Raw genomic sequence first — 121,896 nt, 5'->3', positions numbered from 1 at the left:
AACTTGTCCGGGCAGGGAGGGTGACGGCCCTTCCTGAAGGCCGCCCATGTCCAGGCCCTGCTCAGTCTCCATCTCCTTGCACCCACGGTGGTAACCAAGCTCCCCACCCTGACACCTGGCTTGCCTTTCCTGGGGCGGTTTCTCCCTCAGGGACTTTGCTCCTCTGTTCAGCCTCTGCTATTTGCACAGCCCCTCAGCTGAGTGGGTTTCAAGTGAGCAGAGCGCACAGGGGCTTTGAACACCAGCCACGCGGGGCCGGGGAGGAGGGCAGGGAGTAGGAGGGCGGCAAAGGCAGCCACGCGCTCCACGTTTCTCTGGATGCCCCCACTCCTCCAGGCACCCCGTGAGGGTCTGTTTTGGCCCCTGTTGTGCCCTGATTCCCAGCACCATGCCTGGGGAACCGTTAAATGGATGCTTATTGAACACCAGGGTCGCTGTCTCCAAGTCCCAGGTGTATTGCGGGTGGCCAGTACCTGCCTCCGCCTTGGATGCCCCTCCCCCACCGCAGTAATCTAATTGCCCAGGATGTGGGGCAGGGGCAGAGCGACAAGGGTCGGGGAGATGACCCTCTCCACCTTCCCACTGCAAGGCCTTCTGCCGCAGTCTCACTGTGTCCTCCTCCATGCATTCTGAGAGGTAAGTGAGACTGGGAGTGTGGGCCCAGGTGACCTACGACTGTTTGCGGGGCATGGGGCAGTCAGGAGGGGCGTGGCCTCCACTCCATGCCTCTGAAATGTGCTGGCCTTGATCTGGAAATTGCTCATTTTTCTTACCACTGAGCTTGGCAGCCATTGGGGAATTTCTGGAGGGAGGGGGATCCTGGAAGGAAACCACCACCGTGGGACCTGTTGTTCCCCCAGAAGCCCAAACACAAAGAGAGGATGCAGTGGAGGTGGTGCTGCAGAGGGGGCTGTTTTTCCCTTAAGAACAAGCCGCCTCATGTCGGAAAAAGGAAGGCCGTTATCCTTTCATCTCGTTTTTTCCCTCCAACCCCGGGTCTGTGTGTGGGATTTCAGCAGCGGGAGAGCGGGTGGCAGGAGGAGGTCTCTGCACGAAACAGCAGCAGTCAGGTGGGTGCCCTCCCTCCATGTGGATTTCCCTTCGAAGCCCCACAGTGACCTTGTGACTTGCCTGTTGTTATCCTCATTTGCCAAGTGAAGCTCAGAGAGGTAAACAGACTTGCCTGGGGTCACACAGCATGTACTCATGGAGCTGCTATTTTTCCCCTATTTTGTTTTTTGTGTTTTTTTTTTTTTTTAATGAGACAGGGTCTCCTTCTGTCACCCAGGCTGGAGTGCAATGGCATGATCTTGGTGCACTGCAACCTCCACCTCCCAGATTCAAGTGGTCCTCCCACCTCAGTCTCCTGAGTAGCTGGGACTACAGGTGCATGCCACCACATCTGGCTTTTTTTTTTTTTTTTTTTTGTATTTTGTAGAGACAGGGTTTCACCATGTTGCTCAGGCTGGCTGGTCTCCAACTCCTGGGCTCAAGGATCCCCCTGCCTTGGCCTCCCAAATTGCTGGGATCACAGGTGTGAGCCACTGTACCTGGCAGGAGCTGCTATTTGAATCCAGGTCTCTGTGGCACCAAAGTCATGTTGAAGCGTCCCCTTGGATGGGAAGAATGGCAGGCCTACACAGACCTACTATCCCCAGTCTTGTTCTAGATCATTCCAGGCCTTCCCTCTATCAGAGCTTACTGTTTCCATGACCTCCTGGGTGTCTTCCCTGTCATGCCTTCTCCTGCATGTGCTGCTGAGTCAGTGTGAGGTTGGCTTCTGGGCACCTGGGTGAGTGTGTGGGGACTTCGGGAGACGGCATCTGGTGGGATTTCAGGCTGCCACCCACTCAGCCTTTGGGTGGACAGAGAGAGCTAGGTTTGGGGGGGCAGGAGGCCTATTGCTAGGAACTGGGAACAGGAGCAAAGTCGGTGCCTACAGCTGGAAAGGAGGCAGCAGTCACAAGGACCCCAGATCCACTGTCACGGGGTGTGCGTTTGTCCTTAGTCCTGTGGGAGCTGATGGGCAGGTTAACTTGGATGCACCAGCAGAAAGCCACAAGGCTGAGACTGCCCGGTGGTGAGAATCATGCAACATGTGTCTGGCCTCCTGCCTCCCACTCCCCCAGAAGGGCTCATCCTTGAGCCTGCGCAGGGGAGAACAGGAGTAGCCCTGGCTGTAAATAATCCCCAAGAGCCACAAGGCCCAAGGTCCCCTGCAGGAAGAGAAATAGCCTGTTTGCCTCCTAAGAGCCAGAAGACCAGGGGAGAAAGCTCAGGAGAGAATCGAGTTCACAGGGTGAACATCCATGGAGTGCCTGCTACGAGCGGGGCTCGAAGGTGTGTGGATCCAAAGAGGAAGGAAGCAGCCCCCTCACACCCTTAGGATGGCTGCTATTAAAAGAGCAGAGAGGGCCAGGCATGGTGGCTCATGCTTGTAACCCCAGCACTTTGGGAGGCCAAGGTGGGTGGATCACCTGAGGTCAGGAGTTTGAGACCAGCCTGGCCAACATAGCAAAACCCCGCTGCTACTAAAAATATAAAAATTAGCTGGGCTTGGTGGTATGCACCTGTAATGCCAGCTACTTGGGAGTCTGAGGCAGGGGAATCACTTGAACCCAGGAGGCGGAGGTTGCAGTGAGCTGAGATCATGCCATTGTACTCTGGCCTGGGCAACAAGAGCGAAACTCCATCTGAAAAAAAAAAAAAAAAAAAAAAAGGGCAGAGAAGAGCAACTGTTGGAGGACATGGAGAAATTGGAACCTTTGTGCATTGCGGGTGGGAATGTGTAATGGTGCAGTTGCTATGGAAAACAGTATGATGGTTCCTCAAAAAATGAAGCAGAATTAACATAAGATCTGGCAGTTCCACTTCTGAGTGTGTACCCGACCGAATTGAAAGCAGGGTCTCAGAGATATTTGCAAACCCACATTCACAGCGACATTCTCACGATAGGCCAGAGGTGGAAGCGACCCGTGTCCATGGGCAGGTGAGTGGATAAACAGAGTACGACATACGCGATGGAATGATTCCTCAGCTTCAACAAGGAAGGAAGGACAGGCCATGACATAAGTGAACCTTGAGGACATTATGCTAAGTGGAATAAGCCAGTCATGAAAGGACAAATACTGTATGATTCCACTGTTACCCGGTACCTGGAGTAGTTAAATTCACAGAGACAGAAAGTCAATTGGTGGTTGCCAGGGGCACAGGAGGGAAGGGGATTGAGTGTTTAATGGGTGTAGAGTTTAGAGTTCTAGGGATGGATGGTGATGATGGCTGCATGACACTGGGAATTTTCTTCATACCACTGAACTATACACTTAACAGCTAAGATGGTGACTTTTATGTCATATATATTTTACCACAATTAAAAATAATTTTAGGCCGGGCGCGGTGGCTCACACCTGTAATCCCAGCACTTTGGGATGCTGAGGTGGGCGGATCACAAGGTCAGGAGATCGAGACCATCCTGGCTAACATGGTGAAACCCTGTCTCTACTAAAAATACAAAAACAAAATTAGCCGAGTGTGGTGGCGGGCACCTGTTGTCCCTGCTACTTAGGAGGCTGAGGTGAGAGAATGGTGTGCATGCAGGAGACAGAGCTTGCAGTGAGCCAAGATCACACCACTGCACTCCAGCCTGGGCAACAGAGCAAGACTCTGTCTCAAATAATAATAATAATAATTTTAAAATTAAAACAAAACAAAAATAAAGTGTCCTGGTGTAGTGGCTCATGCCTGTAATCCCAGCACTTTGGGAGGCCGAGGTGGGAGGATCACTTGAGGCCATGAGTTTGAGACTAGCCTGGGCAACACAGCAAGACCCCATCTGTTTTTTTAAAAAGTAAATAAAACAATAAAGAAAATGGACATGGACTAACTGGCTCTCAGGGGCCAAATTGGCATGGAGCCCTTGGCATTGTATTATGTAATCTTCCCATCAACCTCTGTGAGAGAGCTCCCTTCGTTCTGATGCAGAAACCGAGGCTCAGAGGCATGACTTTTTTCGCTCAAGGCTTTCACTGGTCTTTATGTCTTAGGTGAGCACTGATTCAGTGCATTGTGCTGGGTTATAACATTGGCACTCCATCTGCCAGGGCTTCTAATTTCAGCTGGGAGCCCTCATGCACTCAAAACAACAGAAGAGGAAAGGGCCATGTAATTGGTTGTGAAGATGTGTGGACAGATCAGGGAGGCCTGAGTCATCAAGAAGGCTTCTAAGAGGAGGAAGTGGGAGAAGTCCAGAGGCTATGGCTGGGCCACCACTCTTGCCCCAGCCGTTACCAGGACTCTGCTGGGTAGAAACAGGCTGTGTGGGAATCCTCAGGAGAAGGACACACGCCTCTGGAGCGATAGGGAGGAGCAGGACCTGAGGAGCACCTCCTTCCATCCTCCTGGTGCAGGAGAGCTGCCACACACTGCCTCATTGGAGTCCCCAGCTGTCCTCACTGGGGGACTTCTCGTACCTGGGAAGGGAGTCCCTCTGTCTGAGAGCTGTTTCTTGGGCCTGCCACTCTGGCCTCCCCTCTCAGCAGCTGGGGGATTTGACGCTGTTGGTGGGTGTGGGCCCCTGAGATTTGCCCACCTGGAGATTCCTGGGCCTGGGTAGGGTTGTCAGATTTTGCAAATAAAAATACAACATGCCCAGTTAAATTTGAATTTCAGATATAATTTCAGATTTCATTCTTCATATAAGTATGGCCCCTGTATTGCATTGGTCTTTCATTTGGCAACTCTGGTCTTAGGGTTGTGTCCACTAGAGAAGGGGTAGTGGATGATGCTCTGGATGTTCCAGGACCTGCTGACCTTAGACAGGAACAGGGCCTGCCACAGACATTGGTTGTATTAGTCTGTTCTCACAGTGCTATAAAGAACTACCCGAGACTGGGTAATTTATGAAGAAAAGAGGTTTAATTGACTCGCAGTTCCACAGGCTGTACAGGAACTATGGCTGGGGAGGCCTCGGAAAACTTACAATCATGGCAGGAGGTGAAGGGGAAGCAGGCACATCTTCACATGGCAACAGGAGAGAGAGAGAAAAGGGGGAAGAGCCACACACTTGCAAACAACCAGATCTTGTGAGAACTCACTATCATGAGAACAGCAAGGGGGAAATCCGCGCCCATGATTTAATCACCTCCTACCAGATTCCAACCCCAAATTGGAGATTGCAATTCCACGTGAGATTTGGGTGGGGACACAGAGCCAAATCATATCACTGGACATCCCCAATGGAAAACGGGGAATCGCCCTTTGATCCCCAACCCAGAGATGTGCATTTTAATGGCTTGGTAGTCTTACCTCCTGGTGGAGCTAGGGTCTGGGGACTTCTCAGCTATGTCCTTTTACCCCCCACACCACCCCACATTCCTCGAACCTCTGACCCTTTGGCCTTGCCCTGTTCTCTGGAGCGGATTCAGGAAAGGAATGGGGCTGTCTATAACCAAAGCCACAATTTAAAAAATGCTGCTCATAAAAATTCACCAGGGTAGGGTTTGGCATTTGTGGGTGGGACAGGGTGACAGAGGCTGCCTGGGGCTTTGCTGAGGGGCCAGTCCCAGTCCTGGGGTGGCCCATGGCGCTGCCCCTCCTGAGGGCTGGAGGAGGAAGGGGGATGGGCTTGGGAGACAGAGGGGCATTCACTTTCCCTTTGAAGTGCACCCCACCGCCCATCCTAGAATCAGCCTCCAGCAGTAAGCGGTGACTAAAGGGCCCTGAGGCTTCTGTAACCTCTTGACTCTCTGAGACCCGGGGTTTCCTCTGTGAAGTGAGGATTGCTGTGAGGGGCCAGGAGAGCACAGCTGAACGTCTAACAGTGCCAAGCCTGCCACCAACATCCTTTCCTTCCTCCTCCCCCTTCCTAACTCAGGTCTTCATGTCCTCTTTGTCTGTCTGTCCAGCCGTCCAGAGCTGGCTGGCTGCTAGCATCGTGTGCATCTGCAGATCAGGGGCCGAGGACCTGGATCCACCTGGGTGCGGTCAGCATGTAGGATGGGTGGGCTGCAGGTGTGGCTGTGGTTCTCCAGGGTGCTCTGACGTTTCAAGGGCAGCAGAGGTCACGGGGAGTCTGAAAGGAGAGCCTGTGGCTGAGTGCAGTCCCCGCTGCGTCTGTTGTTGAGGCGGCATCCAGGGAAGCCTTGTGATGCTATCAAGAGGACAGCTTAGCTAGGGAGGGAGGGAGGGGGCCAAGCAGGGTCCTGTCATGCTCTTGGATGAGGTTGGCTTCCTGGTAGGCTGCAAATCATATTTCACTTTGGAAAGAGCTCAGTGCAGAATCTAGACACTTGAATCTCATTTTCTCTCACAATGGAGTACTTTGCAGCTGTCATCCTGTGGCGGCTTTTATCTGGTTACCTGGAGGTCGGTACCAGATCTGCAGCGGTTGTTCCTGTGCAGGTTGTGGGAAGCACGGAGCATGCGTCTGCGGGAAGAGGGAACGGGGAGGACACGAGCGGGCATGCAGTGGGGATGAGCAATAGTGAGGAAGGCGTATGTCTCAGTTACAAGACAGATTTGACTTCATTTCTGGGAGATAACTCTGTGTAAACTATGACGGCAGAAAGATAAGCCCAGCTAATTAAATAATTTAAAATTGAAATTGAAATGCATGAGTTTTTTTCCTAATGTGTTTCCCAAGTAGACTTGCTCCTGTTGGAAGATGAAAGCTTCTTCTTTAGTGAATGACTTGGGCCTCTGACTTTCTAAGGGAGCAATTCCCAGGAACATCTGGTGAGTGCCTGCTGGTTGGCTGGGATGTAGGGACCGCCTTGAGAGATGGTGATGGGGAAAGAGAAGCCCTCAATACCACGCTTAGGGAAAAGTGGTTTTTAAAGTCCCTCGTAAGTCTGTTATAGTGGCAATGACTAAACTGAGAAACACAGTCAAGCTTTTGAATATGTTTGGGAATCAGTAAAGGGCAAGAGCTTTTTTTGGTAGCTGCCTGCAAAAGGCTGCAAGGAAAGGAAGGCTTGGGGCTACTGCTCAGGCTCTCCATGAGGGTTCACGCGACGCATTGTCCCACGCAACGCATTGTCCTTACCTGGTGCTTTGCGTGAGAACTCAGGAGTCTGAGCTTTTTTTGGACGAGGGGTAGATCCCTCCATCCTAGTGATGTGAATTAAAGGTCTGAGGTCCTCCCCTGGAGACCTCCCACGGCCTAGAACTTCAGGTTTTCATCAAGTGCCTAGGAAGGAGTAGGAATGGAGCTGTAACTAGCCATTTATTCCTGCATGTGAATCAACCTGTGCAACCTGTGGCTGAGAACAGGACCAGACAGCAGGAAGTGAGGCGAGAACATCTGGGCACTGAGGGGTGGCGAAACACAGATGGCAAAGCTGAGAAAGGACTGAGGGCGAGCTCCTCTTGCTGTGGCTGCTCGGAATAGCGTCTGTCCAGAACCATCAGCAGGTGAGAATGGCTGTTCCCCCGTCTGTAGATTGGCAGCCTTTTTTCTTTTCTAATTGATGCGGTCAACAAAGATCAAATGCCCACAGGGATGCCCACAGAAGCTTGCCGGTCCTCTTTCTAATAATACGATCTATGTATACACGCCTGCCAGCTCATGGAAGCAAGTCTCTACTGCTGGCTGATGTTCTGGGAAATTCAAACCCTCCCCCATTTCCTTCCTGGCTTTTGAGTACCCATGTCCCTGGTGTCGAAGCACCTCTGGGAATCTAAACTTCAAACCTTGCCTCTGGTTCCTCTGGGGTTTGGAGGGAGACTGTTCTGTTTAGTCTTCAGCTCTCTTGCTCCCTTCCTCCTGCAATCTCTCCAAATCTGTGATCTGAGAGCTGATTACCCTCTCTAGCCCTCTGGACCCCACTGTGCATGGACCCCCGGAACAGGGTCCTAACCTTGGTTCCACATCCACCCCTCACAGCCCAATCTCCCCACCACAGCCGGAGTAATTTTGTTTTCTTTTTTTCTGACAGCTTCTTGCTCTGTTGTCCAGGCTAGAGTGCAGTGGCACAATCTCAGCTCATTGCAACCTCTGCCTCCTGGGCTCAACCTCCACCTCCTGGACTCACTCAACCTCCTACCTCAGCCTCCCTGGTAGCTGGGACCACAGGTGTGCACCACTGTCTGCCTAATTTTTAAAATTTTTTATAGAAATGGGGTCTCACCATGTTGCCCAGGCTGGTCTTGAACTCCTGACCCCGAGATTTGCCCTCCTTGGCCTCTCAGAGTGCTGGGATTATAGGCATAATCCATGCCTGACCCAGAGTGATCTTTTTAAAACCAAAATCAAAGCATGTCAGCCTCCTGGCTTGAACCTCGTGTTAGTTCTTTTTTTTTTTTTTTTTTTGAGATGGAGTCTCGATCTGTCGCCCAGGCTGGAGTGCAGTGGCGTGATCTTGGCTCACTGCAACCTCTGCCTCCTGGGTTCAAGCAATTCTCTGTCTCAGCCTCGCGAGTAGCTGGGATTACAGGCATCCGCCACCATGCTTGCCTAATTTTTTTGTATTTTTAGTAGAGATGGGGTTTCACCATGTTGGCCAGGCTGGTCTCCGACTCCTGACCTCATGATCCACCTACCTCGGCCTCCCAAAGTGCTGTGATTACAGGCCTGAGCCACCTCGCCCATCTGTGTTAGTCCATTTTGTGTTGCTATAAAGAAATACCTGAGACTGGGTAATTGGTAAAAGAGGCTTAATTATTAATTAGCTCATGTTTCTGCAGGCTGTACAGGAGGCATAGCACTGGCATCTGCTCCTGGGGAGGCTTCAGGAAGCTGCCAGTCATGGTGGAAGGCATAGTGGGAGCAGGTGCATCACATACTGAGAACGGGGATAAGAACAGGTGGGGAGGTGCCACGCACTCTTAAACAACCAGACCTCATGTGAGCTCACAGCAAGAATTCACTCACTGCCAAGGGGCTAGCACTAAGCCATTCATGAGGGATCTGCCCCCGTGATCAAAACCCACCCCCACCAGGCCCCACCTCCAACAGTGGGGATTACATTTCAACATGAGATTTGGAGGGGACACATGTCCAAACCATATCAAACCTCTTCAACAGTTTCCACCGCACTAGGAGTAAATTTCAAACTTCTCCATATAAGCGAGAAGCCCCTGCATCATCTGGCTCTTGCCCTGTGTGACTCACTTTCCCCTGCTCACGGTTCCAGGCTTCCTGGCCATTCTCAGCAGTACCAAGCTTTCTTCTGCCTCAGAACTTTGCACAGGCTTATGCCTCTGCCCGAAATACTCTCCTGACCTTCCTCCCACCCCCAACTTTTGCCAAGATTGATTTTTCTCATCCTTGAGGTCCTAGCTTAAATGTCACCTCCCAAGAGAGATCTTTTTTGATCACCCAGTCTAAAATAATTTGTAATGACGTAATTTGTAATTATCAGGGTGCTTGTCTGTTTACTGGCCTCTTCTCAGTCCTTTTGTCTGAGTTGTTCACCTTGCATCAGTCAGAGCAGGCTAAGCTACGTGCAGTAACAAACAATTCCCACATCGTAGTGTCTTCAAACCGTTAAGGGCTTATTTCTCAGTCATTCTAAATGTCCATCACAGGTTGGCAGGGAGCCTGTGTGCTCATTGTAGAAACCCTGACTGATGGAGCAGTCACATTTTCTAACATTCTCAGTAGCCATACCAAGGACAAGAGAGCTCTGGAGGGTCTTATACTGGCAATTAACTTCTCCAGCCTATAAATGATTTATGTGTCATTTCTGCTCACAAGTGATCAGTTAGAGCTAGTCACATGGCTCCACCCAACTACAGGGTTAGGAAGTTCCCAGTGCTCAGAAGAGAGGAGTAGAAATGTTTGTCACACAGCACTAAAGACTCCCACAGTAGAAGGATGTATTCCTGCTGCTCAAGCCCCTGGCTCTGCTGGGAGTCAGAGTTCTGGCAGGAAAACTCAGCCGACAAGAGGTCCCCTGAGACCTGGAATGAGCCATCTTAGAGGCAGCCAAGGCTGGTGGCCTCTTGGTGCCCTTCTCCTGCTGGGACACGTTTCCCCTATTGGTGTCCTGTATGATACTGCCCCACCGAAAGGGTCCTGCCACTCCTGTCTGACTCTACCACACAGCTCAGGGTCTGGCATGTCCGGGATCTGAACAGATGATCCTGCTGGAGGAGTCCCAGTAGGACCCCTCTGAGTTCTAGGCAGGCAGAGAATGAATGCAGCATTTCTCAGAAAGCCCCGTGCATCCTGTTACCAATGCAAAGGAATGGCACTTCAGCACCCCAGGAAAGGTGGGGAAACCTCCTGCAGCTGCTGTGGGTCCTGGGGGCTGGGGGCAGGTGGAAACAGGAGAATCCTGGCCTGTGACCTGATTTCTGACCCTGTTCCCTCAACTACAGTACCCTTTTCACTTGGGTAGGCCGCTGCAGCTGCTCTCCTCTCTATACTTGCGTTTGACAAAGGATACCACCACAGCAGGCCCTTTCCACCAGGCTGCACGCGGTCACACTTGATACAGATGGGTTTTGGGAGATAAAGCTGTGCCAGGTTGGTGATCATGCACTTGGCTGTACATCGTGGCCTCTGGTGGCAATCACTGTGTAAGCTCACATTCGTGAGGCACTCACCAAGTTCCTACCACTGTACTGAGAGCTCTACGTGGACTTTCATGTACATCTTCATACCCATAGCGTGGAGGTGCTGCTATTGGGCAGTTGGTGAAACTAAAGCCCACAGAAGTAGTTTCCTAATTAAGTAACTGCTAGTCATAAGGTAGAGCCCTCCTTTAATCCTATGCTTCCAGACTCCAAACCTGTGCACTTAATTGTTACTCCATAAGAAAAGGTTTGGGTCTGATTCCTCTTCTAGGCTATAAATACTAGGGAGCTTCCTCTTTGAGAAGCCTCCTACCCCATCTCCTTACTATACCTAGCAAAGTGTCTGTCATACAATTAGCACTCAATAAAAGTTTTAAATGTGAATGAGAATGGTAAAAACAGAATACTTCAAATAGTAGGCTAACACTAGGATATTCTTCTGATTGCACTTTTTTTGGTTAAGCTGGTCATTTAAGACTAAGGTAAAGCTTCTGTGCTTTTTGATATAGATGCTGATGGAGGGACTGGATCTGGTAGATACATAGCAATCTAATCATGGCCCAAAGTCTCCAGTATAGTACACGTGCATCCTAACTTATAATGATCAACAATGAAATAATTAATTCCACTGTGCCAGCAGCCATGGATATCACATTGCATAAGAGATAGTTCTCTTCCTTAGAGATAAGAGAGGCGGACATTTAAACTGTTAGTTGCGATGCCTTGTGACTCGCATGAGGTCGCACGGTCACAAAACCTGTGGAGGCGGAGGTGGTTAGGGAGGAAAAATCCACCGAGATGAAGCTGTATTGGATACAAAATCACACGTTCTCGGGTTTTGGCAGGAGAAAACCTGTTGGCCGGGAGCTTGACCACTGCATTTCCAGACTCGAGGCTGTGGCTGGGGTGGGATTCTGGCCCTTGTAGGCGGCCTGGGTCCCGTCACCGCGATGCACTCAGTAACTCGATTACTGCTGATGGGATGTCATCAGCGAAGCGAGTGGTGGCGGCAGGTGGAGTCCTGCCCCAGGACCCTCTGGCGGCGTCCCCATCGCCGCGCTCAAGCACTCTTCGCCGCCTCGTAATTTTCTGTTTCTGTATGATCAGGTCTGTCCTTCGCTTTTGCTTTCCATTACTTCGTCCTGGCCCTGGCCTGAATCCCACAACTGGCGCCCCTACCTTTCCCGCCCGCACCCGCCCTCAGTACCGGCGGGCAGCTCCTCCACTGCCGCAGGGTTACTAGCTCCGTGTCGGCGGGGGCAAAGAGGGAAACAGAGGGGGGCGGGGCAGGCGCGCTGCTTGGAAAACCCGCCTCGGATTGGCTGACAGCCCCTCGACGGGCGTGGTTTCCGAGGAGAGGGCAAGAACGGAAGCGAAGGCGCGCTCTCGAGAGGAGGGGTTGCCTAGGCGACGCCGGGGGCGCGCTCGGGGGGTGGGAAAGCGAGCCGGGCTACTCAATGACAAATCGGCGTAGGACCGCTGGGGTCCGGCCCCGGGAGGGGGCGGGGCGCGTTTAAGAGCGGCTGGCCGGGTGCGGACGGCGGAGGCGGCTGGACTGGTCTCTGGTAAGGGTGCGGCGCCCGCGGGCTCCGGGCGGGGTGGGGCGCGGGCTGCGGAGTGGGGTACGCCGCGCGCCCGCAGCGTCTTGATCCCTCCGTGCCGGGCTGTGGCCGGGAGGCGGCAGGACACGTCGCGTCCCGAGGCCGGCGGAGGGCGACGCCCCGGCAGCGGCCCCGCTCCGCTCCAGGGGGCTCCCTGGGGGAGTCTCGGCCTCCCGGGCTGCCTGGGGCTGAGGAAGCGGGGGCGGCCTCCGCCTCTCCCTTGTCGCCGCCGTTCCTTCACTATCCCGCAGATGGCTCTGCTTCCACTTCCTGCCGCGGGCCTCCCGCCCGGGACCGTCCACTTCCTCAGTCCTCCGGCTGCAGCTTGGGCAGGGTTAGGGCTGGGAAGTGTTGCAAAAACTTACTGCCCTCGGAACTTGCACGCGCCGTGAACTGGGCGGTGTTCCTGAAGGGCTTCGGTTTGCTGGTTTTGTTTTGGTCCTGTCTAGCAAATGAGCATAAAGTTATTTCTCCCCCAGCCTCCTCCCCGTTCCTTTCTGATAGGGGCCAGCGGCGAAGGGGCTTCTAAGGGGAAGCGCCTGGACTGGGCATCGCCGCCCCTGTTTTCGCCACCTGTGGGGGTGTGAGGTTATCCGTGCTCGGTGGAGGGCTGCGGAGCTTGTTGCGTCCACACTGCTTGCGTGAGCAGTGTCCTCTCTGTGCTCATTTCCAACGAGAAACGTTGGAACTTCGGTGGGTGTTCTTATCAGGTGAGCCTCCTGGACAGAAGTGCTTGTGCCTGGCGGACTGAGTGAATTGGCCGTGGAAGAGACTTGGCTGATTGCTCATCTGGGTTAACTGTGACTCGTCTTCAGCTCTTGTAGAACAGTGCACTTTCTGCTCTGTCCTGGTTTTCTAACCTCATTTCTTCTGAAGTTTTGGGGATGGATGGTGGGCATGGAGTATCAGAGGGGATAGTGAATCTTTTAGAGGTGTCAGTGACTGATGTTCAAAGCAGAGCCATAAGATGGTTGGATGTCAAAGCTCAGAACAGGTCAAGGCTCAGAAATGGGGCGACCATAAAAGGTAGCACTGCATATTGGGAAAAACAGGAGGGGTGAGTTTGAAGACCTAGGTTTGATGCAGGTTCTGAGAGTTTACCAGTGTTGTGATGTGGAGCACGGTCTTTCCGCCTCTGAGTTCCAGAGTCAACATCTGTAGAGGGGCGATGATAGTTACCCTAATTGTTAGGATTAAACGAAATGGGAACGGGGGAGAAGGCGGCCAGGGAGACATATTTTTGGTGCGTGGTTCTGGTTGTCAGCCGGTCTGCTTTATTCTGACCATATCTGGGGCTTTCCTTCCTTGCCCATTCACATTGCTTCCCGTTGGAAACAGCACTCTTCGGAGATCTCAGCCAGATTTCCCTCTGCCCGAGGAGTAGAACATTTTCCCAGGATTGTCTGTGGAAAATAGTGTAAGTTATTAGGTATCTTTTGGGAACTTGGAACCTAGACCATAAGGATAGAGAAACATGATTTAGAGTCTTTCACGGCATATGAAAAGATTTTGGTAGAAAATGAGAGTAGGAAAGTTCTAAATTCTTGCCTTGGCTGAAGATGGCTTGAGATTCCATGAAAAATTTTAAGCCTGAGAATTGAGATAATCGTGTTTTTTTTTTTTTTTTTTTTTTTTTTTTTTTTTTTTTGTGGTGGGGGAGGCGGGATCTTGCTCTATTTCCCAGGCTGGCGTGGAGTGGTGCGATCACCACTCACTGCAGCCCGGACCTCCCAGGCTCGGGTGATTCTCCCACCTCAGCCTCCGGAGTAGCTAGGACTACAGGCTTGCGCCACCATGTCACGCTAATTTTTATATTTTTTTTAGAGATGGGGTTTCACCGTGTTGCCCAGGCTGGTCTCGGACTCCTGGGCTCAAGCCATCCTCCCACCTTGGCCTCCCAAAGTGCTGGGGATCACAGGCGTGAGCCACCCCGTCTGGCAGGGATAATCCTTTGTTCCAAATCACATAATCCTACTATATCTCTTTGCATTTAGTTACTAAATTCTTACCCCCCCTCATGTAATTTATGGAAGTTAGAAACATCATTAGAGACCTTTCTTGAAAGCTAAATTTGGAGACAACATAACAACTAGAGTGGGAAGAGATCTAGGTGAACTCTGTAGTTTTCCAGTGTAACTTGTCTGCAGGTGGTATACAGGAGTCCCACTTTTCATTGGCTCTAGTTACTGCTAACCAGCCCCTGCTCTAGACATGCCAGACGCTTTTTTGTTTGTTTGTTTTGTTTTTTTAAATGAATGCATGTTGTTCTGAATGTTAGCGCAAAGAGAGCCGAGCACAGAGGAAAAGGAACTCTTCCCTCATCACACGGCGGAGTACGTAAGGAGGAGAGAAACTTACATTTACTGAGTGTCAGCTGTCTATTTGGCACAGATCCACTGATCCAAGCCATACCAGTTAAATATATGGCTTTGGAGATTTGACCATGGGCTGTCTTCTTTAGCTCCTCAGTTCTTTTGGTAGCTAGGAATATAAATACTGGTCTATGTGTACACATATTCTTAGATATTCCAAAAAGCAGAGGGGCCAGTAGGCAAGAGAGTTAATGAGCCTTGGATGGGTGACAGTGGAAAGAAAGATGAAGAGGATGTGGAAGTGAGTGTCAAAGAGGGACCGCATTGCTTACTACAGCAATTGCAAAATTCTAACCCGGTCTCAATTTCAAGTTTGTCACTTTAAAAAAAGTAGCTGCTTATAATTTTCATTAGTGTTCTCTTGGCTGTTTTTGTTTTTGTTGTTGTTGGTGGTGGTGGTGGCTAGTTGTTTTTTAGTCGAAATCTAAATGTGGAAAAAGTTGCCATTAATTGATAATTGCCAATATATTGTTTTCATTGTTGCTTTTGTCAGTGCTTTGTGGGCATTTTATAGATAGCACTGTTCCAAGCTATGTAATTTTACTGAGTATACGGCATGAGTTGAAGGAAATTTAGTAGTTTGGTCCTGCGCGCCTGGCTGCCTGTAGTTTGCCCACATTTTGAATGAGTTTTCTGGGCTGCATAACAAATTTTCCCAAACTTAGCAGCTTAAAACAACAGACATTTATGATCTCACACAGTTTCTGAAGTTCTGGAATCTGGGGACAGCTTGACTGGGTGCTTCTGGCTCCCTCCTGAGGTTGCAGTCATCTGAAGCTCCACCGCGACCAGAGGATCTGTTTCCAAAATGGCAGACTCACATGGCTGTTGGCTGGAGGCCTCAGTTCTACACCCTGTGGGCCTCTCCACAGGGCTTTTCACAACATGGCTTTTCTCCCCAGAGAAAGTGATCTGAGGGGGTTGGGGAGAGAGGGAGAGAATGAATATGATAATGATCAAGATGGAAGCAGCAGTATATTGGTGTCTGATGTGGTTTCGCTGTGTCCCCACCCAAATCTCACCTTGATTGTAATCCCCATAATCCCCTCATGTTGTGGGAGGGACTCGGTGGGAGGTAATTGAATCATGGGGGCAGTTTCCCCCATACTCTTCTCCTGATAGTGAGCTCTCACATCATCTGATGGTTTTACAAGCATCTGGCATTTCCCCTGCTGGCACTCATTCTCTCCCCTGCTGCCCTGTGAAGTGGTGCCTTCTGCCATGGTTGTAAGTTTTCTGAGGCCTCCCCAGCCCTGTGGAACTGTGAGTCAATTGAACCCCTTTCCTTTGTAAATTACCCAGTCTCAGATATTTCTTCATAGCAGCGTGAGAACAGACTAATCCAGTGTCTAATCTTGGAGATGGCATACCATCCCTTCTACCAGCATTCAGACCAGATCTGGTACAATGTGGGAAAGGACTACAAGAGGGGAGGTCAGGGCTCATCAGTATTCTTGGAGGCTAGCCACCACAACTTTTTTAAGGTTTAGTCCAAACATCATTGAGAAAATCTTTCTTTCCGATGTTTACTGAAGTATACTTTAGGAGATGGAAACATAGCTGGGGTCTTTACTATTCTAGAGGCTTTAATATTGTACGTGAAACTTTTATGTTCTTTCTTCTGGTTCTTTGTCAGATGCTGGAATTAGCCAAGTATGCAGTAGCTTTGGAAATTAGAAATTCAGATCTTACTGGTCCCTAAACCAAAAGGAACGTCTGAAGTTTTTTCTTTTACCCCAAAACAAGTTGGTAAAAAAATATTGACAGGGTGATCTCCTTTGATGAATGGCTTAAAATTAGTCATTCATTATCTGTGCGTTCTTAAAAATAAAACTCATTGGCAAAGTAGCTGAAAAATTTTGGAGAACCTAAACCCTCTTACTCTTCCCCATTATTTTAAAACTTTGGATACTGCTTGTTTGCCTAGCAGCTCTTCAGCTCTCTTTTGAGACCCTCATACATTTTCATTATCCACCTGGATAGAAGGGCGCTATTCTTTTAGCTCCGGATGAAATCTTCCTGAAGTGCCTACAGGTAGAGAGAAGAGTTTCTGAATCCTGAGCCTGAGCCTGGCTAAATGACCTCTAAGTCCCTTTCATCTCTAAAAATTTTATGATCCTGATATTTTTTATAATGAATATCCTTTGAGTTGTGCATATTTATAACGAAAGATTTCATTAATCATGTTAAATTTCAACCTCAGAAGACAAGCTTTTCTGAGAATAGCTTTTGTTCTTCCCAATCCAGTTGAAGGTTGTTAGAGTCACTGTTAGGCAGAGTTGAAAAGTCAGCACTATTTGCACTTCCTCTGCTTCCTATTTTTGGCCCCTTTCCCATCCTCTGCCCTAATTTATGAGCTAGTATCTTTCTTTTCTTTCATTCTACTTTCCTTGTAATCTCCCTCCTTCCTCCCACAGGAAGGATTGGTGGCCAGTGCTTTACTGCTGATAGCTGATCCTATTGTGAGGAATGAATTTTAGCCAATGTGATACCTCTAGTAATACTTGCATGGCAAGACTTTTAAACATCTCAAATTACATCTGTTCACTTAGTAAACACTGCCATTTTTTAACATCTTAAGTAGGTCTAACATTTAGTCACTTTCCTCATGGGCATTATCATCTCCTTAGTCCCCACCATGTTGCCGGCCTGGCCTGGTACACACCCACATCTGCTCTTGACCCCTCTGTTTTTCTACTCTGTAGCCACAATTACCTTTTCAACATTCAAGCCTAATTATGTTACCCATTTACTTGAAATACTTCAATGGCTTTCCAGTGCGTTCAAAGGTCCCAGATCCCTAAACTTGGCCTACACCGGGGTCTTGAATGATCCTGCCCTTCCTTTCCTCCTCAGTGTCATCTTGTACTGGGCTCCGCCTTTCTCTCTGCTGCAGATAGCTGTGAAGGTCTTTCTCCAGTTTCTTGACTAGACTTTGCTTCCTCTTGCTTCAGGCCTTCCTGAATGCAGTGTGTGTGTGTGTGTGTGTGTGTGTGTGTGTGTGTGTGTGTACGTATGTGTGCATCAGGGTGGGGGGATATGGGAGGAGTCCTAGGTAGGAAAGTGCTTGGCACATTCACAGGGCTGGAGGAAAGCAAGGAAAAGGCCACGGAGGCCATGGCCAGTAGAGGGTTTAGCTGCTGCTCATGGTGAGCCTTTAAGGAGCATTAAGCACAGTGTCATGTGCAGTGTTAGAAGCTTTGTTGGAAGGGCTGTGTGGAGAACAGATTGAAGAGGGGCTGGAGTGGCAGTGAGGGGTCACTTAGGAAGCTGGGTGACCTAAGTGACCTAAGTGTTGAGTGGATGGTGGCAGAGAAGATGGAAGAAGTGCATGGATTTGAAATGTATGTTGGAGATGGAATCCATAGAATTGGTGATGAATTGAGCTGGGGAGAGGCAGTGGGAGTTAAGAATGACTTCCAGGTCATTGGTAACAATAGGGATACTAGTAGTGACTTTGGTAGCTACTAAATGGGGGATAGTGAAGGAGCAGATTTTAAGGAGGAAGAATGAAGAGTTCTATTTTGGGAATAAGTTGAGTTGTGGCAGCCAGTGGGCAGGGGCAGCAGCAAGGCTGTGAGCCTGGGGGCCAGGAGAGTGGGCAGGGCTGCATCCTCAGGTTCGTAAGTTGTCTGTATAGCCACTGGGCTGTATGCGGTTACCTGGGAAGAGAGTGCAGATGAGGAGGGAGCAAGACTGAACTCTGAGAAGTGCTGCCATCTACAGGGGGAGGAGGAATGCCTGGCAAGTGGCGCCGAGAAAGGGCCCAGAGAGCCACCTGGGAAGCGCTCAGCCTGTGGGAGAATGTGGGCTGTGGAAGCCAGGAGGGATGGCTTCAGGAGGGGGACGCTGGGAGGGGCCTGTACTGGCCTGCTGCGGGCCTTCGCTTTCCAGGCAGCATTTTATCGCTCTTGCTACCTGCTCATTTTAAAGAGGAGGATGGCATGGGAAGGAAGAAAGAAGAGTTTTTATTGGAGCCAGCTACGTGGAGTTTGTGGGTGATCTTGATCTCACAAGTTTCTGTGAGCTTATGTTGGGAGGAAGTTGGATTGGAATGGTTTCCATAAATAGTGAGGGAAGGGAACACAGACTTCTGCTACCCAGAGTGGGGCCTGTGGGTCAGGAGCATGATTAGAGACTAGGTTAGGGGTGCCGAATCTTGGGTTCCACTCCAGACCTACTGAATCAAAATATGCATTTTCACAAGATTCCCAGGTAAACTATGCATTAAAGTTTGAGAAGTGTTAGCATAGATAATTCCTATAGAGGAATTGTGTCATTAGCTAGAAGGATATATGGGGGTCAAAGGCATGCACGCATGTGCGAGTCTTTAGGGTGAAGATTCAAGTCTACACGCTGTTGGGGATGATCTTGTAGCAAAGTAAAGACTGATGGGTGCTGCCGAAAAAGGGTAGTGGTAGGAAGTAAGTTCTTGGGTGTGGTGTTGGTGGAGGGCTTGGCCTTTGCTAAGAGCAGGACTGTGCACTCCGTGAGGCTGGAGACAAGGAGAAGAAGGGCGTGGAAGGTTTGTAGATTTGGTGAAGGAGCCCTGAGGGAGTTTGGGCTTGATGGCTTCATGTTCTCTGGGACAAATGAGGTTCGGTTATCTGTCAAGAGTGAGCAGAGGGAGGGCACGGGGTGAGTCACAGCGAGATTACTAGGAAGTGTGGGGGAGTGCCCATTCGTGGTTTGTGATCATAAGTGCATTCATTGAAAGTGGAGTGCTGGGAGGCTGCTTTCTTGAGTTTCTTTCCCTCGACAGCAGCATTTGCGTGCTGGGTGCAGGTGCTGAAAACAGCGAGTGAGATGGAGGGGAAGGGAGCAGGGAGATGAGGTATCTGCAAGAGGGTTTTCTCATGTCAGGCTTTGGGATCTAAGCTGGTAAGGGAGGCAGTGCAGCCCAGAGGGGCTTGTTACGCAGACAGAGAGTGCTGGAGGCCAATGCTTGCAGGTTTCAAGAGGGCAGAGGATTGTGTGTGGGGTGGTATTTGAACAAGTGAACAAGAAGGATGGAGGCTGAGGCTAGAGGTTAGAGGAGGTAACTGTTTCTGGTGACGGTGAAGTTCAGGTTTTGGCCATGACAATGTTAGATAGAATGAAGGAAAGGGTTTTCAGAGAAGAGAGGATTAAGGACTTGAGAGGGGCCAAGCTTGGCTGGGACATCCATATGCGCAGGTGTCACTGGGGAGGACGACGGGACTTGGGGTAGAACGGAAGTCTGCAGACCAGAAGCAGATGTCCTCAATAAATGAGAGAAGTGACCAGAAGGTCCGTAGTGGATAGTAACGAGGTGAGGGACAGGCTATTATGGCTGGAAAGCCCAGGCCTCAAATGTGTGGGGGCTTTTGTAAGAGGGAGGGGGCTAACGGAGGTACTGAAGTGCAGGTGACACTGAGGAGGGAGGAAGGACACGTATCTGGTCTGTCTGGCCCTGAAGCGCATGGCATGGAGGAGAAATAGCATCTGCTTGATGTGGTGTCCCCAGGGCACACCCAGGTCTCAGACAGAGCTAGAAGGTAGAGGAACATTCTTAGAAGAGGTGGAGGCTCTCGAAGGGTTTGCTGGGGTGCCTGAGGTTGCAGGGATCAGGTGGGTTAGCCATTTCAGGAGGTGGATGCAGTTCTGTTGGGTTGAGAGCCCTAGTCATAGGGAAGGGTGGGGACGCCTGCACTTCTGGTGGTGACTGTTCAGGACAGATGTTCAGCAGTGTGCTCCCCCTAAGAGGAGGGTGGTCCTGTTCTAGCACCGTAGTTCCCAAACGTGGCTGGGGAGGTGGCACCTTCCTTGTGTGATCCTCTCAGGCTTCACACACTGACACAGCAGGGAGGAGAAGGCAAGACTGTTTTTGTTAGAGCCGTTTCAGGAGTTGCTGGGGAGATTTAGGACAGGGACATCCTGAAATGCCCATTGGTTATGCCTCTAAGGGAAATTACATTGTGTTTTGAGTGGTGAAGAAAGAAGGGTGTGAAGGGCTTCCGTTGATGAGAATATGCCTGTGCTTGTTACCCGGTTGAGTATGCCTTTGGTACATGTTTTCCAGGTGTCCCTCCCCACTGCCCTGAGACGTAGGCAGGGCAGATATTGTCAGTGAGCGGGAATGACTTGCCTAATCCTCTAGTGAGTCAGTGGCTGAAGGAGGACTTGAAGCCAGGCCCCTTCATTCCTCGGGACAAGGGGAACTGCATCTGAGTAACAAGTCTTTTGCCTTACCTGTTTCTTATGGACTGGCAGCTTTTCCTGCCTTAGCGTGTATTTGGCTCTGAGGCCGATTGCTTTTTCAAGACCTTCTAGAATATTAGAGTGATATTTATTTATTTATTTTGAGATAAGTTCTCACTGTTGCCCAGGCTGGAGTGCAGTGGTGAGATCACAGCTCACTGGAGTCTGGACCTCCCTAGGGTCAGTGATCCTCCCGCCTCAGCCTCCTGAGTAGCCGGGACTACAGGTACATGCCACCACACCCAGCTAATTTTTGTGTTTTTTGTAGAGATGGGTTTTGCCACGTTGCCCAGGCTGGTCTTAAACTCTTGGGCTCAAGCAAGCTGCTGCTTTGGCCTCCTGAAATGTTGGGATTACAGGCATGAGCCGCTGTGCCCAGGTGAGAGTGATGTTTAAAGAGCAGCTAAGTGCTTACTGAGAACTTCTTTTAATAGGTATTCCTTCGTTTAATCTTCATAACAGTCCTGAGGATATAGTCCTCCTGTATTTCATTTTATTTTTGAGACAGAGTCTCGCTCTGTCACCCAGGCTGGAGTGCAGTGGCGCAATCTTGGCTTACTGCAGCCTCTGCCTCCCAGGCTCAAGCGATCCTCCCACCTCAGTCTCCGAGCCCAGCTAATGTTTTGTATTTTTGGTAGAGATAGGGTTTCACCATGTTGCTCAGGATGGCCTTGAACTACTGAGCTCAAGCAATCCGCCCGCCTCAGCCTCCTAAAGTGCTGGGATTATAGGCACGAGCCACTGCGCCTGTCCTGTACTGTGTTTTATTTATTTATTTGTTTGTTTGTTTGTTTGTTTGAGTCTTGCTCTGTCGCACAGAGTGGAGTGCAGTGGCGCGATCTCCGTTCACTGCAACCTCTGCCTCCGGGATTCAAACGATTCTCCTGCCTCAGCCTCCCTAGGAGCTGGGATTACAGGTGCCCGGCACCATGCCCAGCTACTCTTGTATTTTAGTGGAGATGGGGTTTCACCATGTTGGCTAGATTGGGCTCAAACTCCTGACCTCAGGTCTGCCTGTCTCAGCCTTCCAAAGTGCTGGGATTACAAGCATGAGCCACTGCGGCCAGCCTATCTGTCTGTCTGTCTGTCTGTCTGTCTGTCTATCTATCTATCTATCTATCTATCTATCTATCTATCTATTCGAGATGGAGTCTCACTCTGTTGCTCAGGCTGGAGTGCAGTGGCGAGATCTCAGTTTACTGCAACTTCCACCCCCCGGGTTCAAGCCATTCTTCTTGCCTCAGCTTCCCGAATAGCTTGGATTACAGGCGCCCACCATCATACCCGGCTAACTTTTGTGTTTTTAGTAGAAACGGGGTTTCACCATGTTGGCCAGGCTGGTCATGAACTCCTGACCTCAAGTGATCAGCCCACCTCGGCCCCCCAAAGTGTTGGGATTACAGGTGTGAGCCACCGCGCCTGGCCTTGTCCTGTATTTTATAGATCAGACTGAGGACGAAAAATGTTAACCAAAACTGTTGGCTTCCTAATGGCAGACTTCAAGTCAAGGGTTTGTTTTCCTGTCCCACACTGTAGTTGGTATATAACTATTTTTTAAAAATTCTGGTAAAATGTACATAACATAAAATTCAACATTTTACTTATTTTCAGGGGTACAGTTCAGTGACATTAAGCACATTTACTTTGTTGTGCAGGGATCACCACTATCCATCCCCAGAACTTCTTCATCCCAAACTGAACGTCTGCACCCATTAAACACCAACTCCCCACTCCCCTCTTCCCCCAGCCCCTGGCAGCCGCCATTCTGTCCTGGTTTCTGTCTCCCAGTGTGATTGTTTTGGGTACCTCATATCAGTGGAATCATAGTATTTGTCCTTTTGTGTCTTGCTTATTTCACTTAGTATAATGTCTTCAAGGGCGATCCATGTTGTAGCATGTGTCAGTTTCCTTCCTTTTTAAGGCTGAATATTCTATTGTACATTTATACCACATCTGATTTATTTGTTTATCTACTGATGGACATTTGGGTTGTTTCAACCTCTTGGTTATTGTGTGCTGATGTGAACATGAGTGTATAAATATCTGTTGAAGTCCTTGCTTTCAGTTCTTCTGTATATACAGCCACGCATCACTTAATGACGCATATGTTCTGAGAAATGCTTTTAAGCAATGTCATTGTTTTGCAAACGTCATGGTATATTTACACAAGCCTAGGTGGCGTAGCCTACTATATACCGAGCCCGTATGGTACAGCCTTTTGCTCAACATGCTACCTGCACGTCATGTTACTGTACTGAATACTGTGGGCAGTTGTAACACAATGGGGAAGTATTTGTGTAAACATATCTAAATGTAGGAAAGGCCCAGTGACAGTACAGGACTGTAATCTTATGGGGCCACTGTTGTATACGTGGTCTGTCATTGACAAACGTCTTTATTTGATGCATGACTGTATAACTACTATTTTTTGTTGTATATTTTCTCTCAGGTCTTTGTCTTAGAGCTTGTGCTCTGTGTTGCCTGCCTATGCATTTTTCTCCCTCTTTAGTGAACTTTCTGAGCCATAGATCTATGTCCCTGAAATAAGTTTCAACATTTCACATCATACTTGAAGCTCTTCCCCACCCCACTCTAATCCACTCATAGAGCACAGACCATGTAGTGGCTCAGAGTGTAGACTGCTAGGGCTCCAGTCCCAGCCCTGCCATCCACTAGTTAAGTGACTCTGGACAAATCATACAAATTCTGAGAGTATGCAATATACTAGAGATGCTATAGCAGTAGAAGTAGTAGTAGAATCTGTTTAAGTCTCTAAATAGGATTTTATTTGAGTAAGTAATTCAGAATAGGGACATGTATGCTAATTCCAAATTTGCCTTCAGCTGTTAGGAGTCCCGTAGCTCTAATGTGTCCACAGCTGCCTCTTCAGGTAGCAGGAACTTCAGAGCGAATCTGTATAAATTGGTAACCATCTGTAAGGCTAGCAAAATCCCAGATTCCATGGGTGGGTAGAGGGGAACTTTATTTCAGAAATAATTATATTAAAATCAGTTTGCAAATTGCTCCCACCATTTATCATTGCTTTATAGTTCAGGAAAGTCATGAGATAAATGCATTAATGTTTCAGAGCATACTAGGCTGCACAGTGGCTCATGCCTGTAATCCCAACACTTTGCGAGGCTGAGGCAGGAGAGTCACTTGAGGCTAGGAGTTTGAGACCAGCCTGGGCAACCTAGTTTCTACCACGTTTGTTTGTTTTTTTTTTGAGACGGAGTCTCGCTGTGTCACCCAGGCTGGAGTGTAGTAGTGCAATCTCGGCTCACTGCAAGCTCCGCCTCCTGGTTTCAAGAGATTATCCTGCCTCAGCCTCCCAAGTAGCTGGGACTACAGGTGTGTGCCACTACGCCCAGCTAAGTTTTGTAGTTTTAGTAGAGATGGGGTTTCACCATGTTGGTTGGCCAGGATGGTCTCAATCTCTTGACCTCGTGATCCACCCACCTTGGCCTCCCAAAGTGCTAGGATTACAGGCTTGAGGCACTGTGCCCGGCCAAAAATTTTTTAAAATTAGCTGGGCGTGGTGGCATGTGCCTGTAGTCCCAGTTACTCGGGAAGCTGAGGTGGAAGGACTGCTAGAGTCCCAAAAGTTGAGGCTGTAGTGAGTCATGATCACGCCACTGTACTCCAGCCTGGGCGACAGAGTGAGACCTTGTCTCAAAAAAGTAAGTAAGTAAAAAGCTTACCAGCTACCACTTATCTTTTTGAGGCCTCACAACCCAGGTGGAGAACACCAGCTCTGGTGTTTTATCTACCGAATGTTGATCGTCCCCTAAGTACCAGGCACGCTGGGCACACAAAGATGAATGGGCCTGAAGTGTGGTGGGAGAAACAGACCTCATCTTGGGGGAAATCACCATTTTCCCAAAGTGAAATGGTAGACAGTATTGACAGGCATGGGGGCCCTCTGAGACTGGGAGGATGAGCTGGCTGGGGCATATCTCGGAAGGTGAGGAGGAAATATTCCGGCTGAGTCTGAAATTATAGGCGATCTTCCTCCATCAGGAGGAAGGGCAGTCCTGGCAGAAGGAATAGCATGTGCACAGAGGTACAGACCGGAAGCAGCCTCCTGCTTACAAGAAGGGACTCCAAAGCCTCCTACTTTTTGTTTTAATTTCATTTGTTTTTGTTAATTTAGTTTTTCTTTTTTTGGGGGGGTGGGTGGGGAGGGACAGGTAAAAAGGTATCTGTTAGGTAACAGAAATACCTAAAACAAATTTCCTTAGGCAAACAGGAGGGCTAATTAGAGTTGTTTCGCATATCTAATGTCAGAAAAAAACAGTCAAAAATGGAAAGATAATTTAGATCACTTAATTCAACTTTCTGATTTTTATAGACATGGAAAGTGAGTCGTAAAGTGTATGAGCATATAAACATATTCCATTCCCTGGTGCTAATTAGAATAGCAGCTACACAAGGGAAGGGGAACTTGACCAAGGAGGTCAGTTGACTCAGGCCAGGGTCTGGGTATGAGATCGGGAGGACTGGGTCCATCCTGTCTGAAGCTGGGTCAGGGAGCCAGGCAAACGAGTGAGGCAGGTGGAAGTAAGAGTGTAGCAGGCTTACGCTGGCTTTCAGATAGTGTATGACCCTTCCAAAAGCGGCAGCTGCTCCGCAGCACCAGCCGAGTCGTACTTAGGAATGTCAGACTTCTTGATTTTTTAAGAGATGCCAAAAATTTGGACTTTATGTGAAATCGTTCTTTAAAAAATGTAAGTAACTAAATGAATTTTTTTTTTTTTCTTTCCAGACGGAGTCTTGCTTGGTTGCCAGGTTGGAGTACAGTGGCACGATCTGGGGTCACTACAACTTCCGCCTCCTGGGTTCAGGCGATTCTCTTGCCTCAGCCTCCCGAGTAGCTGGGATTACAGGCACGAGCCATCATGCCCAGCTAATTTTTGTATTTTTAGTAGAGATGGGATTTCACTATGTGGGCCAGGATGGTCTTGATCTCCTGACCTCATGATCCACCCTCCTTAGCCTCCCAAAGTGCTGGGATTACAGGCGTGAGCCACCATGCTGGCTTAAATGAATTCTTAAAAGCACTATATGAACAAACAAAGTATGTCTGCAGGCCACCAAATTTTACAAATTGGCATCTCTGCTTTTGCCAAGTGGTGAAAGCTGATCCACAGCAAGGAAGAGAGACAGAGCCAGCACGTGGCGAGAATCACAGGGATGGTCTGGCAGCTCTCAGGGCCCTGTGTCCAGTTCCTCCCGAGTCCCAGCCCTATCCTCGGCCTCCTTCCTGTAGCATAGTTTTTCGTTTTGAGTCAGTGACATACACTAGTAGTCTGCTAGTAAATCCCCCTTTGTGGTATAAGTTAATTTACCTTATGTTTGTTTTTGTGGAACTTTTCAAACATACACGAAAGGACAGAGAATAGTACATAATGCACTACCTTGTCACCATCAGTCAATGAATGACTAATCCGACCAGATGCCATGGCTTATGCCTGTAATCCCAGATACTCTGGAGTCGGGGGCAGAGGGCCCAGGACGGGAGTGTGTGTGGGGGGTGTTGCTTGAGCCCAAGAGGTCAAGACTGTAGTGAGTCATGATCGCACCACTGCACTGCAGCCTGGGTGACAGAGCAAGAACCTGTCCTAAAATAAATGAAATCCAATCAGTGTTCAGATTTCCTCAGTTTACTTTGTTCAAATTAGGCAAAATAAGGAGTATGTGTTTTTTAAATTTTTTTATTTTTAAAGCAGAAGAAGAGACCAAGGCAAGCTTCAGATCAGGAATGAAAGTCTATCAGAAAGCTTTAGAACAGGAAGGAAAGGAAAGAATAGAAGGAAAGTCCAACTTCATTGTTGCCAGTATTAACTGTGTGTCCTACAACAATTCTTTGTTTATATATGAACAAACAAATTTTTTAAACAAATAACATTGTATTATATGTTTTCTGCACGTTTCTGATAGAATTTGGATTATTGCCATTTTGTACCTCCTAAATGGATACATCTGGACATTGTTCCCTGTCAGTACATATAGCACTTCCCCATTCTTTTCAATAGCTGTATAATCTAAAATTTAGTTCTAATTTGGTTCATTCCTTCTGTGGGTTCATGGTCTTGCTGACTTCAAGAATGAAGCTGCGGACCTTTGTGGTGAGTGTTACAGCTCTTAAAGGTGATGTGTCTGGAGTTTGTTCCCAAGATGTGTTCGGAGTTTGTTCCTTCTGGTGGGTTCGTGGTCTCACTGACTTCAAGAATGAAGCTGCGGACCTTCACAGTGAGTGTCACAGCTCTCAGAGGTGGCACGGGCCCAGAGAGTGAATAGCAGCAGGATTTCTTAGGAAGAGTGAAAGAACAAAGCTTCCACAGCATGGAAGGGGACCCAAGCAGATTGCAGCTGCTGGTTGGGGTGGCCAGCTTTTATTCCCTCTTTTGACCCCACCCATGTCCTGCTGATTGGTCCATTTTACAGAGCGCTGATTGGTCCATTTTAGAGAGCGCTGATCGGTCCATTTTACAGTGTGCTGATTGGCGCATTTTACAAACCTCTAGCTAGCCACAGAGTGCTGATTGGCGCGTTTTACAATCCCCTCGTAAGACAGAAAAGTTCTCCAAGTATCCACTCGACCTAGGAAGTCCAGCTGGCTTCACCTCTCACTATCATAATTTATGCAAGAATTCCCCATTGATGGAAATTTTAAAGATTATTGTAGCATTCTTTGTGGTGACAAAAAATCATTCTTGTAATTATATCCTTATACTTTTATAGAATAAATTCCTAGAAGAGTTTTACAAACAATTCTTTTAGTTGTTGCTTTTTTTTCCCAAAAGGTTTTGACAGTTAATATTATTATCAGTAGTATTCATTTCCCCAAACTCTTGATGAACCCAATCTAATGTTTTATTTACATTTCCTTGACTACTAGAGAAACGGGGTTTACCTTCATATGTTTGTTATCTGTGACCACTTTTAGGTCTTCATTTTTTGCCCATTAAAAAAGTTAGGTTGTTTGACTTACTGCTTTACAGGGGCTTTTTATATATTAGGGATATTACTTTGTTTTGTGTTGCAAATATTTTCTCCTAATCTGTTTGTCTTTCAGTTCTTCTTATAATTCTCTCTTGCTTTTCAAATTCTTTTCCCCTTTTTTAACTGTTGAATTAAAGATTTCTTACCATATTTTGATTCCCTGCATTTTTCCATTACTGCTTCCTGTTGGAACGCTTCTTTGAAAAAAATAACAGGAAGTTGAATTTTAACTCTACTGTTGAGTTTGAGCTTTTGTAAAGTCAAAAGACAAAATTATCACAAATGTAGTTTAAAGATCTTAACTGGCTTTATTTGCAGTTCTGGTATTGGGTAGCACGTGATTCCATAAGATTGTGTTTGAGTGAGCTAAGGAGAGGAGGCTGACTTTGTGGACAGAGAAGGGCTGAAGAATGCAGAAACTAAGAACCCAAAATAGGCCATTTCAAAGTTACTTTCTTTGAAACAGGGATTCAGAACAGGGAGACAGAACAATGGAAAATAACTGGTTAAAATCGGGTTAGTTTTTGTTGTAAGGATTAAAACAAAGGAAAGGTCATTTCTGTGATTATAGGAAAATGTGATTATAGGAAAAATTTCTGACTGAGGTGTGCCCTCCACCTTGACCAGTCTCCCCTTGGTGTTCTACTGAAATAGAGCCCTCCCTTCTCTCTTGTTTATTTAATATTTGTTATAGGTATGGATTTCTGGATCCCTAATTTTTCAGGGGTCTGTTTTCAATACCGTTCTTGTTTTTGTCCCTACATCGTCCCAGCTTTAGGATTGCCAGACTCAAATATTATTATGGCCAATATATTAGGTTACCTTCAGTTCATACTGTCTGGAGGAGTGCTGAATGCAGTTATTTGCAGGTGTATAATGTTTGACTGTTTTGCTGAGTGCTTCTGTTGCCATATTACTCAGGACACAGAATTTTAGGAGGGGGACTGAGAGTTTAGTTTCCCGTAGGTTTTCAGATTCTCGTTTGTGATTTTCATGACAACCCTATGATACTGCAGGGTGGTATTTGGACTCGACTTACCAATGCATTTCCTCTTTGCTCAAGCTTAACAAAAGACTGACTATATTAGCCTATGGGACTAAGGCTAGTAGAAACCACCTCTTCATCCTACCATGTATGGTTTTATATACTGTGATTTGCTTTCAAAATACATTTTGCTTCTCAAGTGAATATATGTTCTGGTATTTGGTTTTATGCTAAGTGATAGAGAGTCCTATCTAATATTAGTGTTTCATATAACATAACATAGAAAAACCATTTCCCAGTGCTCTTGCCTCCCCTCCCCAACAAGTCATCTAAGTGGACATTCTTAGTTTGGAGTGTCTTGTTATTCTATATCCTTGTTGATTCGGTGCCTTACAAGCTAAGATGGGCTGGAGGACCTGCCTAGCAGTGGCTCCCTGTTTTCTCTAGAATCAGAGTTTCTTAAGATGGCACTTTAGGCCCATTTGTAGACAGACAGAGCTATCTTTGGAGACTCATTACCCAGGCACTTCCCCATCCCATACTTTATGCTTCAATATTATGTGATGCCTGAACCCACTGTGATGTTTCATGCCTTTGTTGCTTTGCACGTGCTATGTATTAAGCTGAAACATGCTCTCACTCCCATCTGCTGAATGGACTGTTACTCACCTTTGGAGCCTTCCTGATTCCCTTTTCCTGGAGTTCATTATGCTTTCCATTATGTCTTGTACCATCTTTATCATTGCATGTGAGAAATTACATTAAAATGCTTTATTTATAGAAGTCTCGTTGGGAAGACTGAATTTTCTAAGGGGAGAAACCCAAAACTTGGCACAGAGTAGAGCCCAAATGTTTTTTGAACAAATTTGAGTCAAACAACAGAGCTTTTGTGCGAGTAGATAGAAACATGTTGAAGGGTGCCGTCTTAACTCAGGCTGCTATAACAAAATACCATAGACTGGGTGGCTTAAACAACAGGAATTGATTTTCCCACAGTTCTGAGGCTGAAAGTCTGAGATAGGGCACCAACATGGTGGGTTCTGGTGAGGGCTCTCTTCCTGCCTTAGAAGAAGAGGAAGAGATACCTGAGCTGCCTTCTCACTGTGTCCTCACATGGTGGAAAGAGCCCAGGTATCGCTTCCTCTTCTTATAAGTGCACCCATCGAATAGGATCAGGGCCCTATCCGTATTACCTTATGGTTTGCAAGCGGTCCCCACCCCAAGATGTAGTTCTGAAATTGTTAGTGAATTCAGTGGGGGAAGTCTAATTGCTTTGGGGAAAATGAATGTCTGTGCTTCATGTTAGGGACGAAGTATAAGCAACTTGTACTGAAATACATCAGAAAATGAGATGCATTGATGGGTAGAGAGATGACAGATGAATGGATTTATGATAAAGCAAATGGAGCAAAATGTTGATTGTAAAGTCCAGGCGGTGAGTGTATGGATTCACAGGACAGTTCTTTCAATTTTTCTTAGTGTTTGAAACTTTTTGGGATAAAATGTTGGGGAAGATACCTGTATTTTTTTCAGAACACGTTTATTGGGTAGGCATTTCCATTATAGCCATTAAATCATTACTGTGAGCTTCTTAAACTTGACTGATTTTTTTTTTTCCTTCCTGCTCCTTCTCCTCCTGTCTTTAGTCAGTTCCCTCAGATCTCAGTTCATATGATGTCCCTCCAGGAAACTTCCTCTGACCTTCCAGCCTGATATAGATGTGTCTTTCCATGTTCCCAGGGCACCAGTTGCATACTTCTGCCATAGAATTTATCATCTTGTACTGTAATCATTTACTTACTAATCTGTCAGAACCACTAGTCTTTGAGTTTTTTGAGGGCAAAGACTATGTTCTGGAATGTTTTTGGTACAAGAAAAAGCAAACACAACAATAGACTCTCTGTGGCTTAAACAGTTATAAGTTTCTTATCTCGAATACCCTGTGTCATCGCCCGATGGGTCTTCCTGCCCACTGCAGAGACAAAACCAATTCACTGAGACCACGGTATTGCAGTAAAGAGAGTTCAGTGGACTTGAGGCTGGCCACCTGGGAGAACTGGAATTATCAGTCAAGTCAGTCTCCCTACAGGCTCAGAGGTTAGAGTTTTTCAAGGATATTTTGGTAGGCAGGGGGTTAGGGAAAGGGTGCTGCTGGTTGGTTGGGGATGCAATTATAGGGTTGTGGAAAATGGTGCTTGTGCACTGAGTCCACCTCTGGATGGTGGTGAGGAACCACAGAACTGGTTGAGTCATGAGTCCAGGTGGGGTCAGTCTGAAAAACATCTCAAAAGACCAATGTTAGGCTTTACAACACTGATGTTATCTAGAGGAGTAACTAGGGTAGTCCCAATCTTGTGACCTCTGACCATGACTCCTGAGCAGTAAGGGATTATAGAAAGGAGGCCTATATTTTAGCGGAACTCGGGCCCCTCCCATAATCCTAATCTCATGGCCTTTTACTAGTTTTATAAAGGCAGTTTCAGTCCCTGAACAAGGAAAGGATCAATTTTAGGGAGGGACTATTATCCTTGTTAAACTAGAAATTCCTCTCGTGGTGGGTGTGGCCTATGCCCAGGAATAAGAGAAGATGCCAGCCTGTGAGACCAGAGGCACGATGGAGTCAGCATGTTGGGCTTCTCTCACTGTCAGAATCTTTGCAAAGCAGTTTCACCCAAAGTCTGGAGGTTGCTGTTTCCAGGATTGGTTCAGTGAGGGGCATGTGGTCAGCACCTCTACCTTCCCTGTTCTTTCCCTTAATCGTGCCAAGTTGACTGAAGCAGTGATATAGGCTGGAAATATCCACTATGGTTATTTCAGTTTTTGAACTTTAAGGACAGATATTTTGGGAAGTATCTGGGTGTGCTGAATAGTTTTCAATTCATTTATTATTTCTTCTATGTAGATTGACTTTATTTTTGAAAATAGCAGTTCAGAATTAGATAACTACACCTGTTTGAAAGTATCCCCCCACCCCCAAGCCTGGAAAAATATCCGTTTCAGACGGCCATAATAATTCATAGGACCAGGACTGCTTCCGAGAAATTGTGTGACAGGTTGATGGTCTGGAGGTTCCAACCTCATTCACAAACCTCAGCTCTGTAGGAAACGGTGTGGACCAGAAATGAGGCCAGAAGTAGTTTCACCTTCTAAACTCAAGCCTTTTGGGGAGGTCTGCTTCTTATCCCATTTATTCTATTTTAGCCACATTTCAGTGTGCATAATTATCTAGTTAATTGCTTAGTTCACTTATTTAAAAAAAAAAAAAGCTCGTAATTTGCAAAGGGGAAGTGGAAAGAACGCTTGGTGTAGGCAGGTAAATGGTCAAGTGTAGCGGGGAGAACAGCAAATGTGATCTGGACTCCTGGCAGCCAAGGCCCTTCACTAACTGATGAGTGCCCTGAGGTCATCAGGAGAAAGCTTGATTATGTTCAGTCTTTGCTGTTTCAGAAGACAGAGAAATCTAATACATGAAAAGTAACTTGCAATACTATGTAAATATGGCCTCAAACAGGTTTTAAATATAGGAAGGTGTAGATAAAATTCTGGTATACACAGTTAATAGTGAGTATCTTTGGGTGATAGAATAATAGGTGCTTTTTATGTGTATTCTGTAAATTTGCTATGAGCATCATTACTTTTCATTTAAAGTACTTAAAAAGTATTTTAAGCATTCAAAATGGTTCTTTTTCAACTCCATCTGGTCTTTCAATGATGTCATTTTTTTTTCACATTTTGCTTTTGTCTTTGTTAAAATTGATCAACTAATACTTTTTATAACACTTGCCTGAAGAGTCCTGCTTGTTACTGCTATTGACTCTCATGAATTGCGATTTGCTTGTGTTTTGTGAGTTGGAATTATAGGCTTTACCTGTGAGACTCACGAACTGTCTTCATTGCTCCTTGTTCCCCCAGAAAGGTTTCATTTAGCATTCTCTGGGGTTCCAGCACTATGGGCATCCTGGGACCACTTTTCATGTTACTTTATTGGCTTTGGAGGAGTGTTGTGGGTATAGGTTTTCAGGAGAGAATTTCCTACAGCCAGAGCCCAGGCAGACAAGCTTCCTTGTCATTTTCCTCTGTTGGCTCACGGATGGTATGCTCCTTCAAGGGTCTTGATTTCTCAGTTCTCAGTTGAAAAGGTGTCTCAATTCTAACTCCTGCCTTGTGTGTGTGTCTGGTCTCCCAGCCATGTGAATGTGTGTGTGTGTCCATGCGCACACATACACATGTATGTTAAATCCTAGATTACCAAGAACAGCAACCATCCAGAACTGCAGGAACTACTGCTCTTACTGCTCTGATTCTTTCCTGTTTGGGGATCCTTGCTTTCTTTTGAGCTCAGCTGTGCATTTAAGGGCAATTCTAAGCCTTGGCTGCTCATGAGGATCACCTGGGAATCTTTTAGAATTTCTTGTGCCCAGGTCGCATCTCAGATCAATTCTTTCAGAATCTAGGGTAGGACCCAGGCGTAAGGATGTTTCTGAAGCTCCCTGCATGATTCTGTTGTGTAGCTAAGAATGGGAACCACTGATTTAAAATGATGTTGTTTTATTTCACCCAATGATGTGTGTGTGTTGTGTGTGTTTATTTTTCTAGTGGGGATGTTTTCAGGCTATCTCATCAGCAGTAATGGAAATAGGAGTCCACCATGTTGTAGTTAGAATGAACACCGTCTTAAAGTGGCCTCGTTGTCTGGGGTGACACCCAGAGTTCTTGGTCTCATGGCCAGGGAAATCAAGGATGCAGACACACCAAGGGTGAGGTTTAGAGCAGAAATTGAATAGGTGAAAGAAAGAGAATGGTTTTCTGCTACAGAGAGGGGTCCTGGAAAAAGGGTTGCCATCCTGCAGTGAAATGCAGAGTTTTTTATAGATGAGCTAGTGGGGAGGCAGTATCTGATCTACATAGGGTGTATAAAACTGGTTAGGACCAAATGTGCCATCTGCATAAGGCATGAATCTCTGGCAGCCCCCATGACAGTCTTTCATTATGCAGGTGGGTCCTCAGCCTGAGCTACTCCATGTTGCTTATTTCTTTCCTTTTGTGCATGTGCTAAAAACAGGGGAGGTGGAACCTCCATGGTGAACATACTTGGCCCCAGGTAGCCCTTCTATTGGTGCAGCTGCTGGCGTGCAGCTGTGCAAGCTTCTGGCTTCCTTATCTATGTGTGCAGCCTGATCTTCCAGGCTGCTCTTTTTTAGAAAATAAGTGATTTCTTGGGCTGCTTTTTGTTAGAAGGGAAGTTCTGGCCAGGTGCAGTGGCTCACACCTGTAGTTCCAGCATTTTGGGAGGCTGAGCTAGGGGGTGGATCACTTGAGCTCAGGAGTTTGAGACCAGCCTGGCCAACATGGTGAAACCCCATCTCTACTAAATATACAAAAATCAGCCAGGCAGGGTGGTGCGTGCCTGTAATCCCAGCTACTCAGGAGGCTGAGGCAAGAGAATTGCTTGAATTGGGAGGCAGAGGTTGCAGTGAGCCGAGATCGTGCCATTGCACTCCAGCCTGGGCAACAGAGTGAGACTCTGTCTCAAAAAAGAAGAAAAAAAAAAGTTCTGCCGAGGACTCTTTGCCCTCACTATTTGCCTAAATGGTTTCTTTCTACCTCCTGTATCACTCTTACAATTAGATGGGATGGAAACCAACATTGATTCATTCCTACTGTGTGGTCGGTGCTGTGCCTTGGTCTTTCCCATGCGTATCCCATTTAGTCCTCAGAACATTCCTGCAAGGTAGGTGGGTGGTTGGTTTTATGCACGTAAGAAAACTGTCTTGGAGAAACTGAACTAGTTCTAGGGTCACACAGCTCACAAATGGCAGAACCAAACTCAGGCCTGCCAGATGCTCAAGCCCTACCCTTTCTCCTTGTGTTTTGGTGTATGTGAAATAGGTTTTTGCATCCAAATTGGTTAAAATAAAGATTGGCACTTGGGTTACAGTAGATTCCAAGTCCCTGTTAAATATACTTACTTGGGATGCTTTGCCATCCCACAGTACTGGAGTTGCTGTATTCATTTTATCTTCCTTCTGATGAGGGCAAACTGGTTTTGAGATTTCTTCTTTTAATTCTCATGTGTCATGAAGGGGCATTTATTCTTGAACTCACTTTAATCAACCAGAGGGATGTGTGAGGCTGTGTAAGAGTGTGAGAGCATATGTGTTTGTGAGAATATGTGTGTATGAGAGCATGAGAGTGCATGGGAGCATGTGTGAGTGTGTTGTGTGAACATGTGAACATGTATTTGTTAGAGCATGAGAGCATGCATGGCATGAGCATGCGAACATGTATGTGTTAAAGCCTATGAGATCGTGTGTGAGCATGTGAACATGTATGTGTGTGAGAGCATGTGTGGTGTGAGCACGAACATGTATGTTAGAGCATGTGAGAGCATGTATGAACATGTGAACACGTGTGTGTTAAGAGCATGAGGATGTGTGGTATGAGCATGTGAACATGCATGTGTTAGAGCATGTGAGTGATGTGAGCATGAACATGTGAGAGCATGTCTGAGCATGTGAACACGTGTGAGAGCATGTGAGCATGTGTGGTGTGAACATGTATGTGTTAGAGCATGTCAGAGTGGTGTGAGCATGAACGTGTGTGTGGTATGAGCATGTAAACATGTATGTGTGTTAGAGCATGTGTGAGTGTAGTGCATGTGTTGTGTGAGAGCATGAGTGTACCTGTGAGAGGACAAGTGTGTGCGTGATAGTGTATGGAGAGTGTTGAGAGTGTGTGACCTTGAGTGTACATATGAGAGCACAAGGTTGAGAGTGTGTTGCGAGAGCATTGTGAACGTGTTATAAGTGAAAGTGTGTGTATATGAGTGTGTGATAGTGCGTGTGTGATGAGTGTGAGCTTGTATGTGAATGTGAGCATGTATGACAACATGTGTGTGAGCATGTGATAGTGTGTGAGAGCAAGTGTGTGAATGTGTGTGAATGTGAGAACATGTGAGAGCATGTGTGAATGTGAGAACGTGTGAGCCTGAGAATGAGTGATAGTGTGTGAGAATGTGTGTGTATGTGAATGTGTGAGTTAATGTGAGCGTGTGTGTGAATATGTATGTGAACGTGTGTGAATGTGAGTGAATGTGTGTGAATGAGAGCATGCATGAGTGAATGTGTGTGCGGGGATGTGTGTGAATGTGAGTGAATGTGTGAGTTAATGTGAGCGTGTGTGTGAATGTGTGTGTGTGTGTGAATGTGAATGTGTGTGAATGAGAGCATGCGTGTGTGCGAGCATGTGTGTGAATGTGAATGTGTGTTAATGTGAGCATGTGTGTGAATGTGTGAATGTGAGCATGTGTGAGAGAATGTGTGTGAATGAGAGCATGTGTGAGTGTGTGTGCGAGCATGTGTGAGTGAGCATGTGTGAATGTAAATGTGAGAGTATGTGAATGTGAGCATGGTGTGTGTGAGTGTGAGCGGGTGTGTGTGAATGTGGGCACGTGTGAGCGTGTTAGTGACCGTGTGTGTATGAACATGAAAGTGTGAGCGTGTTGTGAGTGTGTGCACGTTATGGGGTAGAGGGCACGAGGGCAAAGCGAGGAGTGAAGCTAAAGAGCTGGGGATTGAGGTCCCGAGCTGTTCTCCGTGGCAGCCGAGGACCGGGCAGAGAGGTAGGAAACTGGGCCCAAGAGCGGTTTGGTCTCTGCCTCAGTGAGGCCCTGCTGAGGGTCTGATGATTTTTGGTGACTGGGTGTCCTCTCTATCCTGCCCAGTGAGGCGGGTGCGGGGTGTGCGCCCCCGTTTCTCCCCTCTAGCCTTGGCTTTGCCCCAGCTCTGCTGGGGTAAGTGACTTCCCGAGTTGTTGGAGGGCTTGCATCTCTGCCCTGAGCCTGGAAGGAGTACTTTCCTGTTGGAATGTCTGGGTTAGTTAGGCTTTAATGGAGGATGTGAATGACGTTTGGTTTCAGCTAGGTTGAAAGCAAATTGCCTCTAAGTCTTTGTCTTTGTCATCAGCAGCTCTTCACTGGGTCATCTGTCTGTGTGTCACAGCCTCAGAAGACCAGCGAGATGGCTGCCAACAAGAGTAAGGGCCAGAGCTCCTTGGCCCTCCACAAGGTGATCATGGTTGGCAGTGGAGGCGTTGGCAAGTCGGCCCTGACGCTTCAGTTCATGTATGACGAGGTAAGCCCTGCTAGGCACAGACCACCTTCCGATGGCATTGGCTGTAGCAGTGTCCCTGCTCCCACTGTTTCTGTGCCAGTCCTCCTGTGCACAGGGGTTCACGGAGCAAGTCTGTGTTGAGGTGGCTTCTGAATAGCTTCCTAGGAAGGTCTAATCAGCATAAGATCTGGATTGCTGATTCTAGGTAAATAATTTCAACTCTGGTAGGGGTGTGAGAGATCTCTGCAGGCATCGTTTCTGTTGTTACACTGCGAGCTTTCTTTCTGACCAAAGCAAGGGAGGAGAGAGGAGCCTTTGTATAGGTTTTCCAAACAACGCGAGCATTTAGCCTTGCGCTTGTCAGTCATGGGAGAGAGTGAAAGGGGAGCTGAGTTGTCATACAACTTAATCCTTTCCCATGTGATAGACATCAGATCCAGTTCTCCTGTGCGGCAAGGTAAAGCTTGCACTATCCTTGCCCAAAATTTACGTCACGTACTTAATGTGGATAACATGACTGGTGTTGAGTTCAGTGTGACAACACAGCGTTGATCCGCAGAGCCACAAAAGTCCCTGCTTGAGCTGTTTCCTAGGATACTAGGCCTACTGTGGGCTGTACGTCTGCAGATTCAAGCAATGTAGAATGAAACGTTGCGGAATGAAAATATTTGGGGAAAAAAACCCAATGGAAAATAACAATACGACAATAAAAACAATACAAATTGAAACATGCGGTGTAACAACTATTTGTGTAGCCATTTCATTGTATTATGTATTATAAGTAATCTAGAGATGATTTAAAGTGTACGGGAGGATGTTATATGTAAATGCTGTGCCATTTTGAGGGACTTGAGCATCTGCAGATTTTGGTATCTGATGGGGGTCCTGGAACCATTTCTCTAAGGATACCGAGGGATGACTAGTACAGGCAGGCAGAGTGTTCCCAGCAGAGCTTAAACCTCAGGGCCTCTCACTTGCATTGCAGCCGCATTGGCTTTGTGAGATTTGCAAAAGAAAGCTGTCGCAACCACATCAGTTAAGATCACTATCTCTTTTCACTAGACTTTCCCATTGTCCTGCTTCCTCTTTTTTTTTTTTTTTTTTTTTGAGACGGAGTCTTGCTCTGTCGCCCAGGCTGGAGTGCAGTGGCCGGATCTCAGCTCACTGCAAGCTCCGCCTCCCAGGTTTACGCCATTCTCCTGCCTCGGCCTCCCGAGTAGCTGGGACTACAGGCGCCCGCCACCTCGCCCGGCTAGTTTTTTTTTTTTTTTTGTATTTTTTAGTAGAGACGGGGTTTCACCGTGTTCGCCAGGATGGTCTCGATCTCCTGACCTCGTGATCCGCCCGCCTCGGCCTCCCAAAGTGCTGGGATTACAGGCTTGAGCCACCGCGCCCGGCCCTGTCCTGCTTCCTCTTATGCTGGGTGCCGTTGGTGTGGCCATGGGCATTTTCGGCCTCTAGCTGAGGGAAGTTGAATTGGGCTGGGTTGGGTGGGAATAGTGGTATGTGTTGGTGTGGTTTAGAGTCATGTGGTGTGTGGCGATTATCGCTGTCTGCAGGCGTACTCCCACTGCCCGCTGTGCTGACGTGAGAGCATCGTGATGTGAGGTGCAGGGCCAGGGGTGGATCCCGATGTGAACCTGTCCTGTGGCACCGTCTGACACAAGAATGTGAAAGCTAGAAGCTAGAAACTGGGCCAGAAAAGTCTTTCAGATCTTACAGCTTCTTACGGTGAAACTCAATAGAGATTTCCTAAATTTGGCAGTAATCCCAAAACTTTCATTACTAGAAATGCCATGTAGTCACATGCACATGTATGTCTATTGCAGCACTATTTACAATAGCAAAGACATAGAACCAACCCAAATGCCCATCAAAGAGAGACTGGATAAAGAAAAGGTGGCACATATACACCATGGAATACTATGCAGCCATAAAAAAGAATGAGTTCGTGTGCTTTGCAGGGACGTCGATTAAGCTGGAAGCCATCACTCTCAGCAAACACAGGAACAGAAAACCAAACACCACATGTTCTCATAAGTGGGAGTTGAACAGTGAGAACACATGCACACAGGGAGGGGAACATCACACACTGGGGCCTTTCAGGGGGCGGGGGGCAAGGGGAGGGACAGCATTAGGACAAATACCTAATGTATGCAGGGCTTAAAACCGAGATGACGGGTTGATGGGTGCAGCAAACCACCACGGCACATGCATACCTATGTAACCTGCACGTTCTGCACATGTATCCCAGAACTTAAAAAAAAAAAAAAAAAGTGATGTAGTTGTGAAGCTGAAAGAACCTCTTCTAAACTGTCAGTACAAAAGAAATTTTCATTAACCATGCTAAAGGAAAGACTAAATTATTTTTCTCTATAGGAATATTTCAAAATCATTGGCATATGACAAGAAAAAATACACAGCAAACAAAAAAGTAGAAGGTATTCTAGAGGTATGTCAGGCAGTTTAATTAATTAATAAAAATACTGTTATTTTGCTGGATTTAGTGATGTCAGTGCTGTTTGTATTAGTTTTTTTTTATTACTGTATAATCACAAAGTTAGCAGGTTAAAACAACATACATTTATCATTCCATAGTTTCCATAGGTCCAGAATTGGAGCCTCAGCTGGGTCCTCTGCTCAGGGTCCCACAAGGCTCCAATCAAGGTGTCAGCTGGGGCTCTGACCTCTTCTGAGCCTTGGGGGTCCTCTTCCAGGCTCCCTAATTGTTGGTGGAATTTAGTTCCTTGTGGGTGTAGGACACAGGTGCTCAGATTCTGCAAGTCACCTGCAGGCCTCTGCCACGCGCCCTCTCCATAGGCAGCTCATACCACGGTGGCTTGCTTCTCCAAGGCCAGCAGGACAGTCTCCAGTCTCCAGCCAGCCAAGACGGTCTTATATCATAGGGGGTATTCCCTTCACCTCACTGAGAGTCACCAGGGAGTGAGAGTGCTGGAGGACTCAGCTTTAAAACTTTATAATGGATTATGATTTCTCATTCTTTGTCAACATTTACTTTAATGTCCAGTATTACATGTGTAATTTTGTATCTTAAGGAAGGGCCCCCATAATGAATAAGCTTCAAACCCAAACCTGGATATCCTCCCGGGTCGTGCTCCCCATGTCTTATAATGAGACACTTTAGTGTTTGATACCTGCTTTTCTTTATCTTATTCTGAGAGTCAAACTGGATAAATCTAATGTAATCTGCTGAATTTCCCCAAAACATTTTTGTGCAAGAGAAGCAGGTTGGGAGATCTGCACCTGCTTTGGAGGTCTGTTGTTTGTTTTTGCTCAAAAACTTATAATTTGCTTACTAAAGCTTTTTTTCCCTCTGTAACAGAAGTTGGGGAGGAGAGGGGGTGAGTAGGGGAATTAGCATTAGGGAGATAGGATTAGAGAAGTAGTTGTTAATAGAGGCGAGAGAGGGGGATTTTGCTTCCCCAGGGAGTATTCGTAAGTGCTTGGAGACATTTTTGGTCATCACAGCTTGGGGGAAGATGCTACCAGCATCTAGTGCATGGAGGCCAAGGATGTGCTCAACATCCTACATCACACAGGACAGCCCCCAACGAAGAATTAACCAGCACAAAATAGCCACAGTGCCACTGTTGAGAAACCTGCATTAGAGGCAGAGCTGTGGCAGATCCGAGGAGAGATTCCCCTATAGTGTTAGTGATTGAGATGCCCCGGTTGCCAGTTCCAAGGGCAAGTTCAGATACAGAGCTGGGGCCGGGCACCGTGGCTCATGCCAGTAATCCCAGCACTTTGGGAGGCCAAGGTGGGCGGATCACCTGAGGTCAGGAGTTCGAGACCAGCTTGACCAACATGGAGAAACCCCATCTCTACTAAAAATACAAAATTAGCCAGGTGTGGTGGCGCATGCCTGTAAACTCAGCTACTCGGGAGGCTGAGGCAGGAGAATCGCTTGAACCTGGGAGACGGAGGTTGCGGTGAGCCGAGATCGCATCATTGCATTCCAGCCTGGGGAACAAGAGCGAAACTCCATCTCAAAAAAAAAAAAATAGGGTACAGAGCTAGCACTGCTGAGGGGAGACTAGGAGAGCCTGGTCTGGAGGTGTTGGGGATTGTGTGTGTGTGTGTGTGTGTGTGTGTGTGTGTGTGTGTGTGTGTGTATGTGGTAGCAGGTGGGGTAAGATGAGGGGGAAGATGCATGCAGAAGATTCAAGAGTTTTTTCTCTTCTTTCTATTCTCTTCACAGAGACCAGAGAAATCTGTGCCTGGCCTTAGTCTGTTTTTCTCGTGGGCTAACATATTTGAGAACGGGAAAGTGGCAGTTATTGAAGAAATTGTAAAATAAAATCGGGGCAAGGAAGGAATAGAAATGAAGTAGTGTATGTTTGGGGGAGGAGTTCTAACTGATTTTCTAAAACGGTGCTAATAGAACCTTCCATGATGATGAAAATGTTCTGTATCTGTACTGTCTGATACATGTGGCTGTTGTGCATTTGAAATGTGGTTGGTGGCTAGTATATTGGACAGAATGGTTCTAGAATCATAATATTTTAGCTCGAAGAGACCTTAGCAGTAATTCTCAAACCTAGCTGATTATAGAATTTCCTGGGAGACTTAAAAAAAAAGCCTCCTGAATAATGTTGGTGGAGCTGGAGAACTGGGACTCTGTTTCAGTGGTGCTCTCCTGGTGATTCTGACACGTGACCAGGTATGGCAGCTCCTGCCTGAGAGATCATCTAGTCAAGCCTGATTTCACCAAAGGAAATTGAGCTCTAGGTTCAGGGAGGTCAGCTGTCTAAATCAAGCTTGTCCAGCCTGTGACCCAGGATGACTTTGAATGCAGCCCAACAAAAATTTGTAAACTCTCTTAAAACATTGAGATTCTTCTCGCTATATATATATATTTTTTAGCTCATCAGCTATCAGTGTATTTTATGTGTGGCCCAAGACAATTCTTCTTCCAGTGTGGCCCAGGGAAGCCTAAAGATTGGACACCCCTGGTCTGAAGTCTCCTGCACCATTCAGACTCTTTGTTCATAGTACATGCTTAACCCTCATTTAAAGTTTTTTAGTTTCTATGATGGAATTTTCATGAAGATGAGATTATGGAAGGAGCCATAGTCCCAGAGTCTTTATTCTTGTCTAAGTTCTAACTTTGAGAAAAATTGGAGGGAGATGCCAGGGTGGCAGCAGTCAGATTTTAACCTCCTTATGCTCGGCCTAACATACTTGTTTTTGCCTTTTTTGGGAGAGTAAGGTTGGGGATGGAGAGGCTTTGGCAGCAGCTGTTTCAGACGTTCAGTCTCCGGCGAAGTCAGCTTAGAGGAAAGTCAGCTTAGAAAGAAGGGGTCTGCATGAAGTTTGTCTTAGACTCGTGTGTCTTGGGCATCTGAAACTGAGCCACGCAGAGCTCTGCAAGGCCAGTAGGGGATAAGTATGGATCATGCTAATAGGATACAAAGACTTTGTGATTTTCTGTTTCCAGCTGAGCAGTGTAAACATCAGGGTTGTAATGGAATGTTGGGGTGATCAACATACTTTTCACTGAGTACAGAGGTATGTAGGTATGTACGGCAGGACATTCTGACTTCTGTGTCAAAGGAGCCAGTGGAATTCTGGCTGACTTTATTCTTGGAAGCTCAGAAATACACAGTTGAGATAATTTATGGTAGAATTCAGAGATCTTCAGAGGGCAGTGGTGTTTTGGATTTTTTGTCATATATTTTTCTTTTTGGAAAGGAGTTAAAAGAAGGACACTTGAAAGCATAGGCAAGTTTTCACATCTCTATTGGCAGATAATTTATTATTACACATTGAAGAGAACCTAGTTCTAAACATGTCTTAATATTTTTATTTTTGAATAGCTGTTAACTGATGATACTCTTTTTAACAGTCTTCGTCAAATAACCTTTAATTCACTTTGACATTTCCAATTCCATTTTTAAGTAAAAAAAATTTTTAAATCACAGCCTCATTAAGGTGTAATGCACATATGATGAAATTCGCTCTTTTAAAGTGTACATTTTTTTTTTTTTTTTTGAGATGGAGTTTTTCTCTTGTTGCCTAGGCTGCAGTGCAATGGCATGATCTTAGCTCCCTGCAACCTCCACTTCCTAGGTTCAAGTGATTCTCCTGCCTCAGCCTCCTGAGTAGCTGGGATTATAGGCGCCCACCACCATGCCCAGCTAATTTTGTGTAATTTTAATAGAGATGGGGTTTCACCATGTTAGCTAGGCTGGTCTCGAACTCCTGACCTCAGGTGATCCACCCGCCCCAGCCTCAAGTATACAATTTAATAGTATTTTTTTTTTTGTATATTCATACAGATGTGCAGCCATCACCATTGTCTAATTTTAGATCATTTTCCTCACTCCAGAAAAAAACCACCTACATATTAGTAGTCATTCCCCGTTACTGCTTCCCCGTCCCACCCCTGACCTCTGGCAACCGCTTTCTGTTTTGATGGATTTGCCTGTTCTGGACATTTCGTATAGATGGACTCATACAATATGTGGCCTTTAGGTCTAACTTCTTTCACTCAGCATCGTGTTTTGAAAGTTCTTCCATGTTGCAGTGTGCGTTGGTACTTCATTCCTTTCTCAAAAACCCACACCACTAAAAGCCTCTTGGTACACTGTGTTAGTTTGTTCTCTTGCTGCTGTGAAGAAATACCCAAGACTGGGTAGTTTATAAAGAGGAGAGGGTTATAGCCTCTTTTCTTCCTCTGGGCTGGGGAGGCCTCGGGAAACTTACAATCATGGCAAAAGGGGGAGCAAACATGTCCTTCTTCACAAGGCGCCAGGAAGAAGTGCCTAGCGAAGTGGGGAAAAGTCCCTTATGGAACCATCAGGTCCTGTGAGAACTCACTCACTGTCACAAGAACAGAATAGGGGTACCGCCCCCGTGATCTCATTGTCTCCCGTAAGGTAACTCCCCCAACACACCGGGATTATAATTCGGATTACAACCTACATGATGAGAGTTGGGTGGGGATGCAGAACCAGACCATATCATACATCTTGCCAAATTACTTCTCAGATGAGTTTTATAATTCTGTTATGAATAAGAACTCCAGTTTCTCACCCTTGCAGGTATTTGCATTATAATTTTATATTGACAATAATATTACCAAGTGTTCTGCTCTGTGCCTGGTTTCCTCATCTGTAAACTGGGATATCTGTCCTTATTGTTTAAAAACAAAAAATGGCAAAACGGAACTATAAAGAACAGAAGTGTCATGTAAAATGTTACTTCTATAGTGTCCTGTTCATAGTGCGAAGTGCCCATATGTGGAATTTTGTTTTTTGGCAAATTTTATTCCCCTTAAGACTTTGTTAATTACCGATAATGTTTATTTCCTCAGTTTGTAGAAGACTATGAACCTACCAAAGCTGACAGTTATAGAAAGAAAGTGGTTCTTGATGGGGAAGAAGTTCAGATAGATATTCTGGACACCGCTGGGCAAGAGGACTACGCAGCCATTCGAGATAACTACTTTCGGAGTGGGGAAGGGTTTCTTCTTGTGTTCTCAATCACAGAACATGAATCCTTCACAGCAACTGCCGAATTCAGGTATGTCTGAAATGAAATAGCAGAAGCCCCCAGGAGGCTTTTTGCCTTTTTTCATATGTCTTAGGCTTATAAGGAATTTGGGGCTGAGCATACTAGGAGAGGGCTGAGCTTGTTGTCAGGAATAATTCTGTCTGAAGGATCTTCTAGGGCTGGGCATGGTGGCTCACGCCTGTAATCCCAGCACTTTGGGAGGCCGAGGTGGGCGATCACGAGGTCAGGAGATAGGGACCATCCTGGCTAACACGGTGAAACCCCGTCTCTACTAAAAATACAGAAAAAATTAGCTGGGTGTGGTGGCAGGTACCTGTAGTCCCAGCTACTCGGGAGGCTGAGACGGGAGAATGGCGTGAACCTGGGAGGCGGAGGTTGCCGTGAGCCCGTGAGCTGAGATTGCATCACTGCACTCCAGCCTGGGCGACAGTGCCAGACTCCGTCTCAAAAAAAAAAAAAAAAAAAAAGAGAATCTTCTGGGGCTCTCGGAATCTAATCTTGGCACATTATAGACCATGATGATTATAATCTCTTCGGGCTTTCCTGATCTGTGATTTTTGAATGAAATAATTTTAAGAGTCTTATTGTCCCTGAAAAAGAATGAAGCTATTCCATATACTCAAGAACTTATAATTTTGTTCCTATAAATCCTGAGAGATTTTCATTGATAAATTAACCATCTATCTTTTTAATAATTTTACTAAAAAAAAGTAGCAGATTCAGTTTGTTTTGAAGGTTATGAAACAATGACCGGAGAGTGAAAGATGTGAGTCAAAATGACCATTTGCTGCTACTTAAGGACTTCTAGCATAGTGGAGGGGTGAGAATGTGGCTTTAGAGTCAGGAGACCTGGTTTGAATGCCTGCCTTGCCACTCACTGACCATGGGCAAGTTTACTTAGTGTCAGGATTTTGTTTCTTTCTCTGGAAATGCACTTGTGAGTTGAGAAATGAAATGAAAGGATGCATTAGACGGTGAATTTCATGGGGGCAGGAACCTGGCTACCCTCCATTGTCCCCAGGCCCTGTCACAGTACACACATGTGGCACTTCCATAGTGAGTAGAATATCCATTGTTATTTATTTTAAAATGTGGCAGTTATTCTCCATGAAGGTGTTAGAGAAGAAAGAAAAAAAAATATGGCAGTGAAAAATACCTTAAGTTCATTTTGTTATAAAGAAATAGCCTTTTGGGCATAATTATTACGCTCCATAAATGTCTCTTTACCCCATGCCCTTCCTGTTTCTCCTACATAATTGTATTTTAAAAAATCTGTTCTTATAAATATATCTATCTGGATAACTTTTTAAGAAGCAGATCTAGAGTTTCATAGGGAACTGAAGAGAAAAAACCCCAAATCAATCAGTTTTTAAAATTCTTTAGCAAGTTCTGGTCTGACAGTAAGGTGGGCAGCCAGAGGTGAAAAGGAGAAAGCTAACTATCCTTCCAGGACTTGGACGGAAGTGTCACTGAGCCAGGTGAGCGCAGGTCACCCAGCAGGGCGAGTGAAGGATAGTAGGGAGGTGCCTCAGTGATGCTTCATAGCTGCAGGCTTCCGAGTCGAACACCTACTTTTCTGGAAGCAGAGTGCGTGTGTTGCAGTGACCAGTTAAATGACTGTGACTCATTATGAGAAGTCTTGTTACTTTTTAGACATTTCAGACCTTCCTAAGGGCTGCTCTGTTTGAATGTAGCCCATGCATTTATAATTGTTTGCATCTACATAGTTGTGTTTTTAATGCCTCCTAGAAGGTAAAACAGGACAGATGCACACACTCTCTTCTTCTTCCCTGCCCCGAGCCTTTTGATTTCCTGTTGTTCTGTGACTTACCTAGAAGGGAAGTGGGCAGGAGAGTCCTTTGCAGAGGATATGAAGAAATACAGGTATTTAAAGTGTCCCTTGTCCTCTCCTCAGTCACCACACGCACAGATAGTACTAGGGCGTTCTCACAGAGTAGGAGCAGGGCTCCCCTCATCATGGAAAAGGGTTTTGGTTGTTAGGTGAAAAGAGAGATCCTTAGAAGAAAAAGGACAGATGAATACCTAAAACCAGAAAGAAGGGGAAGTTAGTTCTTCTGACTTGAACTTTGCTTAGGTTTCTCATGTTGTTGGGAACGGAGGAATGCAGGTCGATTATCTGAGCCCTGTGGCTAAACTTAGTCAGTTTACTTCATGCCTGTTAGCAGTTTTAAAACAGCATTTCTGTATTACCTTCCAAATAGAAAGGCCCCAATATAAAATGACATGTGAATATGCTGTCTTCCTTGAAACTTTTCCTGGAAAATATTTTATGAAGTAAGATAAATAGGCTTGTCGTTAAGAGACCAGAACTTGGTACTCCCATTTTTTGGATTGATATGTTTATCAATGAGGTAATTTTGTGTTCCCCTGCAAGGCTAATGAGCCAGAAAGCTGTCAGTTTTTATTGTTCATAGTTTATATTGATCACATGACTTTTAAATGTATCTTGTTCTTTGACCCGAGTTCAAATGTAGGATATAACAAGGCTACACAAAGCCAGTTTCAAGCATCTTTTCATCTTTTTAGTTTGTCTTAAAATATTTGCTATCTGGCACTTAAATTGACTACATGGAAATTTTATTATTATTATTATTTTTTTGTAGATACAAGGTCTCCCTATGTTGCCCAGACTGGTCTTGAATTCCTGGGCTCAAGTGATCCTCCCTCCTCAGGCTCCCAAAGTGCTGGGATTACAGATGTGAGCCACCACGCCTGGCCTAGAAAATAATTTTATTATTGTGAAATGTTACCCTATACCATATAAAAATCAGTGCAGATCTCTAAAAAATACATTTTGAAGGGGACTCTTTTTAGAATATATTGGAATATAAAAATAGAAATATTCTCACTGGACCAAAATAATGGGAATGGGATATTTAATTTTTAAAAAAATATTTGGGCCGGGCGCGGTGGCTCAAGCCTGTAATCCCAGCACTTTGGGAGGCCGAGACGGGCGGATCACGAGGTCAGGAGATCGAGACCATCCTGGCTAACATGGTGAAACCCCGTCTCTACTAAAATATACAAAAAACTAGCCGGGTGAGGTGGCGGGCGCCTGTAGTCCCAGCTACTCGGGAGGCTGAGGCAGGAGAATGGCGTGAACCCGGGAGGCGGAGCTTGCAGTGAGCCAAGATCCGGCCACTGCACTCCAGCCTGGGCGGCAGAGCAAGACTCCGTCTCAAAAAAAAAAAAAAAAAAAAAAAAAAATTTGGTTTTGATTAGTACTTTCAGATAGCTGATAATTTTTAGTAGATGTAAAATTTAATGTGCTATGGGTAATGGTATTTTTATAGAAGACACTTTTGAAGAACTTTTCCATAGGGCTTGTAGTATTTCCTTTCATTTTTTTCACTTTGTAGTAGAAAAATGGTATGTATTAGAATGTGATTACCACCTAACATATCTGTCCCAATTCTGTGGCCCCTAACATTACTGTGTCTGCATAGAAACTGGGGGTGGGATGACATACTTGTCATGTACACATGCAGATCTAATCAAAGCTGAAGTTTCAAAACAAAACAATATTCACCTTTCCTACTTGAGATTCCCTTGGACATTTCTGATCTGTTCAGTTCTGTTCTATAATCTATTTCATTGAGGGAGAGGGGGGAAACTGCTGGTTGTGACCCACTAGATTGGTTTTGTGATCCACTAACAGACTGCCACCTTCTGTATAGAAAACATTGGATTTCATAGCTTTTATGTTACAAAGAAATATTTTCAGGGGAATTAGCATTTTATGGAGATAGTTCCTTTAGCTTGTTTTTATTGCAGAGATTGACCATTTTTCTTCTTTTTCTTTTTTTTTGTACGTAAGTTGGGGAGCCTGTTGTGATGCAAAATCCTGGGCTCCTATCCAGACACCTACTTCTGTAAGACTGGGCCCAGAAATCTGCATTTGTAATGAGTGTCCTAGGGGATTCTGATGCAGGCAAACTGAGAACCAGACTTGGAAGACACTTGTCTCGCTCATGACTGCCTCTAGAGTGCTTTCTCAGAACATGCCCTAAATCTGATTTTTTTTTTTCCCCTTCTGCCTTAGGAAAGGCTTTTATTTTAGATGGGTTCACAAAACTGGGGTTGTTACTTTGGTTTTTTTAGCTGCTGTATTTTTGGTGTAACACTTTAGGGAACAGATTCTCCGTGTGAAGGCTGAAGAAGATAAAATTCCATTGCTTGTCGTGGGAAACAAGTCTGACTTAGAGGAGCGGAGGCAGGTGCCTGTGGAGGAGGCCAGGAGTAAAGCCGAAGAGTGGGGCGTGCAGTATGTGGAGACGTCGGCGAAGACGCGGGCCAACGTGGACAAGGTAGGTGTGCACTCTGTGTGCTTCTCAGAAACAGAGCTGAGAAACAGCAGAATGGAGGCATCTCACCTGCTAGGTTTTATGGAACCATTTATGAAAACTACGTGAAGGTTCTGATTTATATGAATGTCTAAGCCATTATCGTGATTATAATGAGAAACATTGGGAGGATATCACCCTGTATTTCAAACAGAACCTTTCACTTTGTCAAGAGGTTTCATTAGAGTATGGCTAATGTGTTTTTTTTGTTTTTTTTTTTTTTTGAGACAAAGTCTCACTGTGACACCAGGCTGGAGTGGTGTGATCTCAGTGCACTGAAACCTCTGCCTTCTGGGCTCAAGCAGTCCTCCTGCCTCACCCTCCCAAGTAGCTGGGACCACACTGGCTGTTTTTTGTGGAGATGGGGTTTCACCATGTTGCCCAGGGTGGTCTCAAAGTCCTGGGCTCAAGTGATCTGCCTGCCTCAGCCTCCCAAAGTGCTGGGATTACAGGTGTGAGCCCCACACCTGGCCATCTATGCTTACTGTTGGTTTGGTCCTGGGAAGGATGGTGGGACCAGGCCATTGGTTTGTGAAGGCTGGGCTGGAGGGATGGACGTCGTTAGCTTCTGTGTGTGCTCTTACCTCCCACAGCCTTGCTCTTCAGGAGCAAGGTGGGCGGGCCTGGCTGCTTCTAGGAGGTTCCCCCGTAGGTGCCCTTGAAAGATATGTGGAGCTTCTTGATTTTGCTTTCATTGAGTTATTGGTTAGATTTGTTCTTTTCACCTTACTGTTCACTGACAGAGCCACAGTGTTCTGTCTTTGTAGTGTAGTCTGTAAATAGTATTTGCTCTCAGAAATCAACTCTCTGGGATCTCTTTTTTTTTTCTCTTATCCCATCCAAGCATACTTTCTAAGTCAAATCTCTGAAGCTAATAAAAGGGTGACCTTGAGTGACAATGATGAATGCTGACAATTTGAAAATCCACCTGTCAGGGGTTGCTATTGTCAGGCCTTTTTTCTTTTTAAAATTAAGGTTCAGGGTGGTTGCCACACAGCTAAAATCTTAACGCTGTACCTTAGAGATGAGGCTTTCCTTCTGCCTTGAGCTCATTCACTAGCTCTCACTGCATATCTGTGTGCTTGTACAATCTAAGCACGTAGCACTCTGGCGGCCTCATAGTAGACACGTCTGCTTTTTGTTCTGCGGCATCAGCATCTGAATCCCCCATATCCCATCTTCTGTTTCTCTTTCTTGTGCAGAAACATTCCCATTTGCTTCATTACCTGACAAGGGAGAGATTTTTTTTTTTTTTTTTTTTTGAGACGGAGTCTCACTCTGACGCCCAGGCTGGAGTGGTGCAGTGGCCGGATCTCGGCTCATTGCAAGTTCTGCCTCCCGGGTTTATGCCATTCTTCTGCCTCAGCCTCCCGAGCAGCTGGGACTACAGGCGCCCGCCACCTCACCCAGCTAGTTTTTTTTTTTTTTAGTAGAGATGGGGTTTCACCGTGTTAGCCGGGATGGTCTCGATCTCCTGACCTCGTGATCCGCCCATCTCAGCCTCCCAAAGTGCTGGGATTACAGCCTTGAGCCACCGCGCCCGAGGGAAAGATTTTTATCCAAGCTTTATTTTCACTTGAAATGGTGCTAGAAGAACATTGGTATTTAGAATGTTGTATTAGAAGGGATTTGCTTTAGACGCACTTTGGCAAGATGCATCTATTTGTATGTATCGTACATAAAAATATATATCTTAGGAGACATATACATGTAGGATAGATATACATATAGGATACATATATCCTACAACCTAAGTCCATTTAGTTGTAATCTGCAATGGGAAGTGCATGTTCCTTTGTCAGCTTTTCTTTATATTGTCATCTCTCAACTCTTACACTCTTATATTCTTGTGCTACTTAAAATATTTTTATTAAATTATTTTCCAGCTGTGGAAACCACACAGGAAATCCAGAAATATGCCTCATTTAAAAAAAATCAGGGAGACTCTCTCAGCTTGGAACTGTGGATGTGTATTTCCTGGATGGGTTGTCGTGTGGGGGGTCTGCGCTGTCATCTCCCCTCATCTGCTGGACCAGCTTGACCTGCCAAACAGGAACCAGCAGAGATTTATGACTGGCAGCATTGTATTCACTTGTAAAGAATTTATATGAAAGGTGTGATAAGATCAGCCCATGAACAACTTTGTCATCATTTTAAGTTGGATGCGCTCCATTCCCCTCCTCTTGTCTTTTGCTGTTAGGACAAAAAGACAAACCTGTACCATTGGAAGCTGTTCACTGTTGCTGTCTCGGGTCGTGCTTTCCTGAGAGGCTGGCGATAAGGGGTGTTTGGGTTGGCCTGATCTAGCTGGGGGCTGGGGTTGGGGGTGCTTTTCTGTGCCTGGAGCTGGTGGTAAATGCATGTGGAGCCCCACACTCCAGAGGCTTGATCTTGCTTTTCACCAAGAAGAAGGTGTGGCCATGAAGGAGCTTGTGGTTTTGTGTGAATGTCCAAAGATAAGGACTGTGCTCAGTCCCACACTTGGAGTCTCCGTCATTCTCTGTGAGAAATCTCAAATGTCTCTTCGTAGGATTCATATTTTGTCTGCTTGGGTATAATCAGTCCTCTGGCATGATTGCTGGTAGCAGAGGGCAACACCCAGACTACTGTGACAAAAGGATAATCCGTATCTAAATAACACCCTGACCTTCAAAGGACAAGTCTCATCAGTTCTTGATAAAGTTCCTCTCGGCTGACATCACAAAGGTCGGAGGAGTGGTTGTTCCTGAGATTGAGGGTGGGGGAGTGTGCGTGGGGAGGGATAGGGGGGCCAGAAGGACATCTCTCCTCCTCTGTCTTCTCAGTCCCCTAGTGCAGGAGCTTTAGTTGTTGATACTTTACGCCCTCCTCCTCCCACCCTGCTGCCTCCCCAGGGCCGCTCCTGTGGAGTTAGCTGGGAAAACTGTCATGCGTAATGATGTTCCAGTCTCGGTGGGGTCCTTGTAAGGATTAAATCAGATGCCGGGATGTCAAGAGCACCTGGGAGCAGGAACTCATCATGGCATTCTTCCCTTTCCTGGTGGTTGGAAATGCTAGAAATTCTGCTTGCTGTTATTACTCTCAATATTTGTAAATTTTATAAATGTGTACATCTGTTCTATGCAAAAATACATCTTACCTTTCATCAAACTTATTGTAAGATTTTATCATTTTGAAAGCAGCCATTAGGCTGGGTGCAGTGGCTGATGCCTGTAATCCCAGCACTTGGAAGGCCGAGGTGGCCGATTGCTTGAGCTCAGGAGTTCAAGACTGGCCTGGGCAACATAGGGAGACCTTGTCTGAATTAAAAAAAAAAAAAAAAAGCCGCTGTTGCATGGCAGTGACAGTACCATGATTCTGTCCTTGGCTTGAGCAGTTGTGTGATATGAGCAGTTGCATGAGAGATGTTTGCTTTGTATAATTAGAATTTTTTAAGGTTAATTTTTCTTATTTGCCCCATATCTATTGTTTCTGTTGACATATGGTTTATAAAAATAAGTTTGACTTTATGCTTTAAAATATAACTACATATCCTGCTTAGTCAGATTATTTCATTGAATCCTTAAATGCTGTGTTCACAGTGTCAGGTTAATAAAAGAAAAAAGTCATTAAATGGCTCTATCTTCACTTCATTCTTTTTACTCCTTCCTCCTCACCCCCTAGGTGTTCTTTGACCTAATGAGAGAAATCAGAACAAAGAAGATGTCTGAAAACAAAGACAAGAATGGCAAGAAAAGCGGCAAGAACAAGAAAAGTTTTAAAGAAAGATGTTGCTTACTATGAATGTCAAGGTGACGGATGAAGCCAGCTGCCCATAAGGACACAGGGCTGGGTTGGTAAAGAGAAGGCTGTGGTTGACTTCTTGCTTGTGCTTCCTGCTCTCCCCAACTTCATTCACTCAGACTTCTTTAAATGGGGAAAAATATTTTTGTGACTCAGTGGCTGGCAGAAGAAACAAGCCCATACAAGTGGAAGGGCTGCTTTGTCAGGAGGTTGTGGAGTTTCTGTCTTCTCCCCTTCTTCCCTCCCAAAAGCTTAACTATGTATAAAGTGCCACAGGTAGGAGACAGCTGTAGATTACAGAGAGAGAGAATTGTCACAGCATCTTATTTTGTTCCTAGTTTTATAACATTGCCAACCTTGGTTTTGAACTACAAATATTGTAGTGGGTTTTGGAGGAGGGAGTGGAGTAAGATGCCCTCCCACTTTTATCAGGTTAGTAGTAGTACTGAGAAAAATCCCTTCAGCTCTAAGCACACTGAAAAATCCACCGAGTTTCTGGGTAAGTTTCTTGGCAATACCCTATGGATCTGAAACAGCTAAAAAAATGAATTTGAATTGTGCCAAATAGGTCAATACCAAGCTTCCGAATCCTCCTCACATATGAAAAGTGAAAGTTGTGAGTTGTTTTCCTCTTATTTAAATACTAGCCAATTATAGTCTGTGTTGGTTATTTTTCTCCTGTAAGCATCCTGATTTTTAGGTAGGAATTTTTTTTTGGCAGACCAAGTGAAGACTCAAGAATGGTGTACGTTATAAATGACACACGTTTCCACTCATGTAGATATTTTTAAGTTCTTTGGCTAAGTCTTCTCCTAACTGCTCGTCCTCTGGTTAGGCCCCTCCCTCTCCACTAGTGGCGAATGCATGTGTCTTTCTGATCAGCGTCACTGCACACGGAGGTCTATTGAGCCTCTTACTAAGTGTCTCACACACACTCTTCCCAAAGAAGCGATGAATTAAAGTTGTATTCTGAAATCATGAAGCCAGAGCCTGTGCCAGACCTTCTGCTACCTCTCATAGAATTGCTCTGTAATTCCAAATTTAAAATTAGAAGTGGAGAGAGATAAGCCATTGCCCCATTGCCTCTGAGAATTGGCTGCTGTTTCTAATCTAATTATTTTCTAAGATAGCCAGATAGTTAGAAAAAGATTTTCATTGATGAGATATTTTAAAACTTGCTTGTATCAGTATTTTAAATTGAGCAAACTGTAAGATTTTCATCAGGAAAGGAGCACTGTGGTAAAAAGCCCAGTATTCACATTTTTTCCCAGTTTTCAGAAGTGACATTTCATATATAGGTGCCAAAAGTGAATTGGGGTGCGGAGAGCGGGAACCTTTTGAATTTACGATTATCACAGAGATTGTAGAAATTATGATCTGACTGGAAAACGATCCTGTATCCCCTCCCAAATAATCATGGGCTTTTTTTTTGAATAAAAAAGCAGACAAATAGACTTTCTTGGGATTTCAGCCTTTTTATTTTGTCCTTTTGTCATCCATGTGAAATGCAGGTACTCCAGGAATGGCCAGTTATTCATTATTGTTCTTGTCAGGCGTTCTTCAATATCTGATAAACTATTTCAATTAATACTTGAGTTGGGGGAAATAAAATGATAAGTATCAGCAGTCATTTTAACTTCATGTTTCCTCCATCTCTTCTTAAAATTTAAAAAGTTGAGGGTAAGGACACTCTTGAATTTTTGAAACAAGCTTTTTGTTTTCATCCTTGTTTGCCATCCATTTGATATCAGTTCTAGTCAAGAGTGGGTAAATTTGGGCCGGTCACAGTGGCTCACGCCTGTAATCCCCAGCACTTTGAGAGGCTGAGGTGGGCAGATCACGTGAGGTCAGGAGTTCATGACCAGCCTGGGGGAAACCCCATCTCTACTAAAAATATGCACAAATTAGCCAGGCGTGGTGGCAGGTGCCTGTAATCCCACCTACTTGGGAGGCTTAAGCAGGACAATCGCTTGAACCCTGGAGATGGGGGTTGCAGTGAGCCGAGATCATGCCACTGCACTGCAGCCTGGGCAACAGAGCAAGACTCCATCTCAAAAAAAAAAAAAAAAGTAAATTTGGAATATGTACAAGTGAATTAAAGATGTTATGACTTATTTCATGCTATAGAAATTATACTTGATATATTCTATTAATATATTTCTACAATTATATTTAATTGGATAGCCGTTAGAAATGGATCTTCTAACAAAATAACTTGTACATATGAGATTCTTAGCTATTGAAAAATAATGAAGCCATGCTGCTTATAAATTGGAAACACACTCACTAAATGTTTAGATATGTCCATAGCTTAGCGCTATTTTAAAAAGTATTTATTTTAGAACTATTTGAGCACCTATTTGGTATCGAGCTCTATTCTAGGTGCCGGGGATGTGGTGTTGAACAAGATAGGCAAGATCTCCACTCTCCTGGAGCTTAAGCTTTAGTAAGGAAAGAGAAATGAAAACATCAGGATAACTGCTTTAATAAAAATTGAGCAGTATGACAGAAAATGTCTCTAAGGCATAGAGCTGATTTAGATTGGGTAGCAAACAGGCTTCTCCAAGGGAGTGATGCGTGAACTGAGACCTGGTGACCAGAAGGAGCCAGCGCTGTGAGGAGCAGATGGGCTGGGTGCAGAAGCTTTCCAGGCTAGAATACAGCTAGTCCCAGGATCCTAAAGTGTTCAGGAAGAAACCCAACGACCAGTATACAGCTGGAGTACAAGGGAGCAGGAGCAGAGTATTAGAAATAGATGTAACAATCTATGATTTCATCAAGTAATGTGGGGAAAAGTATGTTGACATAATTTTCTACAAGTGCCCTATTAAATCTAAGGCACCCTGATTACAAGACAACATAAACAATTTATGTACCAGTAGGAACCCTACTAATTAAATGAATTCATCCTGATTCCAATGACACATAAAAATGTAGGAGAAAATGGGTCTTTTAGATTAGGTCAGTTGTGGCATATAATTTAAATGACAACTGAAATACAAAACTCACCTCTGTCGGTCTATGAGCTACTTTCTAATAAAGCACCATAGAAGCTTAACAGTGTTTGAAAGTACTAATATGTTAATGTTATAGCAGTAAACTTGACCTTGATTTTTCATTTTAAAAGTTTATTATTATTATTATTATTATTATTTGAGACGGAGTCTCGCTCTGTTGCCCAGGCTGGAGTGTAGTAGCATGATCTCGGCTCCCTGCAAGCTCCGCCTCCTGGGTTCATGCCATTCTCCCGCCTCAGCCTCCCAAGTAGCTGGGACTACAGGTGCCCGCCACCATGCCCGGCTAATTTTGTTTTTGTATTTCTTTTTTAGTAGAGACAGGGTTTCACCTTGTTAGCCAGGATGATCTTGATCTCCTGACCTCATGATCTGCCTGCCTTGGCCTCCAAAAGTGCTGGGATTATAGGCGTGAGCCATGGCATCTGGCCAAAATTATTATTATTATTTTATGTTTGTTTGAGGTGGAGTTTCGCTCTTGTTGCCCAGGCTGGAGTGCAATGGCATGATCTTGGCTCACTGCAGCCTCCGCCTCCTGGGTTCAAGTGACTCTCCTGCCACAGCCTCCCAAGTAGCTGGGATTACAGGCATGTGCCACTACACCTGGCTAATTTTGTATTTTTGGTAGAGGCAGGGTTTCACCATGTTGGTCAGGCTGGTCTCAAACCCCTGACCTCAGGTGATCCGCCCACCTTGGCCTCCCAAAGTGCTGGGATTACAGGCATGAGCTACCACGCCTGGCCTAAAATTATTTTATCAAAATTCTAACTGCATGGGCTTTAAAGTCAAGTGGCCTGGAAGTTCTTGTGATGGAAAGAACTTCAGTTTCACTCTTCCCTGCTCCAGCTTCAAAGCTCACTTCTAACCCATTCTACTCTCAGCTCATTCATTGGGTACTCCTGTATTTCTAAATAATCATCTTTTGCCATTATTTCTTGATTTTCAACCTCAGACCTTTCCAGTAAGGACTTGACATGACAGACAAGGATTTAGCTCACCCGTTCCCCTTACCCCCAGTTACCACTGTCAGCAGTAATTTCAGTTTTAATTCCTTTCTTGGTGACTGCCATACCTTTAAAACCATACATTTAAACTTCCGTTTTCTTATTTGGTCAACTCTCGAAAGTGCTGCGTGGTTCCCCACTTGGAAAGGTGAGGGTGTGAGCAGTCCTGCCGCCATCTCTTGACCCCGTCTCTTTCCCAGCTCTTGTCAGTTCTTTCTTCTTTGTTTACATTATCAGGATGGATGACATGGGCATTCCATTCTGTGACCATAATTCAGGCATTGGTGCTTCCTGTAGATTAATTCTGAAAGTTGAACATCAGTCATGGATGATGTGGTTATTCTCACTTGTGAACCTGGCTCGTTGCCGAGCTGAGCACTGTGCAGCAGTTGCATGTCCTTCGCCGTGCTGTGCAGGCCACCACTTGAAGGAGTATTTCTAGTGTCTGGTCCAGCGGGCTGTTGTTGGCGCCTGGATCACGTCACGTGTGAGCTTCAGCTTTGGTGGTTTCCTATGCAGTGCCCCTTCACCCCCTCGCCATTTTTCCTGATGTTGGGCTGCTTTTTTCTTGAGAGAACACTTATGCGCTCTCTTCCCCCTCATGCCAGTTTCTTTCTCTATTGCTTGAAATCTGCTTCCATTCTTCTGAAGATATTCTGCTTAGAGCTCGTGGGTTGTCCGATCTAATTTGGACTGGTTACTTTGTAGGTGGTGAGATTTGTGTCGGACATGTGGGTCAGTTCCACACTATTCTGAATTTCACGTCTTCCTTTCTTGGTTTTCATCCTCGTTTTGCTGGAGTGCATTTTCAGGAAGGATGTGCTGGAGGAGAGCTTTCAGAGTCCCTCGGCATGTGTGAGAGTGTTGGTACTTTCGCCCTTTATTTGATTGCTAGTTTAGCTTGGAGTAAAATTCTGGGTTCAAAATCGTTTCCCTGGGAATGTGGAAGGCTTGGCTCAGAGTCTTGGAGGGTGCATCATCGGTGATCAAACTGGTGTAGCCCTCCCTGGTCGTCCCTTTGCAGTGGGGGCCCTGGCTTTTCCCTCTCTCCCGTTATCGGGGCCTTCTCCTTATCTGCAGGGTCTGAAATGGACACAGCTGTGGATCTAAGTGTGGCTGTTTTGTGACTCATCCTGCTCGGCAGTCGGCAGAGGCTTCCAATGAAGACTCCTGCCTCTTCAGCTCTAGAAAAAGTATTTTTGAAATTATTTGATCACTTCTGTTTTCTCCTTCCAGAGCTCCTGTTACCACCTTTGGAACCTAGATTCATATCTGCTCCATCCGCTTCCTATATTTTCCATCTTTATTTTCTCAAATTTATCCTCCCTCCCTGTGGTTTTCCAAGCACTTTGCGAAGCGCTGTTGTAAGTTCTTGAGATAGAGTAGTGAGCAAAACAGACAAATTCCTTGCCCTTTGGAAGCTTACACTAGTGGAATCAACTTTCATCTTCTCACTTGTTCACCGTGTGCATGCGTGAACAAAAGCTTTCTTTGTCTTTATTTGTTCCTTTTTCACAGCAACTGTTCTTGGCAGCCTTATGGATTCAATATCTTGACTTTCGAAGGATATTAGATCTTTTGAAAGTTGTGTTTGTATTCACTTTTTCTTTGTTCTTTATTTTTTAAGCTGCAGTTTTCCTCATGTATCTGATGATTCCTAGTTGTCCAGCTGTATCCTGGATGCCCAGGCTTGACTTCGGGGTGAATGGGTAGAAAACGAGTCATAGTGCTGGGAATCTCTAATGCCTAATCGAGGGAAGGTGTGCTCTAGGGGCCAATGGCCAGGCTGGATGCCTTGGTTCACTCCAGACAGTTTCTTCCAAGAGAAGAGCTCTGGTTATGGACAGAGCTGCCTGCAGGGGTGGGGTGGACCGTGTCCCACACAGACGTCTACTTAGGCTGTCTCTAGTTATGCACCGTGGTTCTGCTGCTCCATCTGTCAGTTCAGACTGAGCCAGTCCTGGTGGGCAGGCAGCCCTCCTCTCAACAGCTCCTTCCTCATTGAACGGCTCACTTCTGGGTTTTGGCTTTTGTAAATTTGTCAGATTCACACATCAGCTAGTGACCCTTCCATTCTCTGTGCCCTCTGGGCTTTTTAAAATACTATTATTTGAAGAGAGACCTCAGGAGAGACTAACTTTTGGGCTCAGCTTTCCATTTTGCCCTGGTTTCATTGTCACAAATACTTAGGATTTCCTTTTTCTGCAGATCAAAGTTAGAGTGAACACATTGATCTGACTTCATGCAGGGGTCATTTTAAACTTCATGCAGGGGTCGGCCTCCCAACCCAGGTTGGGGGCCTATGGCAATCTCTGTTCTCCAGGAGTATGGACCTCAGCATTCGGTGTAATTTTTCAGACAGGGTCCTGCTTGGCTACCCACAGTGGAATGCAGTAGTGCAATCATGGCTCACTGCAGTCTTGAACTCCTGGGCTCAAGCAGTCGTCCCGCCTCAGTCTCCAGAGAAGCTGGGAATGCAGATGTACGCCCCCATGACTGGCTAATTTTTAAATGTTTTTTGCAGAGATGGGGTCTTGCTGTGTTGCCTAGATTGGTCTTGAACTCCTGGGCTCAAACGTTTCACCTGCCTTGGCCTCCCAAAGTGCTGGGTATGAGCCACCATGACTGGCCTGGCCGGTTGTCTTCTGATACCAACTTTCAAGTGAGGGAATTGCAAGTTTTCCCTAAGCCTGTGTTGATTTCACTTATGTGTTTTGCCTTTACCTCTTGGATGATCAGTTTATTACCTGTATAGGTACAACCTGAACTGCCTGTGTGGAGTAGTACATCCTTTGTCTTATCTTTTTTGAAATGGAGCTGACTTGGGATGTTCTCTTGTTTTTATATGGTCAACAAATCTGAGCTAATTTACCTGTGCTGTTAGCGTTTTTGTAGATTTCTTGTTCTCAGACTCGGGACGATCCTGCTTGCCAGCTGCAGTTGGTGAGTTACTTGCTCCTCAGTGATGCTAAAATGCGTATTGCCAGTGCAGACTTCCTGGTTTCCTTTTGTAAGTTGCTACACAAAGCCCACTTTGAGGACTTTTTAGAAAGGATGTAGTAAAAGTTTTAAAACTAATTTGGGCCCTTGGGTTTAAGGCTGGCCTTCTCTATTTGAGTAGATGTGAATGAAGAAACAGACTTCCTGCAACATCCCTGTGCCCCAGCCTGTGTCTAATTCACGCACTAGAGCTTGTCCTGACACACTGCAGCTTGCTGTTAATTTCTACTTACTTAGTTGTGTGCCACCAAGCTAGACGTGTTCAGTCACACTGACAGTACTGTCAGGATGATTCACTGCCACACACGTAGCTCAAGTCGGATGGGGCCTCTGGTTGTGTCTGGGAAGCACAGAAACCTGGCTGAGCTGAGGATTCGGCCTCCGGCCCAGGTTGGTGAAGGCGCTGTGGCCTGGGAGCAGGAACAGAGCCCCCTGCTGCCAGGAGGGGGAAGCTGCTTCTTTGCAGTGCAGCCTCCACAAGCCTTCTCAAGTGGCAGTGATGAAGGACCAGATACCTGAATGGTCTTCAAGTTCCGGAATCCTTAGGAAAGTTAGCGTCCATCAACTTCACATATTAAAACAAGCTTATGGCTGGGTGCAGTGGCTCACGCCTGTAATCCCAGCACTTTGGGAGGCTGAGGCGGGCAGATCACGAGGTCAGGAGATTGAGACCATCCTGGCAAACACGGTGAAACCCCGTCTCTACTGAAAATACAAAAAATTAGCTGGGCCTGGTGGCGGGCGCCTGTAGTCCCAGCTACACGGGAGGCTGAGGCAGGAGAATGGCGTAAACCCGGGAGGGGGAAGTTGCAGTGAGCCGAGATCCGGCCACTGCACTCCTGCCTGGGCCACAGAGCGAGACTCCGTCTCAAAAAAAAAAAAAAAAAAAAAACAAAACCAAGCTTATTTCTGGTAGTTAAAAACATCTCAAGGTGAGTGTTGCACAGGAGTCAAAGGGATGAGCTGGTTAACTTCTTATGGGCTAAGTCATCAGTTACTTCTTATGTATTTTCAGTAGTTACAGCTGGGAAAGCTTCCCTAAAATCTGATTTATGCAGTGAAAACACATGTGTGATATTATTTGAATCCTGTGGTAAAACTCTGTGAGTCTAGACTGCCTTAATTAGCCACACATTGGTTCGAGTGAGAATCTAAGACAAGAAGATGTCCTGACCCGTGAAGTTTCCTCATCCCAGCACAGCTGGAAACGGAGCCCCGGGCCAGGGTTTCTCAGCCTGGGGGAGGCAGCGGCATTCTGCAGGGGCTGGCACTCGGTGAAGTGGGGGAAGTGCTGGGGACTCGATTCTGGCTGTGGAGACAGCAGTGGAGTGTGGCTTCCTTAAAGGCCCTGACTTCCTGGGTCAAGATGACTAAGATACCTGCGTAACTTTAAGTCAGCACTTTTCCATGTGCGATTGGCCAACTTATCAACTCATCTGTGCAAATTGTGTTCTTTATTAGGGAGAAATTGCTTTTGGTATGTGTATGGATTTTTTTTTTTTCCTGCAGAGATTCTTGGATTGTATGGGTGTAGGCAAATATCCTTCTTCTTTTTGTCTTTTCATTGCTAAGCCGTATTCCTTACCTCAGGCACAGGGCAGGGGCTACATGTTCCAGAAACATACATCAGTCCCCACTGCGGTCCGCTTCCACTACTGCCAGGCTGGCTGGGGCAGCCTGCAGACTCCAGGGACCTCCCCCTGCACAGTCAGAGGCTGTTTCCAATATTTACAGCATTGCCAGTTCTCCCGTGCCTGAGCTTTCTCCTGCTTCTCCTTTCACCTCTCTCCCTACTCGGGGTCTCACTCCTTTACTGCCCACTGTGGTGGTGCACGCCTGTAGTCCCAGCTACTTGGGAGGCTGAGGCAGGAGAATCGCTTGAACTCAAGAGGCAGAGGTTGCAGTGAGCCGAGATCACGCCACTGCACTCCAGCCTGGGTGACAGAGCGAGACTTGGGAAGAAAAAAAAAAAAAAAGCTTATTGACGTATAACATACAAATAATAAAATGTCTTTGTGAAGCCCGGTTCTGACCCTGTCCTCAGTCTTAAGCACCGTGTAGCTGCTCTGCAGCCTTTCTGGATGCCCCGAGGGCTTTCCCTGACGCTCCTCATGAGCCTCTTCTGGCTCCTGCTGCTGCTTCGTGCTCCTCTCAGTCCCTGTTGTCACGTAAGCCCCGTGAGCACAGAGACCATGAACTGTTCACTCTGTATCCCCGGGCCCTCTATTGATGTGGACTCATGTAAGATCTTCGGTGTCAGCTGAACTAAACGGAATGTTAGCTTAAATGTAAAATCATGTTGCCTTGAGGAAGCGCTTCAAGTTTCTCTCTAAAGCAGGGGCTCTCTTTTGAGGACTGGTACCAAGAGGCAAAGTGAAATAAGAGACAGCACAGTGATCTTAGAAGTCTGGCCAGGTTCTATTTCTCTAAACCCGGATTGGAGGACTGATTGTTTTCCCACTGAGAAAGTTTTCTGCTAAGTTGAAAGTAGACACTTGCCGTCTGCCTTGCCGCTCCCCACCCTTGGCTCCGGTGGCGGTGAGCTCGCCCTCACGTTCTTTTCTGCCCTGTTTTCCTTCCTAGTATTTGCTGGCCAGCATGCCTTCTCCCTGGTAGCCCCCAGAATGTAGTTTTCCATTTCTACTTTTCAGCCTCCTCTGCTTCCCTCCTTGTTTTCCTGACCTCACACGCTTTGGAGATGTGGTCTGGTGGTCGTGGTGGTCTTCCCACTCAGGTCTCTCCCTGTTTCTGTCCACTGTAGGAACCCCTGCCTTGGCAGCTGGCTTAAGTACTACCCAGATTGCACTCCTGCTCGTCGCCTGCAGAAGTAAGTACAACTGATTTAGCCAGCGTTAGAGCAGACAATGGAACTGCCTCAAATGAACACACACCTAAGTGAGCCATGGCGCACTAATGCTGTGGAAATGCAGCTTTGGATAAGCCTCCTCCATCCCCTGCTCCAGTTGTTTCTCCAAACCCCTCCTCCATAGGAATTCTAGAGCGCTCCATCAAAGCACCCGGGGACCTCACCCCATCTGGATGCCTGCCATCCCTCCACCTGTGCCCTTGCCATTCAGCACTCCTTCTCCCTGAGCAGTGCCTGTGCTTGGCATAGAGAGGTTGCTCTGGCTGAGGAATCACACACAGCTCTGTGAATTTCAGTTCTGCCCCATGTGGGCTGTGTGAGCCGGCACGTCTGTAGAACGAAGGTGGTTAGAGTGGCCTCACAGGTGATTGTAAAGATGGATGCTATGCAAAGCCCCTTCGTTTCCCCTCATCACTCTGTGCCTTTTCTCATGCAATTCATTCTGCTGGGACTCTTACTCTCCTCCAATTTCTGACACAGTTCTGCCCATCCTTTCAGGGCCACCACCCCGCAAAGGTGCTTCTCCTTCCACACAGATGTCCCACATCTCGAGCTCCACACCGTGCACGGCAGCCTGAACCCCTCCTGGTCATCCTTCCTGGTCACCCTATTGAACTCTTTGCAGATGTCCCTGCTCTTTTCCTAGAACCCCTGGCGTGCCTTCTTCGGCTCCTCCTGGTCATCTCCCTCCACTCTCTGTGCTCTGATTGCCATCTGACCATTCTCTTTGGCAGGGTTAGGGTCTGCCCCACATGTCCATCCCTGTCGCACCTGATTCCTTCAACAGAGGAAGCTGTCAGCGTCAACTACAGGTACTTTCGCGAGAAGTTGACTAAACCTGTGACAGAGGGAGTCTTGTATTCCGTATTCTGACTGTCTTGCATAAAAGTCTTCTAGCAATCTTTCCACGTTATGGGCTGTGAAGAAACTTTATATTTCAAAGAGGCAAGAGACCACTCACCTGTGACTAGAAAGCAACTTTAAAAGTTGAAATTTCTTTCCAAGTCCCTTCTTGGAATATGTGTGAAATGTACATGCCTAGCTATGAGAAACCAGCTGAGTGTCTGCACACACAAAGTGTGCAAGGAAGATGTGTTAAGTGTGTGAAACCTCCTGTGTGAACCTGAAACAGTAATTATTTCTGGATGAAATAATTACTTCATTGCCTTCGATATTGATTATATCGGCTTTGTGGGTGTCTAATTCAGAGGGTGGGCTTGCTCTGCCAGCCTGTGATCAAAGGCTTAGAGTGCTTTCCTAAGGTTTTACGGATGCTAGGTCTAGGATTTAAACTCAGGCTGAGCTTGCGGCGGAGGAGCTTGGCCCAGGTGGCGCTGAGTGGGTGGTTAACGGAAGGGAGTGCCCTAGGTCGGTGAAGAGAATATGTCAGTATATTTCAGAGGCCCTGGGTTTATAAGCAAGCAGTTTATAAGCACCTACAGGAGGTGAACTTTGATTGTTACCACGAAGGTAGTTATGAACTTTAGTTCAGAGCTAAATCAGGGAGAAAGTAATCCTATAGAACTTCTGTTTAACAAAAGAAATTAAACTTTTTGTACTCTACCTGTTCATTAGAAAAACAAAGTGCTATCCTCCTTCCTCCAAAGAAAACAAGAATAATCAAATCAGAAAATGAGTCTATGACAACTGATTTGATCAACTTTAAATTTACATGGTAACAAACTGCCTTTGCGGGGACTGGTTTGATGGGACAAGGTAAACTTTTCCATTTAAAGAGAATGTGTGCTGGTAGATACAGATCCTTTGTGTGGTTTTGGAAGAACTGAAGCCCTGGTTTTAATAGACTTGTTTTTCCAAAATCTCTTACTGCAAAATCATAGTAATTCTTGCTGGGGCAGGTGGTGGGGGGCAGAGTTGGGTTTTTTTTTTTTTAAGATGAGTTATTTAAAAATATGCCTTTGAAGAACTGTACAGTGTGATGTACCTGTTGTCTGTATTATTTGCAACGTTCATGAGAGCTTCTTAAAGCATTTTAAGGTTGAAAATTGCATAGGCTTTAAAAGATTTATAAAATATATTTTATTTACTGCTATATTACATGGGTTTATTACCAGTAATAAAGAGGTATATTTAATATTTACTCTGTGGTTCTACAGCTATTTATTCTGTTGCGATTGCCAGAATCCTTGTGTATTGATAAGCACTCTTTCTAGACAGTTGTCTCTGAATCACTGTACCTTTTCTGAAAACCCCCCTTCCGGTTCCAGTGCTTCATGGACGAACAAAGCCAGCGAGGGCCACTAGGGGTCATTCTTCTGCCTCGTCAGGTGTGCAGAAGCTCCCCAGGGCACCGGAGTGTGTATCCAGAGGCTGCTCAGTGTCCACCAGGCAGTCCAGCCAACAGGAAAGCATGCGTAGAGGGTGAACGAGGCTGTCAGAGACGCTTGTGGATTCTCCTTTTCCGGAAGGAGGGTGAGCCCAGCAAGCTCCTGGGTAGATCTGTAGAGTCAGTTATGCAAAGAATATTTGTCCAGTGGTTATCTGTGGAAACTGCTGTGCCGGGTGACTGCTAATGTGGGTGATAGTAGGGCTTCAAGAATAAGTAAACATGAGCCTTGCCTTTAATTACTTTCCAAACTTCTAGTGCTGCTGGTCATTTCATGGGCAGGAGCATCCCTTCTACCAACATCCTACTCTGTCTCATGCTTTGGGCTAAGCACTGGGATACGAAATGAAATACACACAACCCAGACTTCAGGAGTCTCCACATTGTTGGAGAAGATGAACATGTATGCTGATAAAAGTAATACCACGAAGTAATGCACTAGCTAGCACAACCTTCATCGTGCGCAATGATACTCTATGCTAGCAGTATGCATTTGTGTTAGGAATAAGTAACCCAGGCTAGAAAGGGAAGGAAGGAGGGCTGCTTAGAAGAACTGACGAGATGAGTCTTGAAGGGTGGGAAAGTAGAGAGGAAGGCAAAGAAAAGAAGTTTGTTCAAGACAGAAGGAGACTGTGAGCAAAATAGAAGCGACGAAGCAGCCAGCTGTGTCTGGGGAGCTGCCAGCGGTCCCACCGTCCTGATGGGAAGATAGGGAGGCCAGATGGCGGCAGGCTCTGGGAAGTCGCATGTGGAGGGGGACCCAACTCCGTTTTGAAGTGCCTTTGGGGAGTGGCTTGTAGTGGACCACACTGGAGCACAAACACATCCAAGCAACCTCTGGTCACACCCATCCTGCACCTGCTGCCACCTGCAGACTTCATCTTTAAGGGAAGACTCAGAGCTGGCAGGCCGGGTTGTAAGGATTGTCTGTATCAGGGTCGGGGGCAGCCTGTGGAAAGAACTTAGGCTTTAAATAGAGCGGCCTGAGTCTTAGCAATGAAGCTCTATTCCCATTTATGAGTTCCTCAGTCTCTCTGAGCATCATTTTCTCATAGTTTTTCTTAAGTGGGGATGATGGCATTTTACTTTTTTTGGAAAGATGTAATGAGTGTGTATATACATTTATATAGAAGATTTAACTATGGTAGATGCTGAGTAAAACAGTACATGATGATACTCATCTCCACTAGCTATACACACACACACACACACACGTATATTGAGGCAGGGTCTCACTCTGTCACCAGGCTGGAGCGCAGTGGTGCGATATTGGCTCGCTACAGCCTCAACCTCTCTTTTTTTGAGATGGAGTTTCGCTCTTGTTGCCCAGGCTGGAGTGCAATGGCCCCATCTCGGCTCACCACAACATCCGCCTCCCATGTTCAAGTGATTCTCCTGCCTCAGCCTTCCAAGTAGCTGGGATTACAGGCTCCCGCCACCACGCCTGGCTAGTTTTTCTATTTTTAGTAGAGATGGGGTTTCACCATGTTGGCCAGGCTGGTCTCAAACTCCTGACCTCAGGTGATCCACCCACCTCAGCCTCCCAAAGTGCTGGGATTACAGGCGTGAGCCGCCGCGCCCGGCCTCCCAGTGACTTCCATGTTTCCCTGGCAGGTGATCGGAAGGCTCATGGTATGCCGTCTGACCCAGAGGCCACAGGCAGATGAGCAGGTTTCTGGAGAAGGAAGGAGTGAATCGTGGGAGGGTGCATGTGAGAGCCAGCCCTGTGTAGAACTGGAATGTCGAGGAGGATGCTTCAGGTCTCTGGTGAACAGGCTGTCCCCTGCCTCCCCCCCAGGGCCAGGCACCGGGGGCTCCCCTACCTGCCAGCAGCTCCTCTGCAACTCAGAACCTCCTCCTGCATTTGTCTGCTTTGCTGCTGTGGCCGCTGACTGATTCCCTGTACGTGTCAAGTGTAATCTCTGACATTGGACACCCTTGTTTGGTCGATGTATTAGTTACCTCTTGCTGAACAAATTTAGTGGCTCACAAAACACACATTTATTATTATAGCTTACAGTTTCTGTGGGTCAGGAATGTGGGTCCTGCTTGGCTGGGTCCTCTGCTTAAGGTCTCACAAGGCTGCAGCCAAGGTGTCAGCTGGGCTCTTCTCCTCTGGAGGCTCGGCAGGGGAAGGACACACTTCCAAGCTCCCAGAATTCAATTCCTTGCAGCTACTATAAAAGTGAGTTTTAGGCTGGGTGCGGTGGCTCATGCCTGTAATCCCAGCACTTTGGGCAGCCGAGAAGGGAGGATCATGAGGTCAGGAGTTTGAGACCAGACTGGCCAACACGGTGAAACCCCGTCTCCACTAAAGATACAAAAACAATTAGCCAGGCGTAGTGGCAGACGCTAGCTACTCAGGAGGCTGACGCAGGAGAATCGCTTCAACCCGGGAGATGGAGGTTGCAGTGAGCTGAGACCACGTCACTGTACTCCAGCCTGAGCAACAGAGCAAGACTGTCTTAAAAAGCAAACAAAATGTGAGTTTCAGTTTTTTGTTGGCTGTTAGAGGAGGCTGCCCTCAGTTCCTAGGGCCTCTTGTGGTTCCCTGCGCTGTGGCCCTCCCCACAGGTCATTCATGACATGGCAATTGGCTTCTTCATGGCCAGCAAATTGTAACATAATGTAGTCAAGATAGAGTGCCATCCATCACATTGGCCGTATTCCATTGGTTAGAAGTGAGTCACAGGTCCCGCCTACACTAGAGGGGAGAGAATTGCACAAAGGCAGGGGTAAGTACCAGGAGGTGGGGCTCAGGGGGCTGTCCCAGGCTCTGTTGCCACAGTGGGCTAGTCACCCCGCCCCATGCAAAACAGACCCTGAAGGCCAGGGTGACTCCTTTTGGGTCGGGACTCAGTTCTGGGGCTAGGCTGCTGTGGCTAGAAGTGGGTTAGTTTGCCCAGCCTGGAGCATGGCAGCCTCTTCATGCTACCTGCCTCTGGGCACCTGTGCCAAGGAGTCGCTGGCATTGCAGGCCCAGGGCCTCTTGTCCTGTTCTCTGGGACCCAGGGGTGACAGGAATTTGCTTGAGTTCACACAGCAGTAAACATTGTACTGGTAAACACCTGTGAGCTACTCATGAGATTTGCTTTTTCTAGGTAAGTGGGTGGTTTGAGTAGTCTGTTTAAGGATTGACACTGGCATTCTTTCGATGCTGTCTCAGCTTTTCTCATGTTCCGTCTCCTCAGAATGGGTAGTAACACATGCATTGATTTTGTTTGTTTGTTTGTTTTTGAGATGGAGTTTCACTCTTGTTGCCCAGGCTGGAATGCTATGGCACAATCTCTGTCCACCGCAACCTCCACCTCCTGGGTTCAAGTGATTCTCCTGCCTCAGTCTCCCAGGTAGCTGGCATTACAGACATGCGCTACCACGCCCAGGTAATTTTGTATTTTTAGTAGAGATGGGGTTTCTCCATGCTGGTCAGGATGGTCTCAAACTCCTGACCTCAGGTGATCCACCCGCCTCGGCCTCCTAAAGTGCTGGGATTACAGGTGTGAGCCACCGTGCCTGGCCAATTTTTCTATACTGATTTTCAACATTTATAATAAATCAACTTTTCAGTAGCTGTTTTCTCATCTCTGTTTAAAATACTCAGCATTCCCCATTTTCTGAAGCTACAAATACTTTTCACATAAATAATTAACAGTAGTTTAACAAAAATCTTTAACACTGCATATGAGAACTTTGTCTTTCTAATTTAAAGAAAAAAGTCCCTTGGCTCTTTTTTTTTTTCTTTTCTTTCTTTTTTTTTTTTTTTTTTTTTTGAGACAGGCTGTCTCTTGTCTCTGTCTTCTTTGAGACAGGATGTCACTTGTCATCCAGGCTGGAATGTTGTGGTGCCATCATAGCTCAGTGCAGCCTCAATCTCCTGGGCTCAAGCAATCCTCCTGGCTCTGTCTCCGGAGTAGCTGGGACTACAGGTGTGGCCGGCTAATTGCTTGATTTTTTTTTGTAGAGATGGGGTCTTGCTATGTTGCTTAGGCTGGTCTCAAACTTCTGGGCTCAAGTGATCCTTCTGCCTCAGCTTCCCAAAGCATTGGGATTATGGGCTGGGCATAGTGGTTCATGCCTATGATTCCATCACTTTGGGAGGCCAAGGTGGGTGGATCACCTGAGGTCAGGAGTTCGAGACTAGCCTGGCCAACATGGTGAAACCCCATCTCTACTAAAAATACAAAAATTAGCCAGGTGTGGTGGTGGGGGGTGGGGGCGCCTGTAATCCCAGCTACTCTGGAGGCTGAGGCAGGAGAATCGCTTGAACCCAGGAGGCAGAGGCTGCAGTTAGCTGAGATAGCGCCACTGCACTCCAGCCTGGGTGACAGAGTGAGACTCCGTTTCAAAAAAAAAAGAAAAGAAAAGAAAAAAGAAAAAAAACCCAAAGCAACCCAGAAAGCATTGGGATTACAGGCGCCAGCCACCGTGCTGGGCCTCACTTGACTTTTCTGTGCTTCACCTTCCTCATCTGTAAAATCGGGTGGGGGGGGGTGGCGGCGGGCAGTAAGCCATTCTCTGTTTCTAAGGTGCAGAACTTCTGGGGCTTCCCTCTCCCAGGCTTGTGGTTAGGATCAAAGGAGAACAAAGCACAGATGTTGGCTGCTCAAACACACACCAGGGGTGTAATCACACCACAAAGAGTTCCATTGTGATGCTGCAGCTATTTTAAATAGAGTTGCTTCTCTTGTGTCTCAGACTTATTTGCTTATAATGCTTCATTTGTATATGACTTTTCAGAAACCTGTTCTATAGACTGAGATTCCCACGCTGATTGCTAAGCCCTAGCACAGAGGCCTAGCTAGGTCACCGAAAAGGTTTAATGACAAATTTGGGGTCTTTGCATTCCTGATTGTAGATTTTTGATGGAATCTCCTGTCCATCATGTCTTTGACTTGTTGACTTGTTGCTACTGTTTCAACCAAACTCTGCTGGCTGGTTTGTTTGTTTGTTTGTCGTTTTAGACGAAGTCTCGCTCTGTCACCTAGGCAGGAGTGCAGTGGCATGATCCTGGCTCACTGCAACCTCCACCTCCCAGGTTCAAGCGATTCTCCTGCCTCAGCCTCTCGACTAGCTGGGATTACAGGTGCGCACCACCATGCCCAGCTAATTTTTGTGTTTTTAGTATAGACAGAGTTTCACCATGTTGGCCAGGCTGGTTTCGAACTCCTGACCTCAAGTAATCCACTTGTCTCGGCCTCCCAAAGTGCTGGGATTACAGGCGTGAGCCACTGCACCCAGCCTCTCCTGTTTTTACCCAAATGCCAGGAGGTCATTGGTGCCACAATCTGACTACCCATCAGCACTGGCCTGCACGTCCCATTGAATTGGGATAATGTTCTTCAAAAAATATGGCACAAAATACTCGTTCTCAGAAATGCAAATTGGTTTTTCAGGAAATAAGGTTTTATGACCGAATGTGCCCTTGGAACATTGCATGTTCATGTTAGAGTCCTCCTTTCTGGAGGTTCAGAGCCCTCATTAGGACACTTTATTTTTAATCCAGTATTTTCTGTGCTTATTTGAATAGGAAACACTTTTTTTTGTTTTTTTTAATTAAAAAAGTTGAGAACAAAACACTTATTTATATCCTATAGGTCAAAACAATCTTTGGCAAATGCTACACGTATGCACAGAAATGGTTTGTTTTGAAAGTTCACATTAGCTCTGCAAGACCCCAGAGCTCCATGCTGCTGCCTGAATGCTGTGACCTGGTTCCTTTAAAATTACACTTTTTGGCTGGGCGCGGTGGCTCATGCCTGTCATCTCAGCACTTTGGGAGGCAGAGGTGGGAGGATCACTTGAGCTCAGGAGTTTGAGACCAGCCTGGGCAACATGATGAGACTCCCTCTGTATTAAAAAAGAATAACTAGAAAAATTAAACTTCTTTTTAAAAAGCATGCTGCTTTAATAAACTTCTCATTCCTTATGTTTTTTCGTGGTTTGTTTGGAAATTAGCAACTGGCTTTCCTCTTCTAGTTCATCATCGATTATCCGTAAACGGAGCCAGAGATTCCTATAATTGGAAGCTGTTTGGGGGCCTTTAGCTCTTCCTCTGCCCACCTACAGGAAAAGGCCTCACAGGTGACTCCGCTGTGGCCTGGCAGACCCTGGCCCTAATTCACTATCCCTGATGCTGGGACGGGGCTGCTCCGACCTCTGGTTATCTTGTATACTTGATTACCATGTGCAAACTTATGCCCCCTGCCATGATTTCTTTCTAAAGTTATCTGAGAAAGCAATTCTTTTTTTTTTTAGAAGGAGTTTTATTCTTGTTGCCCAGACTGGAGTGCAGTGGTGCGACGTCGGCTCATTGCAACCTCTGCCTCACGAGTTCAAGCAATTCTCCCTCCTCAGCCTCTCGAGTAGCTGGGATTACAGGGATGTGTCACCACACCTGGCTAAGTTTTTTGCATTTTTAGTAGAGACAGGATTTCACTATGTTAGTCAGGCTGGTCTCAAACTCCTGACCTCAGGTGATCCACCCACCTCGGCCTCCCAAAGTGCTGGCATTACAGGCATGAGCCACCACGCTTGGCCGAAAAAGAAATTCTATCAACGAGGATGTGTGTTAAAAAGTGTCAGAAAACATGAGTTTGAAAAAGACCTATCACACAGCCAATGCTTTATGTCTCCTTCTTCAGTTTACGTCTGTTTTCTGATAATAAATAACAAAACAATCCTAACAACGTCTGAAGATTACATTATCTTTTCAGAATCCTTTCACATCCCCTGGCAACCCTAGCTGCTGGGCAGGCCGGGTGTCAGCATTGCTTCTTGGTACGTGGGTCCATGGGCGCAGTGACCTAGCACAGCAGGCGGTGAAGTAAGTTGTGCAGTGAATGGTGCCGGTCTCCGCATTCCCAGGACTGATCAGGTTGGGAGATGGATTAAGGCGAACCAGGACCATGTGGCGCCTCAGGTTCTGAAGGGTTCCTCTACCTCCTCCTTTCCTCCCCTTCTCCTCACTTAAAGTGAGACACGGATTCCTTCCTGACCACATATGGGGGGCTTCCCCCAGTATGAAACTTGCAGGTGCTTCGTATAGCTCCCTCCCATTTCATTTGTATGTGTAAAGGGTAGTTGCATATAAAAGTGACATTTTAATATCATAAGTCCCCAGCGGCACCAAAGCCCAAGCTGCCCTTTTTGGTAAGCACCTAGCTCCACCTAGTGGCCACGAGAAAGTCCGTTTTCCCAGAAAACGCTGCCTGGCTGGCCTGCTCCGCCCTCAGCCGAGGTATCTTTGTAAACTGATTCCGTGAGGAGAGCGCCTGCCTGAATCACTGCCTTGAAAAAGGCCCAAGTGCAGTTGTTTCGTTTAATGACCTGCGCTATTACAGGCTTTGGATTTTGTGTGTGCGTGCCAAGAAGAAGGGTGAACAATACACAAACTCTTGAAGGGAAGGTTTCCTTCCGAGTGCGGGGCAGACAACATAAGCCGCACTGTTTGTGAGGGCCGGTGGTTTCAGTCGCGTTTTTATGACATTAATCAGTTTGTATTGTAATTGATAGGAATTCTGTTCCCACACTGAGTTTTGTTTACTGAGAAAAGGTTTGGAGAGTAAAGGGAGGCCCCAGCCCTTAGCCGGAATCCCAGCAAACTCTTCCTCCAGGTGAAACAGAAGCAGGACGACCCCACAGCCAGGCAGAGTCATGCCCGCCCAGAGGAGCCCCAGTCTCCATTGCCTTCCCCCAGAGAGCAGCAGACCTTGATTTCAAAACCATTCCCGCAGTGTCAACAGCAGCCCTGTGCAGTGGCCGCCACGGGCCCTACCCGCTGTGATCCGACGCAATGGCCTTTACTTCAAGGACTGCTCTCTCGAACCCAAACAAGCTGACCTCAGAGGTCTGGGGCAGCCGGGCGGGGGACCGTCACTCCCACCCGCAGGCAGTCCTCTGGGTGGGTTCTGACCGTGACCTGTGAGCTGGACCGCGGGGCACTTTTGGCATATTCTGCTTGGGTGCGTGGCAGGTCGTGGAAGACCATCTTGTCTTACGTCATTTTGTCCTTCTACATTGTTCCAGCCATGTGTATCTGACCTAGAGCTGTGGTGTGGGGAGACTGTCCCTGACTGCGGGGGCTGGGGGGTCTGGGAAATGGGCTCACCTGCCAGACCCTGCAGTTCAGCCTTGCCTCCAGGAGCTCCGGGCGGCGCTGGCAGCGGAAAGCCACTTGCACATAATGAAACGGTGACCATATGCTGCTTAAATCTCCACGCAGGCTTGTCATAGCAGCTCCTTGTCACCCAGCTCACAGTAGCTGGACTCGCCTTGCCATAGATGTTCACACCTCTCCCCTCCTGTCCTGCGCCTTTCCTTCTGCGCTCCCGAAATCACAGATCCTTGGGCTGTGCATGGAAATACATCTTTGGACTTATGCTCTTCACGGATGGGGGTGCCGTGTCAGCCTCCCCCGGCCCTCCTTCCCTCCCTAGCCTCCTCCTTCCCCACCTGTATGCGATGGGTCCCTGGACGAGCTCCAAAGCACTTTCTTTCATCCCTCGACGGGGGTTTTATTTTTAATTAGAAAGCCAAGCACACTTTTAAAGCCACAGCCAGCCTGAGCAAGCTCTTCTGAAGCGGCACAAAGGTGGAAGCCTGTGCAAGCCTGTGCCGCTGATGCGGCTGGGCTCACGGAAGATGCGGGCTTCCTGCCAGCTTGCACTAGCCTTGGAGGAAACCTTTGTTGTGTAGGAGGCAAATCACCCAGGGCAGTGTTTTCCTAACTTCTTCCATCCTTAAACAACTGACCACAATCTGTGCCTTCCTCACCCCCAGGCTTTCCCATCTCTGTCTTGAACACTCTTCACTCCATGGGCTTCAAGGTAATTTTTTCTCTCTGGTGACATCGTCAGATCCGCCTCCTGCCCCCGGCACACTCGTCCACACACAGAACAGCAGCTCGTTTCTCCATCACTGTGTCACTTCCTTTGAGCCATAATCCTTTCCTTCCTGCCCTCCGGTGGCTTCTGGGATGGATTCTCTCTCACCCGCTGGCAGAGGGCGGCCTCCCACCTGAAAGCACCACAGGAGCTGGGCTGCCCGCAGGGTGACACCACAGGTGTCCTCACTCTTCCCGTTACTTGGTCCCTGGTGATGGTCACCGAATCGTGCTGTCCTTTCTCATGGTCTAAGTGTGCTCTGTCTGGGTGGCCCCCACTGCCCCTCGGCGCCACGGTCTGGCTTGTACAGCATGACGTCTCTGCCACCGCGACCGACTTTTTCCTGACCTCTCACGCTGATGCTCTGGTCTCCGGTCTCTAGGACAGTCTTTCACTCGAATGCCAGTGTGAGCTCGCTGCTGCACAGGCCTGGCCATGTCACTCCTCAGCTGACGATCCCTGGAGGGTGTGGGACACCACTGTGACCACACGGCCATTGACGAGTGGGTGTGAGGCTGGGGTGCCGCCAGCCCCTTCTGCAGAGGACACCTCCTCTGTGTCCCTGGCTGCCATCCTCAGAGCGTCATTTTGTCTGTGCTCCCGGCTGTCATCTGCACATGCTGTGGTCCCATCATGTGCCTGTCGCCCTTTTCTGCGTGCCCAACACTGTGCCTTCGGCCCTGGCTGCACCCTTCCCCACCCTGCCCACCACAGCACACAGCACGCTTCACCCAATCGTGCCCTTCTGCGTCTCCAGGCAAAGCCAGACGCTGGTTCCCGCCCTGGCACAGCGCTGAAATGCCTGCAGCAGCACTGTGGCCCTTGTAACACGATGGTCAGCTCCAGCTCACTCCCCTCCCTGAGTTCCTGGGCAGCCCATGCCTTTTTGCTCAGTGAATGGTAATGGAATGGCGCAGAAGCGAGTACAGAGGCACGAGCAGGGAGGGAAATCACAGCAATGTGAATAACAGCCTTTTGCATCCTTACAGTGGCCTTGGACCCAGCTGGTTCTGTCGTCATTTTAGAGGTAAGGAAACCGAGGCCCTGTGAGGTGGGCTAACTTGTCTAAGTTCCCACAGCTGCTGTGTGGCCCCAAAAACCTCTGCCTGGAACATTCTGCAGGAAGTGGAGACAGGGCCTGACTGTGCTGGGGTGGGGGCCTGGCAAAGGCCAGAGGGGCGGCCTGAATGCCAGGGCCCAGGAAACTGGCTGGCGAGGAAGCCTCTGAGAGCTGCCGCTGGCTGAGCAGATGCATAGGGCTGCGAGTGAGTGCAGAGGAGGGCTGCTCTGGCTGGGAGACAGGGCAGGGTGGCCAGAGCCAGGGAGGGTATCCAGACGGATTTCAGAAGCACACCTGGAGGTTTGGAGGGACTTGGAGATGACTTAATATAAGGCGGGGAAGGAGAGAGAGGCCTCGGGACATCTGGTGCTTCTGACTTGGGGATCAGGTGGTGGAGTCCCCCTAACAGAGACTGGGAAACAGGAGAGGTAAGTCCTGCTGGGGTGGCGTGGGGAAGGGAGGAGCCAGCTGCGAGGGGACCACTGGTTTCCTGATGGAGGGATCCGACAGCAGCCGGAGCTGCAATTGGTGGCAGGTCCCCAGTATAGCAGTACAGTAAGGGCAGTAGGGAAGCCGCAGAGGGGTGGGGTTTGCTGTGCAGGGGTGGGGTTTGTGGGTCACGCAGGTCCCAAGGAGCCCAAGCTCCAGGTCTGTGCCTGCCTGCTCTCCCCACTCACCCTCACCCATGGGAACTCTGTCCTTTTCTCTGAAAAAGCCTAAATGCATTGACCTTCCTCTTTAGTGAAGCCTTTCCTGCCTCCGCTGAGCCTGTGAGGGACAGCCCAGCGTCCCCTCTGTGCCAGCTGTCTTCTCCCTGTTCTTGGCCCATCCTTTCCAGGCACAGGCCTCAGCTCCCTCCCCACTCCTAAGCCCCCCTTTCTGCATCCCCACAGAGGCTTTCCTCAGCGCTCCCAGCCTGATGCAGGGCTGCCCTGGTTCTTACTGCCAAGAACCTGCTCTTTGCCACCAGCTCCTCCCCACTCACCAAGGGAAGCAGGTGGGAAGCACCCTCCTTTCTCCTTCTGTAAACCTGGGTTGGCAAACCTTTTCTGTGAAGGACCAGATGGCAAATCATTTCGGTGTCACAGGCCGCACTGTCTCTGCTGCAACTGCTCCAAGTGAGAAAGCAGCCCCAGATGATATGTAAAGGAACAAGTGTGACTGTTTCAATAAAACTTTATTTAGAAAAACAAGGGGTGGGCCAGCTTTGGCCCACAGGTTGTAGTTTAATGGCTCTACTCCAAACCATTCCTCCTCCTCCTGCTGGATAACAACCAAACTTTCCAGAACCCACAGGGCTGGGGGTTGGAAGCAGCAGGTGGAGGTGGGATGTTGGGGAAGGAAGTGGGAGGGGAGGCCTCCACAGAGAGATGGCGAGCCGTCTGCCCAGTCCTTCTTCTCTTCTCTGGGAGAACCGGGCACGGTGCCCCCTCCAGGTTTAGTTGCCCATGACACAGAATCCCATTAGTTCCACATCGGGCCCACCACTTACCTGTGAACTGAATATCAGTTTCTCTGGCTCCATGATTCCTGCCCTCTTCCATATATATATATGTATTTATTTATTTATACACACACACACACATATATATATATATATATTTTATGAGAAGGAGTTTCATTCTTGTTGCCCAGGCTGGAGTGCAATGGTATGATTTTGGCTCACTGCAACCTCCGCCTCCTGGGTTCAAGCAATTCTCCTGCCTCAGCTTCCCTAGTAGCTGGGATTACAGGTTCCCACCACCACGCCCGGCTAATTTTTGTATGTTTTGTAGAGACGGGGTTTCACCATGTTGGCCAGGCTGGTCTTGAACTCCTGACCTCAGGTGATCCGCCCACCTCAGCCTCCCAAAGTGCTGGGATTACAGGCATGAGCCACTGGGCCTGGCTTCCCTTCCCTTCGTATTAGTTCAACAAAGCATGAGACAGGAGGTCCCTCATCCTCTTCCTGCACTGGAAAATTAGTCTTCCGTTACCACAGCGGGTTGGACAGACTTGATGGAACTCCACAGTTTAGTTGTCAGGTGGGGAGTGTCCCTGTGTGTGGGCACTGGTGGCTCCAAGGGAACTGTCTTCAGCCCCTGTCCCCAGGTGTGCAGTGGAGGTCAAGGCCTGGGGTCCCTCCTTTCCTGGGCCTTTGAGCCCCAAACCTGGTGACCCCACGAGCTGCTTGCATTTCTTCACCTTTCCTCGGTTTTACATCAAATGTGCGGAGCCCCTGTTCGTTCTTCTCCAGGCTACAACTGTGCCACTTGCCACCAGGCTAGACCCTCGGAGGTGACCACTTCCTCTGGGGGTAAAGGGCCCCTCCCAACCCATCCCCAAAATCATCTTCCCCATTTACCCCAAGTCTCTCCCCAGTTTACCCTAACGTGGGAGTTGAAGTTTTCCCTCCTGTGTGGTGGAGGTAAAGCTTATTTACCACTGATCCTGTGGGAAATGCAGGGTGGAGGGACCATGCCGAAAATCCCCACTCAGCACCAGCCACGGAAGGAGCAGCACACACTTATCCTCTGTGCAGTTGGAAGATGCAAAATGGAAGCTCAGTGTTCAATGATTCGTCCAAGGAGAGGCAAAGGGATGGGGTTTGAGTCCAGGTCCGGGTGACTCGGGTCCTCTCAGAGGCCTGCCTTCTGGGGTTCCACAGCTCTGCCCCTCTGGAGCAGAGAACAAGATGCAGGGGTGGGGGCAGGTAAAGCGTTCTGTGCAAAAGACAGGCTTGACAGGCCCGGGGGTTCTTCTGAAGGGGACCCCTGGAGCAGCCCAGGGTGACTCGAGGCCCTTGGGGATGGGGAGGAGGTTCATTACCAGTGGGAGAGGCAAGGTGGGGAGGCGCAGGCCCCTTCTCGGCCCCAGTGTCTGCTGTATCTCCACCCTCTCGCCCGGTGACCAGGCCTGGAAGGGATGGGCTCTGGGCCAAGCCCTGCTCTTGGCGCAAACCCTCCACCCCACCCTGGAGGCGCTTGTTAGTGCTGTGTTTAAAAGTAGGCTGAGAAGTCCGAGCAAGGATGAGAAGCTTTGTTTTCAAATATAATGGGAGGAGTGTGTGGAAACAGACACGGCAAAACAAAGGCAGATTGATGTTTCTGTTTGTGATACCAGTGGAGAGGAGGGCACAAGCAGGTATGTGGGGGCTTTGGAGGCCAGGGCATTTGTTTTTTTTTTTTTAAGAGCGGGGAGAGGGGAGTGTCTGCAGGAGCCGTTCAAGCGCCTACACTGGCTCTGCTGTGAGGGTGCTCCTGCCGCATGGCTGTGGGCCTGCGCTTCTCCTCCTCAGAGCCGGGAGGCCAGCAATGGCCCTGCTCACATCTGTATTCCGGCCCTGGAGACTGGGCGTGGTGGGGAGAGGGTGCTGTGTTGGAGTGCCTAGGGCAGCAGAGGAGGATGGAACAGGTTCTGAACCACGCCGATGACCTCCTGGTTTTCAGGGGAGTCACCATGGTGTCTGGCCCTGGCCTGTCAGCCCTTTACCTACATTATCACTCCACTGGGGCCCACACAACTCCTCCAGGTGGGCCCTATTTATTATTTTCAATTTATAGATAAAGAAACAGAGTCGCCCAGAGTCACAGAGGCAGCACAAGGTGAGGCTGGCTGGTGTCTGTCTGAGCGTCGGGCATTGGGTGGGCGACCACACAGCCCAGGAGGACCCCCGCCTCCTCTGGCCTGTGATCTCCTCAGTGCTCAGCAAATGATCATCAAATTTGGTAACACCAGCAGGACCAGAAGCGATTCCTTCAGCCTTTATTGATCCCATAAGAAAGAGGCGTTCGTGTTTCAGACCAGTGTGACTGCTTCCGAGCAGGTCTGTGGAGTTCAAAGCCGACAGGGTGTTTAGCCATTGCCTGCACGTCCCTGCCCTGTTATTTCCAGCCTCATTACAGCCCCTGGCCTGCCGAAACACCTCTGTGTGATGCTGCAGCTCCCACCCAACGCCTCGATTTTCCCTTTGCGAGCTTTTGCTTGGGCTGCAGGAATAGTGGGCGGTGGATGTTTTTGGTGGAACTTTGTGGGCCAACATCAGACACGGCCAAAATGTGTCAGAAAGGGAGGGCCGTGTCGGGGAGGTGTCCCCAGAATCTCATCTTTTCTGTTACAGGACAATGGTCCCTACGCCGCAAGGGCTCTGTGCTGGAACCCACCAAGCCTGGGCCCTTGTGGGGTAGTAGTTGTTCACTCCAAGTAACTAAAGGAGAAGGGTTAGGCTTTGGGGCAAATAGGGAATGAATGAGCTTCTGTTCTCTAACCTGACCACATGAGCTGGAGCTTTGCGCCCGTAAACACACCTTGTGCAGGTAGACGCCTGTCTGCTCACCACGCTCGCATGGGAGATATGCCCTTCTCATGCCCTGGCATCTCTGGATCTTTGCTGCTCGAAGGACACTGCAACTTTGAAGCAGCTCCCCAGTTGCTTCCAGCAGGGATGAAACAAGCCATCAGCAGAGCCTGCGCCTTTACCACACCTTGGCAAGGCCCCTGGGAAGGCAGGTCACCATTGAGCAACACCCAGACAGAGTCTAGCATTCATTTCCAGATGCCTCTGGGGTTCAATTGTTTTCTCCCCCTCTCCCCACCCCTCTCTCCCCATAGTTACAGATTTTGCAAGATCCGCACAACACGTGTGTGTGGATTTGCCTCTCCTAAGTCATTCCCATCTATCAGCCCAGTGTTGCTTTTGCTCTCTCCAGCGCTGATGGTTTTCAACAGCTGTGTATAAGAAAGCTGCTGGATTAGAGCAACAGGATATCAACAGCACTCACACGGCTTCCCCTGTGCGACGACAAGCACCTATGCTTTCTTTGTGTGGGCAGGATGGCCAGCACAGCTTTCACAAACAGGCCTGGGAAAGTTTCGGGTTTTTTTCTGACAGAGGTTAATATCCTTGTTTGTGATAAATGGAAGGTTGGGAAACTTAAGGTACCTATTGGGAAAGCCGATTCCTAGAACCAGAGTCAAGGGAAAAATATCCTTGAGATATATAGATCTTTATAAGGCCTTTTCCCTCTTCTTCTTCCTCTTCTCCCTCTTCCCTCTTCCCTCTTCCTCCTCCTCCTCTTTCTTCTTCCTTCTTCCATCTTCCTTCTTTCTTCTTCTTCTTTCTCCTTTCCTCCTCCTCCTCCTCCTCCTCCTCCTCCTCCTCCTCCTCCTCCTCCTCCTCCTCCTCCTCCTCCTTCTTCTTCTTCTTCTTCTTCTTCTTCTTCTTCTTCTTCTTCTTCTTCTTCTTCTTCTTCTTCTTCTTCTTCTTCATGTTTAAAAGAGTTTAAAAATAGAGACAGGGTCTCGCTCTGTCACTCGGGCTGGAGTGCACTGTTGTGATTGTAGCTCACTGCAGCCTTGAACTCCTGGGCCCAAGGAATCCTCCCTCCTCAGCCTTCCAAGTAACTGGTACTATATAGGCTTGTGCCACCATGCCCAGCTAATTTTTATTTTTTGTAGAGATGGTGGGGATCTCACTGTGTTGCCCAGCCTGGTCTCGAATTCCTGGCTTCAAGCGATCCTCCTACCTTGGGCTCCCAAGGTGTTGGGATTATAGGCATGAGCCACCGTACTCGGCCACAGAAGGCCTTCTTTATATACTGTTCTTTCTGAGCTGTTTTGACTGTGGTGGACTGGCAGGACACCCTCCATCTACCTAGGGGGGCTGAAGGTGGGCTGATGCCCAGCAATGACTGTGAACTCTAAGTGGAATGTCTGGAATGCCAGTGTTGGGGCTTCATGCCTTTGAATCATGGAAGGCATTTTGCTGCAAATACTGTACATCTAAGGTGCCGAGCAACGACAAATCTGAGCTGGGTCTTTCCTTTGGCAGGGATACACGGCAAGCTCTCTGCGTCACACACTGGATGCACAGGGTGGCCCAGGGAGAATGATATATTCAGTGTCTGCAGAGCTTTTGCAAAAGGTTTGCCTCAAGGACCCAGGCGTGAGGGTGTGGTTCATTTCCTATCACCTCTGGGGGTGGCTGCAGCAACTACTCGTGAACTCACACTACTGGAATCTTCTCTTCGTCATCCGAGCCCTTTCTGGGTGGCAGAAATGGCTGTGTTTCCATCAAAATCTGTTTCCTTTTCCTCCTGGGCACCCAGTGGAACTACTTTTCCTAGCCTCTTGCCCAGTGTGGCTGTGGCACCCAGGCCTGCTCAGGGAAACGTGGGCAGAAGTGTGTGCTGTTTCCGTGCCTGCCCAGAAAGCTTCTCACACAATTCTCCACGTGCTCGCTCCTCTCCAGGGGATGGCGTGGACACCGGGGGAAGTGTCCCTGAATGACGACGTGGAAGGCTGCCACTGCCCTGCGACCTTGGCATTGGACTTTGAATGAGAAACAAACTGTCATTGGGTCAAGTCCCTGAGGCTTGGGCGTTTGTTTGTTGCAGCAGCTAGCATTGCACGCCCTGACTAATGCAGACCCGGCAGCCTCTGGTGTGTTCTGCTGTTGTGCCTCCTGCTTCTCTGGGTTGCTCAGTGTCATCTGTGACACTGAGCCGCTCCGCCTGAGCACTTCTGATTTCCAGCTCCCTTTCTCTCGTCCTTCTCTTCTGTCCTAAGAGGATAGAGCGTCTCTTCCCTTCAAATCTAAACTTATCTGCTTGTGGCTGGGTGTGGGGGTTCATGCCTGTCATCCCAGTGCTTAGAGAGGTCAAGGTGGGAGGGTTGTTTGAAGCCAGAATTCGAGACCAGCCTGGGCAACACAGTGAGACCCCACCTCTGCAAAAAATAAAAAATTAGCCAGGCATGGTGGTACGCACTTGAGGTCCCAGCTACTCAGGAGGCTGAGATGGGAGGATCTCTTGAGACCAGGAGGTCGAGGCTGCAGTGAGCTATGATCATTCCACTGCATTCCAGCCTGGGTGACAGAGAGAGAGAGACCCTGTCTCTAAAAAAATAAAAAGCAAACAAAAACCCGTATCTGCTTGTGCCCTTGGTTCTGGCCACTTCCCCCGTCCCTGCCCAGCCCACCCCCAGCTCCTCGCCAGCTCTGCCCTATGCACCCTTTCTGTCTTGGACAGTTTAAATCTTTATCTCCCTGGCTCCATTCCTTCTTGTCTGAAAATATGTCCCAACAGTCCTAAAAAAAACAAAACAAAACAAAAACCCTCACCCTCGTTACTCATGTATCCACTTCTCCTCAATGTCAGACTTTTTGAAAAGCGTCTCCCTTGCTGCTTCCTCCCTCCTCCTCCTCCTCCTCCCTCTGTTGCAATTGGCCTTGGCTCCACTGCCTTGGGCTCGGCTTGGTGACCAGCCCAGAGCTGCTTCGGTCACGGCAGCCCCAGCATCTGCAGTTCCCACGCCTTGGCCTTTTGGCCAGGCTTGAGCTGAGCTAGACTGTCACGCTGCCCTTTCGCGGGTCTCTCAGGAGCTCCGCCCGTTCCAGCATGGGCCGGCCTCCGTGGCAGGATAGAGGGGAAAGGTATTCCCGGGCTCCTGCCTGGGCCTCCCCTCCTCCTCCACGGCCTCTCCTTCTGGAATGTATAGTAGCTGCCACCTTCATGCCAGGCAACAGCAACATCGCCTTGTCTGGTGGGTCTGTTCCTTGTGGCTCTGTCCCCACAGCCTACTATATTTTGGGGTGCCAGGGAGGACAGGTAGAAGTCAGCCAGCTGCCCCGTCCCTGTTAGTTATGTCTCCTCGAGGTCTCCCAAGCCCACCTCCCCATGTGTACGGAGTCTCTGCCGTGGGGCGAGCCCTCCTTGTCTCTGCTTAATTAAGGCTTCTGAGCGGCTGACCGGCTGCCTCCCTGCTCCTCACCTTCCTCCACCCCACCTCTCTCTCCTGACTGACCTGGGTGCTGAGTGCTTGCAGGGGCACCGTATTCCTGGATGTAGTGCCCAGAAAGGGAAGGGCGTGTGCTGTGGGCTTGGGCAGACCTGGATTCCTGTCCTGGCCCTGCCACCCAGGAGCTGTTGACTTTGGCAATTACTAAACCTTCTGGAGGCTCAGGGTTCACTTATAAAATGTGATAGCGCCAACTTTAACGGGGTGGTGAAAGTCAAACACGCGAAGTCCGTCAGCCCTGAAGGCACACAGCAGGTGTCCGGTGCCCGGAGCTCTCTCCCTCCTTTCTCCCGCAGAGCTCTTGCGACCCGCTGGAGGGAAGCCTGGTGTGATAAATCCAGGACCTGTGGCCACCAGGAGTGCAGGAAGCCACTGCAGCTTCATCAATCCTTCAGGTCAGCCATGGTTTTCCGCTCTAGGGCCTCGCTAATCTGATGAAGAACCCCAAGATACTGAACCATGTTTTCACCCCTCATTTTTAAGCTCTTTTATTCCTAGGACGTTTATAGACAGTGAGCTCTTCTTCCAGACGTTAAGTTTTACTCCCTGGGATAAAATTAGGCTGTTGGAAACTCTTCATCCACTGCAGAGGCACAGGCTGCAAAAGCCTCAGTGAGCGAGACCCCCTCCCCAGGAGGTACCCCTAAGTCGCCCACTGGGCCAGGTCACGGTGACGTTGCCTTAGGAAGGGTGACCCTGGAGCTGTGTCCAGACGGAGGTTGTGATGGGAGAATATTCCACACCGTTTTTAGGGCTTCTGCCTGAGGGCTGGAAGGTGGCCCTCAGGTGTCTCTGGAGGCCCAGTTGTCACTCTGCTACCGGTGTGGGCAGGGTGAGGAGGTCAGGTCCCTGTGTCTCCAATGCACTTCCACTGCTTAATAAAAGCCCGAAACTCCTGGACCCGGACCATTGAGAAGATTTAAGAAAATAACAAAAATAAGAAATTGTTGAGGCACTCTCAGAAGAAGAGCACTCATAGGTTTGCAGAAAGTCCTGCATCTGCCCAAGGGCCATCACCTGCCCTGTCTCCAGCTGACTAACTTCCTCCAACTGGCTGTCAAGGACGGTCTGGCCCTGGGGTCACAGATACCAGAGTATTATTTTGGGCATTGCCACTCACTTGCTGGGGTGACCCAGGGCAACTTGACCACTGGATCCCATAGAATCTCCACTTTAAGCGTGGACCATTGTGGCTGGTGCTGGGGAACGCTTGGTGTGCCCTGCTGTCTCAGCCTCACAACAGCTATTGTGCAGGGAGAAGGGCAGGTGCAGCCCGCCTTGCGCAGATGAGCAAGCTGAGGCCTGGGAAGGGCCCAGTGTTGGCTGCTCTGATGGGGCCAGGCCCCTCCTACTGAATGCCTTGGCTCCTAGTCCCAGCCATCTTTTCAAGGGTGAGTGAGACATGAAGATATGATTGATGTCATTCTCCGAGTTACGAGGCTTGGAGGACAGCCCTGAGACACCCCTTTTTCCTCCTTACTTTGGATCTCCCTTTCTTTCCTTCCTTCCCTCCCTCCCTCCCTCCCTCCCTCCCTCCCTCCCTCCCTCCCTCCCTCCCTTCCTTCCTTCTTTCCTCTCTCTCTCTTTCTTCCTTCCTTTCTCTCTCTCTCTCTTTCTTTCTTTCTTTCTTTCTTTCTTTCTTTCTTTCTTTCTTTCTTTCTTTCTTTCTTTCTTTCTTTCTTTTTCTTTCTTCTCTCTCTCTGTCTCTCTCTCTCTCTTTCTTTCTTTTTTTTTTGAGACTGAATCTTGCTCTGTTGCCCAGGCTGGAGTGCTATGGCACAATCTCAGCTCACTGCAACCTCTGCCTCCTGGGCTCAAGCAATTCTCCTGCCTCAGTCTCTCGAGCAGCTGGGATTATAGGTACGTGCCACTGCGCCCGGCTAATTTTTGTATTTTTAGTAGAGACGGGGCTTCACCATGTTGCCCAGGCTGGTCTTGAACTCCTGACCTCAGGTGATCCACCTGCTACGGCCTCCCAAAGTGCTGGGATTATAGGTGTGAGCCACCGCACCTGGCCCCCACTTTGGATTTCTATGAAGAGCTTAGAAAGACAAAAACTGAAAAACCCATGGATGGAAAGTTGAGTGGCCATGGATCAGGCAATGTTGACTCCTCATTGGGTTGTTATCCCTTCTTCACGCAGCACAAATTTCCTCCGCATCTAAACCCAACTTCTTTAAGACTCTGGCTTATGAAGATCTGCTCTCTCTCAGATTCATGCCAGGCTCAGAGCCTGTCCCAGTGACGGACGCCCAAGAACGTTGATGGCCAAGGAAAAGTGGAGCGAGGAGGGCTTGCTGAAAATGGGAGTGTGTGGGTGGGACAAGTACAGGCAGCAGTGAAGATGAATTCACTTGGGATGGATCCCAAGGTTGTCTACACCCGGAGCAGTCACAGGCTTCAACAAATCTTTAAGTGTGGTGCCACCAGTAGCCGGGTTCAGGCCACTCCATGCCCAGCCACTGTTTCTGTTCAGGCCGAGGAAGCTGATGCGGGAACTCGCCAGCATCGTGGGAAGCAGTTGTTCATGGTCCTTCGTTGCTTCTGAAACGTTCAGCGGCAACACAGAAGAGACATTACCCCTTAACGCTTTATTTACGTGAGCTCTTTTGAGAAACTTTTTTTTTTTTTTTTTTTTTTTTTGAGACAGAGTTTCATTCTTGTTGCCCAGGCTGGAGTGCAATGGAGCGATCTCGGCTCACGGCAACCTCTGCCTCCCAGGTTCAAGCAATTCTCCTGCCTCAGCCTCCCTAGGAGCTGGGATTACAGGTGCACACCACCATGCCCAGCTAATTTTTTGTATTTTTAATAGAGACGGGATTTCACCATGTTGGCCAGGCTGGTTTCGAACTCCTGACCTGAGGTGATCCACCCACCTCCGCCTCCCAAAGTGCTGGGATTACAGGCGTGAGCCACCGCACCTGACCGAGAAACATTTTACAAACAGGTGCATTGTGGGAGTGGGTGTGGTTAGTGTCACATCAGGGACGAGTCTGAACACAGACCTTGGCCGTGGCTGTGGGTCCTGCTCCTCATTTTTCTGTGAGGACATGACACAATCAGGGACTCTTGTGAAACTGCCTGGAAAGGAGCTTGGCCGGGTTGGTGTCATCCCGGGAACGCCTGTCAGCCACCCTCCCGCTTTGGGTTCCCTGAGGCGCAACCACAGGCTTACGTGTGGGGGCGTTGGGGTACTCGAGGCTTCCTTGTGACGGTCTCCTGAGGCTGCCACACCCTCTGTCCCTGTGTCACTGGGAGCCCCTGGGCTTCGGATCTGTAGCTGGGTACTCGGGTTCCGGCAGATCTTATTCATTTAGGGAGAAGACAAATAGGCAGGCCTTCTGAGTAAGAGGAGGGTTTGTGTTGTTTTGTCTTGTTTGTGGCGGTTATTATAGAAAACTCAAACATGTAGAAGGTCATGTGCCCACTGCCCAGCTCCAACAACCGCCAGTGTAGACAGGAGTCTTCAGGCGTGAGCGCTGGGGCCAGACGTGTGCTTTAGAAAGCTGCCTGGCGGCGCCTGCAGCCCCCGTGCCAGAGGCTGGGTTAGAGGCTGGGAGAGAGGGCTGGGTCTGTAGCCTTGTTGAGGTGGGTGAGGGTGAGGACCCAGACCAAGGCAGGGGAAAAGAACAGGGTGGAGAGTCGGGAGAGAGTCTGAAATAGAATCAGTGGGATTTGGTGGCCAGCTGAATGTGGGAGGGGAGGGAGGGGAAGGGCTTCGGGTGATTCCATTGATCATGGGGGATTACAGGGGAAGGAAAGGGTTTAGGACAGGGCAGAAGTCCAACCACGGCCCTCAAAACCCCATGTGACCTCATTTTGGGACCTTGCCCACCACGCTCCAGCCCCCTTGACCATCTCCTGATGCCTTCACTGTACCTGGCACTGTGCTGCAGGGACGCTGCACATGTGGTCCCCGCTGCCTGGACCACCGCAGCCCTCACACCTCACTTCCGTAAGCCCCGTCACCTTGGGTCTCGGCTCCAGCAGTACTTCCATCAGGAGAGCCACCGACTCTTGCTCTGTTTCCTTATTAACTAATCACAACATGCAATTGTTTTGCCTATTTGATTATTTTCATGTTTATTTTCAGTTTGCCTCAACAGAATGTAAGCACCACGCAGGCCCATACCGAGAACTCAGTAGACACAGGCATGGGAGGAATGAGGGACTCTGGAGGCAAACGTTGGTGGAGGGGTTTGGACAAGTCACTGCAGCCAGCAGCGAGCCAGGGAAGGTTCCGAGCGTAAGAGGGGCCTGAGGGAAGGCATGCAGGGGTGCTCAGAGGGGGCCCAGAGTCGGACACCGGAAAAAACCAGCTCAGCCCCGGCTTCTGTTATTCAACCCCTCCATGCTCTGTGGGAAGAGGATACACAGAATCCCTGAATTCAGCAATTAATAGCAGATGCAGAGACCTTTCTCACTTGGAGGCTTAGAGGTCAAATACGTGTTTTTAGTGGAAGTGGAGTCAATTAGTATATTCTTGTGTCACACTCAACTTGTGTGCGTGCAAGCGTGTGTTAACCTGTTGAGAAAGCCACAGGTGCTAAATAGCCAGAGAGGTGCTGGGGCTCCCGGGGGCTCTGTTTGGAGCCCTCAGTGCCCTGGACAGTGAAACAGTCTCCATCTCTTTCACAGTTGGTGCTGTGCTAGGCGGTTCAATGGTGTGCACATCCACTGAAGGCTCCTCCATGCCGGAAAATGATGCACGTCTGTGTGCGGCAGTCGCTTTAGAAATGCTTTCAGGAGGCCGGGCGCGGTGGCTCACGCCTGTAATCCCAGCACTTTGGGAGGCCGAGGCGGGCGGATCACAAGGTCAGGAGATCGAGACCACGGTGAAACCCCGTCTCTACTAAAAATACAAAAAATTAGCCGGGCGCGGTTGTGGGCGCCTGTAGTCCCAGCTACTCGGGAGGCTGAGGCAGGAGAATGGCGTGAACCCGGGAGGCGGAGCTTGCAGTGAGCCGAGATCGCGCCACTGCACTCCAGCCTGGGCGACAGAGCGAGACTCCGTCTCAAAAAAAAAAAAAAAAAAAAAAAAAAAAAAAGAAATGCTTTCAGGAAGTCCCGCTTTGTGCAGAAACCTTCCCTAGCTCCCTAGTTGTCATGGCATCTGGTGGCAGCTCCCCTCTTTAACCTAGGAGGCCTGCCCCACCCGCCTCCTCTGGCCCATGCCTGCTCCGTGCTTGTGTCTCCACCATACCCTTGCTGGTGGCCTAGAATGTCGTTCACCTCCAGCAACTTCTCCTTCCAAACTGCCCTCCAGGCATTGCATGTGCCCTGGCTGTTCGCTGGGCCTCCCTGCCTGCCCCACAGGCCTCTGACTCCTCTGGACGCCCAAGTTGCCTGGGTCCTTCATCATGTGAGTCTCGCCTTGGCTACCATTATTTCTCTTGTATCTGTCTTGAGTTCCCAACATGAAACTCTATGAAAGAAGGTATCATTGTTTTCACCACATCTTCTGGGTTCTAGCTCAAGTGTAGACCTTCAAAAACGTGCGTAGGTTGGCTGATTGACTGATAAGGTTAATGGGTGATTGACACAGTGCTATTCTGTACCAGGCTTTAAAAAAAAAAAAGTCAATCTAATTCCAGAGGTGGCTAGAACCAAAAGGTGACTAGAAAGGCCTGGCGACCACAGCCGTAGGTGCAAATGCGTTGGGTTTTGGGCAACTGTGATATGGCCTTAACCATGTCTTACTCTTTCTTGTCTCCCATCCATGAAACTGAGGGGGCCCCCCATGCTCTCTGCCCCTTAGAGCATATGGTGAGGGAAAATGAGGTGCTATAACCATGTACAGGTCTTGCTTGGAAGCTGTGATTTTTATCGGGCTTGTTAGCGTCTGAGAGGAGAGGTTTCCCAAGGAGGCCTCCCACCCCTTTCGCACAGATACCGTCTGTGTGCCTGCCTCTCATGATGCCGGCAGGGACACACACCACGCCAGGCAGTCAGAGATCCTGCTCCTGTCTCCTCGGAGGGTGAGCAGCTCCATCCACCGCTTCTTGCTTTGTCAAATGGGTAATCCTGGCGGACTCGTTGCTATTTGCAACTCTACCCGTTGGTTAGGTCCAGGTGGATTGCCCAGACCGGGCCGCCCTGTTACTGCTGGCTTCGGGCCACTGGGATCTCTCAGCTACTGTCACTCCCCAGATGTTAATGTCTGCCTGAAATCCCAGGGCAGGAAGGGACCCAAAAGGCCATCTAGTTCTCCCTCCTGCCTTGAAGTGAGACCACACCTAAACTGATCCAGACAGCTGAGGGTCGGGCCTGGTGGTAAAACCTGCAGAGAAGCCTCCCCCAGTAACTTGTTCCAAGCCCCTCCATCGGGAGGCGCTGACACTTTCTCGCTTCAGATGTGGCTGCTGCTCGTCCCCAGAGGGGTTTTGGATGCCCCTCTTGAACATCTGCTGGTGTGTTGGGGGAAATACAAGACTGCCATCCTCGCTGCAAGGGTGGAGTGAGCCAAGAATGGAGAGTGTGTGTGCGTGCGTGGGGCTTTCGGGCGGTCTCGCTGCCTGTCTTCGAGGGGCCTGACACTCCAGGGGCAGCCCCAGCTGGAAAGTGCCCCATCCCTGCTGGTGGACAGTGAGTCCAGTCCAGAATCCTACTGAGCTCAGCCTCTTGTTCTGGAAGAAATGAAGTTTCAGCAGGAAAGAAATGAGGGCAGAGCAGGAGGAGTGAATCCGTCAGAACTTACATCTCTTCACTCAATCAACAAATTCTTACTGACCCCCGCTACGTGCTGCATGGGGATAGGGGAGAAATGAGAACTGGAGGGCGTCCAGGTTGCTTTGGCCATCGGAGAGAGGTCCCAGCCCAAGGTTGTAGGGCACCGGGAGGGCCTGCACAGTCTTGTGCTGTCGGCGGGGGTGTGGGGGATTGAACATATTTGCAGAGCCCCGCCTGCCTGCTCTGGGTCTCTGGAATGGCTCCGCTGTGTTGGGAAGAGCTGGTCTTCACTGCACTTTCCTATCCAGGCCATCCCACAGCTGCCACGGCCTGATGTGGAGCAGGCACCCAGTAAAGACAGGTGGTGGTTCTTAGAACCTGCTGTGCACCATCCGAAGTGAGGCTGCCGGGGCACACACAGCTCCAGGCGCTCAGCCTACCTCATCTCCCTTGACCCTGCTGGCACCTCTGCTGTGAGCCATGTCCCCTCAAAACTCCTATGTCCAAGCCTTAACTCCCAGTGCTTCAGAAGGTGACTGTATTTGGAGATAGGGCTTCTAAAGAGATAATCAAGGTGAAAAGAGGTCATACGGTTGGACCCTAATCCAGTATGACTGGTGTCCTTATAAGAAGAGAAGATTAAGACACAGACACAGACAAAGGGAAGACCGTGTGAAGACACAGAGAGAGGACGGCCACCTGCAAGCCCAAGAGAGAGGCTGCAGGAGAAATCAACCGTGCCAACACCTTGATCTTGGACCTCCAGCCTCCAGAACTGTGAGAAAATACATTTTGTTGTTTGAGCCATCCCGTCCGTGCTACTTTGTTAGGGCAGCCCTAGCAAACTGACACAGCGTCCACGGAGCGGGGTGCCATTCCTATCTTACAGATGAGGTCTGTAGCGCTGCCAGACGCCACACACGGAATCCCGGGCCAGTTCCTAAACCTCCCTGAGCCTCTGTTTCCTCATCGGCAAAGAGGGATTAATGATAATTTTGTGGTAAGGATTCAATGAGAAAGGACACAATGAATGTTTGTCCCCACGCATGCCTCGGCCCGATTTGATTAAGAAGCCCATGGGCCTGGGGCGGAGGCTAGCTGTGAGTTCTGCATGTGGTTGACAGTTGGTGTTGATGAATGATATGTTAAAAAAAAAAAACACCCCAAACCAAAAAGCCTTTTGCACTCTATAGAGAACCTGAAATCAGAAGCGCTCAGTTTCATTAGCTGGCGGATGTCTCTGGCTTGTGAACTTGACTGGGCACCCTGGGACTCCCTATGTCAAAGTCTTCCTATGGCAGCCTCCAGCGAGTTGGGGGAGGGTGAGAGGGCGCGTCTTCCAGGCACCGTCTGCCTGGCTTGACCCTGGTGAAGTGTACATGAGAACAGAGCCCAAGGGACCAAGCCCTCAAGCCCAGGGGCAGAGCTGGCAGGAACGTGGGGGCTGCACGCCTGTAGGCACCATTGGTGTGCAGTGTCAACCAGGTGGATGTTCCTTGTTAAGCCTGTGCCCTGCTCAACTCAGTTGGTGGGAGCAAGCTTCCTTCTGCCTGGATACACCCGAGGGTGCAGAGCAGCACGTGCAGATATGTTCCTGGGGCTGGGTACCACTTTCTCTTTTATTTGGAAGTTGTCTCTCACAATGGAACAGAACCTTTTTCCACCCCTGAACCTGGAGGAGCCATCAAAATCCTAAATGTTACTCTGGGGGAAGCTGATTCTGGGAGGGACCCAAGGGGTAGGGCAGGCAGGGGCCCTTCTTTGGGTTGGTCTAGAAACCTACTCTGTACCCCTCAATTATATTTTAATATCTATCTGTACACTTTCACACCACAAGTCCTAAAGCATCGTTAATTAGGTCCCACACACAGATACACACACCCAGCTCAACAATGATAGAAAACGCCAAATTCAAATTGACAAGGAGCCAGAAGCCCAGCCTTCCTTCTGGCTAAAACAGAGGGACCCATTATGCTGGAATATTATTTTCTCATGGTTTGGAACCATTACATCAGCCTTGATGTAATAACATTGTTTAACTTCAGAGGTGTATTTATTTTGGTTTGGAGTTCAGATAGTTTAGCCTTTAGCTGGGGATTGAGCAAAACGCAGACAAAGCCACTAAAGTTTGAAATGAGCCATTCTGCCGTTCCCCTTCTCCCCTCCCCAGAATAAATATTCTTCAGATGTAGTTTCATCTCACAGCAAAGGTGGTGACCAGGGTGCTGATACATTTTGGAGGCGATTTTTTTTTTCCCTCTGGTGGTTGGCTAACATGATGATGACCAGCTGGGCACTGAGTGGGTAATCGAGCCCCAGACCCAGTAAAGACTTGGGAATTCCACCAGCAGCTTCTCTGAAGATAGCCTATGATCTTTCCACGGTTCCTCCATAAGCCCAGCTCTTCTCCTTAAATAACTCACTACAGGTAGCGCTTTGATCGGTCACCGTGGGGACACAGGGGAGGGCTCTTGTTAACGGCTGAGTCCAGAGGGCCAGGTCTCCAGATAGGAGCTCTTAGAGCCCCAGAGAGTAACTGGAGGCTTCTAATTGTTTCCTCTGAGTCCAGTCCTTGGAGTGGGTGGAAAAAACTCTGGTACCCGGATGTCCTCTGTGCTGGAGTGCAAGTGACAGGAACTGTGAAATGACTACTGCGGCCGGGTGGTGGAGGCATGGGAGCCCCAGGGCTTGTTCGTGGGGGAGCCCTCCCGACTGCACGTTCCCTCTAGCTCCATGCATTTCTCTCCCGCCCTACGCAGCGACACCACCATTGACAGGAATTTCCTGGCAGGTCCACTTGCTCATCAGCCATTCTTTCTGAGGCCTTCCTCCCCAACTCGACTTCGACAGTTCTTGGCTCTTATCAGGGTCCCTACCAATCTCCATGTGGCCAAGTCCCGGGTGCATTCCTGTTCTCATCGTACTCCACGCTCGCAGCATTTGCACTTGGCCCTCGTTCCCTCTCCACCATGCTGGCCTGTGTTCCTCCTCCTCTGCTGGCTCTCTGGCCTTCAAAGGCCAAAATGCCCCAGGGTTCCTCCTTGGCCCTCTTTTCTTCACCAACACCCTCTCACTGAGCGAACTCATTTGGCCCCTGGGTTTCAACACCAGCCATTTACTGGTGGCTCCCAAAATGGTATGACCTCTGCCCCGAATCCCAAACTTCCCCATCCAACTACTTCTTCAGCAGTTGCACTCGGTACCTAACAGGCCTCTCAAAAGCAATATACCCAAGCAAAACTTTCACTGTCCTGGGTCTCTCCCCATCCCTTCCTGCCCCATGAATGGCATCTTCCTCCTGGCTCAGCCCCGTAACCTTGGATTCATCTTCTTGTGTCTGTCTTTCCTTCATACCCACACCCAATCTTTCAGCCAGGTCTGTCAGCACTAGCCCCCAAGCAGAGGCAAATCCAGCCACTTCTCACCACCTCCACGCTGAAGCGCTAGCCCAGCCACCCTCATCTCTCACCTGATTATTGCAACAGCACCTAACTCATCTCCCTGCTTCCACTCCTCCCGGCTATAGTTTCCCCTCCACCCGTAACCAGAGCAATCTTCTCACCTGGTAAATCAAATCATAGCAGCACTTTTTAAATCCTTCTCATTGTAGTTAGAATGCAGCCCAAGCTCCTTTCCACACCCTTGGGCACACCCAGGACTTATTCTTTTTAATATTTATTTATTTATTTATTTATTTATTTATTTATTTATTTGAGATGGACTCTCACTCTTGTCACCCAGCCTGGAGTGCAATGGCACGACCTCAGCTCACTGCAACCTCCGCCTCCCGGGTTCAAGCAATTCTCCTGCCTCAGCCTCCCGAGTAGCTAGGACTACAGGTGCATGTCACCACGCCCGGCTAATTTTTGTATTTTTAGTAGAGATTGGGTTTACACCCAGTATTTATTCTGTGTATCTTACTTTCTGATTGAACCCTTCTTTTATTTGGAGCAGCACAGTACCCAGTTAAATGCCTGTATTTCCCAGCCTCCTTTATAACCTAGGGGTGGCGAGTGAGATGAAAGCAGAGCTGTTGAGTGGGGCTTCTGGTATTGTCCTTTCAAGGGAGCTGGCTCGGCTGGGAGAATGCAGAATTTTTCCTATTCCATGCTTTCCTCCTTTCTACTGCTTAGAATAGAGACGTGATGGATGGTGCTCCAGCAGCCATCTTGTGGTATAAAGCAACCTTGACGATAAAAATGTCATAAGAGAGATAGAAGGAGCAGGGCTGCCAGATGACCACAGAGTCATCATACCAGGCTTGTAATTAATTCTGAGCTTCTCTGATGTAAGAAATATCTTGTGTTAGCCACTGATTGAGGCTGATTGAATCTAACCATAAGAAGTAAAACTTGCAAAGCTTGATGTAATCTGGCCTCGACCTCTCTAAGTTCCTTCAACCGCTCTATTCTAACTTTGCCATGTATTGTGCATGCTGGTTTTCCCTCAATGCTCCTTGAACATTCTAAGCTTAGTCCCATCTTGAAGCCCTTCCCCCAGATCTCTGTGACTTCTTCTTTTGTATCTTTTGACTTCTTCAGAGAGGCCTTTCCTGACTTGTGTAGCCCCTAACCAGTCTGCTTCTCCTTAAGCTCCTTTAAACATTGTCATAGCACTTTTCGCTCTTTGAGATTACTTTGTAAAACATGCTTATTGCCTGTTTCCCCCCTTAGATTGTAAGTTTCATGAGGACAGAGGTTTTGACTGTTTTGTTCACTGCTTTAGCTCCTAGGCTTTGCATATGATAGGTGTTTAGTAAGTTATGTGTTAAATGAATGTGTGGCATGAGATGACTTTTCAGAAGTTCCTGAAAAAAACTCATCTTGGGTGTCGCCATACATCACAGAATCCCTTCTGCTGTATTTGAAAATAGCCCAGCAAACACTTGTGGCTCACTCACGACTTGCTGGGCCTGCTGCGCATTGGGATGTAAAGACAGCGTAGCTCCTTGTCCTCTGGAAGCTCAGAGTGGACAAGAGCGTGTGTAGATAGAAGACTGAGGTACCAAAATACAGGAACACCGCGGCCAGCCTCAGGAGACTTTGGGACAGACTTAGAAGGCAGAGTCCTAGGGGCTTGTGATTGTTTGGATGAGGGAGAGAGGGAGAAGGGAGAATGGAGAGTGGCAGGTGTCTGGCATCAGGGCCACATTTCACCAGGCATGTGTGACATTAGAGGGCATGACAGAGAATGCAGCGCATCTAGACAGTAAAGCTTTTTTTTTTTTTTTTGAGACGGAGTATTGCTCTGTCGCCCAGGCTGGAGTGCAGTGGTACGATCTTGGCTCACTGCAACCTCCACCTCCCAGGTTCAAGCTATTCTCCTGCCTCAGCCTCCTGAGTAGCTGGGATTATAGGCGTGTGCCACCACGCCTGGCTAATTTTTGTATTTTTAGTAGCGGCGGTGTTTCCCCATGTTGGTCAGGCTGGTCTCGAACTCCTGACCTCAAGTGATTCACCCGCCTCAGCCTCCCAAAGTGTTGGGATTACAGGGGTGAGCCACCGCGCCCGGCCTAGACAATAAAGTATTGAAGTACTGTGCTGGAGTTCTATGCAGGCTACCTAAAAGGCACAGAGGACCATGTGGTAGGTTCTGTGGTTTTAACAGAGTCAGGGGCTGATTAGGAGAAGCTTCGGGGAGGCAGTGATGCTGGAGGCAAGCTTGGATGGAGTCGAGTGTTCTCCGCACAGACAAGGTCCAGGGGAAGGAGCTGCAGGCTAAGCAAATAGTAGATGTAAAGATATGAAGGGGCGAGGTATGTAGCACAACCTGGTTTGTCTGGGACTGTCCTGGTTTTACCACAGAAAGTCCTGTGGCCCAGGAAAACCCTTCATCCCAGGCAAGCTGGGAAGATTGGTCATTTTAGAGATCCAGGGTCTGTTAGGGCCATTGGAGTAGCTTTCAGTGGCTGGAGAAGAGAGAGTCAGTGAGTTGCGGGGGAGGAGGAAGGGGCTACTTCATGGGAAGCTGGAGGTGGCAGGGGCTGGATTAAAAGCCTCCTAGGCAGCAGAAGGAATCGGATGTTTTTCCTGGATAGGGGAGAACCACTGAAAAATACTGAAAGATAGGAGTGAGGCAGTAAAGAAATGAAGTTCTTTCTACTGTAACGCACATGGAGCTGCAACTCATCAGTCTGCGTGTTTTACGGACCAGGCTTGGCTGCCACCACTTTACTCCTAAAGCAGCACAGCCCGTACCCAGGGCAGACTGGGCGCAGGCAGCACCTGCTTGAGGAAGTAGCCCCAGTGTTTGCTCGGCTCCGGCATCGTCAGTCAGAAGCCAGTTGCATCGGCCATCCCTTAGCACCCACTTTTGGGGGCTTCCCAGCTGAAAAGCCTCGCAGCTCCGGGCTCCCTATGGACCTGAATCAGGAGGGCAGACCACGCCCTTACGCATCCCCGGCGTCTTCCCTGTTCCAGTCACTTTTTACATTCAGAGTCCACCCACCTCCTGCCCTCTCTTGCATACTGTCACCTGCAGCGCCCTCTCCTGCCTCCTTCAGAGCCCACCCTGCTGTGCCTGGCCTCCCTGGCCACCCCCTGGCTGCAGGACATCCCCTGTCCTGGTTTCCTTCCACCTCCCTGACTGCCCCTTTCTGTTTCTCATCTTCGTTTTTCTCCTGCTCCCCAGCTCCCCTCTCAACCCTATGCCTCTTGACTCAGCTACATTAGGTCTGGCTTCACGTAGTGGAAAACCCCAAATAGTGACGGCTTAAGTGCCCAAGGTTCTTTTCTGTCCCGTGAAAGCAGAGCAGAGGAAGCAGCTCAGGGCTGGTGTGGCAGCACGGCAAAGTCACCGCGACCCCAGTCTGGCCTTTAGGAATCTGCTGTCTGGAAGGCCCTGGCCAGATCCTGTTCCCTGACCCTGACCGGCTGGGCCCTGCTTCCTCCGGGTTGGCTTAAGCCCCAGCGCAGGCCCAGGCAGCTCTCCCGCAAGCTCCCATTGGCCCTCCATCTCCTGCAAGCTCCACTGTGCCAGGACCTGTCCTGTTCATTTCCTCCCTCCATACTGCCTTTTGCGGGGCTTGGTGCTTGCTGCCAAGGTGTCCGCCCTCCCTGCTAAGTGATCTGAAGTCAGGACAGTGCCATAGCCCAGTCATTGCCTGGCACAGTGTTCTGTTCCTACTAGGTCCTCTTCGGACATGTGGAATGAATACAAGAACCTTTCTGAGCAATAGTTGGAGGCATCAGGAAGGGCTAAAGACCATCCTGAGGGGCCCCGAACTCAGAATATGTTCTGTGGTTGGAGGCTGGGTGCGGTGGGTCATGCCTGTAATCCCAGCACTTTGGGAGGCCAAGGCAGGTGGATCACCTGAGGTCAGGAGTTTGAGACCAGCTTGACCAATATGGTGAAACCCTGTCACTTCTAAAAATACAATAATTAGCCAGGCGTGGTGGTGGGTGCCTGTACTCCCAGCTATTCGGAAGGCTGAGGCATGAGAATCGCTTAACCTGGGAGGTGTAAGTTGCATTGAGCTGAGATCATGCCACTGCAGTCTAGTTTGGGCAACAGAGCAAGACTCTGTCTCAAAATATATATACATATATATATACACACACACATATATATATATGTGTATATGTGTGTGTGTGTATATATGTGTGTGTGTGTGTGTGTGTGTATATATATATATATATATAGTGTGGCTGGAGAGGAGGGCTAGTTATCACCAATGTGTACAAGATCAGTGAGTGTGTCTGACAGTGTTCATAGATTTAATTACAAGAAGATTCATGGTTAGCTGAGCTCAGGTAAATAACAGTTTGACTACATTATGTACAGATACAAATGATGTCCTAAAGGGATTGTGTAATAATGCGTGTGACACCTCTTTTGACCAGTGTTACTTAATGTCAGTTGATGAGTGCTTCAGTATTTCTATGCCTGGCAGGTTCTTCTTTTTATTTCTAATTAAGTTTCTTGCTCTGTGCTGTTATTTCTAAATCAGTAGGAAGTTGTAGGGGTATGAGAAACATTAGACACCCTAAGGGAGATGAAGGTCAAATGAAATTTTAATGTTTGTATTTCTTCATCCTAAAGATGCTATCTATTTATCTGGTCTATCTTTACATCTTTTTTTTCTTCTTCTTTTCTTTGGAAAGGTGTCGAAGGGCACATCCTCCAGTCCCCGGCTTGAGATCAATTTGCGTGACAGGCCCTGCTGACAGGCGGACGGTTGAGGACAGTGCCTGGTGGCTTGGGCTCTGTTCATGGTTCTATTGGCATCATGAATGCATGTGGCTCGACTCTGGGAATCTTGGAGCAATGCAGACAGCAAGTTCACTATAGCTGTTTGCCCTTCAATAGGCCAGAATTAAAACATCGTCCCCTTCGCAGTGGGGCCTCCTAAATAGATATAAATAAATCCATCAAGCAAAGATCAAACCCTTCCCTTTTCATTCATTTTGTTTTCCTCTGGCATTTCAACCCACAATCTAATATATGGGAAAGAGAAGACACTGTAGAGGTTGAATGACCTGGGCTAGGGAGGTAGGTGAGAAATGCCTCCTTTCTCAGACCAGCACCTGACTCGCGGTTTGGGGGCTTGGGTGGGGAAGGAGGAAAGACAGGGAGCATGGTATGAACCAGGAGCCTGCCCAGCACCCAGATCAAAAGGGAAAGGTCTGAACATTGAGAGGACTTGAAATTAACAGAGCTTTACCAGCCAGTCAATAGGTCCTGGCTGCAGGAAGATGAACCTGCTAATGGCTGTTTTTTTTTTTTATTATTTTTATTTTTATTTATTTTTTTTGAGACGGAGTCTCGCTCTGTCGCCCAGGCTGGAGTGCAGTGGCACAATCTCGGCTCACTGCAAGCTTCGCCTCCTGGGTTCACGCCATTCTCCTGCCTCAGCCTCCCGAGTAGCTGGGACTACAGGCGCCTGCCACCACGCCCGGCTAATTTTTTGTATTTTTAGTAGAGACAGGGTTTCATCGTGTTAGCCAGGATGGTCTCGATCTCCTGACCTCGTGATCTACCCGCCTCGGCCTCCCAAAGTGCTGGAATTACAGGCGTGAGCCACCGCGCCCGGCCAATGGCTGTGTTTTTCTCCTTTTACGGCCACAGTGGTTTCCCCAGCGGAGTTCCCTTCAATGCGAGACAGAGACCATTTTAATGACTGCGAAAATTCAATTAGAGTCTTATGTCAGGGTGGGGAAAACTTATGCGAAGCCCAACATTTTGGTGGCTCTCTTTTTGAGCTGCTTTACTGTGGTAGCTTCCTAGGAAGTGAGCTCCATGAATATGGAACATAGGGTTGCAGCTGAGGGGGTGTGGGCTGTTGGAGACAGAGGTCCTCAGTTTTCATATACATGACATGATTGATGAGTTTCTTGGTTCTGTTGAAAAAGCAAAAAAGGGGAGGCCGAGGCGGGCGGATCACAAAGTCAGAGGATCAAGACCATCCTGTCCAACATGGTGAAACCCTGCCAATACTAAAAATACAAAAATTAGCCGGGCATGGTGGCACGTGCCTATAGTCCCAGCTACTTGGGAGGCTGAGGTAGGAGAATCGCTTGAACCCGGGAGGCAGAGGTTGCAGTGTGCTGAGATCATGCCACTGCACTCCAGCCTGGTGACACAGCAAGACTCCGTCTTACCAACAACAACAAAAAAGCAAAAAAGATGTCTCATCTGTGGACAAACATAATTTCTTTGGTTTCTGTGTTGTCCCTGTCACCCATCAGAACCTCAGAAATGCTGTCTTGGGTCAGCTGTGCATTTTTCTTTGCTGGTGGCCCATTGGACAGGCAGGTCACTTCTTTTTTTTTTTTTCTTTGAGACGGAGTCTCACTCTGTCGCTCAGGCTGGAGTGTAGTGGCGCGATCTCGGCTCACTGCAAGCTCCGCCTCCCGGGTTCCCGCCATTCTCCTGCCTCAGCCTCCCAAGTAGCTGGGACTACAGGCGCCCACCACCACGCCCGGCTAATTTTTTGTATTTTTAGTAGAGACAGGGTTTCACTGTGTTAGCCAGGATGGTCTTGATCTCCTGACCTTGTGATCCACCCACCTCGGCCTCCCAAAGTGCTGGGATTACAGGCGTGAGCCATCGCGCCCGAACTCTGGGCAGGTCACTTCTTGTCCTCTGAGGAGTAGATGGAAAAAAGGTCAGTTCGAAGTTCAAGAACAGCTGAGGACTGAGGCATGCCATTTAAGGGGAGTTTGGTACTTGAACCCAAGTGTTCCCAGAGTGGTTCCCAAGTGCTCCCAGAGTTGGGCTTGGAGACCCTAAACAAAGAAACCTTAGAAATGCTCTACTTTTCCTTTGTAAGTAGCAAAATAGCCAGCTTGCTGGGTTCTCGGCCACACACGGGCACCTGGAAGCCATCTACAGGAGCTCCCATGGCAGGAATGGGAGGAGGGGGCTCCTCAGCTCTTCTCGCTCAGCCCCTCCTCCCATGAGCTACCTGGGCCTGTGTCCCGACAGAAAGACTTCAATCCCTCCCCTTCCTTCCTTTTGGTTCTCACGCTAGCCCTCACTGCCTCCCCGATGGGCCGGGTCTCTCAGGCACGAGAGCGCTGCCACTGTCCTAAAACACCCCTGCAAGGGGTCACATGTCCTCCTGGCCTTACCACCTCTTTCTGGGCTGACAAACCCAGGCCGAGCTACACTGGACTTGACCTGGTTCCTCCCCTAGACCTACACTCACACAGTTCATCCCACGGAACTCCGTTTTTGCCCACCTCGTCTCTCTCATGTCCACCTGGAGGCCACCTGGAAAATTCCTCTTTGTGCTTCATGGCTCAGTTCGGATCCTGCCTCCCCTGAGACACCTCTGGTAGACTGAGGTGTCTCCCCCTCAGCTTTCTCCCTGCGGTCTCTCTGGGAGAGGGAGGATCTTCCTGCTCGTGCATTGGTCTTTCCAGTAGACTTGGGTGGGGGGTGTCAGGCCCTGACTTAGGCATTGCTGGATCTCCAGCAGCTAGTTCAGTGCATTTGCTGAATGAAGGGGAAGGAATTCTGTGCTAGGAATAGTTTGTGGTTAGCAATTTGAAGTGGGCCACTAACCAACTGCTGTATTTAGCACCTCTATTTTTTTTCTAGAAAATACACCAACTTGGACAGCCATCCTCATGGGTCCTGCTGTTGAAATATTTCCTGAATGTTCACAAATTTCCTGGACGTTCAAAACATGTTGAATTCTACTATCACAGAGTCTCCAGTACCCCCATGAATTGGTCTGAAGGCCCTTGCTGGATGAACCAGAAGTGGGTCCTCGCTAGCTAGCTGCATCAAGGCTCCCCAGTCTTCCTGAGAATGAGGCCCAGAACACAAGAGTTTGTATGGTTCTTGCTGACGTACAATAGGTATCAGGAGTTGGGGAACTGAGGACATCATCTCAAAAGTACCACAATTGATGAGTAGCCCTACGAAATGCGTTTGCGTTAAAGCCTGTTTAGGAAATGGAAAGGGGGCATGAGCAGGTGTGATATGCCTGTGTCGACCTGCTTACACCTGCCGAGAGCGGACAGCAGCACACACCTGGGAGCACGGAGTGGCTTGCCATCCGAGCTGACCAGAACGCAGGGCCTGTGCTGGAGTCCTGGGCCTGCTGCTGACCTACAGGGTCTTGGCCCAGCCACGGCTGGGCACCTCAGCTCCTCCATTTGCCCCACGTGATGCCCCTACTTCATTCAGTTCATAAACAGTCACCGAGGCAGGTGCTGTGCGGGACACTGGGCAGTGACAGATGAATAACATAGGTCTTGGCCCCCTGAGCCCATGAGGTACTAGAGATAATAAGCATCCTCACTGAGCCCACTGCTGGGTTTACGGATGTAGATGGCTGCCAGGGCCCTCCTGAGGTAGGAGGCACCCAGCTGCTCTGGTAAGAAATACAGGATTGTCTTATCAAAATACCCCTCCTATGCCCACTCTTTCATCAAGGACTTGAGTCTGTGACCTCAAAGGCATGAGGTGGCCTTGAGGGCATTCTGTGGGGCTCCGTGTTGGTCTCTGAGCTCTTACAAAGGCCAGCTTGACCCCCAACCCTGGGAGGCACTCTTGGCTGGGTTCTCCTTCCCACTTGCCTCCAGGCTGAGGCCGTCCATCATGAGTGTCCAGGGCTGCTGGCCGAGCAGGACACTGCTGCATTGGGCCTGGCACGCATCTCCTCTGTGCAGAGATCGAGTTGCTCTGGAGAGGTGTGACATATGATGGTGAAACTTGGCAACAGTGGCTTCAGTGACAGAAAAATAAATGCCAGGTCCCTAAGCCCAACTCTGCCAGAGGCCTTCTTCCAGCCAGAACGCTAGCGCCCACTGGTGCAAAGACCTTCTCTCCACTCCACAACTTGCAGGAGCTGCAGGGCCAAGAACTGCACCTGGGTTCTCAATTCGTTTTGCAAATGAGCCCTAAGGCTCACTTTTATGGTGTGCCTTGTCACTTTTGGACATTTTCATCGTTCTCAACAGATAGTGATGGGTTATGCAAAAAAAAAAAAAAAAAAAAAAAAAAGGCGTGAGAGCAAGTGCTCTGTATTCTTCCATCTTCTGCAAGCCCGAATCTATAGTGTCGCCATGTTTCCTTCCCGCCTTCTCCAAGGAGTTCCTTGAAGGCAGCAGGGAGCCAGCATCCTGCATTAGGGCGGCCTGGTCTTGCAGCTGCTTGGAGGGTGTTGGCTACAGCACTGATGTGCATTATTGTATTCAAAACTGACAGACGGAGTCACATCCTTAGCCGAGATGGAAGGCTGAGTTTACTAGTACAAGGAGAACCAAGCTCGGTGTTAAATGAGGCTTTGAAGCAACAGGAACAGGTCCTTGCCCCTCAGGAGAGGATGGGGAACCCCCCCCCCAAGAAACACAAGGTGATTTGGAAGAACTCAATTTACACCCTTGGCTCCCGTGGGCTGGGGGATCAGCAGAGGGCGGGATAATCCCAGCTTCTCGAGCAGATGGTTTCTGACTACCGCTTGACCCAGTTCCCTCCCAGCAGATGACTGGCAGCGGGGCTGACAGCTCCTCCACCAGGGGAGCAAAGTGTGGACCCTCCTCCCAACCTCCTCTTCCCTCCTCCCACCAGCAAGCACACGGTGGCTTTGGCCCCTCCCTGGTGCCAGGTCAGTGGGCAGGACGCTGCACCTTCTTGAAGGCTTGAAGGCAGGGAACCCTCAGCCATATTCTCTCCCTTTCCACAGCCCTGTCCAGCCCAGGTGGGGCTGGCAATGAGAAAAGCTCACCAGGAACACTCCTGCGAGCACTTGTGTTGGGGAGTGGGGGTTTCGAACTCCTTCATTGGCTCTATGGCTTCTCTCATTCATTCATTCAATCATTACTTCAATAAGTTCTTCCCGATCATCTGCCAGGTCTGCAGGTCTGGCACCAGATAGGGCCCAGGAGGCCTGCTTCCCATGCAGGAAACAGACAAGGGAGGAGGTAACAGCCAGGCACTGGGCTGAGAGCCTCACTTAAGTAAAAAAAAAACTATACAGGGCACAAGTAAAAAAACTATAAGGGCACAAGCCAGGGAAGGCTTCGCCAAGGAGGAGAGACTGGGCTGGCTCTGAGAGCCTGAGAATGAGTTTGTCAAGTGGCTGGTGGCTGTGATGATGGAGACAGCCGGGTGGGCAGATGCAAGCAAAACCAGGAGATGGCCAGCCTGGCTCAAGGCCACCATGCAGGAGGTGCTTCCCAGGAGGCAGAGGCTCCCGGGCCACAGGCTCCCAGGCAGGGCAAGGGCAACCTGATGGGAGAGCAGAGACTCTGGCCCTGGTGGAGGTTCTAAGGAGGTAGAAGGGCTGCCATCTCGGGGATCCTCCTGGATCCCGCTTCTGACTTGGGTAGGCAAATTCACACCCGCCCTAGTTTTGCCCGCCAGCTTTGGGTCGGTTCCTCCGATTGGGAGGGAGGGGGCGCTCGGCCTCCAGACTTGCTGGCCGCCGCGGGCCTGCGGTCCCGGCCGAGCTCCACGGTGGCAGGGCTGGCCCAAGAGGCTGGCGGTGGGAGGCGGGGGCAGGAGGCCACGCTCCGCCTCCGACGTCCCCGATTCCCCAATATCCTAGGAAAGCCAGGATGACCTCCCATCGTGCTTCTGCCTTGAGTCTAGCCCGTTGCGAGGGAACGGGCCACGGCTCCGTGTCCTGTGGGCATTGTCATGCGGCCCCAGACCCGGGTGGGGGCGTGAAGAAGGCCAGGGGAGCGCACTGCACTTGGGGCCCTGGACGGGTCTGAAAGTCAGGTTTCCACTGACAGTGTCCCTTGTCAGGCGGCCTGAGAACGGTGACCCTAGAACCATCCTTTATCGGGTTGTGTGACGAGCGTGGCGCAGTTGCCTCGCTGGGCCTCCCACCCAGCCCGTGTGATACAGGTGTTACTGTCCCTTCACAGAAGAGGAGGTAGGGGCTAGGAAAGGTGAGGACTCTATCCAAGGTCACTCTTGCAAAGCTGACAGTGGCTGAGCCTGAGTGGAACCCGGGTCTGAGTGAAGCCAAAGTTTGTCAGCTGGCGAAAGTGGGTATTGCCGGGGAGTGGGGGTGGGGTACTGTAGACCCTGCCAGCCCCGCAAGCCCTGAGGCTCAGTGGCCTCCGGGCCGCGCGCCTGGGATACCGCACAATCGGGGAGTTCCTCCTGGCCCAGCAGAGGCAGCTGCTGGCCAGGCCTCCAGCGGCTACTGCCTTCCCGCCCTCCAGCCCGCAGGGCCCACTCCTGGGCCAGTGCGACGGCGGCCCAGGGCGCTAGGTGAGGGCACTGCAGCCCGGGAGCGGCAGCCGCCGGCGGAGCCTGCCTCTAGCGTCCCAGGCCGCGCCGCACCACCCTCGCCTCGCCAGGCTCGGCCGCGAGGGAGCGCCCCGGGAGGGCCGGGGGCGGCCACGGCGGCGGGAGTCGCCTCTGCCGGTTGGGGAGGGCGGCGGCTGGGACAGGCGCAGGGCCTGCGCGGCCGCGGGGAGGGGGCGGTGGGCCGGGAGGAGCGCCCGGATCCAGCGCCCGGAGCCCGTCGGTGCCGCTGGCCGCCTAACTGGGCAAGGGTCCGGGGCGCCCACGTGGTGGGAAAGTTTCGAGGTAGCAAAAGTAGCCGGGCATTGCGGGGGGTGGGAGGGGAGGGGAGGGGAGGGGAGGGGAGAGGGCCGGGTCGCCCCTCCTTCTCGCGAAGGCAGAAAGGAAAAAAGCGGTGGGAAGCGGGGGTGAGCGCGGGGAGCGAGCAGCCCCAACCTGAACAGATTCCGCCTTCCCCTCCTCCCCCCACCCCGGGAAGCCCGAGCGGGGAGGCACGGACCGTCTCCTCTCGCACGGGCAGGACGACACCCTCCCTCCCCCCCTTTTTTCTGCCAACGTCTATCTCAACGCGCGCGCACATACGGAGATTGTGCGGCTTTTTTCCCCCTTGGGAGAAAAAACGGGGAGAGTAAAGGAAGAGAGGGCAAAGAGAAGAACTCCTCCTCGGCGAGCTCCGCACTCCGTACCGCGGCTCGGCGCGGGGACGCCGCCGCCGCCCGCCCGCTCTCTCCCGGCCCTGCGGCGGGTGCCAGTGCGAGCGCGAGCGAGGGCACCGCACCCGGGGACGCTGCGAGACTTTTCGGCGCTCGAGCCGACCTCGCGGCCGCCGCGGCAGGCAGAAGAGACAGGGGCGAGAAGGGCCCTGCCTCCTCCTCGCCTTCCTCGCCCGGAGCCCCGCGCCCGGCCGGGCCGCGCAGGCAGGCGGAGGGAAGGAAGGAGGGAGGCTGCGAGGAGGCGGGCGGAGCAGAGGCCACGGCGAAGCGCGCTGCGGCCGCCCGCCCGCCCGTGGATGCGGCGCCCAGGGAGCCTGGAGACAACTTTGCCGTGTGACGCGCCGGGAGGACTGCAGGGCCCGCGGCCGAGGGCTCGGCGCCGCCTGTGAGCGGGCCCGCGCGGCCGGCTCTCCCGGGCACCGCGCTTGCTCCGCGCCACTGCCCGCCGGCCCGCGGCGAGGACGACCTGCCCGTCTCCGCCGCCGGCGGCCCTTCCCGGCGCGAGGCAGTGAGGGCGAGGCGCTCAGGTGCGAGCGCGGGGCCCCGCCGCAGCGCCCGCCGCAGCGCCGCGCCAAGCCGCGCCCGGCTCCGCTCCGGGGGGCTCCAGCGCCTTCGCTTCCGTCTCGGCCAAGTTGCGTGGACCTGCTCTTTCGCCACCTTCCCCGGCCGCCGGCCGAACCGCCGCTCCCACTGCCGCTGCTTTCGCTTCACCCGAGCCGGGGCTGCGGGGCCCCCGACGCGGAGAGGATGGGGAGAAGGCTGCAGATGCCGAGGCGCCCCGAGACGCCCGTGCAGCAGTGACCCGCGACCTCCGCCCCGTCCGGCGCGCCCCTCGGGCCCCCGGGGCCCTCGGCGCCCCTTCCCCGCCGCGCGGGAACCCCCGCGGCCCGGCCGGCCCCCTCCCCCTGTGAGCCGGCGGCGGCCCTCCCGGCAGGCGGGCGGGCGGAGGCCCGGGCGGGGGCGGGGCGGGGCGGCGCGCCCGGAGCCCGGAGCCCGGCCCTGCGCTCGGCTCGGCTCGCCTCGCGGCGGGCGCCCTCGTCGCCAGCGGCGCACCATGGACGGGCTGCCCGGTCGGGCGCTGGGGGCCGCCTGCCTTCTGCTGCTGGCGGCCGGCTGGCTGGGGCCTGAGGCCTGGGGCTCACCCACGCCCCCGCCGTCGCCTGCCGCGCCGCCGCCACCCCCGCCACCCGGAGCTCCGGGTGGCTCGCAGGACACCTGTACGTCGTGCGGCGGCTTCCGGCGGCCGGAGGAGCTCGGCCGAGTGGACGGCGACTTCCTGGAGGCGGTGAAGCGGCACATCTTGAGCCGCCTGCAGATGCGGGGCCGGCCCAACATCACGCACGCCGTGCCCAAGGCCGCCATGGTCACGGCCCTGCGCAAACTGCACGCGGGCAAGGTGCGCGAGGACGGCCGCGTGGAGATCCCGCACCTCGACGGCCACGCCAGCCCGGGCGCCGACGGCCAGGAGCGCGTTTCCGAAATCATCAGCTTCGCCGAGACAGGTGGGTCCGGTCCTCCGGCTGTCTGCCGCGGTCCCCGCTCGCTCCCGCTTTCCCTCTCCTTGCCAGCTCCGGCTGCTGCTGCCGCCGCCGCCGCCGCCGCAGCCCGCGCGCCCTGGGGGCAGCCCGGACTCCCGGGAGGGCTCCTTCGGCCGTGGCCCTGCGCGCTCCGCCCGGGTTGCAGTCCTCTTCCCCCAGGCCGCAGACCCCCTTCCTGGTGCCTCAACCCCCCGCCGCCGAGCGCCTGGCCCTCCACCCCTGCTCTCCGGAATCGGGCCCCAGCGCCTCTGGGCGCGCGTCCCCCTCCCGGCAGATGCGCGCGGCCCTGGCTCTGCGGGCACTTGGTTGGTGATTGCTTAATGTTTTTGTTTCCCACGATCGGAGTGTAGGCTCAGCAGTGTGGATGGAGATGTGTGTGCTTGTTGATATACGTGGGCCGGAGGAGAGAGAGAGTATGTGTGTGTCTGTGTGTGTGTCTGTGTGTGTGTGTGTGTGCCTGCGTGAGAGGCCCCTGGGGCCGCTTCCATCACCGGCGGCGTGGGCTTGCCAGGATTGCTGAAGCCTCGCTGGGGAGAGCTAGGCAACCTCTCTTCCGATTGTGTGGGCACTGGAATCGGGCGGAAGGCAGGCTTCTCAACAGGTCCATCATTTACACAGAGAAAGCCGCGGCTCGGGGACAGCCCCGTGCCTTTCGGCTTGCCTGGCAGCTGCAGCAGACCCCTCGCCCGAGAGGCGCAGAGTCGTAGTTAACAAAGGGTATGGCTCCTTTCTGGAATCCGCACCCCCCCACTCGGCCCCAGATTGCAAATCTCTAACACTGTCTAAATATAAAAATCAGGGAGAGAAAAATCTTTCGGAACTTTAAAAGAAGAAGAAAAATGTGCCCGCGCCAAAATGCTGCAAGTGCTTTCGACTCCGCTGTCCTTTTCAGGACTTGAATGAGCCAGGCTGGCTTTTGTGCCTGGAGCTCGGCCCCATTTGTGCCGAGGGGACTGCGGAGAAGGTCGCAGAGGGGGAAGCCCCGGTGCAGTCAGGGCGGGGGCAAGCGGGGAGCCTGGGTGGGGGGAGCGGTTGTGCCCCTGGCTGTAAATGCCCCCCACCCCCCCCAGGCAGCAGGCAGCCTGGGGATGAAAAGGGATGAAAAGTTTTGCATGGCCGGGTGTGGAGAAAAGCAGAGACAATCGGGGCTGGTTTGTGCTTAGAAAGAAATGCATTGCCGTTTTAGCTGTCCACTAAAGTGAGTCAGGGAAAGCTCGCCATGCAATTAGAGGGCTCGGATTAAAAGGTGCTTTGGGGCCCAGAGTTAGAAATGTGATTCTGGAAGGTCGAGGAGGCCTTTTGGTCCCGGTGGCACAAAATGACAGCGGGGGCTGTTATATTTCTGGTCCGTTTCACGGAGCCAGCTCTTTGACTTATAAATAACAGATTCAGGTCACAGGCAGCTCGTCCAAGACCAGCTTTTAAGGCTGCAGTTTCCCCCATTTCAAAGTCAGATGTCAGTGTTATTAGAGGAGCCAGGCGAGGCCTGAGGTGTAGGGGCTTGGGAGGGGCATGGTAGGAGGTTTGATAAAACCAGCCCTGACCACAGAGTTTCGTTATTTGTTCTTCCTGGAAAAAAAAAAAAAAAAAAAAAAAAAAGGAAAGGAAAACGTAGATTGTCAGAGGGAAGGGTCACTGAAATGTAGGATGAGAGGGGAGTCATCTCTTGATTGGCACAGCCTCCTTCTTGTTGAGCTGAATTATTGAGAAAATTAACAAGCTAGTTCCCCTACTCCTTGGAGATTTTGAACGTGCCATTAACGGGGAGCCAGAGTCTTGTCAAAGGATTGGACCTCAAGTTTTAAGGCTGAATGTCCTGTCCCTTGAAACTACTCGGAAATAAGGGCTAGGCTCTGCAGCCTGCAAAGCACGCGTTCCTATGTCAGAAACCTGAGCAGAGCCTGCTTGTTTGCAGTGGAGGTTCCACTGGGGGTTGGATCAGATCATACTTAGGTAAACACTGGAAAGAGGCAGTAGGTGGCTCAGCTTGATTTTGCAATGCACTAAGTTAACCAAAAAAAAAAAAGAAAAAAAGAAAAAGCCCTACTAAAACCACCCACCCCAAAATCCTCCCTGCGATCCTGGTTTTGTTTTTCAGATTTCACAGATACCCATAACAACTTGTTAAGATCTTGGCCCCCTGACAAGTTCTTCTGTTGTGCTTTGAGGCCTGACAGCCTGTCTCCAGGGAGCCCTGGCCTGGGAGAGGTGAGGCAGGATTTGATAGGCCCGGACCCTCCAGCCCTAACCTGGTCCGGGTTTCTCAATGGGAAATGATTTTCTCTGCCGCTCCCAGGTTACAGTCAGAGGCCCTGGCCCCAAGAACGGTATTTCTGGTCAATAACGTTTTCCAGCTGTGTGGCGAGTTGCATTCCAGCATCCTGCAGCAGAGAGTGCGTTTCCCCCATTGCCTCGTGTTCCCCTTGAATTAACTTGGCTCGCTCTTCCCCTTTTCCGCAGATGGCCTCGCCTCCTCCCGGGTCCGCCTATACTTCTTCATCTCCAATGAAGGCAACCAGAACCTGTTTGTGGTCCAGGCCAGCTTATGGCTTTACCTGAAACTCCTGCCCTACGTCCTGGAGAAGGGCAGCCGGCGGAAGGTGCGGGTCAAAGTGTACTTCCAGGAGCAGGGCCATGGTGACAGGTGGAACATGGTGGAGAAGAGGGTGGACCTCAAGCGCAGCGGCTGGCATACCTTCCCGCTCACGGAGGCCATCCAGGCCTTGTTTGAGCGGGGCGAGCGGCGGCTCAACCTAGACGTGCAGTGTGACAGCTGCCAGGAGCTGGCCGTGGTGCCGGTGTTCGTGGACCCAGGCGAAGAGTCGCACCGGCCCTTCGTGGTGGTGCAGGCTCGGCTGGGCGACAGCAGGCACCGCATTCGCAAGCGAGGCCTGGAGTGCGATGGCCGGACGAACCTCTGTTGCAGGCAACAGTTCTTCATTGACTTCCGCCTCATCGGCTGGAATGACTGGATCATCGCACCCACCGGCTACTACGGGAACTACTGTGAGGGCAGCTGCCCAGCCTACCTGGCAGGGGTCCCCGGCTCCGCCTCCTCCTTCCACACAGCTGTGGTGAACCAGTACCGCATGCGGGGCCTGAACCCCGGCGCGGTGAACTCCTGCTGCATCCCCACCAAGCTGAGTACCATGTCCATGCTATACTTTGATGATGAGTACAACATCGTCAAGCGGGACGTGCCCAACATGATTGTGGAGGAGTGCGGCTGCGCCTGACAGTGCAAGGCAGGGGCACGGTGCTGGGGCACGGAGGACAGTCCCGGGTGGGCTTCTTCCAGCCCCTGCGGGAACGGGGGTACACGGTGGGTTGAGCACAGTCATTCTGTTGGGCTGTGGAGATAGTGCCAGGGTGCGGCCTGAGATACTTTTCTACAACTTCATAGAGCAACCAGTCAAAACCAGAGCGAGAACCCTCAACTGACATGAAATACTTTAAAATGCACACGTAGCCACGCACAGCCAGACGCATCCTGCCACCCACACAGCAGCCTCCAGGATACCAGCAAATGGATGCGGTGACAAATGGCAGCTTAGCTACAAATGCCTGTCAGTCGGAGAGAATGGGGTGAGCAGCCACCATTCCCACCAGCTGGCCCGGCCACTCTGAATTGCGCCTTCCGAGCACACATAAAAGCACAAAGACAGAGACACAGAGAGAGAGAGAGAGAGAGAGCCACGGAGAGGAAAAGCAGATGCAGGGGTGGGGAGCGCAGCCAGGCGGAGGCTGCGTGTGCCCCGTGGCTTTTACCAGGCCTGCTCTGCCTGGCTCGATGTCTGCTGCTTCCCCAGCCTGGGATCCTTCGTGCTCCAAGGCCCGGGGAGCCTGTCCTTCCATGCCCTTGTCGAGGGAAACAGACCCAGAAAGGACACAACCCGTCAGAGACCTGGGAGCAGGGGCAATGACCGTGTTTGACTGTTTGTCGCTTGGGCCTCTGACATGACTTATGTGTGTGTTTGTTTTTGGGGTGGGGAGGGAGGGAGAGAAGAGGGGGCTAAATTTGATGCTTTAACTGATCTCCAACAGTCAACAGGTCATCCTTGCCAGTTGTATAACTGAAAAAGGACTTTTCTACCAGGTATGACCTTTTAAGTGAAAATCTGAATTATTCTAAATGGAAAGAAAAAAAGTTGCAATCTGTGCCCTTCCCTGGGGACATTCCTCTAGGACTGGTTTGGGGAGGGGTGGGAATGACCCCTAGGCAAGGGGATGAGACTGCAGGAGGAAATGACGGGGAGGAGGCACTCTTGAACTGCTGAAGGTGAGGGGTGTCCCCTCAGCGGAGGCTAAGGGAGGGGAGCAGCCTAGTTGGTCTTGGAGAGATGGGGAAGGCTTTCAGCTAATTTGCAGAAGTTGCCCATGTGGGCCCCAGCCATCAGGGCCCGCCATGGACGTGGCCCCTGCCCACTCACCTGCCCGCCCGCCCGCTCGCCTGCATAGCACTTGCAGACCTGCCTGAACGCACATGACATAGCACTTGCCGATCTGCGTGTGTCCAGAAGTGGTCCTTGGCCGAGCACCGAACTCGCTCGCCCTCTAGATGTCCAAGTGCCACGTGAACTATGCAATTTAAAGGGTTGACCCACACTAGACGAAACTGGACTCGTACGACTCTTTTTATATTTTTTATACTTGAAATGAAATCCTTTGCTTCTTTTTTAAGCGAATGATTGCTTTTAATGTTTGCACTGATTTAGTTGCATGATTAGTCAGAAACTGCCATTTGAAAAAAGAAGTTATTTTTATAGCAGCAAAAAAAAAAATGAATACAGTTAAATGTATTATACATAATTTTGGAACCAAAGAGGCCAACAGATCAGTTTTAATTTTATTAGACGGTGAGGCCATCTGAGATGAGGTAGACGTTCTGAACAGTCCCTTGAGTGGCCTGCCAATGTTTCAGGGTATGAATGGATTTTGTTTATTCGGTTTGATGTGTCTTTTCCATCCTTACGCACCCAGAAGGTAGAGTAAAAATGACTATGATAGAATGCAGGTGTGTATCCTTAAATCCCATCTTTATGTTTATTTAATAAAGCTCCCCTTAGGTTCTGTTTCATAATAATTTAAAACCAAACAATTTTCCCATAGACTTGCTGTTAAAGTATTTTACGTTTGTGTACAGTTTAAGAAAATAAAAGATTGAGTGCCACGGGCCTCCTGCCTTGAGTGATGTCTGGGGCAGGGAGGCCTGGGCTGGAGGTGGGCAGCTGGGAGGAGGGCCAGTCCAGGTGTCCAGGTTGGATGCCAGCAGCCTCCACGGTCTGCTCCTGGCATCTCTGCGTCCTTGCCATGAAATGTATGTCGGACAGAGATTCCAGGAAAAATGGCAGAAGATCAAAATGAAGGACAATTAGCAAATTCCTGAATTACACATTATAAATGTTTACCCTTCTAGTCCCAAGATCGCTTCTGTTTCACCAAGGCCACATCCATTACCATTTGAAAGTGCTGGATAAGCCCCCATTGAAGATGGAAATATAAAACCCTGAAGGCTGAAGTCCAGCTAACCTCTGCTCACCTCTATTTAGAGGTGACTGGGGCCCACAAGAGGCTTGGTCTCTTGGGATAGAAGGGTAGGCAGAGTCGGGCCGTGAGTGTGTGAATGAACCGGTCCTGAGGGGGTTTCCCAGTGTAGAGTGGTAGTAGGGGCGGTGTAGTAATAATGGCCCACCGCGCAGGTATAACTGGGATATTTGCTGAGTCCTGCTGTTACCATGCAGCGTCGCGTCTTTGTGGAAAGTGGCTTTGTCTGCATTTTCCAGAGTTTGAAAATCTGAGGCTTAGAGAGTTCAGAGCCTGCCTGAGGTCACACAGCCCGGACAGGGACCCTGGGTGTTTGAGCCCACCCGTTTCCTTGGAGGACTGCAGCCCTGTGCCCTTGCCTCCATCTGAGGCCCTGCAGGGCTGCTGGGACTCTACCCTGGGGTTCAGGTAGCATATGGTCTTCCCAGACAATCTCAGGACATTCGAGCACATGGCACTTTAGAGATCATCTAACCTCATCAAAGTAGTGGGAAACTGAGAGAGGCCCAGACAGCTAGAGGGGCATAGCTCAATCGGCACAGCCAGCTGGTGGCAAGAGGCAGTCTTCTAGCCTTTTCTTTTTCCATTCTTTGCCCAACCAAGGGAGCTACTGCCCTGCCAGGCTTTCAGCCCAAGGGGGAGACTGGTCATCTGTGAAGCTGTGAGACAATATTACTGTAATTCATAGGGGCAAAGAAGAAAGTGTCATAAAGGCAGGTCTGGCTTGTGCATTTCAGGCAGTGAGTCTGTCTCTGCCCTCTGCTCTGCGGGGGGGCTGGGCCTAACTGCTGGTGGCACTAGGCCCTCAGCCCAGCCCTGCCTTCCCCCTGCCCCGGGACTTTTTACAGGTAGTGGCCAGGAGATGCAATGTGAGTCACTGAGGTGCTTCTGCTGTTTGGACATTGAGCACCTACCAAAGCCCTTCTGGGCTGAGCATCACAGGATGGCCCCGTGCGTCTCGAAGTAGCCCCAGGAAGGGCCTGGGGACCCCAGGGGCACAAGGCCTTGGGGCTGGCTGACCTGGTCCCTGAGTGACTCTGCTGCCCTATGGGGTCTGGCCCCCAGGGGCACTGGTGGGCAGCAGTTCCTGTTGCTGAGAGAGGCAGTGAGGACAGGCACTGGTCTCGTCCCAGCTGGGCGTCCCCACTCCAGCAGGGCCCTGCAGCCTCCCGTGCTGCTGTGGTCACCGCTCCCCTTGCCTTGCTTCCCCCCACTCGATGCTCCAGCCTCTCTCGTCTGCTCCTCTTATTTCCCCAGTGGCCTGGCCCAAGGGCTCTGCATTTCTCTGAAAAAGTCCCTGGAGCCCAGCTCTGCCCCCAGGTCCAGTGCCTCTGGCTGGACTCCCTGCTGCTGGACTTCAAGGTCCCCAGCCCTCCTTGCCTCCAGCCCTCCCTGCCTCTTCCGGCTTCCAGGCTGCTAGCTTCTCATACTCATCCCCAGCCCCACCTGGGACCAGTGGGACAGGAAGAGCCTGCCTGAGCCAGAAGGCTGCCATCCCCACCCACCTCAAATGTCTCCCCGACCCATCTACCACCATGCCTGGGATCCCACCATACGGGGGTCACCCTGACCTTCAAACATGCCTCAAGCCTTCAGTGACTCAGTGGAGCCCGTGGCCTGGGCTCGGGCACTGGGGTCAGGACAGCACCTGCACCTGCCTCACCTCTGCTCCCGCTGTTTCCCAGACAGGCAGCTAAAGGGCTCAGTACTCAGAGACTCCAAGCGTATGCTCGGTCTATGTTTTCTCTCCCAGCCCTCCCTCGCAGGGTCTGGCTTAGAGTGGGGCACAGAGGGTGCCCTGTGGCGCAGCCCAGGCTTGGGGCCAGCATTTAGGAGAGGCTACTAGGTGCCTGAGCTTTATACCTGTTACCTGTGACATGGTGTGATACTATTGCCTTGGGCTGTACTACAGCTGCAGGCCATGGTGTCCCTGCAGCCTCTTGCACTGTGGCCGGGCTCCTGACTCACCTGGAGCTCAGGCCAGCCCAGCATCACACCTGGGTGGGAACTACCACTGCAGACGCCCCAGGGACTGGTAGGCCATCACAACTTGGAGAATCCTGCAGCTGCATAGAGCTCCCTTGAGGACCAACAGCAAGGATAGGAATGGGGGCAGGAGGTCACAGGTGGCCACCAAGCCATGAAAACTGCTGGGGGCTTAAGAAAGTGGCTTTGCAGGCAAAAAGTAGAAACCAAACACCGTTCTGTGGGGAGAGGCCCTGGGAGCGCCCCCAGCCCTGTTTCTAGGCTTTCAATGGGAGCAAGTGACAAGTTATGGGGCGGGCTTTGAAATATCTGCTGATGGTGGTCGGCTGTAGATGAGGCGTGGGGTATGAGCATGGCGGCTGTGGGGACTCTGTGTCGTGTGGGGACTGTGGGCGGACAGTCACGTGTGTGTGAGGCTGTGCATGTGTGAGGTGGGCATTGCTGCCCATGGGCGTAGCCAGGGCATCGTGGGTGGGCGAGGGTTGGTGATGCACTGTTTTGTGATTGTAGGTGTTACTGTGTATGCTGAGCTGTGTGGGGCTTGAGACTGTGATTGTGGGCGTGTGTGGTTGGCTGTGAGTTTGTAGTGTGTGGTTGGCTGGCCTTGAGGTTGTGAGGCTGCGTGGGTGAGTGTGTGAGACTGTGTGTGGGGTTTGAGACTGTGATTGTAGGGGTGTGGTTGCATGGTTGGCTGTGTGTGTGTCTTGCCATTTTCGTTTTCTTCCTTATGGAGAGGTGATGCACCTAACCAGTTATGTACGTTGGGACTGGGGTAGTTGTCACCTTGCAGTTAGAATCTGTGATCACCCTCATACCCAGCAGATGCTTAGCAGGTCTGGCGCAGACACTATTTCTGTGGTCTGTGAAACCTCGGTATGGTTTCACAGCCCCTGATGCTCTGCTCTGGCTACACAGTATGCTAGGGGTCACCTCAAAGCCAGAGCACTTTAAAGGGAGAAAGGTACCATCTGATCAGTCATTCAGTCACTCAACAAACATTCCCACGGTGCCTCCTGTTATGTGCAGGGGTTCATCCCTCATCTCAGTGTAGTCCTCACAACAACCTGGAGGTGGGGGGAGCAGGTATCATTATTCCCATTGTGCAGATGAGAAAACAAAGGCTGAGAGCAAGGCAGCCGTTCACTGAAGGTTGCCGACCTCTAGGACTTGTCTCAGCCAGCTGTTTCCAGAGTCACTCACAGCCCCTGTGCTGCCCAGGAGGAGGGATGAGGGGAGGAGCACCTGTTCTGGGGTCTGTCTGGAGGAGAGGGGAGGCTGGAGTCCAGGGGAGGGCCTGCTCCCTAACTCCTGCCCTGGCTCTGGCCTGAGGCATCGGTGGCAACTATGCACTGAGCTGTTCTTCTCTGTGACTGTGGGGAAACCAAACACCCAGCCATCCACGCACCATCTCTGGCCAGGTGGGTGAGATGGCTGCTGCGCCCAGGATTCAGGGGTAGGGGTTGAGCAGCTGTCACTGTGACTAGTCACTGGGAGCATGGGCTACGGGTCAGCCCACCTGGCTTTGCAATCGCAGCCTGGCCCAGACTCTCGGAGTCGTCCTCTGTAAAATGGAGCAATGACAGTGCCTACCTTAAGGGCGTGGTGAGCATTCACCTGGTTAGAAGGGCCATGCGCTTGAGTTGTTTTGCTCTTTTCCGGCACATTCTCTGTGTCAGGAATAGTGCTGGGTGCCCAGCCAGAGCCCTGCCCTTCCTCTGAGAGGCCCTCTTTCGTTCTCGGTTATTCATTCATGAATATTCACAGAGGTGTGGTGATGATGATGTTGACTACCATTTATTGTTTACTGCAGTTTGCAACAGCTTTGTAGTTAATCTTTATAATCTCCCTCTTGGGCAGGTGAGATGTGCCCATTTTACTGATGAGGAAGTTGAGGCTCGGGGAAGTTGAGTATCTTGCTTGAGGCCTTATAGCTATTCAAGGGAAAGACCCGGGCCTGGCTCTGCTTGAGCTCACAACCCAGTTTTGAGGCCACTGGGAAAGTCACGTACCCAGGATGGAACCACCCCAGGCCCTAGGGAGCAGGCCCTCCAGACACTGCCTTCTCTCCCTTCAATGTTTCCAAGAAACCTGTGGGTCCCTGAATCCTGGGGGACTTGAGTAGGAGAGAGAGCTGCTGTCATGGCAGAGGGGACCTGGGAGCTGCTGGGGATGCCCTGGGGAGGCCTTTCAGAGCCCCTCAGCTGCCCCGCAGCTCTCCTCCTGCCCCATGCCCACAGGGAGCCCTGAGGGTCTAGCTACCTTCAGAATCAGCTGTGCACACACCTGCAGGTCCCACCAGGTGAGACTGGCCATTCTGCCAGCAGGAATAGGGATGTGTCTGAGGTCATGGCAGACCTGCAGAGAATCTGATGAGGGTGAGGACCCTCCGAGTGTCTGAGAAGGTGCACACTGACCACATTTTCAAGTGGGATTTCAGGGCAGGGTTTTTTGGACTACGTGGGCTACATAACCGTGTGTGGGGGCGGGGTAGGGGAGTGGGTCAGAGAAAGACATTGTGGAATGACCCAACTACCCCCTCCCAGGGAGGAGCTTCTCGTGACCTTCTCTCCTCTGGGGGAGGGGCCGCCAGGGTGGGGACAGCGGTCTTTGCTCGGGATGCAGAGGCAGATGGGCAGCTGGACGTGCCAGGCTGCCTGTGCCTCCCCTCCTGTGCAGAGCAGGCTCTTGTTCTGCTCTCTTTTCTTCTCCTGGCGTCTCACCTCCCTCTTTCCTTGTGCCTTCCACCCCACCTCTGCTCCTGGGGTCTGCTCGGTCCAGCCCCAGGGACAGGGGTGAGGGATGGGATGGGGTGGGTTTCCTGGTGCCAGTTCCAGCCCTTGCCCGGGGGGCTGGGTTTGCCATGCTCAGCCCCTTCCCACCTCTTTCTTTGGGGTCTGTGGGTGGAGCACAAGTCAGGCCCCAGGGTTGCCAGGGGCTGGGGTCAGGCAGGGGAGGAAGACTCTTCCTGGTCACCCTGGGCACCTTCGTGTGTGCGTGTGTGTGCGCGCGCGCGTGTGCACGCGTGCGTGCGTGTGCGTGTGCGCGTGTGCGCGTGTGTGTGCGTGCGTGTTTGCGTGTGTGTGTGCGTGTGCGTGCGTGCGCGTGCGTGCGCGCGTGTGTGCGTGCGTGTGTGCGTGCATGCGTGTGTGCGCATGTGTGCGTGTGTGCGTGTGCGTGCGTGCGTGCGTGTGCGTGCGTGTGTGCGTGCATGTGTGTGTGTGCGCGTGTGTGTGTGCGTGTGTGTGTCAGTGGGTGTGTGGATCTGGAGAATTCTCCCACGCAGCTCTGGGTCTCACGGAAAAAGCTCTGGCTCTTGTTGAGCTCACAACCCAGTTTCGAGGCCACTGGGAAAGTCACGTACCCAGCGGGGAACCACCCCAGGCCCTCAGAGGAGCATTGTGAGCTTGTCCAGCCTTTGAGGGGCTTTCTGCGTGTCCTCTCATTCCTCACAGGAACCCTAGAAGGGAGGTAAGTTAGAACTATTATCCACATTTGCATGAGAAGCTCCACCCACAGCTCACCACCCTCCACCTCTGCACCTTCCAAATGCCACTCTCCTGGCAGGGCCGCAGAACTTAGCCCCGCTCTGCGACAGTTCTCTGCCTGGGAGGGGCCCTGAGTGGCCTTGTTCTTCTAGGGAGGGGTTTCAGTGACTCTCTCAGCACAAATAGGCTGACCCCCAGCCCTCAACTGATGGCCCGAAGTTGCAGAAACTGGTTCCTTTGGGAACCTTACTCCTTCACTTGCTTTACTTGCTTTACTCCTGGGAAGGGTGACGCCTCAGACGCGTTTCAGGCAAGTCGTGCCTATTAGAATGGCCGGGAATGGGAGTGTGGAAGGGGCACAGCCCAGGTCCTGCTGTTGGCTGGCACTGCAGCGGAGTGATTGCAGAAGATTCTTTTCTAAAACATGCCTGTGGCATTCTCCTGCCCCTTCCAGGTCATGCTCTCAGGGACCCTGTCCCTCTCATCCATGTGCCCAGGATGAAGGAGTCTGATGTCCCCTGGGCTGCCCAGGGCCCCTGGCCCTGCTTACCTCCCCGCTTGGCGTTGGTGGGTCCCTCCTCCTGAAGATCAGGCTTGGACATCGTGTCCCACCCACAGCTCACTACCCTCCACCTCTGCACCTTCCAAATGCCCTTCCTTTCCCTGAACTCCTTTCCCCCACCTTTGCTTGGCTGATTGTGATTTATCCTTCAGGGATCTGGGCTAGAAGCCCTGACTCCCACAGCTCGTGGAACCCCTCTACTGTCTCGCCTGCAAGATCACTCGCGGTGTGTGCACCCGCCTCCCGTGAGAGTCTGCAGGCCTGGATTTTAGGGGAGCTAGAGTCTGTGTTGCTCACCACACCAGTCTCCTGAGGCTGGGGCAGATGAAGTGGTCAATACAAATTAAAAAAATTTGTTTCTGCTTTTATAGTTTTAAAGTCTTAGATCTTTTTGTATTATTTTCGATGCGGGGGCTGGGGGGCTGGACACGTGCAGATTTGTTCCATGGGCGTTTGCAGGTAGTGAGTGTGGTCACCAATAGGCAATTTTTCAGCCCACTCCCCAGCACCGCCCCCCTCTCCCCGTGCTGGTCGTCCTCAGTGTGTGTTGTTCTGTGTTTATTCCATGTCAGTACACACTTATTCAGTGAACGAAGGCACACCCATCTCAGGGTGAGAAGTTAACGCCGCTCACCCATTTTCCTGCTGGAGCAACTGAGGCTGAGGGGGTCAGCAGGACCCAGGGAGAGGCTCAGCCCTGGCTAAGACCAAAGCCAGCCCTCTCGACTACGCCTTTGCTATTTTTCTTGCTTTTAGGAGCACCTCATGCCCCGCAGGTGATTCATGTAATAGCATTTTCAAAAGCCTATAATTTGCGCCAGCGTTTGGGCTCCATGGTGCGGCTCAGCCTCATCCATGCCGCAGGCAAAGGCAATGCCAATCCAAACGGGTGGCAAGCTGGGCCCGGGCGCCTTCCCGTTTCCTCTCTGCACCCCCAGGAAGGCAGCCTTTCCCGCCAGCATCTTCCACCCTCAGGAGAGTGTGGTTTGTCACCCGAGGGTGTCTCATAAAAGCTCAGCTTAATTAATCAATCGCCGAGTGATGCATTGGTTAATGCGGGGCCCCACTCCCCCGTGAATGATGGGCGCATTAATGAGTGCCAATTATTTCAGCATTAATAATTAATCTCCAACCGTGCCGGAGAAGGAGTGGAAAGTACACAAGCCTCGAGTCAGCTCCACGAGCCAGCCTGCCGCCCCGTGCTGCTCACCGCCTTGCCCAGAGCATCCGAGCGGGGCCTCTTTGCTACTGCAGTGCGAAAAAGCACCTTGGACTGGGTGTCCAGAGCCTGGACTCTGGTTAGGAGCAAGTAATCTCCATGGGGCAGGGGCTAGGCCTGCTTGTGCACTGGGATCAGTAGCTGGCACACAGCAGGTGAGCAAGAGATGCTTGCTGGTGGCTTGCTGTACCCAGGCCCTGCCCCTCAGTGGTTGTGTGATCTCAGGCAAGTTTTTCACCCTCTCTAGCCTATAGTTTTCTTGTTTGAAAAGTGAGTGGATTGGACTAGATGGTTATTTGTTCATTCATTTCTCTAGTAGGCACGGAGTCTGTTCCCTACACAGAAGCCAGCATCCTTTTCCCTCTGAAGCCCGCAAGGATTTGTGCTGCGGCTGCTGGTCGTTCCCGTAGGAGAGGCCGGGTTTCTGAAGGCCTGGGAGGGCATTAGAAGTGGCCAGTTGTCCTGAGCTGGCATCATGTCAACTTCAGGTTCCAGACGAGAACTCGGCGTGCTCACTGGCCTGCACCTACAGGATTATGCCGTGGGCCTTGGTGGCCGGGGTGGCGACTCCAGCCATGGTGGCAGGACAGTGTTGGCCTCCACACAGCATTTCCCCTCTTCTGAGCTCCAGTCCAGGATGGTCCCTCACTGCCCAGGGCCTGGCACCTGTCCCGGGTGGGTGGAGGTGGTGGCTGGCACAGCGAGTATTGGAAAGGGTGGTGGTCTCCCCACCGGGGGGCTCTTCTGGGTAAAAGTTTAAAAAGAAAGCTTCTGTCCTGTCATTCGTGAGTTGTGGGAAGGCAGATACTTTCAGCTTTAGTGGTTTTGGGGGTGGGGTGAAAGTGGAAGACCTTTCACAGGCTGGTTAGATCTGAGAACTATGGAGAAGCCCATCTCACCTCTTTTCTCCAGGTGGAGAAACTGAGGCCCAGAGAGGAGACTTGCCCGAGGCCCCACAGCTAACGGGCACAGGACTACGGGGCCCCTCCTAAGCAGAGGCGGAACCCCCAGGTGTCATCCTCACCTGGCATGTGGTCCACACGAGTGTGAACTTGGCTCTAGAGGATGAAAGGTGGTCACCAGGAGGGCTTCCTGGAGGAAACAGGCCTCTGCTGGATGACCTTCAGGCACCTTCCCACAGGGCCTGTCCTGGGCCCAGGCTCCCTGCTCCTGGGCCTGCTCTGTGGCTTCCCAAGTGGGTGCACAGGCCAGGGGCTAAGAGGGCGGGTCTGCCCGTGGACCAGGCATGGCTCTCCAGACCCCACCCTGTCCTAGCAGTGTGCCTTAAGGCTGGTGACTTAACTTTTCTGTGCCTGAGTTCCCTCATCATACAATGGGGCTAAAAATAGTATTCACCTCCAGGGCTTGTTGTTCAGATTAAATGAGTTAATAATACCAACAGCTACTACTGAGTCAGTGCTCATCATGTGCCAGGAATCTTTCTAAGCCCTTTATGTGTTTTAATCCACCTGACCCACACAGCTCTGGGAGCTATTGGCATTTCTGTTCCACAGACGAAGAAACTCAGGTGCACACACAGGAAGCTACTTGCCCAAGGTCACACAGCATGGCAGGGAAGGGCTAGAATTAAATCCCCTGCGTCCTGGGTCATGTGCTCTGAGTCCCCAGCCCTGGTCTTTGGGGCCTGCACTCTGCTGACCTTGTGAGGTGGGCTCGCCCCAGGGAGGAGGGTGTACCCTCTCTCTCCTCCCGCCTGTCCTCTCAGGGTCACCAGAGTGACTGTGACCCTCCTTCCAGGACAAAGCTGAGACAGGGCTCCGGAGTTGTTTTAGGAAATAGTGAAGCAAGCTGACGGCACTGATTCCTCCGGAGTTCATGTCATCTTATTCCCTATCTTTGGCCCCAGTCCTTCTGCATCAGCAGGTGCCCGTGGATTCTGTCTGCCGACACCAGAGCTGCAAAGCCAGACACAGATTGGTGAGCAGTGCTTATGCATTGACGGCACTCAGGTTCCATCATGGAACCAGGTCGCCTGAGGATGCCTGACCCCGTGGAGGCAATCAGGCTGCAGAGAGCTCGGGGAATGCCTGTCCCGTGAGCTGCTCAGGGCCCTATGCTTTCACAGCATCACTGCCATTGATTCTAGAACAGGGTTTGCGGGCCAAGTCCACAAGCTAAGAATAGTTTTTTACATTTTTAAATGGTTAAAAACAAATCAGAAGAAGAATATTACATGACGTGAAAATGATATGACATTCAAACCCAAAGCCTTTAAATACAGTTTTATTGGGATACAGTGACCTCATTCATTTATACGTTAGTTAGGACAGAGACCCATATGGCTTGCAAAGCCTAAATATTTACTGGCTGACCCTTTACAGAGAAAGTTTGTTGGTCACTGATCCAGAGGCTTTCTTGGCTGGCAGACATCCCAGCAGGCCACCACAGCTGCCCCTCCATCCTCCTCCTGGGAATCTCTCCTGGGTGGCCATGCTGCTTCCATGACCCTCCTCAGCTGGTGGGTTCACCTGTGGCCCTGGCCAAGACCATCACAGTTGCCTGAACATCAAAATGCACTATCAGTGAGTCTGTTGAAGACATTTAGAGAGTGAGGACCTGGAAGGCTGAGGGTGGCACTCTGTGATTCTTCAGAGCCCTTCTTATGCCCAGCACAGGGCAGGGCTAAATAAATAAGGGAAACAGATTGGCATTAAGACCAGCAATATCACCTCACACCCCTTAGGTTGGCTACTGTCAAAAACATAGACAGTAACAACCGTTGCTGAGGATGTGGAGAAATTGGGGCCCTTCTGCATTGCTGGTGGGAGTGCAAAATGGTACAGTCCTTGTGGAAAACAGTATGGAAGTTCCTAAAACAATTAAAAATGGAATTACTATATGATCCGGCCGTTTCACTTCTAGGTATATATATCCCCCCAAAATTGAAAGAAGAGTCTTGGAGAGATATCTATACACTGAGATGCATAGCTGCATTCTTCACAGTAGCCAAAAGGTAGAAGCAACACCTTTGAACACAGTGTCCCTCAGCAGGTGATGAATAAACAAACGTGGCATCTCC

The 121,896-nt window shown here is 49.8% G+C and overlaps 2 protein-coding genes and 1 long non-coding RNA gene across 9 annotated transcripts; all 3 read left to right on the top strand.

The window, feature by feature from the left end:
• Positions 1-1,006: 1,006 nt before the first annotated feature.
• On the top strand, positions 1,007-53,930 carry RALB (RAS like proto-oncogene B). 7 transcript variants are annotated; one of them, XM_005572925.4, is made up of 5 exons: positions 1,007-1,070; positions 36,668-36,832; positions 44,151-44,359; positions 48,501-48,678; positions 52,357-53,930. In XM_005572925.4, exons 2-5 carry the CDS (start codon positions 36,719-36,721, stop codon positions 52,474-52,476), a joined length of 621 nt encoding a protein of 206 aa, XP_005572982.2. In that variant the 5' UTR covers positions 1,007-1,070; positions 36,668-36,718; the 3' UTR covers positions 52,477-53,930. The 7 variants fall into 7 exon arrangements, with proteins under 7 accessions (XP_005572982.2, XP_045222884.1, XP_045222882.1 ...); XM_045366949.2 differs by lacking the exon at positions 1,007-1,070 and adding an exon at positions 11,946-12,083 and having other exon boundaries at positions 36,701-36,832; XM_045366947.2 differs by lacking the exon at positions 1,007-1,070 and adding an exon at positions 11,946-12,083.
• A 35,818-nt stretch (positions 53,931-89,748) lies between these two features.
• Positions 89,749-97,479, top strand: LOC135966514 (uncharacterized). Its single transcript, XR_010579840.2, has 2 exons — positions 89,749-89,871; positions 97,197-97,479. It is a non-coding gene; the product is annotated as an uncharacterized lncRNA (long non-coding RNA).
• Positions 97,480-105,539: 8,060 nt separating this feature from the next.
• INHBB (inhibin subunit beta B) lies at positions 105,540-111,235 on the top strand. The gene is made up of 2 exons (XM_005573058.5): positions 105,540-106,024; positions 108,521-111,235. Exons 1-2 carry the CDS (start codon positions 105,577-105,579, stop codon positions 109,294-109,296), a joined length of 1,224 nt encoding a protein of 407 aa, XP_005573115.3. The 5' UTR covers positions 105,540-105,576; the 3' UTR covers positions 109,297-111,235.
• The last annotated feature ends 10,661 nt before the right edge of the window (positions 111,236-121,896 follow it).

This window comes from Macaca fascicularis, chromosome 12 (genome assembly GCF_037993035.2).
Source record: "Macaca fascicularis isolate 582-1 chromosome 12, T2T-MFA8v1.1".
Classification (NCBI taxonomy): Eukaryota; Metazoa; Chordata; class Mammalia; order Primates; family Cercopithecidae; genus Macaca; species Macaca fascicularis.
This window is presented reverse-complemented; position numbering and strand designations above follow the sequence as displayed.

Excerpts from the sequence above, each read along its gene's own strand:
- RALB (XM_005572925.4), top strand. The coding sequence starts at position 36,719 with ATGGCTGCCAACAAGAGTAAGGGCCAGAGCTCCTTGGCCCTCCACAAG. Across the intron at positions 44,360-48,500 it reads ACAGCAACTGCCGAATTCAG|GGAACAGATTCTCCGTGTGA; the intron begins GTATGTCTGAAA and ends GTAACACTTTAG. Across the intron at positions 48,679-52,356 it reads CGCGGGCCAACGTGGACAAG|GTGTTCTTTGACCTAATGAG; the intron begins GTAGGTGTGCAC and ends CTCACCCCCTAG.
- INHBB (XM_005573058.5), top strand. The coding sequence starts at position 105,577 with ATGGACGGGCTGCCCGGTCGGGCGCTGGGGGCCGCCTGCCTTCTGCTG. Across the intron at positions 106,025-108,520 it reads CATCAGCTTCGCCGAGACAG|ATGGCCTCGCCTCCTCCCGG; the intron begins GTGGGTCCGGTC and ends CCTTTTCCGCAG.